We start from the raw sequence: 101,350 nt of genomic DNA on the forward strand, positions 1-101,350 counted from the left end.
CAACAAGTTCATCATAGACAGTGTTGTTTTATAGACAGTCTCAAACACGGGTGTAGCTTCAGAGAAAACTGTGGCCAGTGCGGACATGCCTGATACCCGCATCAGGCAGTAGGAAAACAGCCTTCAGATGTGACGCTGTAAACAGTTTCCTGCTGAGTTTATGGGCTTATTGATTCAATTTTGATTAATTTTACATAAAAAATCAGGACTATTTTGAAAATTTTGGATTATCTGTGGTATGAAATCAAAGGTATACTGGCTAATGACTTGTCAATTGCAAGTTGTAAGCCAGTGAGTGCTCAGTTTCAGTCAGGCCTGTCCCTCCTTGTCGTATCTGGATTTTTTTTCTGTTATTGTACTTTTCTATTTATTGCAATTAAGATGGCGGCAGCATTAATATTTATCTTGAGGGGTAACAGTTCAGTAGCCAAAGAGTGATGTCATGGTAGCTATATCCACTTTTACACTTTTGTGGTTTGTAATTTGTATTCAGTGCTAACTGTTAGGACATGAACAGAACTGGTGGCAGAAGAGGATGACAGCCATAGGGTGAAATATTGGTAGATAATCTGCTGTAGTGACCCCTAAAGGGACGAGCTAAAAGAAGAAGAAGACAATGAATAGCAACCATTATCATGCTAACAAGCTAACTTAAATAGTTAGCTTATCTAAACATTAGCTCTGTGTTACCAGGTGCTTGTAAAAGTACAACTGAAGTGTTGAGGGAAACTTCCAAGGTGTTTGGTGTATTCTCTGGGCAGATGAAAGATTACAATGTGACTTAGTGCTGGAATTCATCGCTAACCTCTTCAAAGGAGGTTAGCAATGAAAAAGCGGGAAAGTCAGGGAGACGAGGAAAGCAGACAGGAGTACTGGAAGCTAGGCATACAGGAAGGAGAGAGGTGGCAAATGTGAGGCCTGAACAGAGAGATGGAGCTGCACATCCTTTGCAGCTAGCGTGTATTGACAAGATGGAAGGAGGTCTTTAAGGAGCTGCTGAATGAAGAAAATAAGGGACAGATGAAGGAAACTTTTTTGTAACTACTCTCACTGCTTTTGCACATTAGTTTACTGTTTGGGTTAGAAACACCCAGAGCACCTGCTATTAAGAACTGATCTGAAGACATTTGGTTTATTTGTTTAATAACTAGGGATAATTGTTCAACACACATATTCCTTTTTACAGTTTCCCCTTTAAACCCCCCCCGATTTAATCAAAAGATATCAATCATTGCCTGCAGCTGTTTCTCAGCTCTTTTACGGTTCACAGTGTAGCAGTGTTTCCACAAGAAATCTGTAAGTCAATGATGCATACTGTTTTTTTTCCCTACCAGTGGGAATCTTCTGTAGGAATAAAATGTCTCCTTAATGCACAAGTTTCTATTGTTAGCCGGCTGTCAGCTGTCTCTGCATTCATTTCCCCAGTAGAGCACTCATCCCTATGTTTCCATTTTCTGAGAGAAGCACAGTGGTTTGCAGCATCCCATGACACAGTGACTCATAGACAGCACGTACTCATAGACACGGAAAATATAGATCTGACAGTAAGTCTGAAACGGGTTGGATCCTGGAATACTGTAGTTCAGATTCACAGTTCACTGCAAAGGAATGAAGTTGGATGTTTTTACCGCTATTTTTAAACTCCAACAGTTGGAGTAGGGATTTTCTTTTATTCTCTGAAACAGGGCTGACTGGTTTTCTATCAAACATAATTCCCTTATAAGCCTTATAAATACAATCATGGTGCCCTACCTGGGAACTAAAGCAGAAAGGTAGATTACTCTGCACATCGCTGTCTCATGTTCTCTATAGATATACTCCACAAGAGTGCTTATCTAGCAGCCTGATCTTTGAACCTGTCTGTTCCTCCATAATGGTTTGTTGTAACTAGAAGAAACACAACTGGGACCGCTCTCTCAGGAATCTTGAGTCAGGTAGCTAACCCAGCTAATTAGCATCAAGCACCTCTCTGATCTTCAGCACATTTCGTTTCAAATGTGCAGAAATCCGTCCTTTGATTTCTGATACAATCTAGATGATTTGTATTATCTACAAAGTCATGTTTTTTACAAAAAATTGTAATAAAAAATAAGTAAAATTATCTAAACTATACAGTAATTTTTATAAATATCCATCCATCAATTTGCTACTATTTATCCTTATTTATAAAAATAGTCCCCAATTTTTTAGAGGCTCAAAATTAATTGTACACAAGACTAATAAGCAGTTTGGTGAAATGAAACTGGGATAAACTTGAACCAGTAAAGAGAAGGAGAGAAACAGCGAAACAGCTCACGATCCCAAACATACCACATCATCCGTCAGTGGAGGCGATGTTATGGCATGGGCTTGTATGGCTGCCAGTGGAACAGAGTCTCTGGTGTTTATTGATGATCTGACCCGCTGATACAGCAGAACTGTGAGTGGACTGGGCCGCACTGTCTGCTCACATTCAGCCAAATGAAACTGACCAGACAGTCTTTTACAGTGCAAATGGATAACGACCCAAAGCATACTGCAAACCAACCCAACAGTTTCTGAAGGCAAAATAGGATTCCAGCTGATCTCAACCCAACACGACATGCTTTTCTGCTAGTACATACAAAACGAATGAATGCAGACAGAGCCAACTTAATGTTTGTTTTTGGGGTGCAGTTAGCCCAGCTGTTATATTTTTGATATTACAGTGTAAGTACACAGGCAATTAAAAATTTAATTTATATGTTATATTACCAGAACCACAATATTGTGTAACCCTTACACATTATACACTCAGCTTTATAAAGCATTTTATCATCTTTAGACGAATTCTCTATTTTACTATATACAATCTTGATTGACTTGGTGTCTGGCAGCACCACATGACTAGCACAAATGGCAGCAAGGACATGGAAACATTTAACATGTAAAAGAGACCAAACAAGAAATTTTCAAGGTTCATGACATTTTAAAGCTGCCAGTATCCTGTTAATAGAGCTGCTTTACATCAAGGTTGAATGTCCAGTTATTACGAGCACTCTACAAGCCTTTCACCCTTTAAAACTGTGATCCTGTTTCCTTATCACAAGGTTGAGCTCAGTCAGACTAACCTGCGACTGTCAGCGAGAGAAGTCCAGCAGTGCAGACTGGAACTGGGCCAACATGCAGGGCACTCTGTCCCTTTTCCCCGTTTATCACCCGTTTATCACCCTTAACTTCTTCAATGACAAAGCCTTTACAAGGGTGATGTCAGCAGCGGCCAATCAAGCGATGCTGTTAAAACCTTTACATGTTCGTGATAAAATGCAAGTTAGTTCATTTGGTAATGCTGTAAAACTGCCAGCAGCTTAAGTTCATTTTTCTTTTAATTCGACTTTTGTTAATTTATTTTATTTTAGTGATATTTGCATTATTGTTTTAACGTACAATTTACAATCACCTTGCCAGGCTCGACTCCTCACAGTCACCTCTGCAGAGGTAATTAAAGATAAGAGGCTGCGTTCATGCACCATATCTGCTCTTGTATGAACTCTGTTTCCAGGCACAGGGCAAGCCTCATATTTACACTCGGCATAGATAAGATACTGACTGACGCAGTACTTTTCCAACGGCTCCTACCTGATTATAAAAAAAATTGTCATCCTGCTGCAATACAGATCCTTCTCCACAAAGAAATGTTTGAAGGTGGCGCATGTGTCTAAAGAAAGCAGTGCTGCTTGACCTTAGTCAAGGACGCAGAGGTCCAAGTAGCAAACTATACACTGTGTTTGGTGTAGGAATCATGTGGGTTTCTTTTTTTTAACAGAAAATAACATAAATACTCATCATATTTATGTTATTTTGATTATTTCATTGTGCAATATCTTGCGTTTTAAAGGACCTATATAACTGAGTTCACAAGCGTGCTATTAAAATGAATGAGACATTTTTAATCTCCTGCCATGTGAACCCTCTCAGAGCTCCATGCAGAGTTTCTGCAGGACACAGGAGCCCCTCTCAGGGCCACAGACACTGTAACAAAGACTCAGCTGATGATGGCTCGGTGACGTCAGCACGAGCCAGAACAAAGCCTCGCCTCCGACCTAACACACTGCCTACAAGGCACGCCGAGTCATCTGCAGGTGTGGATTCTCCCTGTGAGCACTTTTAGATTTCAGGACAGGAAATGTTCCAGAGGTCGCACAACTGCTGATTATCCGGAGAGACAACAACAAATTCAGGCAGAGAATTAGAGTTTAAATATGTCACACCGCATGTATTCTAGGTTACTGTTTTCCCAGGCCCATAATGGGCCCAGTGTGTCCACTGATGAGTGCCCAGTTTCTCCGTTGGATCATTGCCAACAGTTCTGTAATTAAATGGAGACGAGTAAAGTTGCAGGCAAATGCTGATTAACCCTCCATTGTTGTCACACTTTGAGGGCGACCCCAAACCTTTAACGGTTGGCTGCGGTCCAGACTGCTGCGGTAATGCTGGTGGAGGGTCACAGCAAGATGGGTGGTGTTGAATTTTAATGAGCGTGGTTCCCAGGGAAGGGGGGGGAAAGCTGTCCCAGCGGAAGGTCGAAAAGCAGCGACGCTATCCTCTAAATCCCATTTTATCTCTATCTCTGGAACTAGTATTCCCTGCTAGATGTCATGTGAGGAGTCACATGACATCTAGATAGCATATGATAGGATACAGTGATAATTAAAGTGAGTTTTAAAAAAGTCAAAACGAGAGAGGTTCTACTGCTTTTCTCTGTTTCAGTCTTTTAAATAAAAGCACCCAGTGCTTTAAATAAATACAGGTAAAATTTGTGAAGGCTCAACTTTTTCTACTCCTGGTCCAACTGCCTTCAGATCACTAACAATCTCCTGTGTAGTTTGGGACTTTGATATTCTGTCTTCATGACACCATAAAAATTAAGAGATTTCTTCATTTCTTTGTAAGAGCAAACTTGCAAAATCAGCGGGGCATCAAATAATTTTTATAGTTTTGGTACTTTTCTGCAATGCCTCCGGCTGAAGAAGCATCGTAGATAAAGTGAGCCGGGCCTTGGGGTTTATGTTCAGTGTGAGCTCCACATGGTAGCCGGTCAGCTGACAGAGAGAGTAGATCGGCTGCAGGTTCATGTTGCAGAGAGGCCAAATAAAACATGTAGTACAAGCAAACACATCGCTGGTTTCACAATTCAGTATCTGCAGCTTTCAATGCTGACTCTACCTCTACTAGACAACCTCCAAAAAGCTCCAGGAGACGGTTTTGAAAACAAAAGACAAACACCATTTGCATCCCTACAGTTAGTGTTGTGGCTCCACTTTATGGAAAAATCAATAAATCATTCATTATATGCACATGGTGCAGCTGTGATATTCTGCCTTTTTTTGCATTTCTATAACAACGCTGTGTTATAAATAAGTTACCAGATTATGCAACTGAATAATTTCATGCCAATTTATTGCCGTGTTTATAAATAAACAGCGACTAAAACTGATCAATTGTTATGTAGGAAATGACTGGAACAAGCTCTGCATCAATATTTCATACAGTAATTAGATCACAGAGGAGGCCGGGATGGAAACATTTGTCCCTCGCTGACCGTCACTGTGTGAGAAAATGGGTCACAGACCTTTATCACTGCTGCATGACACAATCAAGGGCTCAGTGTGCTGTTTTTTTTATAATGCACCACAATAAATAGGAAGTATTACCCCGAGTGACCGGATGAAAAACAAACGAGAAAGAGAGCAAAAATACGAGCTGCACAAGATATATAATGAGATATGGCCGGGACAATGCTGATTTAATCGGAATCTGCACCAGGGGACAATTTGGGCGAGTCAACACAAGCAGCAGGATTCGTCCTCTGAAGATCATGAATGATTTTTTTCAGTAGCTAAATCACCAAATGTTAAAATGCTTCTTGCCATTTCTTTAAGTAGTCTTCAGGAATAGTTCTCCAGGCTTCTTCAGGCAGTCAAAGCTCTTCTTTGCTGGCTGTCTTTTGTTCTGTTCTCTGTGAGGATAATCACACTGCTTCAAATATTGTTCAGGTTCAGGCTCTGGGGAGGCCGATCTTCAGCCCCTGCTGTGCTTTACAGACGGCTGTGGACACTCACTGTTGTATCTCCGCGGTCAGGTGAGACCGAGACGACAGGTCACGACAACTCGAACAGAAACTCTCACATTTTTCTAATTTGGATTTATCACTAAAACCTGTTTCCACTGATTTCATGAGTTAATAATTAAATAAATATAAGTAGTAGGTCCAAAACAGGTTTCTATGCAGCTACACAAATTATGTTTTTTTAAAAATATACAAAAAATCTAAAATTTTAAATATTGTAACTTTAAAATCTTGCTTTATAAACACATTTGAGTACATTTTTCTCCATTAATGCAAACTCCTCTACAGTAGATTCCACTTGATCCTGTGTTTTTGTGTGTATAAAAGCTCACAAGTCTGCAGATCATGTTCTAGTGCATCTTTGTGCAGTCCCTCCTGGCAGGACTGCAGCTCTGCTGACCTCTGACCTTTAGCACATGAATTATCTGCTACTAATTTCATTACTGGAAACCGATCCATTATCTTTTCATCTTTCTGAAATAAATCTTGAAACACATCTACCGTAGAAACGGCTCAGACATCGACAAATGCAGTTCTTGATCAGATTAAATCCATTTGTGCTGCTGTTTTGACAGCAGCCTTTGTGTAAGAGGTTTATTTGCACCAATGAGCGACAGCACAGCTTTACTCTTTTCAGCCTCTAATCTAATCATCGCTACTTTTGTCCACTCCCTCTCGTTCTGTTTTAGTCCCACCAGGATTAAAGGGTTAAAAGAAAAGAACAGAGGCTTCTTCAGAGCAAATACACTCAAATACAAGCAGTTTAGTGTTGACATACAAGTAAAACATCATAACAAATATATCAGACTGTATTTGTATATAGAAATACAGTCTGATGTTGAAGTTCTGTAGGTGGTGAAGAAGTACTTCACCACCTACATGGGGATGGAGTGAAGTTTCAGAAAAAAAGCATCAGTTCTTTATTTTTGATTTATTCTGTCAGTTATACAGCAGCTTTCTAAAAATCAAGTCTATACTTACGTTTAATTTTTACATTAATCTTACACAAAAAACAGCTTTAAATTTTACCTAATGAGAATCATGAAATGAGACGAGCAATTAAGTCATTGCTCGTCTCATTTGTCCTTTAATTTAACAAAAACCTGTTTAAAGTAAACAAAATCTCAGTTATTTTAGTCTTGAAAATGCAAACCCTGACTTGGCTTCCTTGGCCATCGTTATCCTGCCTAATCAGAGGCCTGAAACGCCCTCTCGTCTCACTCTGATCGTGATGCGTGACGCCTCGTCTCGTGCAGCTTCCCCCGCTCTCTGGCAGCAAGGATTCGGGCCTGGATATTTGCCGGCTCAGGAGGGCAGAAGACAAGCTGATTATCGGGCGGATTTCCAGCAGCTCAGAGCTGCTATTCCCGGTCTCAGCTGAGAATTAGACCCTCTGGAGCAGCTGCTGCTGCTGGTCTGCAGCTGGGTCGATCGGCTGAATATTGAGGCATCATTTCAGCTTCGATTACATGAGCCAGTGCTCTGAAAGCTGAGTAAAAACCCCCAATTTTTTCCCCATTTGAGAACAAAATTAAGCACATACCCAAAATAATTAATAAGTATTTTATAAAATGTTTTAGCTTTAAACGGGAAAAACATTTTCACAATATTATGGATGTAAAGAAGAAGGCTAATGTCGTGGTTTTCAACTGGTCCTATTTCCATAAGAACAGCTCTGAAAAGAAAAGTTTAGCACAGTTCATTCATTAATATGATGGTTTAAATGTATAGAAATCATAAAAGTATGCTGACTTTGGTAAACAGAGGCTTCACCCTTGCTGCTACAAACACATACATCATCTTTTGAGACAAATTTTCAACTCTGAAAGCCAAAAAAATCTCAAGAGTTTGGAATACAGTGATGTGCAAGCAAGCCTCAAGTATACATTAGTATCAAGAAACATACAAATACGATATCAGAATTTCACCGACCAACACTAGGACGTTTAATCAAGTCAATCTTTGCCAGACAATTCACCTGAAAACGCACAAGAACGAGTCATGTCCAGTTCAGTGAGTCCAGCTGTCCTTGGAGAAACACGCCTAAGAACCCGAACTTATAAAAGAAAATAAAGTGGCGACTTAGAAAGATTCACCCCTGTGCACCTGAGAATGAAACTCTCTTTTTGGCATCTTAGATACCAACTGTTTGCAAGGACTTGGGAACAAATGTTAGATCTTGAATTTGCATCTAAAGACAGAAAACTGAGAAATAGTAAGTTAAAAAAAAGACAACACTGCACCATCAGCACCAAGCAGCTTCCCTTCTCAGACTCCATCACATTTTACAGAATGAATCAGCTTCTAACACCCACCTTTTCAGCAGGCAGCATTACTCACTTCCTCTACCTTCACACTCCCATCTGATGTGGCATGTAAACCTTATATCACCAAGCGCAATGCCAGGCGTCAGATGCAGCGGTATAAAGCAGGCAACCTGTACGGGAAATCTTAATACTCGACCTTAAAAAGACTTTTGATAATTCGATGCTCCGGCCTTGTGGGAAGAGTTTGAAGAAAGCCCTTTCCTGTGCCAGCATGATTGTGTCCTCGTGTACAAAGCAAGGTCCATAAAAGCGTGGGTGGATGAGTTTGGTGTGGAAGAACTTGACTGGCCCACAAAGAGCCCCGACCTCAACCTCATTGAACACCTCTGGGATGAACTAGAATGGAGATTGTGAGCCAGGCCCTGTTATCCAATATCAGTGTCTGACCTGATTCTGGATGAATGGTAAACTCCCCACAGACGTACTCCAAAATCTTGTAGAAAGCCTTCCCAGAAGAGTGGAAGCTATTTTAACTGCAAATGGGAAAGGAACCTGTATAAATGCCAATGAATTTAGAACAGGATGTCATAAAAGGTGTAATGTGCAGGGGGCCACATGCTGTTGTCTATATAGTGGTACCTTAACTTATCAAACTATAACATCCAGTGCTTTTAATAAAGCACAAGTTTATAGGCCAAGTTTATACTGTTAACTTTCTGTCACACCAACTTTTTGAATCACTGATTACAAAATGAAGTGGCTTTCGATTTCAAGAATGATCATCAAGATCTACACCACCAATTCTGGCACATAGAAAACATAAACGACTGAAGTTTTTACTAAACCGTTTTCAGAAAAGGATTAGGTAATTTGAATTTGATGGCAGCAATGTCCCAAAAAAGTTGGATAGGGACATGTTTACCACTGTGTAAAGTCCCCAGAAATGTTTTCCACATTTTAATGAGCTGAGTCATTTCCTGATCATCTTCACATATGGCTTATTCTTTGCATGACGAAGCTTTAACCTGCACTTGTGGATAGCACAGTGAACCGTGACAGAATCATGACTGCTTTTACTTCAGTGCCGCCGGGCCTGCAGGGCATTCACTGGTTTTTGGCCCCAAGCCTTGCACACAGAGATTTCCCCAGAGTCTCTGAATCCGTAAATATTGTGTACTGTACTGCAGATAATGACATATTGAAACTGTTTAAGATTTTATGCTGACAAACTTCATTCTGCTGTGGTTCCACAAAATGTAGATGCACTTTTTGGAATATTGGTGAACCTCTGCCTCCAAGGTGCTCTTTTCATACTAATCATATTACTGACCTGTTTCTCTAACCGTTTCCTTTTAGTATCCCTTAGTTGTCCAGGTTTTTGTTGCCCCATCCCAATTTAAAGATGAGTTGCTGTCTAATTCAAAATGAGCTAGTATTTTTCAGGAAAAGGTAAAATGTTTAGTTCACATTTTAGCATTCTAACGTTTTTGTAAGTGGGGCTGTACCTTCTGCACAGAGCATTTGTTTGGAGACACTATTCGGCTAATGCTTTGCAAAAAAAACAAAAAGCCCTTTATGAGATGATAAATGAGAACACCCAGAGCTCAAATTAAATACAGCAGTAATGATTTCTTGCTACACCGGATCTCTCCTTTCAAACAGGGGAGGGGGAAACCTCAATGGATGCATTTGACGGAGCAATCACTCAGGGTGTTTATGACAGGTGGAGGTGTCTGTGTGGAGGAAGGACTGCAGACAGATTTTTTTCCTTGTATAGGAGACTTAACAAACAGATGGAATCTGCAGTTTAACAGGAACATACACGGTTTATGTTTGAAATGTAACAAATGTGTGGTTTCATGCTGTTAAATCAAACTTCAAAGCTTCTCTGCTTCAAAACAGAAATATGACACAAATATTGTCCCACAATCATTGTATTTATTGAAAATAATAAAGCTCCTTCTTCCCCAACAAATAAAAGCAGAGGTTATCTGTAACTCTTATGAAAGGGAGAGCCAAATAATCAGCTATAATCTCAGAGTTATAAATCTTAATCTTCTCAAATGAAATTGCTCTTCAATTCATTTTCAGTCCTGCTTGATGAAAGCATCGAACCGGTGCCAACTGACAAAGCACAAAATTATGTAACGCGCAAAACTGTAAATCCTCCCGGCGCTGCAGTACCAGGCAGGGACGGGAGGAGCCTGGTGCTCCTGCTGGATTACCCGAGCCTTAGGAATGACACCAGAGTGAGGTGGATTATAAACTCTGTTCCAGAGAAATCCCTCTCACTCCAAGCTTTAGGTTCTTGGTTTGGTAGCAAAAGTAAGGTACCCCGTGTGGCCGGGCATTTCTCTGGGCAGCGTGGTGGTCTTCAGTGAGATGGAGGCGTGGTTCGGAGGAGCAGCGGGAGTCGCCTCCTCTGTGGTTTCGGGATCAGGGCCGAAATCTGGCAGCGGTAGAGAGACAGTTCGGACATCGTACTCTCTCAGCAGCACCTCCGTGGTGCTGATGTCTTCGAAGCCCTGATCCTGCAACGCCTCGCATGTTTTCTGAACTTGCTCTATGCATGGAGAGAAGGAGCACAGCCGACCACCTGCAGGAGACGCAGAACAGAAAACAAACCACAAGTAAACACGAAGCTCCCAAAAAAGTATCAAGACCATGTGTGACCACAATCGTTTAAGCGCCCTTTGTTGTCAACTTATCCCAGTATTGGTCAGCTCATGTTATTTAGAGAGGTAATGCAACATAATCGCTGCTTTGAAAATAATCATGACATCACTTCCTGTCTAGCTTCTAAAACACTACTTTCAGTAACCAACTGCAGTCTCCTGTGCAGCTGAACAAGTGCGTCTGCTACCGTATCTTGTTTTTCCCGATATATATAAAACTCAAAGCTCTCTTCTACGGTCCTGTCAGAATTCCTGCTCTTGAAAGATATCCAGTGTTCATGACCATTAAATTGAGCCCGAAAACCTTATTTTGTCAATGTCACGGCCAAACAAGGTTTGTATTTGTCTTTAAAAAGACAAAAACCAATATTTCAAAGCAGGGTGTGAGTTCTAGTTTTTGGCACGTGTAATCAGCTGTAACGTTATCATCAGGACAGCGGAAAGCATTCTTGTTACCGTCACCAGATTCAGGTTTGCGTCTCAAAAAGTGTTGCAGTAACAGGAATGAGCTGTCGTCGCCTCAGTGTCCTGGTACAAAGTCTGTTTTTTATCCATATTTTCAATAGTCTGAAGTAAGATCTTTGACCTGTTACTGTGCAAACTGAACAACAATTACCGTCAGACTGCCAGGTTGTATTGACTCCCAACCCTTCTGTTTAATGTCAGTACGAGACATCTCTGCACATCTTAATCTGTTTAATCTGAGTTTATCTGCTAATCATTACACAGTATCATCTTTAGAGTTATTTTCATCACTCTTTCTCAAAGCATCCAAGTATAGAAAGTGTTCCACGTTTATAGTCTGAAAACAATTCTCCTCAAAAACATCCCTGAATGAAGATTCATAACATAAACCAGATTTGTAGACCTGATATGGACCGAGAAGACATTGAAGTATCACCCCTGGGATCCCTACGATACTACACCTTCTATTAATAATTTGTTTCTTTCCAAACACCCTGTAGCACTTTCCAGGCATATTTCCTTCCTAACAAAGCAGTCCTGTGACCTGCTGAGTCCAGACTGCAGCTTGCGGCTCATCAGGGGATAAGCCGGTGCTTTAATGAACACAGATCACCTACTGGCCACGGCCTTTCGTCTCCAAATGAATCCTTGCTGTGATCGCAGCGTGAGGCTGGAGCGACCAGCCAAGAAAACTCTCACTGGCTGTCCTGAAGCCCAAAGAATGTGACTCTGAGCGATGCAGCTGCATTGGTCAGGGGTTAGGGTTAACAAATTTAAACATCTTAGAGTGAAAATCTTAAGTGCCTTAATAGGGGTTTAATATGGAGAATATAAACTTTTCTAAAACCAACACCAACTAATGTTTCAAAATATGAATATGGTGACACCAAGACAAGCAAGTGAAACACACTCAGTCTAAATCTGTGGATGTCTGTTTGGATGTCTCTGATTGAGCTGCTTATGTAATCAGAAGGCTGCCGTGTGGCTCTCTGTCATCTGTAACCTGTCGTTGTTCAGTCACATTCTACTCATAGACCTGCTCTTGCACCACATTATACAGCATTTATTGTAGCACAGAAAGAACAGGCAGGTCCACCACCACATACACTACTAGCAGAGTACCTGCTCTGGTTACAAACCTAAAGTCTGACCTGATGGTTGCACTGAATGCAGATGTCACAACAAAAAAAAGAGCAAAAGAATAAGATGTTTACATTTTCGTCTTTGATTACTGGCTTGTTGTTTCATGCTACAGATACAGGAGTGACCCTACGCTGTGTCCCTAAATATAACTTGTAGCCCAGAAGATTACAGCCGTCCTCTGCAGCTCTTACTTGCCACTGTTGCCGGTTTTTAAAAATCACTTAACACCCAGAAGTGGAAAAAATACTGCATTTTGACTCATGTGGCACGGCTGACAATAAAAGGATCACATCTGCAGTCCATTGTGTCTGTAAACACTGAAGGAGACGGCGGGATTATTGAGATACTGGTCGTTCCTTTGGCCAACAGAACCAGCGGTCTCCCTCGAGACAGCATTAAACACATTCAACAGCGGTCTCCTGGAAACCACGGTGAATACACAGGGAGGGGCTGGGTTGATGATTATACAAGGGTGTTTCAAATGGTTATTAGGGGCCCCGAATATCAGCCGCACAAATGGCTTTAATATATGCACGAAACTCTGATTCCTAGTTGTAAAGTTTAAGGTTCTTGAGTGTCTGAGACCATGGGACATGTTTGCTTTATACTTGCATAATACCACCCATAAGTCTGCGAGGGGGAGCTCTGATAGGATTCAGGATCCTTCTCAGGGAACAGCCGAACACAGGGCCGGGCTGCTTGCCAAAACATTAGGAGAATTACAACTTTGAGAGAGAAAGAGAAATATTTCCCTGCCCCTTGTCTCACACTCTGTTGACTAAAGAAAACGCGCTCTCAGCTATTTTATTCCTCCAGTCTCTGCAGTTCTCAGGCAGGTTCTGAAGATGGAGAATTTCTTTTCAACAGAATAAGATGTATGAGTTTTTAATCATGACAGAAGCTGTAGATGATAATCCCACCAGAACCCTGGTGTTTTAATTGATTATGATATGGCCTCAGCAGAAAGCACGTCTCTTTCACTTCATGTGGGAGCCTGAGAGTGTGTAAACCCCACTCCTGGGGACTGCATCCCTATCACCAAGCACACAACACCCCATTCTACTTCTATCTTTGTTAGTTTGTTTACTATTACATCTTTTTGTGTTTAGCTGGAACATATTGGGGCATTGATGTTCTGGGGAAAACCCAGTTTGAACAGTGGGCAGTAAACCAAACCTTTCCTCGTGGAGCCTCATCAAGCAGCTCTCGGCCTGCAGCATAACCCTGTATGGTCATGGGACTGCTTCTGCAACAAGGCTGCACTCTATTTATCTCTATCTTTGTGTGTGTGTGCGCGCGCATGCACGTATATGCATGCAAGGGCCAACAGCTCATGGATGGAATATGTAGCTGTGGCACCATAAAAGGGAGTCAAAGAGGTGGTGGGAGAGTTTCAGGGCAGCATCCTCGTCCCCTCTGCATTCCTGCTCATACTCGGCTTACTTTGTAAAATCATTCATGAACTCTGGCTTTAAGATTCATAAAATACTAATCTTCTGCATATTAACTCTGACTTGGATTGAGATGTTAAATTAAATGTGACTGTGAAAGAAAACTTCAGTGCTTGTCGTGGCAGAATAAATATTGACACCAACTCCAGTTTGTGTTTTCAATGCACAGATGAAATTTAAACCCAGGATGTAGCAGCTAAGCTAAGCAAGTGTTCACCTACACAAGTGTATTCCAGTATTTTCGCCAAGGTGACTTTCTCAGGGCAACTATGTAGAGCTCAGCAGATTCTCATTACAGAGGACAGAGCCATGGTTTTTGGCTTAAAGTGTTTTACAGTAAACAAAATATGAACTCTCATGTCCACAAAAGCAGATCTTTGTTTATATAATTTCTGTGGCAGTATTTGTGCACATTAACAATAAAGCAAAGAATATACTTTCTCACTGTGTTACTCATCTAGTGTTGGGCTGTGCTAATGGATTATTTTGAGAGTGGCCGGTGACCACGATGGAAAGTTTTTCCTGTTCGGACCAGGGCCGACCCATCAGATGTAACGGATTCTGTGTTGACCTGCCGCATCCTGACGTGAACCTCTACAAATGTAACCATCAGGTCGTGATGCTGATCACAACAGCTGTGACTCTGCATGGAAGCAAAAGGCCATGCAAACCAAAATAACCACGACAGACTGAACTAAACAAGCATCTTTCTTCTTCTTCTGAAATAAAAGGTAATCTATTGTGGGGTTTAACTGCATCTTCACCTGGAGGGCGGTAGAGTTCTACAGTAACAGTATAGCCTACTGTCATTTCCTCATTTTCAGAGCCAATTCATGCATGAACCCCACTGATTCTGAAACAGATAAATAGGACACATGGTAGGAATGTGGCCAATGTGTTCTCAGATTAATGTGAAACTTCTCAAATAACCCCCACCCCTTTAAAAATAAATAAATTAAATAGTCATTGGGCTAAAGGTGCAGATCTTGTGAGCTCTACACAGCTCATGCAGTCTGAATTTATCGCTAACCACTGGTCCCCCCAGTGAACTGCCAACATGCCCGGGCATGCTGCAGATCCTGGTTGTCAACGACGCCTACGTGCTTTGTAGCTCACTAGCAGAGTTTGGATTGTGCTCCTGTTACTATGAAATACCACAAGGGCAAGGTTAATGAGAGCCGAAGAGCAGGATCGATGGTTGTTCTGGGAGTGCAGAGTGTGGCGACACGGCCGGGGGGAGATAAACTCATAGACTGGTATTTTAAAATGTGCCCGTTCACAGTCATGTTCCTGAAACACCAGGACGAGTCACGCCAAAGTCATCATCAGGTGGTGCTGATTATTTGTCTGACAACACACACTAAGTACACGTACACACAAAGCAAAGTACTTAACTATCAGGATCCAGATTCTCTTTCCTAATTTCTGCATATAGTTAGATCGCAGTCAGACTTAGTGGAAAAATATTTCTTACACATTTATGTGAAGAACAGGTAAACATGAGCTGCAGCACAGCTCGCAGTTTGGAGGAATCTGTATCTCCAGCTGGAATTGATCCCAAAACCTTTTACTTTTCCACCTGTAATCTTTCTGTGTGCTATCTGGGAAGACCTCTGTCTCCTGCTGATGCCCGGTTACAGAAACACAACAGGTCAAAAATAGAGCATGAGCCTACAGTCAGCCATGATGCAAACCATCATTGCTCGACCTTGCAATTTGTAGACTGAGCTAGCTGAAACACCCTGACTTGATAGTCATCTTGCTACACGCTCATTAGAGCTCTCCCCCTCCCTCACATGCACACTCACTCTTACCGTGCTTCTTCATAGCAACTTTGGCGTGTCCCACTGCATCCCAGGGTCTGGGGATGTCAAGGAAGACTGCATCTGCCACCCCTGTCACTCCAAAGCCATCCTTGCACACATCCTGGTTCCTGACGGTGACCAGATGATCCACGCGATGCTCCTTAAACTCCTCGGCCACCTTCTCTGCGCGCTGCTGGTGGAACTCCACTGTGTGGAGGTGACCTGTTGGGGCAATGGTGCGCAGGATGGCGTGGGAGAGGGAACCACTACCTGTACCTAGAAAACCACAGACAACAAGGGTCACGTAGTGAAACACAGAACATCTGAGAAGAACGCTTTAGTCTACACGAAACGGCCATTTCAAAATAAAAGTCAGCAAGCACAAACTAAATAACCAAGAAAGATTCAGACTTAAGGTATTATCAAACCTCATCTCTGTGTGTGGACAAAGCACTGCTAAAGAACTGGTCTTGGACAACACTTCACATTATGTTGCATGTATAGCAATCTCACTGACTTCCCTTAAATGACCAGTCTAGATACAGATACAAATTTTCGGGTTAAGTATTCTACGGAACAACGCAATCTCACAAAACCTCAAAATGAGGTGCTGTTGTATTTTAGAATAGACAGTAAACGCTGTCCTCAGTCAGTAGAGCCAGATCACAGATCCGACTACAACACACACCCACATTTTCACACTGCTCTGCTGTCTACTCTGGACGATAAGTGGACGCTACATTTCCGAGCAGGCCTTTTTCACCCTGAAGCAGCCCCGTGCTGTGCCCTAAACAAAGCCCACTAATTTACAGCTTGTGAACAAATGACACAAGTGATTGTGATTTTACAGGGAAAGTTGGGGGGGGTGGAAGGGAGGACACCACTCTTCATGTGACTTGTTCGGGCAAGGAGTGTCGGGAACACAGCCAGAGGCCAGCAGATCCCCTCCTCCTTCTTCTCTCAACATTACATCACCACGGCCTTTGTTATTGTGGTGACAAAGAAGGCAGTGTTTAATACACGGCAGCGCTTTGACTTGCTCAAAGCTCAAACTGCTGGATTGGATGGTCTGTGCCTGCAAACACAGAACATTGAAAAACTGGAATGGCTGCAGCAGGAAACACTGGACCACATTAGAAGCTGGGGATACTTTAATAACGAGCCCTGTACAGGGCTGACAGAGCACGTCGTTTAGAAATGTTTTCGACTTACATTGCCTCATTTACAGAAAATGAAAACTTAGTCATTGTTTCTGTAGAAAGACTGAACTGGAAATTCTGAGTCACTGCACTAAATTAAGGTTAGACTTTGGTCAAAGGGGGGGGAAAAAAAAAGCACACACTGATATAATGACTACAGTATCAAGAACATTACTGATGGAAACCTTGCAGATGCTAAAACAATGAGAAATCTAGGTGGTGATATGATGCACCGCACTGTAACACTGCAGAGAATTTTGGTAAGACACTTGTTTATAAACCAGAGTTTACAGTGGAGGCTCAGACAGTACCTAAATGCTACTTGCATACTCAGACCATCAGCCAATGACTAAAAGTCTCTGGACCTCAGGCGTCATGCCAGGATAGTGACATGCTCAGTTTCCATTATAGTTACCCTGATTAAAAGGGAAGAATGATAGCAAAGTCTGGCATACACACATACTAACGGGAACTTTCGAAATTTTAAATTAAACCCAGAAAATGAGTTTTTAATTACAAACTGGCATTACCGTTCATCATCAGTGCAGCGTCTGAGTGCAAAGTCTGGAAAATCTGGAAAAGGACCACAATTGATAACAAGTGTCTCTCTAAATGGAGACAAATTAAAACACTGAGAATGAGAGAGTGCTGGTACTGCAGAGATGAGGACTGCTCCACTTAACATCCGAGTGCACTTATTTCTCACTTTAGGACTTAATACGATAGGGACTATGGAATACTGGTTTCAGTATGAGCCAAAAACTGAAAAAGGGAAACTCGATTATGATGTGATACCACACTAAAACAGGACAAACATCTAAAAACAGGACATATAGAAGCAGCTGGTTTTACACAGAACAACAGAAAAAAATAGGCATCATTGAAATGATGATGATCAAATTTTAGCAACAACAAGACGAAAAAAAAGGTGTAAGCAGTGCGACGCATTTACAGGAGACATGCTGTGAAAACTGTGAGATACCCTTCCAATGTGAGGCTTTCACGCCCATTCTGAGTAATGACGTTACAACAAAGAGTCATGTTCTGACTAAGTGTTGGGACACGAACAGTTGACCTTTACTATAAGTCGAGAAAGTGCATTTCAATGATTTTAAAAAGCCTCTATCAACATTTCTAATTTGCACACAGTGTTACACTGATTTTAGTGGTTACAATGTTTATTGTTGCATTTCAGGTTTATCATGCTAAACCTGCTCTTTAGTACTAAGGGTGTAGTGTTTGAAACTGACATTCCTCCCAAAAACCCCAAAAGGAAATTCATCAGACTTCCTTTTCTGAATGTTTTTTCAAAGTTTTAGACAAGTTGAGTTATTTCCCTGCGGTTCATGAGCAGCACTGCTAACGAGACAAAAAGGATCATGGGTATTCTATGATGTATTAAAAATAAATCAAACTAAAAACACTAGATACTTATAGCAATTAATATTAAATTAGTATTCACAACCTTTGCTCAGTGCAGCAGCAATAACAACCACAAGTCTTTTTGAGTATGACGCAAAACTTTTGGCAAACTTTCTTTTTAGGTTTCCTCCATTCTTCTTAAACATCATCAGGTTGGAAGGGGGCTGTTGGTGCACAGCCATTTTCAGAACTCCCCAGAGATGTTCAATCAGGTTCAAGCCTCGCTACCGGCAGCGTCACTCAAGGACGTTCAAAGAGTGGTCCCAAAGCCACTCCTTTCTAATCTTGGCTGATTGCTTAGGGTCATTTTCCTGTTGGAAGATAAACCTTCAGCCCAGTTCAGAGTCCAGCGCACTCTGGGGCAGCTCATCTGGAGCAAAGATGTCTCTGTACAAAACAGCATGATGGTTCCACCACCGTGCTTCACTACAGGGATGATATTGGCCAGGTGATGAGCATGACACTTTTTTTCCTTTGCATTCAGACCAAAGAGTTTTATTTTTGTTTTAGACAGACCAGAGATTTTTTTTTATTTTTCATGGTCTCAGAGTCCTGCAGGTGCCTTTGGCAAACTCTTTGTGGGCTGTCATGTGCCTTTTACTGAGGAGTTGCTTTCATCTAACCCTTCTACCATACAGGCCTGATTGGTTATCCTTCTGCTCTCCACAGAGTAACACTGGAGCTCTGTCAATGTAGCCATTGGGTTCTTGGTCTTCTCACTTACTAAGGCTGCTCTACCACGATTGCTCAGATTGGCCAGGTGGCCAGCTGTAGGAGGGGTCCTAATGGTTCGAAACGTCTTCCATTTACTAATGATGGAGGCCAATGTGCTGCCTTTCTTTTTCCTTAGATCTGTCCCTTGATACAATCCTGTCTCTGAGGTTTACAGAGAATTCCTTGGATTTCATGGCTTGGTTTGTGCTTAAATTTTATTTATACAATACCAACTCACAACAACAGATGCCTCAAGGCAATTTATATGGTAAGGTAAAAACCCTACAATAATACAGACAAAACAAAAAACCCTCCAATGCAGATTTATCGATTTTTGTTTTTCATTTTTAATAAATGTCACTTTGTCAATATGGGGTATTTGTTTGAGGAGGAGTTTTGAAGGTAAAATGAAATTAATCTATTTGGATTAAGGCTGACAAATTGTGGGACAAGTAAAACGCTGTAAATACTTTCCAGATGCTCTGTACTACATCAAACATGTAGCTCTTGTCCTCGTTAGGACATGGGAGACTGTCACATGGTGCGTGTCGCTTTTAAATTTTCGGAATCTTAAACCTTAGTGTTTTAGATTCAGACATGTTTTACAACGCAACATGTAAGAATCAACCACATCCATCTTTTCTCCACTGGGGAAAACAAACAAAAAATACCTACATGACTGTACATGCTACCAACTGAGAGCTTTGCTTCAATGCATGAGTTTAAGAAATGAATCATATCAATGTTTCTAATCTCCTCCCACAACAAGGCGTCAAGTCAGCTGGTAGCCACTGTACAAGAGGAAGTAGTGATAAAGCCAGAGTGGGGGAGGGGGCTGAGAATGGGAATACAACTGACCTGAACTGAAGGTCATTCGTGCTTACTGTTCCTCATCTTGTTCCTACATCGAGTACAACATGGTTACTGGCCAGATGAAATGCAAAACCCTGACAGAGGTCACATAATTTAACTTCCCAGCAATTTAGAAAGTGAAAGCAACAGCAAAATGTCATCTGATCATTAACTTGTGATGTGTGAATGACCCTCAATTCCAAATGTTTTAGTTAAGCTGCTTGAGAGCCAGCTGTAAGAGGATGTTGTGGCTAATGTTGAGAGTGATCATTACAAAGGAGTAAAGTTTAAAAATGGCCAGCTTCCATTGGTCCCTTTGAGTCGTCTTATACAAGATATAAGCGCACAAATGTAGCTTAAAACTGAATCAGACTTTCAAGTAGCTAAAGAGAACCCAGTTATACAACGGAAAGGTATTTATTGTACTTTCAGATTTAATTATTGAGGTAAATGATCTGATAATACACATCTGTAACGAAGATAATATAAACATCAACGATTAGCAGTAAACTGAAAGGTAAAATCAGAGCTGGATATTTTCAGTGAAAGGGATAAGTGAATGCCCTGTTGTAAAGAAAATGTATCTTTTAAAGACTTATCCTCAAAAAATATTTTTGATGACGCATTTCTGAGGTCCTCTGGAAAAATGCTGTTTATGCAGCCTGGAAAAATCATCTAGAAATACTTTCCACTCCACAGTCAGACACACTGTTACCAACCAACAAAAGCACTGTATAAGCAAGGTGTCAGATCCACTCTGGGATTTCTTAAACGTTAACTTCTAAACAACAAATGTTGTTCTGCTAAAGAATGGGCAAAGATGAATAAATATTGTGCTTTGCAAAGGCCAAGTTGAGTCTTGGGATTAATCCAACAGAAATGGTTTGGAAGGACATGAAGGGAGCAACCACCAGCATCCCAGTTTAGTGTATTCTGGGCGCTACAACTGAGCATCGGGCTAAAATTTCAGGCTAACGTCAAGGTGCAGAGCTAACTGGCACTTATTGCTAACATTTAGGGCCAGAAAGTGGCATGTAAGTGCAATCCCCAAACAGCCCTCATAGGTGTGGTTAGATTTATGGGTGATTTACAGAGGTTTTGCGGTTTTCTAAAGACATGGGCAGTCGATTAATTTCAATATCAAGAGCAAAAAATAAGACATGCTTTTTTTGGCGTCACTGCAATTAACTGAAAATAAATTGCATGTTGCAAACATTTATTTGAAGCGCTTGACTTAAATATTCTGAAACCTATATTTAGGAAATTTAACAAAAAGAATGCATATGCAACAGGGTTTCCACGTCTTACACACGATCATGTCACTGTGCTCTCTTTATAAATACTAAAAAAAGGAGTAAAGGCTTCGGCTCACACTTGCCCAAGCGCTAAATGTTATCCTGACTTGATGTTCCACCTTCTGACATGTACGGTGTTACCCTTAGCAAATATTTGACAACTTCATTTGCTCTGGACCTGATTGATGACGCCTGATAAAGCTGTGAAGAAAATGAAGCCAGCAGGAAATCATTACCTACAAACCTTGGAGACCAACTTGCCTTCAAGGTGACTCCTCTACAGGAATAAATGCTCCTTCAGCAGGTTTAGCATGTCAGCACAAGAACAGCAAAATTATCACATCCAATCTCTGCTTGTTTACACAGCTCACTGGCAAAAAGTCTCCACAGCACATACTCGCTGTTGTTGTTGACTGTAAGGCTGAAATTTGTGAGTCACCACTGAAATGCTGATTTGTACCTCATTGACAAAAATGATGCTCAAGCGCCCCAAATAAAAAACTATAATCATTCAGGAGTTTACTTAACCATGTGTTTTATCTGCTATTCTAACTTTATTTGTTTAATAATTAAAGGGAAGACTTTTGTTGTATTCTATCTTGGCATGATGAAGCACTGCACCACACGCACACATCTTCTCCTACCCTCCTTTCTGCTTTCAGACTAAGATAAAGTGCAATCCATAGCCAAACACAATAACACACTCTGGGTGATTGCAATTAGACAAATGGAAATGATGGCCAAGCAGTGATTGGAGGAATCCCCGAGGACAAAAAAAATGGGAATGACACTAAAACTGCAGGTTACATAATGTCTGAATGTTCAGAGACACATCTGTAACAATCCCATAATGTTCAATACGAACAGCTGAGTTTCATTACGTGACAACATCTGGCTAGAACTCCAAGGTGTAAACAGGGTGATTCAAATGAGGCGATACTTAAAAGCTGCAACAGAAAAGATTTGAGGGCAAACTAAATTAAAAAATGCAGGACGTAACAAATCAAACTTTGCCACTTTAAGAGTAAAAAAACATTTGTTATAAATCCTCAGGTGAGACATTCTAAAAAGAGGATTTACAGCTTACCTGAACAATGTAACATTTTAATATTTAAGAGTTTCTTGGAGCTTAATTTAACATTTTCTAATGACTTCCACAACAAGCAAAGCTGCACAGGTCACTTACTTTAAAAAAATAAAAATTCAGCTGATGAATGTTGGATCTTACTAATGGATGACATCTCTACATCCATTTCATGAATGTCTGACAGAAGACACATGCGTTACCCCACTCCAGCTACAGGTTGGATAATAAGCATGTGCTTGACAAGTCAACCTTGTAAACATGTAAAACCTGTCTGTACAGCAAATTACTGCGAGGATTCAGTCGTCTGTTTGCTAAATACTAGGAAGAAAATATTAGTACCCAAGTCATCTGATTGCCTAACATGAGGTGTGGTAAGATTAGATGCTACTACACTAACAGGAGAGACATGCAGAGCTCAAAGAGGGACTACTAAAGTTCTCAATAAATCTGTTTACAAATAAACAAAACAAACAAACAAAAAAAAGAATCAATGCTAAATCTGTCAGCAAAACTAGGGAATCATGTTACTAAAAAACCCACACAGAACAAGTGGCGCTTCAAAGAACAGCTGATTAGTCCCTTGTGAATGCAGAATAATATTTTGGAGTGACATGCACATCCCAAATCATAGGTTAAGGGTTGAACATAGGTTGACTTGCTAACAAAATCATGACAGAAAACAGCTGAATATTTGATGACAGAGACTGGTGTAGCATCAGCAGCATCCACCTTTAAGACTTGACTTTATGCTCAAGCAGGAGCACTGATACCTTTTTAGTCAGCAGTGACCCTATAAAAAGCCACACAGACCCTAAAGAGGGATGATGGTCATAATCTACCCAATATAACTGAGCTGACAGCTGCAGTGAACAGACCTGTGAGTGAGCTTCAGCTTGATAATCGCTTGCTAATTCAAATAGACCAGTTTGTCCCAGCATCAATAAAACACCCAGTATACATAAAGTTTGTTTTAAAACAGATTAAAATAGCAATCCAATAACATAGTGCACTGAAACCTTTCACATCAATTGAGATCACATTTCTTTATGATTTTCTATGTATTTGGAATATATTGTTAAAGCAAACACACACACTGATAACCCTTCCTTTCTAGAACGGTTTCCATCCACGAGACATCACCATGATGCCACCCTCACCTGACTCGCACACGATGGAGCCTGGCTTCAGCTCCAGCATCATGGTAATGAAGGCGATGTCTGTGGTGTAGAGGATTTGTGTGCGGTGCGGCAGGGCAACTGTCCACAGCTCTGGCGTTGGGTGGAGCACATGGAACCATCCTTTGCTGCAGGTCACCTTTGACCCGTAACGCTGACCAATCAGGTCTGTGGAGTGGCGAATGACTCCATAGCGTGTCTGCGTTTGGGCACCCTGCTGCACCTTGACAGGCATCACATTGTTGTGGCTCAGGTAAATGATGGCAACATCCCCATCTTGAATGAAGTCCGAGTACTCCACAAAACTCATCGTGAGCACGGCCACTCTGGAAAAAGAAGACGGGCCTACTTAAAGGGCATTTTTTCTTTTTACTATTTTAATTACACTGATGTAGTTGGTTGATCACTAATTTGACATATTTCACTCAACTTACAACTTTAAAATCAGGATAAGCCAGGGGTGGGCAATTCCAGGCCACGAGGGCCGGTGTTCTGCAGGTTTTAGATCTCACCTTGGGTCAACACACCTGAATCACATGATTAGTTTGTTACCGGACCTCTGGAGAACTTCAGGACATGTTAGGGAGCTAATTTAGCCATTTAAATCTGCTGTGTTGGTTCAAGGAAACATCTAAAACCTGCAGGGACACCGGCCCTCGAGGCCTGGAGTTGCCCACCACTGGGACAAGCCATCACTGTGAAGGGATTTTTTTTTTTTTTATAACAATTTCTTTTTACCTACAATCTACAGTTCAATTTAGTTTGCAAGCATCTCATGAGGGGAAAGGATGTATAAACTAATATGTTTTACCAAATCTTAATATCTTCCCATTTTGACATTGTAGATTCTGGTTGATCGTTTTGCAAACAATATCTTTTTAACTTTGTTTTCAATTGTATTTTCATTTTTGCACATTACAAACAAGCGGAAAAGGTAGTCTGCTGCTGATGCAGGCTCCTTGTTGCTTTGGTAACAACTGTGCCACTGTCACACGTTAATTGACGGAGCTGCTCGTGAATTGTCACGCGCACTGAACGTTGCTTATTAAATCCAGTATCGTTCAACCTCAGGACCAACGACTGTTTTAGTTCATCTGAACGGCGGATCTACTTTAACCAGCTTCTCCTTCAAGTGAAAAAAGGACAAATTTATATCGGAGAAACATGGAGAAGATGTCAGTGAGGTGACTTTACAGTTATATTTCTATTTGTTTGTTAGTTTTAAAGACAACTTTTTTTTTCTCTGGTATTGAAGTCAAGCAAACTGTGATGGCTTTGCCTATTAGGGGCAGTAGATCGTGTTATATTACCTCTTCGCTTAAATTTAATTTCTGTTTATAGTAAAATAAAGAAAAACAAGTCAATAGAGAATACGTTTTGTGTAAATGATGCTAACGTTAGTTACCTGAGCAAACTAACGTTCATGTTTGGGTCGCATTTACTGTAAATGTTTTTGCGTGTTTGACTGGTTTTGTGTTTAAAGTGGCAAAAATTGTAACTCCACAAAACCGGCAAAAGGCCACAGTGCAAAACGTCTGAAAACATAAGTCAACTTACGAAGTTTTCGTTTCAACGTTTACATGCTAACGTTAGCGATGCTAGCACCTGTTAGAACACCGGCTAACGGCTATTAGCGGGGGAAAAAAAGCAGCCGTTGGAAGCTCTCCACCTACCTCCTTCAGAAGTAGTGTTCTTTGACTGCTGGACAAAACAAGCAAAAAATAGACTTAAGAGGACCAATTCTGTTCTTAATGCGGCTCTATGTTCAGCAGTGACATCCATTCATTCCTCACTCACACATGTGGCTTTGTTTTCAGAGGAAGTTGAATCGATGAAACCGGAAGATAACCCGGTGTACAAAGCAGCAACAATCAGTAAAAACCTCTTTTGCCGAAAACCTGCAGATTCATATGTTTATTTTGTGCAGTTGGTTTGCGAATTTGCAAATTTCGCCTTTGGCAAATTTTTTTTTTTACCATCTGTACGATTATTTCCTGAACATTAAATAGGATAATTGTAAAAAAATAATAATAATACAACAACAACAACAACAACAAAAACAGTTATCACCAGTAAGTTAAACTAGTGGATGTAAGATTGTAGTTTTACCGTAGTAGGAGAAAAAAGAAATATATGCTACTATGTATTCGTTTGCACTTTAAGTTGCATTCTGTTTTTTAAAGGTGCTGATAATTTGTCTAAAACTAGAAACCAGAAAGCTGAACGTGTAATAAGTAATTTAATGCACTGCTGCAAAAATGCAATAAAGACCACAAAAAACAGAAATGGGAGTGAAATACCAGCGAACAAAAGGAATCCTCGCTGGAGCGCGTCCAATTGAATGAATGGACTACAAATACTGACCAATGGGAGCGGAGGATCGTCTGCTATAAATCACCATCTCAAGTCTTTAGTCCGGTTGGAGAGCTGCTGGGACGCTGCTGGTGGCTTGTGAGCTCCTCGGTCAGGAAAAATAGGGATCTTTGTATCAAGCCCTGGTGGCAGTAGTAATAGTAATAATCCGCAAATTCTACAACAGGTAAGATTTTCGCTCAGTTTAATTTAGAATTAGGTCGCACCGGCAAAATCTCTTTAGCTTTTACGATGAAATTAAAGGCGCTTTTTACTACAGGAACTAATGTTAACATTTGAGTAGTTTTTTAAGGTGATTAAAAAAAAAAGAAAAAGAAATACGATCAATTATGCTTAACAAAACTGATGTGGTGCATGTGTTGTCACCTGCTAAATGCGCTGCACAGCGGGATGAATCGTTTATCTGCTAACCCCCCCCCCCCCCCCCCCCCCGAAACTAACACCCATTTGTATGTGCATGTCAGCTGTAGACTCAGTCCTGACTCTATCGGTATTTTGCGGTTTGTTTGGGGGTTTTTTCACCGTCTCTCCCTTCCGTCCTCCGACCAGGGATCAGCCATGCCTTTCGGTAACACGCACAACCAGACGAAGATGAAATACTCCTCCGAGCAGGAGTACCCGGACCTCAGCAAACACAACAATCATATGGCCAAGGTTCTGACTCCTGCTATGTATGAGCGGCTGAGGAGCAAACAAACACCCAGTGGATTTACTCTGGATGATGTCATTCAGACTGGGGTTGATAACCCAGGTATTTATTTAAAAAAAAATAAAAAAATAAAAAAATAAAAAATCCCAAGCAGCTTTTCAGCCAAACTACCATCTGTTCGGTCTGATCCACTGCCTGTAATGGTCTCAGCGGTGCTTTGTGTCCCTGTTTGTGTGAGGGGGAGGCTTTTTGCACTGTGACCTTGTTAAGGGGATAAAGTCAACCAATTTTTACAAACATATGGAGTACTGATTCTATTCGAACCTGCCACTCTCCTCTAAATGGGTTTCCATTTTCAGGCCAGTATTGCACAACTTAAAAGCAAAGTGTAAAGATTACCAGAGTTACATAATGTATGCAGCTGATAGTCCCTGCTGCTTTCAGTTTATTATGTGCGATATTCTCTACTGTATTGAAGACTACAACACAAATGAAGTTGATGTTATAACCCTTCAGGTTGGGATGACCTGGTAGCTGTAAACTGTATGGCAGGTAACTCTCCTCACCCTGTAGACTGTTTCTGTTTAGCTCTGACAAAATGGTCAAGCTGACCCTGAAGAGGCTGTCAGCTGAGGATGAGTACCCAGATCTCAGTCAGCACAACAACTACATGGCCAAGGTTTTAACCCAGGACATGTACAAGAAACTGAGAGAGAGGGCTACACCCAGCGGCTTCACCATAGATGGTGTCATTCAGACAGGGGTTGACAATCCTGGTACAGTAACAGTCCCAGTCTGAGCCCTGACGACACAGAGCACATTTAATTTGTGAGGATGTTTGTTTGTATATTGCTGTCCGCGGTCTCTTGTGACCCTGTTGGCTTCACGTGCAGGCCACCCCTTCATTATGACTGTGGGCTGTGTTGCTGGGGATGAGGAGACATATGAAGTCTTCAAAGACCTGTTGGACCCTGTGATCGAGGACCGACATGGAGGATACAAACCCACAGACAAGCACAAGACTGACCTCAACTCAGGCAACCTGAAGGTACCGCAGCTCTGCCATCGCTTAACAAAGCCGAATTTAACTCTGGAATCTCAGCCAAGCCTAATGTGACTCTGCTCTCTAAGGGTGGTGATGATCTCGATCCCAACTACGTGCTCAGCTCCAGGGTCCGAACAGGCCGCAGCATCCGCGGCTTCAGTCTGCCACCACACTGCAGCAGAGGAGAGAGACGCGCTGTGGAAAAGCTTTCCATTGAAGGTAAGGAGGCCTCTGTACTGAAAGAAGATGGTTAGTGACAGTGATTGTACTCTGCTGCAAATCACTAAGCTGATCTACACAGATGGAGACGGCCTGCCGCCAGATGATTGTTATATAAAAGCAACACAACTCTATGCCCTGAAACCAGTGATTCACGTTGCTCATGCTTGTGGACTCGTTTGTGAGGCAGTAGATGCCCCCTAGTGTTTGTTAAAATGCAGCACAGAAACAAAGGTGGATTAGACTCTTATGACCAATTTATTCTGATGCTAAAAACACTAGTAAATCTTTTTATCTTAATTTGATTTTCCAAAGCTCAGTGTGGAATTGGATCAGTTCAGCATTTTTTTCCCCCCAAACTGTTCATCACAGACCGGAACTGCAGCCTAAGAGTAATTTGTCCACAAATGTCATAGTGGATTTTTCATGTCTCAGATCTGTCATAAATCACGGCTCTTGTCCCTGCAGCTCTGGCCTCTCTGTCTGGAGATCTGAAGGGGAAATATTATGCCCTGAAGAACATGACTGACGCAGAGCAGCAGCAGCTCATTGATGACCACTTCCTGTTTGACAAGCCAGTGTCTCCTCTGCTGCTGGCCTCAGGGATGGCCCGCGACTGGCCCGATGCCAGAGGCATCTGGTAATGTCTAGTCTTTAATGCAGTTTGTCTGCCAGGAATATGTAAATCTCTCCACTGGTATTTTGACTTAAAATTGTATTTCCTGTCTACAGGCACAATGATAACAAGACCTTCCTGGTGTGGGTGAATGAAGAGGACCACTTGCGTGTGATCTCGATGCAGAAAGGAGGCAACATGAAGGAAGTGTTTACCCGCTTCTGTACCGGGCTCACAAAGGTTGCTAGAAAAGCCTTAAGTTTCTAATCACTGATCTTTAGCAGAGTTTCTGTTCACATTAGCAAGACTCTAAGAGCATATTCTTATCTGTGCAGATTGAGAGCCTGTTCAAGGAGAGGAGCCATGAATTCATGTGGAATGAGCACCTGGGTTACGTCCTCACCTGCCCGTCTAACCTGGGCACTGGCCTGCGTGCAGGTGTACATGTGAAGCTGCCAAACTTGAGCAAAAATACCAAGTTTGAGGAAGTTCTCAAGAAGCTGAGGCTCCAGAAACGTGGAACTGGTGAGCTTTATTATTTTAGTTCCTACTGCTGGAACTGGTTTGAGTGTTCTCCAAATTTAAAACTACATTGAGCACATTTTCATATTTCACGACTAGTTGCATTTTCCTGAGCAGTACATGACAAAGCCTTGTTTAGAAATGCTCCAAATGTCAGTTTCTGTGAGGTGTGTTGAGTTGCATTTAAAAACCCTTTTGCTTTACCATCAGGTGGAGTGGACACTGCTGCTGTGGGTGGTGTCTTTGACATTTCCAATGCGGACAGGCTGGGCTTCTCTGAGGTGGAGCTGGTGCAGATGGTGGTTGACGGAGTCAAACTGCTGGTGGACATGGAAAAGAGGCTAGAGAAAGGACAGTCCATCGATGACCTGATGCCCGCCCAGAAGTAAATCCCTCCCAAACTCCCATTCTCCTCCATTCCTCACCCACAGTCTACTCTGGTTGACTCCATCCTTGAATGCACTCTATTACAGCTGGGATTTGTATTTAAGTTGAAACTGTTCCTGTAAGTTCTGACATCAAATAAACTGTTCTGTTCAAAGCAAAGCCTGCTTGTAATTCATTGCAGTGAAACTGATGAAATATTTGGAATATTTAATACTAGTCCTGGTAGCTGTGGAAAGGCCTGTAGCTAATTTAAGGCAAATGCAGATAAATGCCACATTTTAAGGGGAGCTGCTGATCTCTTTACATCAGTCTGAACTACGACGAGAGCCACCACCACATTCATTTTAAATGCTGCACAAGATGAGGGGAAAAAAAAAAAATAAAAATCAATGCAGTGGAAGATTAGGTGCCCGACGCTTCCAAGTGACTCTGGTTGCACTTACTCCCTACAAAATGAACTTAAGACATTAAACAAGCTGCAAATTTCCTTAAATGCATTTCCTAATAACTCCAGCACCCATTATGCATCAGCCAGTGTCCTTAAATACAGCTAAGTTTCCACTGACTCTCCTCAGCTAGTATTAGACTGGAATCATGAGACTTTGCTCTTTGTTTTGGGAAACACTGATGCAAATGTCTCAGACATGTAATTTAGCCCTATCTTGGTGCAGATAGCACCGTTGAATTCAGTGAAGTTGGTGATAGAAGCAACTTGCAGGTAATTTTTTTTTTTTTCCCCCTCAAACCTTTGAGGCAAAGTTGGGAAACTTTGTTTAAGAGACCTGAATGAATAAACAAGCAGATGTCCCAACATGCACTGACATCAAATGTAATTTAGATGAAGCTGGAAACAAAAGCCCAACACTGATCAGACTCGAGGTTTAGGTTGACAGACACTTTAATTGAGACATGAGTGACCCTTAACCATGTGGGCATTTACATGGACTCCCCATCTCTACTTTTTAACAAAATACAAAAGGAGAAGAAAAAACAAAATGAGTATTGCAGAGAAGCCATCTTCAAAGTAAGATACATTATTTACACTGAAAACAGAACGCTACGTCATTTTCCTTTTTCCAGGAGAGAGAAAAATAAAGGTGAAATAAATAAGACCAGAAATGCTTTTTTGTCCACATTCACAGCATGACAAATCATATTCAACTCATTAATGTCGACCCTGTGCGGTCAGAACAGACTGAGATATTAGTAGGTAATTCGGTGATTATTGCCAAAAGCCTTAATCTATACATTATAATATTCAATACATACTCTGTGTTTTGTTTAGAAAAAGGAGACATTTGGAAACTGCTACTTGGATGATTGTACAGCTTAAATACTTCTAGATATATATATATGTATACTTTAAACCCTTTTGTTCATAGCTTTAACTCATTGGCAACTTTGGAAGCAATGTTTTTGAAAGCGATGGATGAGCCGGATATCCTTTTGAACCTGACGCCATTGAGGGAGAGACGGGGAAGCTTGCAAACCTCCATCTCCCACTGCACCAGGTTTTCAGCTCGCCCGTCTCCATGGACGCAAAGAAGCAGGAAACTCTCTTGCTGTTCGTAGTCGCAGTTGTTGGCGTCAAGCACCTTGCGAATCTCCCGCATGATATCACAGGGCTCCATGGAGCTGGTGGTCCTCATACTCCAAGTGAATCTGAGGGAGCGGGGTTTACTGTCTTTATTTTCCCCTTTTTGATCCCCAGGTACATGGCGACTGTTGGGAGAAAGAGACACGGAGGAGAGGTTTTAGCCTCACACAGTATTCCTCCTGCATTTTACAAAGCAGGATCTGTGAATATATTTGAAAGAAAAACATTTTATTTTGAAAAAAATATGTTTTAAACAGGCAGAAGCAGCAGGAATTAGTTTGAATTAAATCATGTTTTACACAGCTCTGATGCATTTCCACATGAGATTTTCTAGCCCCAGTTTGTTTATTTTCATATGAGGGAAACAAGCAACATGAAAAAAAAAAAATCATTTAAGTCTCAGCATGAAGCTGAAAAGCAGTGAAACTGACAAAATGCAGTAAAAACTTAAGATTGCACTTTATTTAAAGAAGCAAACCTCAAAGGTTTAGATTTCTTTCTACACAACTTTTATCATCATTCTTTACTCACCATTTGTTTGCATTTTGAACTCAAATATTTCACGTTTACTACATTTTGTCAGTTGTTTGATAGTGAGCAGCAAGTCTGAAAAACCCAGAAGACCGCTGCACTTTCTGCAAGCAACTTAAATCTGAGCCCACGTTTGACTCATTTCTTCAGGACCTACATCTCGTTGTTTTTATTATATTAGACACTTAGATTAGTCACACTTTTGTCCGCTTTACATTACTTCTAAATCTGGGATCCCATCTTTTTGCAGTTTTATATCCAGTGTGTTGACTTAATATTGAGTCAAGATGAGGCGCGCAAACTGTGACTGAATGTCATTTATTTAGTTTTATAATCATATAAAAGATAACCAGTCTGGCATATTGGACAAATTAAGCCCCTACGATATTTATACACTACAGCAGTCAAATATTTTTGAGAGTATTAATTAAAAGACTCTAGTGGAACAGATTAAGCAATAAAGGACAGTAATCACTGGATGAAGCTGTGATTAAAAGACCATCACCATCATCCACCATAGTCTTGTAAATTATCTGTAATTCAAAGATATTAGGGTTAGTAATGTAAGTACTGGGTAACAATGAAAAGCAAAATTATCCTGTACGCATTAGAAATGGTTCTGTTCTAGTCCTCGTCTATATTTTGACCTGTTTTTGCTCCTCCCATCACTTCATTTTGAATTTAATTTTCATTTCTTATGTTCATTAGTTTCAAATTCATTTACATTGTAACCAATATGATCATTCAGAGGATTAAAACGTTTCTGGGTTTTTCCACATATAAATTTTTATTCTCTGGAAATTAACTTGTATGTAAACTGGAGCTAGACACATGGCGGCAGTCTTTGAGCTTCAGGAGTGACAAAATAAACAAGCATGCCATGCTAACAAAAGTAGCTCACAAATACAGTGCCATGCAAAAAACAAAAAACAAAAAAAACATTATGTCAAAAAACACTCAAAGACGAGGCTTTAAAGATGCAACAGTACATTCAAACGTCCCTGAAGGGAGTAAGCACAAAGTGGTTCCTATGCAGGGGGAAGGGGATTGAGCAAATTGGATGATGGTGCAGACGGAGACAAACTGAAGCCTACGTTCGGAAGGGAAGACACACTGAACGTGGAGGAGGTAACCTCACCTTGAGCCCTCAAGTCTCCCGTTTCTCTCAAACTCGGTGGAGACTCTGGGGCGTACAAGAAGATCAGACGGGGAGGAGGAGTCAGGGCGGGGGGGAAAAAAGAAGAAACAAAAAAAAGATGTGGGTCTTGCATGACAATCATTTTTTTATCATTTCCAGTGAAAAAATCATATTTAAAAATGAGAGAACGTGACGAATACTTGAACGACGACGAGAGCCACCACCAAAAAACAGAAAAAGAAATGGAAGCTTTGACTTCCATTGAAATCAACAAAGAGTCGTGAGAGAGAGAGAGGAGAATAAATAAAGAAATCAAACAAAGAAGTGATGACTGTTCATGTCCCAGACTGAAGCCAACAGGAGCACACACAAAGAAAAGCTTGACAGCGGTGTGTCGACGCAAAACAGCAGCAAAATAAGAGGAGATGCAGCCTGCAGGCCACATTCAGGTGAGGTAGGAAGTGAAGGCAGTGATGCAGCGCTACTTGACTGGACTTTATCGCCTCTCAAAAAGAAAAAAAAAAAGATTTTAATCTACATCTGAACAGCACACAGCTAAAATAATAAAAAAGCAGATCCTTCCACTGGCCTATAGGATGACAGGAGATAATAGGGGGGTAAAAAAATAAAATAAAAAAGTAAAAAATTACAAGAAAGCTGATTATTGCTCTGCAAACACGTCCTTTGACGATGTATCGTACAGTAAATGTATATAAAATCCCAGTTTAAGCCTTTTAAATACACTGTTAGTGAACACGTGACCCATCTATTCTTTCTATTTAACAATTCGACACGTGACATTTTAAAGACGTCTACTTGCATTTGGACTAATTATCAGAATTATTTGATCACTTTAAATATTACATTTAAAACAGCTTCTGAAATGCTTACCTTTCCTAATATTAACAGTAATTATTATTATTTTTTTAAAAGGCAACTGATGATTAAATCCTGATTTGAGCCGTGTGTGTGACGCACATGAAAACAGACACCGTTTAGAGAAAAGCTCCCTCCAACATGAAGCTCAGGCTCTAAAAACCAAACCAAATGTTCACAGTTTGTCCCTGTGACCGAAGCTGCAGCACGTTCAGCCGCGCTGCAGAAGCGCGCTCGCTCTGATCGACAGAACAAAAAGCTCACCAACTATTTTTAAGTCACAAACGTGAGCCGTAGACAGGACTTTGTGTATATGTGCGGTTCTGTAATGGCTCTCCTACCAGCTAGAAGACAAGCTGACAAACTGGGCAGTGAGACGACATGCGGGACATTTTAAGGAAAGCACGATGAAATCTTCTGCATTAGTCAGAAGTAATTTGCCTTCCTTGTTTGTCCTCATACAAGTATTTCTATGGCAGGCATAATGAAGAAAATTCTTTACATAATGTGTTTCATGTGCAGTTTTTCCCCTCCATAAAGCAAAAATGACCTCTTTGGCTTACCGCTGGATTCATTCTGAATCCTTTACTGTTCCTGTGCATCTTATACACAGGAAAAATTAATTTCCTAGCCTCACTAGACTCAAGACAAAGACTCAAACAAAGACTCGAGATAAAGCAGGGGATTCCTTCCTACTAACCAGGTTGATTTCACAGGAAAATTTACTGGATTGCAATAAAAATTTAGACCTCCTGCAAGATCTTTCGCTCAAAGTCTTGACTGCCAGAAAAGACTTTTTGGGAGGATGCTGAACGACTACAAACAAGAAAAAAAAAAAAAGTCTGTACTGTAAGACAAGATTAGATTAAAAGCGAATAGTCAGTAATCTCCCCGTTTCTCGGACAGGATGGGTGTACTGTGTCAGGCTCCCAGCATGCATTGCAGCCTGCAGAACAGAAAACAGGACGGGGTTGTGGAGGAGGGACAGAGTCCAAACTCCTGACAGCTTGAGGGACTCGACAACAAGAAGACGAGCGAACAGACAGGACTGACAGCAGGTCCTGGGTCGGCCAGAGAGGCTGTGAGAAATCACAAGACCGAGGGGGGAGGGTGAGGCAAGGCGGGGTGAGGCAATGTAGGAAGGGAAGTCTGAAACTCAGACTTTAATCTCAGGAGAAATTGAGGGATGGAAACAGCCCCTTACTCTAGATCTTCATCTTCCTACAACTCTCTATATCTTCCGCTCCTGAATCTGAAAGAAAAAACGTGAATCTGAGGATGTGCCGGAAATCTCAGTGGACTCATGACAAGAAAAGAAAGAGAAGGAAAGAATATTTAAATGAATGGCATGAGGACAGGCTGAAAAGAAAAAAAAGAAAAGAAAGAAAAACATGGAAGATAATGAGAAGGAAGGAAAGAAGGAAAGGCTGAAAGAGACTGGAGGGCAGAAGACTTACTAAGGGTCTTTCCTCCCTGGGTAGAAGGGTTGGCAGGCCCTGTTTTGGCCGACTGCCGTTTGGCCGGGTCAATACTGACCCTAGGCAGAGAGGAAGAGCAGCAAGAGGTCAAGGTTAAAGGACACAAGAAGGTAAGGAAGACAAAAAACACACCGGGAGGAGAATGTGAGTGAACCTAAAATGTCCCGAGGACGAGGAAAATAAAGAAAACTCGTTAAGATCAGAGATGAGTTTTTAGCAGAAATGTACGGCGGCCCAAACCGGACAAAATGAAGTTAATGCCTATAAGACGAGTCAAAAATGGAACCAAGTAAATAAATAATATTGTTGGTTAAAATGGAGATTTTTTAAAAAAAGTGTAGCTAAGACTTTTCATCTTCAGAGGAAATTGAACATAAGACAGTTTAATAACTCCACTTTTCAGTTTGTTATTTTTATGTCTGTTCTTTGTAGCATGAAAAAAAATAATCATGCAATTGTTCCACATTTTCTGATTAATCCTTATTTAGATAATTAATATAATTGGACTCATTTTTAAGCTAGTGAACTTACTATTTTTGCTCTTTGTTGTGAACTTTTGCAATTGATATTTTCAGTTATTTTTACTTAACAGCAAGATCTTAAAATTGATGTCGCAGACCAAGATTGAAATAGTGACTGCACCAGGGTTCACAGGACAATAAAGATAACTTTAAACTAAAAAGAAATTAAGCTCAACTCTTATTTGAATACTCCATTATATTCATTTAACCAACTACACAATTTATTACTGTATTCGGTTTTATTTTCGACTCATCTTATAGTCTTTTGCTCTATTTTGTCACAGTGAGTGCGCCACAGAAATGAGGACAAACACAAAAACCCTAGTGAGACGCCATGAGTGGGAATGCAGGATGGTGATGACACCTGAGCAGAACCGACAGGAGGCTCTGGATGACGATGATGCTGCCAAAGGAAGATGACAGTTTACAAATCAGCCACCAGAGGGAGCCATGGGCCTCAAGACAGCTCCCTGAGAAGGCTGCAAAGCTCCTCTGATCTTTTGATATGTACATCAATGACTGGTTCAGTTTGGCCACAGCTACCATGCTGTTTCACAAGATCCGTTTGAGGAATTCAGTGTTTAATAGCCTCCTCTCTTAAATCCCAACCCCTATTGGAATGGCTGATCCGACTACTTGGAACGTCCGCAGGAAACCATCAGCATGTCCAAACAAAATAAGGCCTCCTTTTATAAAGTGGGACATTAAGAAAAGTTAAGAAAATGTCTGAAGAGACCCATTTACACTATCGTGTCACCACACACCCATTTTAAAACAAAAAACACCTTGTCGTAGTGAAAAAGTCTTACACATTGTTTAGTATGGGCCCAAATGCTGGAAGACACTAAACGGAAAGCAACGAGGGGAGAATATTTCCAGCACCTGCGTCTAAAACAACTTTCTGAAGACACAAAAATACTTTGAGAATTAGTATTTTTGTGTCTTCAAACATTCTCTGCAGCTTTTGCTTGCCTGACAGATAACCGTGAGACAAATGAAGTGCACTGAAAGCAAAACATGTTACAGAAGAAGTTTTCATTTTCTTCAGTAAAAACAACCTTGCTGATTTAAAAAGAATCACAAAATTAGAAAATATTTAACAGAGCATTTTAAATAAGGTCATTTCCATGTTAAGTTTAGGAACTGTGGAGTTTTTATGTTGATTTCTAAGTTAAAATCCTAATCTGTGATTTGTATTAGTACTAGTGCTGTCAGTGTTAACCTCGTTAGAATGACGTTAACGTCATGCTGACAGCACTAATTAGTACATTACAAAAAATTTAATAAAAATAGCCAAAAATGGTCAGTAAATAAATGCTGTATTATATACCTGTGTGATCCCCCTTTTTTTTTGTTCTTCTGACTTAAACTGAAAGTAAAAAACTAAAGCCCAGAAAACCTTCAAAGCGAAAATAAAGGGCAACGAGACAAAAGCTGAGCGACGTGCCTTTTAGAAGACCCTTTCTCTGAACATGATGTTTGTACCCACCAAGGGAATGAACCAAGTCTACAAAAAACATCAGTGTATACAAAGTTGCATTTATAAATGTACTAAACGGCTTAGAAACAGATAAAAATATAATCCTTGGTGGTTTCTTACTGACACAACTGGGTCAAAGAAAGTAAGAAAATATATATTTTGGTGAATAATGCAGCAGCAGAATAACCTACGATGAGTTCAGTCATTAAAATCAAGAATCAATGGCAGCTGTAAGAAGCAACCTCATGCATGCAATGACGACTGATTAGTAGCAAGCTGCTTTGTTTTTGCTGTATGGGTAATTGACTGATTGTTCAAGGAGTCCGGTCTGCTTTCCCAATCAGCCTTTATCCACCCAGACCAACCGTGGCCACCCCGAGCACATTTACACACAGAGACCAGGTAAAACCCAATCAAAGCAAAAGGAAGTTTCAATTTTTATTTAAATTGCAATGCATTCATCTTAAAGGAATAGTTTGCCATTGTGATAAATTTCAATTAAGTCACTTTTTTAAATAAAAAAAGATGAAATGATTGACAGCTCCCTTATGTACAATAGATATATACGTGTATTAAAAATAAAAAACCAACACATCTCAGACAACGCTGTCAACAAAAGCTAACTGATACAACCTACCACCAATACTCAGTTGCTAGTTTTTTACTACACCTGGCTACGAAGTCTAATCGTCCCACAGTAAATCCTCCTGTCCTCGTGAAAGCTTAAAATTCAGAGCTTCTGATTCTTCTGTATATTCGTTCTGCAGGATGTTGATACAGCTTAAAAAGGTCCACAACATAGCTCCTCCAGAACAAACACCTCCATAAAACTGTTTATACACAAAACAGCACAGATAGCGTTGGGCGATCCAGTATCCAGGGCAGGACGGGGAGTTTAATTTCCACTTGAAAGATTAAGAGAAAGAAAGTGGGCTACACCTGCATCACAGCCTCCTTCGCATACAAAAGGTGACAGATTTAGTCTAATCATCTGACTGCACTTAATGACCATAAATGGGCGGATATCAGCCGAACAGCTAAAACAGTACTGAGACCTAATGTCTGCCCAGGTCTTTTTTGCTTCCCCTGCTTTAAGCCAACAGTTCTGCTGACTCATGTAAGCTGTTTGTATGTGTGTAAAATGAGTTTGGTTGTTTCCACATACGCACACTTATCTTAAACTCAAATTTAAAAGACAAAAAAAACCCAAGAAGAGTCAAACCAGAGACAGAAACCCTCTCAATCTGAACAGGAACTTGTGCTCATGCACACAAATGACAAAACAAGCCCACGTCCTAAGTGTCATTTACAATAGTGAAACATAATGAGACAACAGTGAGTCTGGTTACATTTAAAATGAATCTAGTAATCAGGAAGTGAAATATCACCGCCATCACTGACCTATGAGATCGTCATCCATCTCCACCATCTAAAAGTATAACCTTCATGAAGGGAGGACTGCACGCACAAGTCCTCTAATACATAACACATAAAACCAAACTATTCCTTTAAGGACAATCTTACCTAGACATTAAATTATGTTACTGTGGGTTACTTAGAGTCACGTCAGTAGACCTAATATGTGAGAACAGAAATCTGTCACGTTAATCTGATTGTAAGCAGTGTGTGTAAATGCACCCAGAGAGCGTTACTGTTCTGCTAAGCAATGTGTTAGTTCAGTGCCAGCAGCCCCACACGTCTAAAGAGTTTCAGAGGAAGTTGTTCTGTGAGACTGTTGTCATTGTTTTGGTACAGAGTGAAAGGCAGTACAAGAGTCCTACCTTTTGGTAAACCTGAATGACATGTTTCTACAACAGAATCAGACAAAGAAACAGTGAAAATGGTGAAAGAGAAGTGAAGGAAAGGGGAGGGGGAGATCGAATGAGTGAACAAAAATGGGGTGATTGGAATCATTAACAGTGAAAGGTAAAGATTCATTTGTAATTTTTTTTTAAAAATTCAGTATTAAATGATTTCAATTCCTCATTTTAGGTCAGTCATTGCAGGTGGGATGTCACTGGCTTGGCTGCTGCTTTCAGTACCTGAACTCGAGACTCTCACTGTGACAATATTAACCACAATAAGAAGTGCACAAGAATCTGATGTCGAGATTTCAGGGAGGCCTGAAAATGCAATTTAAAGAAAAGCTATACAAGACTAACCTCGATTCAAAATGTATGCTTTCACTTTGTTTTGTTTTTAATGGACTATATCAAACTACAAGTATAATAGTAACACATACAGCCCTAAAGCACGCATAGTGCAGGAAATGATTACCGTATAAAAACATTACCACCCAAGATCTTTAAAGAATCATGGAAGTGAAATGATCTAAAATGGTCTGCTGTGTGTAATGAATAAAATGTTTGAATATCCAATCAGTTTCTTTACGGTGTTTGTAGGTTTTCTGGCAGCAACCAGGCAGCGACACACAACAAATGTAGACTTGAGCATAAATCACATTGTACAGGACAGTGAAGTGTTCCTCCAGCATGTAATTATTTATCTTAACTCTACATGGCACTGTGCTGATTGGCTTCAAATCTGAACAGAGTCACAGTAGATTATAAGGCACAGAGCAGAGCAGCGCTGGAGTCTTTCCTCTTTATATTCAAGCTTTAATGTTTTTAATCACTTAAAAAAAAAAAAAAATTGCTTTAGAACAAATTAAACCTTTAAACTGACTGAACAGAAAGGAGCTAAACATCAACCCGTCACACTTCTCTACAAAATGTGCGCAGACGCTTTTCCTCGCCTACCTGCGGGTGAGTTTAGAGGTGAGTTTGGAGAAAAGGTTGCTGGTTCCACGGCTCCGGGTCTGAGACAGAGGCGTGGCATCGTGGGAGAGAGTAGGGGAGGCCGGCGGCCCGTTGTACGTGGCCGTGCGGCGGTCTCTCAGCTGGCCACCGTGGAAGGTGCTGCGGCTGGCTGTGCCTCGGGGGAAGCGGAGACGGTCGGGCGTAGTGGTGTTGGCGACGCTGTGGGTGGACGCCACCGGGTTCCTCTGACTGCCGGGAGACACGGCAACGTTGCTGAAGTGGACGGAGGGGGAAGTTACAATTAAAGCAGGTTTTACACTCCGTTTTTCCAGAGCAGACGTGTACTTCAACACACTGAACATTTCCACGTATTTGTGCAGGTAGAGTGTGATGGAGCCAGATTATACACAGTCACAGAAGCTGTGACTGTGCAACATACTCGAGTACACTTCTGCAATGGAAAAATGTTTGTGCAGAGTCACTGCACGTGCCTCTGCATTCCTAAAATGTGTGGTCTGGTTATTCTACGTGGACTTCTAAAACTGCCATGGGTTTCAAATACTGCAGGTTAGACATCAGCAGGGTAGGAAATTAAAATCACAACAGGACAAAGCCGCACATCAGCTGGTGGATTTAGACGCAACAGCCAGTCTGTGAATAACTAATTTGCAATACATTTTTTTAAATTACAGCGAATGTTTTAGTCTTGCGACCACTGGCCTCACACAGCTGACCAACCACAAGCAGAAGCTGCATGTAGCACAGAGTAAGATCATCATTCCCTATAAACTGCTGAGCAGTTGTAGCCATAACTAACAGATTAGAACAGAGATGTCAAACGTCCGTTACCTTAGGGGACACATACAGCCCACTTTGATCTTAAGTGGGCCGGACCAATGAAACTCCCCTTTCTGTCAGTCTAAAGAAGTGCACATTTAATCTCTGAGGTATCTCAAGAAGAAGAAGTGCAATTTCAACAGCACATCTCAGTTTTACTAAGTGATAAAGAAATGTTGCTCTATTTAATGAAAGAAATATTAGTTTATCTATTACTTTGGTGTATTATGGATGGTTGTGGGAGGTTTTCATCAGTAAGACAAGCTGTGAAAGTTATGAAAATACAGTTAAAAGTCTAAAACGTATGTCCTCCTTCACATTTACCAAAGACCGCCAGTGGGCCAGATTGGCATCTTTGCTGGGCCATTTCTAGCCCCTGGGCCTTATGTTTGAGACCCCTTGATTAGAGCATAAGTGTTTATTTAAACTGAATCCATAAAGCAGTGTCTGGTAGTACCAACAAGAGGCAGATTTATGATAGAGAGATTATCAGTAAACAAATACAGCTGGAAGATTAATTTTATGCATTTCATACCCACAGATGTGCAAGTATTTTGTGCAAACTGAGCTCCAGCACAGATCTGGTCTAAGAACCCAGCTTTAGTGCCTCCCTTTGGATTAAACGACTAATGCGCCACAAGGACTTCTGTCCTCATGTGTCTGTGAGTCATTTGAAGATTCTTCAAAGCAGAAAAATAACAGGAGAAATCTTTATAAGATCATTACATTGTTTGAGACCAAACTGAAGAGTTGGGACTTTCTGGGAGCAGAAACAAAATTAGGTTAACCTATTAAAATGGTGGCAGGGCAAGAAAAATAGTATAAGTGAGGTCACATGACCAAAACATCTTTATGATAATATTTAAGGCCAGTGTGTGAGATTTATTTCATTAAATTCGGAGCAATTTTAGAACAGGAAACGTATATAAAGCAGCTGGAACCAAAATTCACCAGCAATGAGCTGTTAATTTCACACCCCAGATGTCAAGCTGTTGATATGTACAATGAAACAGTGAGTTGTGAGCCTGATCACTTAAGAGTCTAAACAGAAACAGACGAGGGTCTGAGGAAGCTGGGACAGCAGGGGAGCCGTGAGCAGTGGGGGCTTTTCCATCATTTCGGAGACCAACAGGTGCAGGACCCAGACAGAGAAAATCAGGGGTCAAAGTTCACAGCAGAGGATGGAGGAGAGATCAGGAGCAGAGCTGTGTGAGTGCGTTACTGCAATGTCGCAAGGAGGGGGGGGGGGCCCAAGCGGTCCTCTGGTTTATGGCTGGCAGAGGGATGATGGAAACATGGAAAAATATTATCACACACTGAGTTTAACCTATCGCTCGATTTCAGTGTGTAGATGCATATTTTTCTCCACTTCTCCTCTGGTTTGATCAGCGTCTGAAATAAACACTCAGAAATTTATCTGTCTAACTGACCTGCTTGGTCTCCCTGCTTCATTTATCATCTGGATTTTGGACAGTTTTGTGGAAATTAAATCTGGGAAAAAAATGTCTTTATTTAGCCACCTCCTGAAAAAGAAAGTGGCTAGTCCTAGTCTATGTGTCTGACTTTATAGCAGTGCAGTTACATGTCAGATTGACTACAAGCACCTTGACTAAGCCTCATTTTTAAGTCTGTTTATGTTGTGGAAAACTAATGATTCTTTTGATTCAGTAACACTAGCATACAGATAATACGTACTGAGGTGTTTTGCAGATCCGAGTATACAAATGCTTCTTCCTATCAACACCACCTCAGCAGTGTTACCAAACATCAGGTAAACCAAACAGTAGCACTAAAGCTCGTGTTTATATCTAAAAAGGTCTTCATTCTGACCATGAATCAGCACGTTAGACCGGCTAGACTTTGGTAGAGTAACAATAAAAAGAAGGAGGACATATTTTATTGAGGTATACCAGTCATTAGAGCAATTCATTTTACCTGCTCCTGCTGATAAGCATACATTTCAGACTCTGGCACCAAAAACCACTTTGCTTACTGTTTGTTGCAGGAAATGGTGTCCATGGTTTAGTTGTAGGGTTACAGAGTGTGAAGCTGGCTGGATGTGTGGGTTAGCAAGGGGCCAAACAGGGGCTGAGACATGAGAGGAGACAGACAGGGGGGTTTGGAGACCCTGTCGTCTTACTTGGGCGAGCAGTAGTCCAGAGCGTAGTAGGAGTGGGGCAGTGTGGCCCAGCCTGCCTGGCAAGCGTACAAAGGGCCGACAGTTTGATACCTCAGCCGCACCGAACTGGACGAGGCACCGAATGCAGCGGCTGCAAAGGCAGACGGGGGGCTAGTGGCACAAGCCATCTCAGTCATGCTGGTCATGCCGTAACAGGGGGGGGGGGACAAAAAACAAAAACCCCACCCCGAATCACAAACACACAGGCAGAAATGGAAGATAAGTTGATGAGAAAAGGGGAAGTAAACAGAAAGAAAGGAGTAGAAAAATCAGGGACTGAGACAAAGGAAATCTTTTCTAGGGATCCCATGTAGGTCCTTTTTTCCTCTATTAACAAGAAAAAGGGGTTTAAATAACTTCGACGAGTGTGAGTTTGAAATACCATACAAATATACATTTTCACACAGGTTGAGTAGAAGAGTCTCTAAAACAGTATTTATCTAAATCTAAAGAACTACATACAGACTTCAGGACCCACAACAATGATCTCACTAACAACAGTTTACTGACAAGTGGGAAAACTCAAATTCTGCTCCCTGTACTGATTAAGATTTACAATCATCCTCCTCTCACCTGTTCTCTTTCCCGTTAGGAATGACGGAGAGGCGGTCTGTGTTGTTTCTGTCACTGCAGACATACGTGTTCCTCCTGGTCATACCCGCAGATGCAGTGTTATTCTGCAAACAGACAAATGCATTGCTTCAGTGGATGACCTTTTTTTTAAATGAAAGGCTCAAAGAAACATGTGTTACAGCAATTAAAGCACAGTGCACTTAAATTCAGTCTATCATGCTGCCAATCTCACCAAATTCGAATGAGTTTTGTTTAAACTTGGAAACAATGCGGCAGACTTTAGAAGTAAAACTTGTTTCCTTTGTACTGTACTGATATGTCCCTCGTGTCTTTGATCTCTTAAACATTTGCATTACTCGATTGTATATTAGTAGTACTCGTCTGTCACATTTTGTATCGCCACAGAGGCTCACTGTGGTCGATGTGGACAGGTGGATTAATCTGAAGTGACTCACACAGAGACTGCCACGTCATGGTTTGGTGGCTTTAAAGTGATAGAGTGCAGCTTAAAAACATTTCCTAATCTCCAGACCATGAGACTGAATCACATTGTTAAACAATACTCGGGCATTGTTCGTTGTGTAAATCTGGACAACTACATCGACACACAAAACCAGAGCTCAGGAGTCGATTGCTCACTTCTTTGATCTTTTGTTTTTTTTCCTTACAAGGTGGGATCACATGTGATGTCACCTGTTAGAGGAAGCTTTACCCATTTATGCATCATTTTCTCACAGATGCATCTGAACACAATAAAGTCTTTACACCATTATTTCCCCTTAAATGCAGTGGACTTCCCCAACGCCAGGAAGTACACACTGATGTGTAAAATTGGAATTTCCTTTTAAGTAACCATGACAGCCACTGTCACTAAACACTCTCATTTAGCTTAACTCCCCCTCCCCAAAACTCTCATACAAAAACAGAGCAAACAATCAAGTTTAACTTTTAAGCCAACTGCTGAAACACTCACGCTCGGGGCCGTGGTGGCTCCTTTCCTGCGGTCAGGAATGTCAGCCTTGTTGGGGTTGTTGGCGTTGCCCAGCAGAGGGCTGGAGGGTGGTGCCCCGCGGGTTCCTGGGATGCTCGGTTTACGGAGCTGGACTCCACCTTCCTCTTTCACGCTGTTCTCAGCAGTAGTTGTCTGACTCCTCTTCGGATGAGCCATCCCTGGAGGGAGGTTCTGACCAACTATAGAAAGAGAAAGTATAATTATCAGAGTAACGTTTGCGGGATGACTCAAGAATACGTCTACCTCTGTCAGCAAATACAATTTTTAAAGAAGTTCTATCTAACCTACATTTTGAAAAAAAAAAAAAAAAATGACCCAGACTTAGTCAAACATAATTATAGTTACAATTTACAATATAATCATCATCACATTAATGTTTGTTTTTCTTTTAATCCATGGTGGCCTTGAATCAGGTTTCACCATTTACTAAATGAATAAAGTCGTCTTCTTAAATTCCCAAAATATCAGAAACACAAGGCTGAAAATGCCACAGCAGTTTTTGAAATCACAGTTAACAATGTTTGAATGTTGGGTTTCTGCTGGAGTATAAAAAGGTTCTCAGCGTTGCCACTTAAGCTGCAGATCTCACAGACAGGAAGCATCGCAAACTGAGGTTACTGACAAAGCATTATATCACAGTGGACAACACAGAGCTGTGCAAACAAAGGAAAGGCTAAAGTGCCTCTACCATGTGACAGGTTTCGATTTGGCTTCTTTTATCAGCTGAAAACAAGCAACTGACAGAAAAGTACTTTTATTATTAGAGGTGACGTACAGCAGAGTTTCAAGTCTGTTCCTTTTCACGTGACATTGAAAAGGAAAGCTAGGACCACGACACTGTGTTTCACACAATGAAGAAAACAACACACCTTGCTCGCTGTAACGTCTCTGTTTGTGGTTGGAGGAGACGCTCCTCTGGACTTTGAGGTGGGAGGGCGACTGGCCGTTGAGCTCACTGCTTGGCCTCGGTTTGGCCAGAGACAAGTTGCTGCTGGAGGCCGAGTCGCCGGGCTCCAGCTGAGAGACAAAGGACACATACAGAACATACAAAAACCCTCAGTTTCTACAGTTTTACTACAGTGAATGTGATTTATGAGTCAAGACAGACCAAAAATCTAGGGCACATGATACGCGATCAAAAGAATTTTTGTGTACAAAGGATCATTTTAAAACTATTATTTCTGATGAGTGAGAAAGCTGTCATTTGTGAGCTTAGAGTTTCAGATGGCGACTTCAGACCCACTTTGTTTCAATTCCTGCACCTTTATTTATATCAGAACCAAGCCCTCATGGACAGTAAGGGGACTTACATGACTGCTTAATTAGCCGTCTGAAAAAAATGCCCCAAATGCCAAATCTTTGACAACGAACTATTTCACATGATCAAATTTAAAACCATTAGGCTTAACAAACGGAAAAAAGCCCCCAAATGCTTCAAATCAATTATTTTAATGCACTTTAATATGTGGCGAGAGTCTGCAAACAAGGTAGAAGTCTATAAATAGCCGAGTCACACACTGGTTTACGAACCACTGATAGCTGAACGACTGAAGAACTAAGACGTTTGTTATGTTTGTACCTCAGAGGCCTTCCTGCCCAAGAGCAGGTAGGTGGCTGTGATCTCATCATACTTCATCTTGGCCAGAGACTCCTGGATTTCCTCCAAGTTGTAGCCCATCCCGACCATCACGTCTGCACAAGCAAAAATGATCAAAGGCTCAATTTAATAACCACTTTTCACGACACCACTGAAACTAAAAGGGACACTGTAGATAACTGCGATCATTGACAGTTCATTGGGGTCTACATTCACCACAAAGTAAGTGAGAGAGTGCTTAATTTTAGACCCTTTCACAGTGATCTCTGGCGATTACAGCACAAAACCAAAACATGACTATTTCTTTTAAAAAAAACTTGTTTTAAAGTTATGTGGTTATCAACTTTATGTCAAATCTATGTTATTAAACTGACTTCTCTTAATGTGATTTTGCACATTCAAGAATTGTGTGTGTTTATTCTGGTGACTGAGCCGTGCAGGTTTATGATCCCGTGATATGCGGTGGCGCTACAGCGGATATCACGGGATCGACTACATTACACTAGAAGTTTGTAATGTAGTCAAGCTAGACACGCAACGTCAGAAGCTTCAGGCAGTGAAGTTCAGCTAATCAACTTCCTGCCTTTCTGGTTCACCTTTGAAGCAAAGCAATGCTGACTGGAAAGGGTTTGGAGTGTGAGGACAACATTTTTTTCCTGAAAGTCTAATCCGAAAGTTAAACTCAGACTACTTTTAAATTCCAAATCACAGCTGTAGTTGGGTTCAGAGCAGTCAGGTATGTAATCTGCTGTGTTTCATCTGAACAAATAGACACCTAACAAGTTTTTAATGAATGTCCACACATCAAAGCTGCGTGAAAAACGAGAAAAAGAGTCCCAACAAAGGAGAGATCATCGTCCATCTGTGATTTGTGGGTATAGTTTGATCTAGTCTTAAGCCAAACTTGAATCTGTTTCTAACCCTTACCTACCCTTTCAATGTTGGTCAAGCAGCGAAGACACAAGAGAATTGTCTCCACTCGCAATGTATGAAACTCAAATTTGTCCCCAGGAGACAGATTTACAGAGAAAGACATGCACAGCTTTGACATTAAGCTTCCTCATTGTCCAGGTCACATGTGTGGCAGCACACCAGGTAAAGCTGTACAGATCCAACATGATTTGTAAATATATTTGTGCTGTGTGTGTACACGCATGTTTTGTTCATTTTAAAAAAAAGGTACATGAATCTCTGCACACTTACACCGTGTAAGGAGTAAAAAGCAAATACCTGCAATGTAATTCATTAAATTGTAGTAGGAACACTTGGTTTTTCACTGTAGCACTCATTTGTAAAGAAAAGAAAAAAAAATGCAGCAATGTCGTCTGAAGTAATGGAAATATGACTTTGTTACGCCACCATGCATCACATGAAAGCTTTTTACACGCTGTGCAGTCTATAAATCTTTGAAAACGCTCTTCTATCTGAGACACGTTGGAGAGCTTTTTTATGCAGATTCCATCTTCAGAGATGGAGCGTCTGGTCTCCAAGGAAAGGTGTAGAAATGAGTCACCGGCTTCGCAGTGACCTGTGATGGGCTCTGACTTCCTGCCAGTAACCGTTCTGTCAGTGCAGGCTGTTTGTGTCCGACAGGAGATCGTTTTTTAAAATCACACTCTTTTTAGTGCAGATGATGTGCTGCCGTAGCCAAAAATGTATTTCTCAACCACAAACTCAGCTGCCAGACTTGACAACAAGAGAGAGGTGTGACCGCTTCATCATCATTTCAGACTCTTTACCCGGCATCCTCAGGGGTTTATGAATTGATTTTAAAATGTTACCTATTACTACTAAATATTTTCATGGCTTCTCTTTCTACTACACTTCTAAAGGCTTAAAATGTATAATTTTCAGCACCACTCGAGGGTTTCTTTGTGCTTTAATGATTTTAGTTTTTGAAACAAAAAGCTCAGCACAATAATTTTAAAATATCTTCAGTCCTTTGTTAATTGCTAAGTATCTACTTCACCTGGGCACGAACACTTTGAGTCTAACACCAGGTTTCACGCGTGGGAAGAGAGAAAGCGAGCAAAAAACGAGCTGCGCCTCTGTAACCAGGCAGAACCACTGATCTGCCATCTTTTCCCGTCCTTTGTTGGATCAAGCTCATCTTTCTCACTTTCACACTCCTGCGTCCCAACACTTGTGTTTCCCTCTCTGATTCTCGGCTCATTAGATGGTTTATGGCTGCAATCTTTGACAAAATGCTCATAGCTGAAAGAAGAAAGGACATTTTAACACTTATCTGGTAACACTCTACCTAAGAAGAAAAAAGGATTACTTTCTAGGCTTGAATTATGTAACATTACTGGCTTTATTCATCTGTTAACGCTACTTTTTTAGTCATTCTGACATAGGCTACACAGGTTAGGTCAGTTATGTAAAAGTTCTGTGTGGCTATATTCAGATACACCAGGACCTTTAAAGGAATAAGAGCGCCTTGGTTGCCTCCTGATATTTAGCTATGAGCTGATCACGCTGTCAGTGATAGATTGTGCTTTTCCTTTTTTCCCCTAAATAATTCCCACTGAGCTCATTGCTTTTCACAGTTAATCAACACTGTATACTACAAGCACAGAAAATTAATCTAGAGAGGCATGTAATTCTTATGTGCTCAGGTTTAAAGCCACATATGCATTCATTCATCTATGCAGCTGGCATGAATCAAAACTAAAAATATCAAGACTCATGTCACTGTGGAAGAATTATGGAGAATGTCCTCCAGGTCTACTACTTCCTTACACGCATCACATAAAATCAGACATTTAAAAACTAAATGGTGAAAAATGTTTATCCAAGAGTCCACCCATCCCCTACCCCAATAAATAAATATATCAGTTATGAATTCAATAATGTAACAGGCATTTGAGGATTTGGGGCCTTCGAGGTTGAGGATTTCCTTTAAATTGATCAGCTAATAGTTTCACCTTTAAGCTGGCCTGTTCACAGTGTTTCCTGGTGTTAAGAAAATAAATGCTCTCTCTATTGGCCCTTGTGCTGCTGAAGCCTTTAGATAAATTAGATGTCATCCACACTGAAAATTCGAAGCCTTTTCCTGTGTAAGACAGCATCTGCTCCACAATGCATTGTTTTCATTCAGTAATAATTTTAGGTAAACTTTTGCAGGCATTGTTTAGAATCCAGAGACTAGTCGGCAACTTCAAGACCTCATTCTCCCCCCTCCTCCATCTTTCTTTTTTCCGTTTTCCTGGGTGATTGGGAGTTCGCACCGACACATGTGCACCAACGGCCGACCCCAGCTGCAGTTATGTAAGAGCTTTCATCCAGGGCATGATGGGGAGGCTTCTCTGGTTCTCTTCTCTGCGTGCAGCAGCGCTGCTCGAATTTATTTATTCATCGTCACGTTTCATCTTTTTTCCTTTTCAAGCTCTTCAGCACTGAAATAATGAGACTGCCTCTGCACTGTGGAGCCGTAACCCCACTAACGTTTGACATCTCACGTCTTCTCACTACTGACGAAAATTACCGACTGAGCTTTTACAGTAATAATGGAGAAGGAGGGGGTGTGTACTTTTTTCTTTTGATTATAGAACAGTGTATATGACAGGCCTGAAAGTCAGAAAACTGACTTAAAAAGAACTTCAATGATGAAGCAATCCATCCTTCAAAAGGGGAAAACAAACAAGCAAAAAAGCAGTTACGATATTAATAGTAACATCAGCCTTACCTATTCTCTTCTGATCTGTGATGTCCAGCTCTGGTTCAGTGTAAGGTTTGAGCTCGTCATCATCAAATCCTGCATTGATCCATCGATCCTTCATAATTTGCTGTAAAAATAAAGACAGACAATTAGAACAGATGTGGCTACACATACGTAAGAGAAACAAACAAAAACAAACGCCGACGGCACACATGCATACCACCGAATAAAAAGTGGCATTTTCTTTTTTCCCAGCACAGAAGTTTACAGGGTTTTGTAGGCAAAACAGGCAAACCTGAATAAACTGTGAGAAACTAATAGTTTGAAACGTTTAAGAGTGCTCAATCCTCCAGGTAAGGAAATCCCAAAAAAGGTGATCTATTCATCTGGACACCTGGACCTTTTCAATGGGAGAAACTGGCGAACAATGGGCTGTGAGGCCACAGTCCATTGTTATTCAGTGGGCTGGTTTCAGTCATTATGCAAATGTACTGTTTCTAAGGTTGTAGAAACCTGCAGTCAGCTGAGACTGAGGAAGTCACTCCCACTGAAATTGCTAAGTAGTTCTATGATACTAGAACTATAACCTTTGTCTCAGCTTTTAAAGAAAAAAAAAAAAAGTGAATCAAATCAACATAAATTGGGGGCACCACAGCTCATGAGGTTAAACCTTTAGTAGCTCTTAAGGTGCATCTTCAAATATTATCTGGTGTTATCAGAAAAGGCTTAGTCCAAAATAACTGGTGTGGACAGATGTTACAGTTTAACAATATTGAAATGAAATTTTAGTTCAAGTCTAAACTTGACAGATTTATATTTCTAACAATGCATTTAACATCCACTGTAATAACAGATCAAACAGTAAGTCGAGTGCATGAGGCATTCCACTCAGGTTTAATTACAATTCAGTCCTTTCCCAGAAACACTACACATTGAACTGTGCTCCATCACATTTGCTTGCACCCTTATTTTATTTCGCTAATCAATCATCAGCTGATCAATTGGTCCCTGGGGTTTTACTGAGGACAGAGCCAAACTAATTATCACGCTCTGCTGTGGCTGCCATAATCCAGGTCAATCGTGTGGCATCAAACGCCAACAGATGTGACCCCGACATTCGAGCCAGCACTATTTATTTTAACTCACGTACTGTCTGCTCTAAAGAATTCAGCAAAATGCAATAAAGCCATTTCCTTGAAATGAAAGGCGAAAATCAGCTTTGAGATTAAATAGCAAGTTCAGAGCTTACATGCCAAAAATAACTGAAAAGAACGATTTTTCTTTGTGTGAATGATTTACTGCGGAGTGTGAACAGCTAAAAGATGATCATTCACACATTGATCTGTGGAACAATTCTCTCTGTCCTCTCTTCCTCTTACATTTAACACTTGGATTATTCCAACCACCGCAGATGTTCTGACGGAAATAAAAAGTCCAGGTATTTCTGCCATTTTCTGTCAATCAACTTTGGAAAACTGATTTATTTTTGTCCAGTAATATTTAACTTAGTATGTGGACTCTGAGGACCTTTAATGCTTTTGGTTAAGAGGTCAAAATTTCATTTGGCTCATCAGAGAACATGCTGAAGTCTGATCGTACAACACCGCTGTTCGTTATCCTCCTACTTCTGCTGGAACTTTGAAATGTACTACAGACACATTTCTACTTATACATGAATGTTTTTTTTTTAACATGTTTGCATTTACAGTTTTGTAGCTTTTGCTGCTCATCTATTATTTAATACTGTGACAAAAAGCACAAATGTTTCCTTAACAATAACTGGAGGATTTCTTGGACCCCAAATATTTGATCAAACAACATTATATGCTGCTCAAAAGGCAATGCACAATTACAAAAACAATGTAATGAAACTCATTTACAGTCAAACGGGCAATTTCATATTATATTTTGCTAACAGAAGAGTTTTGAACTCCTATTATGTTCACTTTAGAATCATGTGCTGATTAAAAGCCAAAGATATTTCACATGTCATCTATTAACCAGCTAATCCTCACATCCATGATGCTCGATGGATTTTAGGTGTGAGCACATTTCTGGACACCAGATTTACTGATAACAGATGGATTGTTTTCAGCAATGTTCCTGTTAAGTTAAAGCAAAATGAAATGTACTCGTGAGGACTGTGTGCTGTTTCTACTCAAAGCGAACTGAAGTGTTCGCTAGCACACTGCACGTTTTGATCTTGCTTAAACCGGGAGATAAATAAAATGCATTAAAAACGCAGCTGTACTTTGTGCTCATAATGACGCAGACTTAAATAAGTAGGTTATATGCACCCTCTTGAAAACTGATGTATACTCGAGGCACAAATGAAGGCAGAGAAGTGATCACAGAAGCCAATTTTGGCACAAACACAAAAACGTCGATGCATTATTCATGGTTACAACATCATAAGAGGAGGAGTAGAGTGTGGGCCGGGCACACACGCACAAAACAGGACGCCGTCGGCGTCAGAGGAGATGATGCAGTGGGGAGATGCAGGGACTGAGAGGAGGGGTTTGAGGATGGATGGCATTCTCCAATGGTGCAGACGTGCTCTGGGAGTGCGTTAAGAACTAAGAGGTATATTTACATTTTCTGCGTCCTCCCTCACCTCGAGAGTACCCCGCTTGGCCGGGTTGAGCACCAGGAAGCGTTTGAGGAGGTTCTCGCAGTCTGTGGACATGTAGAAAGGGATGCGGTACTTCCCTCTGAGCACACGCTCCCGCAGCTCCTGCAGAGAAGGATGAACGGACTGATCTCAGATCATTGCTAGAAGAAATGTAGGGGCTGGTTTGTAGACTGTAACATCGTGCATAAGCTTTACTTTAATCATTTAAGAGAACCTGGAACAGCTTCCACAGGATTTGCACCATATAAACCCATGGTACATGTGACACTAGACAGTACCAACAGTTATATATAACAGCATTTAAATGACAACTACGATTGTTTTTATTATCGCTTTCTCAGTTGCTCTAATTGGACTGCTAAATGTAAAAACATCTTGTATTGTGTAACCTAGGATCCAATATAATAAGGTAGTCACTTTTATTTATAGAAAATATGGAGAAAGAGCATCATCTCTCTCCTTCTGCTATGAGAAAGAAGCTGCAGCATCATGTCATCCACACGCTACCTTAAGATTCTGTCCGTCAAATGGCAGCGAGCCGCTGACCAGCGTGTACAGTATCACCCCCAGACTCCAAACGTCCACCTCTGGCCCGTCGTACTTCTTTCCCTGGAAAAGCTCCGGTGCTGCGTACGGCGGAGAGCCGCAAAACGTATCCAGCTTGTTGCCCAGAGTGAACTCATTGCTGAAGCCGAAATCTGCGATCTTGATATTCATGTCTGCGTCGAGGAGCAGGTTCTCAGCCTTTGAACAGACAAACCAGTAACTTTTAGGCAATCTGCTGAGCACTGAACACTGGTCAGTGTTGGAGAGGCAGCCACATGAAGGCCAAAATGTTTAAATAATTATTTCTTCTGTATTGCTGTCATTCAGCAGCATGAAGTTTGTTTTTGATGATATTATTGATAGACTTTATTAGTGATTATTTTTTAGACAAAGCCAAACACGATAAGCACTTTTTCTGCAGTCGCTTGATTAATCATTTTGTCCATAAAGTGTCAAGAAAAGTGCCAAAAATCAAAAACCTGTTTATTTATTTATGAGTCCAAAAATCCAGGATTATAAGGCTTTAAAAAACACATAATTTCTCCTTTGTGAATGAATGAAGATTTCAACCCAGCCATCTGCTCTTTGCTGACATGTAGCTGTAGGCGAAAGACTAATTAGAAAGCTGAGATGAGTACACAGAGGACTCATCCTTCCAGCTGAAACACTGAACTGACATCCTGAGAGGCTTGCAGCTGCATGCAAACAGCACTCATCACAACATGTCTGACCGTCAAAATCTCAGCAGGTGTTGCTGCTGAAGCCACAAAAAGCCCAGAATTCCTCAGAGGCACAAAATGGCCTACAAGCCCGAGGGACAGTGTTTGGTTAAAATGTGGCTTGTATACCTGTTCTACATCGAGTGTGACATTTGGACGCGCGCTGAGCAGCTCCGTGCTGCTCTGTCATCTCCCTACTCATTGATCATTGATGAAGCTTCGCAGAGGAAACACTTTGGATGTGCAGCTGCTGGCAGAGCAGATACACGGGCCTCTCTTCTCTTAGCTACTCCCACTGATGCCGAGATAAAAATACAGAGGCATCAATATTTATAGTTGGAGAACTAAAATGGAGAGCATCACGGCTGTGAAACAGAAGAGGCGGGAGAACATGTAGACAATTTATAGGGCCACCTACTTTTTCTTTTTTTTTAACACTCCTCCCACCTCTATGGTGCAAAGATTTGTTTCATGGTGGCCATAGTGGCCAAGGACACTGTCGGAAAAGGGAAAAGATGAGCCTCACTAGCTGTGTGTGTGTTGGATTCATCTGTGGGAACATGGGAGTTAAGACGGGAATCATAAAACAGGGACTGATGTGACCTTTAATTCATGATGGACAGCAAACTCTTTAAAATCTACTGACCCTAATATAATATGTACAGTATATCAGCTTCTTAAATGTGAAGATTCTGAGGACAGAAAGAGGAGTTCAGATGGGGATCAAGTTCCTCAAATACTTCAAGTTGAAGTAGAAATACATACAATACAAATACCAGCTGGATACAAAAATAACAGTGATCCCTTTTAATCTGAATTAATGACTTTCAACTGAATGATGCATGATGCACACCACAGTGTGACCTATAAAGGCTTTTGGATAAATACTGAAAATTCAAGTTCGATCTTTTTTTTTTGCTGTGTTTGCATTTTTAACCACTCACCTTGAGGTCTCTGTGAACAATGTGCTTCTGGTGGCAGTACTGCACCGCCGATACAATCTGTGCCGAAAAAAACACAAGTACAGCTTAGTTAAATGTTCTCAGACTGTGATAAAGGATGTGGTGTAGGAGGAGATGTGGTTGAAACTAACAGGAAAGATACAACTCAGCTAAGGTGGGGCTGACGACACCAGAGCGGTGAGAAAACAGGTTTGTGCAGTAGCTCTGTCGTACATTCGTCTGACTCGTGAGGCACGTACGAGTATTGCTAGTATCAGGGCACAAGGAGTTCCTTTGAGTGACACATTTTAGAGCTTTTAAAATGATCATTTTTGAGTCTTCAGTTCCCTTCATTTTTAAGGCTTCAAGATTTGCACAGAATTTTATTTGTGTTGTCTTGAGAAACCAACACTACAAAACGCAAAATGTTAGTATATCCACCAACTCAGATGCACAGAGTTTATAACTTAAACACTGGCAAAAAACACCACCAAACTGAGTTTTTTTGCATGTTTTCAAACTGCATCAAGGTTGTGTCACTTTTATGAGCATTATCAAAACAGTTCATAAAGTAGAATGGTAACAGGATGGGGGGTTACATAAACTTCTTCAACTGAAATTGCAGCTAGATCTGATTATCAAGGGATTGTTTCTCATTACACAATTTAAGATAGTTTTAATCTAAAATCTGATCACACCAGAGGCTGTTTCATTTATGATGCCAGATCACTGTCGTTCACTACTAATTAAACCAATACCAACACGGGCAAAAAGATACAGAGAGTCTGAGTGTTGAACATGAATACATAACAGCCAGGTGTTTTGGACCAGCTTCTTAGCACTTCACACAACAGTCGATGGCTTGTTTGTGACAGTCATGAAGAGGTAAGTGATGGGGAAGCAAGTCGGTTTAGACATTTCATCAGTCTCAACACAACAGAGACGCTTCTGTCCTCCGAGGACACACAGAGGACAGCGTCCTGTCTGAAGCACAGCCAGGAGCAGAGGTGTGAAACCAGAACACTGCAGGGGGAGAAAGCTGGGTACCTGTCTAAATTTAGCTCTGGCCTCTTTTTCCTTCATTCTTCCGTGTGCAACCAGGTAGTCAAACACCTCTCCTGCAAAAGAGCAGAAAGAGAGAAATTGAGGAAAACACTAAAAGTAGAGAATAAGCAGTGAGGAAAACGGATACGAAAAAAGTAGACAAACACAAAGTGAATCGCAGCTTCTAAAAATCTGCAGATAAAAATAACTTATACGCAGCTGGCCTGCACCATCGCCCATGTGCATGGTTCGAGGGCGTTTCTTGACCATATTGAGTTGACCTCGGCAACGCTTCCTCCACACTGAGCCTCTCCTGGAGGCACAAAGCTGCCGCCGAGCTGAGCTCCACAGCAGCAGACCCTTCCCTCGGCCCACACGCACAACCAAAACGTGACTACACTCCCTCGTGTGTTAATTGAACTCGAGTTGCTGGTGCGTGCATGTGCACGCCCATACTCTGGTGATAGGAAAAAGAGAAAAAAACAAAAAAAACAAAACAGAAAAAACCTCCCCCACTTCTCTTGAATCCTCAAAACCCTTCCGCGCTCTCGGCGCTGACCTGCAGAGGCAGCCAGAGTGTGCGATTCTGTACTTATAAGCATCAATTCATCAGCGGTCTCTGACTCAACCGCTAAAGACAGAATGAGCGTGCTGAAACTCTGCATGTCAGAGGTAAATAGCATGTCGTATGTTGTACATAAAGATGAGCTTTAATAAAAACTGCATGCAGAACAAAACTATAATTTTGTTGTCTTAAATTAATTTGAGGCACAAGACTGTAAGGCTTCTTAAATTCTGCCATCACTTTTCTGCACTATCAAATAATCCTGGGGCAACTTATCAAGTCGGACTCAGCCACAGTTAGAAAAGACGAATAGAATAAACTTGTCACTTTGTCATTCAGCACATACAGTTTTACAAATTTACTAATAAATCTAAAAATAAAAAAAAAGGATCTAAGATATACACATGTAAGAATCTAAGAGAAATGAGCTGTATACATTATGGAAAAAATGTACAAAATATCAGGACATAATGATATTGCACAGCAATAACAGCATTCCAGGTATGAAATTGCACTGCCCTAAATACAGTCTCATGTGCATATATACTGGAGTGGGCAGTTTGGTTAGTTATTACACGCCACCTCTTTGCACCGAGTTTTCTGCTCTTAAACATCACACAGCAACTTACTGCCAATGGTAACACTAATATTCTGACACTAAGCAGGTATTCTATCATGACAACATTAGTTAAGCTGCACTTTTTTTTTTCAAGCAACCTGACAGGGTCACCTTAAGATCCTGCATGACTTCTGAGAAAAATCAATGACGAACTGAAACAAGTATTCGATTTACGTCACTAAGAGCTAATGCAATTGGCCAGTGATCAGAGTTCCCATCTCAGTGATAATGTGATTTGGTACCCAACAAGCATGTCTTCACAATTTGTCGTCTCTGCTCAGCTCAGCAGTCCAATAATGAACAGCTCAAGCAATCGATGGAAAGATGTGGCATGACATGACATGAAATGAGAATTCAGAAAAAGAAAATTTCCCCCAGCTGAAGACTTCCAAGAGAAAACTCTTTGGGGGTCTTACAGCTACATATATCTCAAGTTGGAGGGTAGGCATAGTTTATTGTAGCTGTTGCGTGCTCCCCTTCACTCCTCTTCATTTACTGCAGCACAAAACCCACCTCACCTCTTTCACAAGCTGCCTCAAGCAGACTGGGAGAGAAACCCTCAGCTATCCTGTGACCACGGCACCCACAGGCAAATGTATTTGGATGTCAGTGTTCGCAAAAGTATGTATTGAAGGATTGTTTCAAGGCTCTGAGTGACAGTTTGCACGCCCTAAAAGGTAGTATGACTGAGACTTTGATAAGGTAAGGCATGAGGAACTGTAACAGCTGACCGTGTGAACAAGACCATAATCCCAAATTCACCTACAGAAACATTTTAATCTCCTTCATTCTTGATAAATCTTGTTCACTAAGGTTTTTTCTCTTGTCTTAGCTGAAGCTAATCTAAGAGCAAGTTAGTTTTAGCTTTTAAAGGATGCTTTTCCAACAAAGTCATTTATCCAGTGAACAACTGAAACTAATGTTTACTTTAGTGGAAGACAAAATGTTCAAATCGCAAACATGCAACACTGTAGGAACTTTCAGACATGCAGTGTCCCACAGAGCTGATGGTAGCTGACCAACATGTTTTTCCTGCTCTGACTCGTCTCCTGTGTGTTGAGTGGATTTGTTCATTTTCCGCATGGATTAATACTTATGTCACTATGTTTCAACGTTTGGGGAGTAGCTTTAAACTTTACATTCCTTTTCATATATACTGCATGTGGGATACAAATGTCTCAGAATGTGGCAATAGTTTCATGAGAGCTTTCATATAAGCATTTTGTAATTTTGGTAATAAGTATAAAAGAATGTGTTTGAACTCTACGTCTAATTAACTTATGTTTAACTTAAATTTGGTAGTTTATAAATTATAGTAAATTTTCTGAGAATAAAAATATGTCAATGCCTATCATACAGCGCTGCACAAAAGTCTTGAGTCACCGCTCATTTCTATACATTGCGGTAGGAAAATAGGTTCATTGCGTTAATAAAACATGCAAACATATAAAACAGAGTTTGTACAATTCCAATGTGCTCGAAAGCGAATATTTGGTGTGAACACCTTTAATCTTCAGTACAGCTTGAACTCTCTAAGGCAGCTTTCTTATCAAGTAGTGTTCAGGCTTCTTGAAGGACATTCAAAGCTCTACTTTAGATGTTGGCTGCCTTTTTGTTGTGCCACAATTCTTCAAAAATGTTGCTTTTCTGGCTCTGGGGAGGCCAATCCATGACTGATTGTGTCCCACTGTGTGTTTTTCTATCCAGATGTGCTTTTACTGCACTGGCACAGTTCTTATGATCACTGTCATCCTAAAAAATGAAGCCATTGCCAATCAGATGCTTTCCAGATGGCACTATGTGGTGGATTAAAATCTGACAGTATTCTTTTGAATTCATAATTACATCAATTTTACAAGATCCTTAACACCACTGGCTGAAATGCAGCCCCAAATCATGACACAGCCTCCGCCGTGTTTTATACATGACAAAAAAGGCACAATGCACACCATGCCGAGATATGCCACATTTGTCTGATAGCTCTATTTTATGCTGATCCAACTGTGTTATGATTGTCATTTTTCATAGATTCAGCAAAAGAGTGTTTTGGTGACAGGCTGCTAGTAACAAAGTGCCTGAAAATAAAAGACCAATAGAAAGCTTAGAGAACTATTCCTGAAGACAACCTTTAAAACAAATTACAAAAAAAGTCCTTGGAAGCAAAATATATAGACATGAATGAGGGTTCAAGACTTTTTCCACATTACTGTATACTTCGTGCAGAAGTCAGGTTAAAGCTCAGGCTATGGTATAAAACTGTTGTTGAGCTCTTTGTACAAGTAATCTTGTTCCTTTTTTCCCCTTTCAGCTACAAGTGCAGTTTGCAGATGATATGCTGCTCCAAAGATATATTAATTATTAACATGCACATTTATCACATTGGGCATTAATAAATTATTCTCGGGAGCAGCACAGAGAGCAGATTTCTACCAACTATGTGGTCTTGAGTGCAGCAGCTGTTAGTGGAGTTGTTTTTCACATTATTTATTTTCATGGGGGTCTAGGAAATTCTTAAAGTTCTTGGCATTATAAAACCATAACATTTGTTTAAAACCAAAATTTATTATGCAATTATATTTACTAAATGGCTGCCTGGGGGTGTAATAGTACATGGTTCATATTTACTTACATTTTGAGGATGCGTTCAAATCTGACCAGTTCGAAGTATAAAATAAATTACAACAACCATAACAAACTCTTAATCAACTTCAAAGAATCCATTAAAACCAGAACTGCAATGTCAGCTTTAACACAGCACAAAGTCACAGGACCTCGCACTTTCTTCGCTATCACAGAGAAACTTTATTGGAATTGCCGGTGGACAAAGTGAGTGGGGGCTCGTTGCTCGTGTTCAGAGTGAGCACCACATGGCGACCAGTCGACTGAGCCGTAGAGTGTGAGCACAGAACTTGCAAGTTCTGGCATTTCCATTTCACCATGTTGTGAGTTAAAGTGTCGTGCAAAATAAAAACCACACAGCATCTGCCAGCTGTCAAGACAGAACCTCGACTTCAGGCAAATATCATCCAGGAGTTCGAGCACGGCAACATAAAGGGACTTCTGCAGCCAAACTCTTGAACCAAATGTTGCACTTACAGCTACTGTTACAATCCTAATGGTTGTAATTCACAAGTTTGACATGTTGGAGATACTTTGCTAACCACTGCATCTATGTCTCACCTCCACTGGCGTACTCCATTACCAGGTAGAGCGTCCTCTCGGTCTCAATAACTTCAAAAAGCTTGACTGCAGGAGGGAGAGAAAGAGAGAGAGAGAGAGGAATTATAAATTCAATTATGTCAAAAGACGAGAGAGATCCAGACAGAGGCAGTAATGAATTCATGCTCATGAACACGGAAAAATTGTTTCCAAACACACACCCCGAGTGAGTCGAAGAAAAAGTGAAGTCACGTGGAACTGTGCGTGTCGTGACCATGTAAGCACATCATAGTTGAGCTGAGCAGCACTCGGTATTTACTGTACAGTCCAAATTCTTTTTTCTTTCTTTTTCCCCCTCCCTTCCTTCTTTTACTGCAGTAGCTCACCGATATAAAGGACTGTGACGAGCAGCTGAGAGCTGCACTGCTAAATATAGACAAGGTGGGATGAAAAACAAAGGGAATGCAGGAGGGGAGAGAGAGTTTATGGGCTGGTGATAGCATTTACTATCACTCTGATAATTACTATTATACTTTTGTAGAGGAACTCAAGCAGAGAGGACATGGGGAAAAAACAAAACAAAAAACCAAACAAACAGGAAATTCACATTTCAAGAACAAAATGCACTGTGGCAGACTTCTCTAATCTGTTTCATGACAAATAAATTTGTCAGATTTTACTAGTATATACTTATATGGTCATAGTACATATAAGTGCACTTTCATGCCTAGAAACATTACCAGAGTTGAGGGGAATACAAAGAAAGGAGAGGAAAGGAAAAAAAAAAAAAAAAAAAAAAAAAAAAGGAAATCCAAAAACTTAAATTTCCCCCCATTAAAAATCATCTGCTACACTGGCAACATCTGTATTTCCTCTAAAACGTACATATAAATAAAGTCATCATCAATAGGACTTTTGGTAAGCTTTATAATACCTGAGGATAAAATATTTTTCTTACATTTTTTTGGAATAATAATTCATGAAGATAAAATATAATATTAATTATTCATTTCAGCACAAAAGCTTTCCTGTGGCTACACATTCCATAGTCAGGCGCTCCACAGCTAAGGTTTGTTTGTAATGTAGGTTCCTTGTTGTTGCTGTGGTTTGGCGTTTGTTGGCATTTTTGGCTCTCGCAGACGACTCAGTGTTTCCAGCGTTCGTTATGGCTCCGAGCAGCATGCGCTCTCTTGTTTACCGATCATACTCCGATTCCAAAACAAAGCGGGACGAACGGTCCTCCAGTTTCAGCCTCAATTACCGGCAGTTAACAGCAGATGAAGGTAGTAAAGTCTGAATGTCATCTGGGACAGCTTCCTGTTTTATAGTTTCTCTTTCACAAGCATTTTATAAAATGCCAAGAATGCAGGCTTCGACCTTGTTACTGAAAATGTTCCTGGTACTTTAGATGGCTTGTTACATGTATGCTACAAATCCATCTGCTCAAATCTCCTGACTTCTTTTATGTTTCAGTTCATGTAGAAGTAAAAAGTTTAACGAGTCATATCTAGTTAGATAGATACTTTATTGATCCTACAAGGGAAATTAAAGCAATGACAAAATGCATAGCAGGAACTTGTTGTTTCATGTCCACCAACAGAAAGGTCCAAAGGTTGAACCTGCATGTCAGTCGTCCTCGTCATTATAAAGCTCATATACTTAAAATTCTTATTTCTAAACAAGATGCACTTACCTATATTGGGATGATTCAAGATCTTCATTATTCTAACTTCTCTGAAGAGCTGAAAATTAGAAAAATTCAGAGTTTAGACTTCAGCATATAGTCTGAGCAACAAAGCACATTATTCAACCTCAGAAGATAAAAACCACAATAATAAAAGCTGCTGTATGTCTTTGAGCACTGAGCACTTTCATGAGGGAGTCAGCATGAAGTCAGACTATCCCAGTGGACTGTGTGAGTTAACCTGTCCCTTTTCTTCATGACAAAACAACTTCAAAGCAAAGAAAACAGAGGCTTCATGTCAAAGTGTTTCAGTGCAAATGCTTTTTTTAAGAAATATTTTATTTTTAGATTTTTAGATAGCAGACATGCCATGTCATTACACAGGCGCAGGAGATAAACACATTCTGAATAAACTTTGAAAAACATTTGCAATGTTTTTCCTCGGCTGATTGCTTTGGGGAGGCAGGAGGTTTTACATGAACCAATCAAAAGCTTCCATGCAACCTGTCCAACTGCAGTCACAGACTGCCTGTCTTATTTCAGAGAGCGTAGCACTTGTTTGGGAGCTTTTGCTACACTTGCAGTAGGCTAAGGAGTTCTCAACAACACAAGTAAGCCATCTTGTCTTCTACCTGTCTTTACTCAACGTTATGCTGTGTGCAATGCTCCACCCCCCCGACACACACACACACACACACACACACACACGACAACAGCATTAGAGTTAAATCATGACGACAAACTAGTGCAACTACATGATTATTTGGGCATAGGTTTAAGAGATGTGGCTCACTGGTTTTGTTCATATAGTGAGGGGTGAAAAACTCCGAAAGCCCCCCCAAACTGTGCATTAATACATTTTTAAGAACACATTCTCAAAATGTGTGACCATTCTTAATATATTAAGACTTTTTAAAACTATTATTAACACTGCTTTCCTGAGTGCTAACATGGCATTTCAAGCTCTGGTCTCTACTAAACATCCTCAGCATATTTGTCAAAGAAATGTGGTCATTATGTCGCTGCTGCTGACACAGTGACAGGATTACAGGAAATTCTGCAACATAGTGGTGGTTTCAGAGCCACTGACGGGCAAAGGTAATCTAAACTAAGTTCAACATGTGGTGTCAGATCTCCATCCCTCAGAAAAGGAAGACACTTGGCTGACATGCTTCCTCATTATGCTTCAGAGTGATCAGACAAGGAGATCTTTAGTGGCCAAAAATCCTTTTTAGTGTTTCGCTTTAGGAGGCATAAAGAGCACCACATGGGATTTATTATTGAGCTGCTGAAAACTACACCTCACTTTCTTCTCTTCCATAAAAATATAAAACAAGGTATCAATCTTTCATGAGGCAGGAGAAGTCCCAATGTGCTGGTTCGCTTGCTGACAAACAGATCTTGGACAGCCCGAAAACACAAAGTCTTCAATCAAATGAAGAAGTACATGTTTCAGGAAAGATTTATCCACTGCGTTTAGATTTTTTGGCTAAAAAGTGGAAACCTATAAAACATTCATTACATAAAACTGTCATCTTTTCCATAAATGAAGAAATGTTTCAGCAGCACCATAAAGGATCCTTTATAGCATCACTTTTGCTGAAAATTCAGAGAGGCAATGAAACATGAAATATGAACCAGGAAGTCCAGTTTGAAAACTGTAAGGTGGCAAAACATGGTGCACTGTATCAATGACACCTATTGCATAGTTACCCATAGCAGCAGAAATTGTGACTGTAAAAATACATCATTCAGTCATTACAGTTTCTGCCACAGATGATCACTTCTGCATCACAAGTCTAATATTTATCCAGTTGTTGAATAATTGACTATTATTAATCCTCTTAGTTCACAGAAAATATAAACGCTCCAAGTACGGCTTTGTTAGAACTTCCCCTACAAGATTTCTTGGTTTTCCTTTCATACCTTGGATAATAAGATCTGAAATATTAATAAAGGTTTCTCACAGGTGACTACAGAGTAGGTTCACTAATTATTTACATCTAAAAGGATTCGCTCTTTTTTGTCAGATTTCAGAAAGAATACATTCTATTATCAACTCTGCATCCCCTATACTTAAAAACAAAAACAAACAAACAAAAACAAACGATTAACAGTAATTTTAAATGTTCAGATCATGTAGAGAATTCCAGCTGTGGGCAGTTGTTGACTTGGATAATAAGTTTCATGTAATTCCTTGCTCAGAGACTGAAGGGAATATTATGAACTCCAGTTAGTGAGGCCTTAAGGAGTTTTTTTATTTTTTGAGAAGCCCCCCAAAAATAAAAAAATTAAAAGACAGAAAAACGAACTGATGCAGGAGTTGTCTGGCCTCTGACAAAGATGACGAGAGGAAGAGGAGCACTGGAGTGAGCTTGAGGTCTCCTCACTGTCATTACACCCTGATCTGCCCGTCATTATACTCAAAATACTCTCCTGAGCTCTCTGAAAGTACAGGGGAATAAATCTAAGCTGGTTTTCTGTGTGACAGTGGAAACCTCTTCACTGCAGCTCAGAGAGGAACTCTTTCCTTCTTACTGAAGAGAAGCTGCTGCAGCTTTGAACAACCTCATCAGCGACAGAGAAGCATCTCAATTTATCTTTTCTGTGTAACTTTGTGAAGACTTCGGTACAAACTGTGCTGTCCTATATAGCATATACAAGCCTTCTGAAACTTGGGTGGGTTCTAAACACAACACGCCAACAAGTACATGGGAATACTTTGTCAGGTATGTTACGCAGTAAACAGAATTAGTGGAAAAACTCTGGAGAGACGGGGCTGATTCACCACATAATACAGCTATTAGGTCGAGGACTCAAACCTGCTGGTGATCCAGTCATGCCGCTGCAATAATGCACAGCTGTCCTGATTACGCAATCCATCTTATGAGCTATACAAGGAACCTTTAGGCCACATGACACACAATTCGAGGGTGAAGTCACACCTAAAACTAGTTTTTGTCAGACTACATTTTTAGTTGCTGCATTTTTCTGTTTAGATTGAAACAGCCTCAATTAAAACAGATCTGAGGCCTGTAAACAAAATCTCACGGGTGCTACATTAGATCATTTACTGGATGTTTTCTTTATAAACTCTCATCCCACCAGGTTAGACGCTTTGAGCTGAGTCATATCAAATCAGATTACAGCCCCTGCAACTTCAGCTAAGAACGATGGATGTCTGTGCACTTTTTGAGGTAATCGACCCCGGCTGTTTACTTCAGCTAAGAGAAAATATATCCCGACGGCAGTTTTACTTTACTGTGTTTTGTTAAGTTCACCTCCTCAGTGGGCTTATTTTGTCCCTTCAAAGCTCCACGGTTATTGTTTTCATCCGGGCAAACAAATCAACCTGAAGGAATAACACTATGGTTCAAATTAATGGCTACTATCACACCATGTTTATGAGATTCAGAGAAGTCACCAGTGGTAAAAACAAACTTGAACGCTGGCTTCTCCAATTCTCTTTCCTTAGTCTCCATATAAAAGAAGGACGTAACAAACCAGTGGCTTATGTTGCGGTGGCTAAGTGCCATTTTTTAAAGATTTAAAGTCAGCATTTTGGTCGTCACCATATTGGTTCCTGGAGCCACGTGTGACCATATTTGGACATGAGTGTATAGTGTTAGGTTATTATTAAAATGAGCTGTATCTGTAGATGAAGTTTGGATCTACAAAAAAATGGTTGATAAGTCTAGCTTCGCCCTTAAAACTATGTTTTAACATGGGAGTCTTTTGGTTCAATTTTGGAGCTACTTTTGAAAAACTTTGTTTTACTTTTTGTTTCCATTTTAAATGGTAAATGACCCCAAAGTGCTTTACACTACATTCAGTCATCCACACATTCACACACTGGTGATGGCAAGCTACATTGTAGCCACAGCTGCCCTGGGGCGCACTGACAGAGGCGAGGCTGTCGGACACTGGCGCCACCGGGCCCTCTGACCACCACCAGTAGGCAACGGGTGAAGTGTCCTGCCCAAGGACAAGACCGGAACCGGAAACCTTCCGATTACAAGACAAACTGCCAACTCTTGAGCCACGATTGCCCCATTTTAACAGCTCCCAACATCTAAAACTATGTAAACACTTAAGTGACTAAGATAGTTTTCTTGAGGATTGAAAACCTACAAATAAAACAATACTGGGGAAAAAAAAAAAACTTTCTCCCCAGTAACTTTTTGAAGGCACTTCTTTCTCTTAAAAAAATGACATTTCTTACTTTTTTGATATTATGAGGTTTTGTTGTCAATGTCTTATGTGAACCAGTTTGATTCATACATTTGGCTCAAATTCTTTTACATCCAACTGATTCTTCTTCAGTGCCAGTAACTAAGTCTTACTGACAGCTCAGGAAAAATTTCATGGAAAAAACGTCATGTTAAAAGCTTTTAATAACAATCCTCCAACCACTAAAGGCAAAAACAAACCTGACACTGGACGTTGTCACAGACTAAGCTTCTTACCAACACTGTTTACATTTAATCAAGACTTCCAAGCATCATACTCCCACCCTGACCCCTGACAAGGATAACAAGACCACCACAGCAGGTTGAATCAGGACAGAAAGACAAGAACAGAGCGGGAAGCTGGAAGCAGTTTGCCAGGAGCCGGTGACAGATGTGAATGTCGACTCATCTCCGCCAAACTATTAAGAACAGAGGCTGAAAATAAACATTTAGGCTTCAGAGACGATACACCCCCTCCACCCCCACCGCTATCAGCCTCTCGCCAAGTCTTTCAGTTACATAAGAGGTCAGGACACAGCGGTGCTGGCTCTGATGCAGGTTGGCTGTTTCACCAGCACCAGCTCAAAGGTAAGACTTGTGCAAAGAAAAATAGAAGAGATCCAGACATTCAAAACCCATCTGAACCGAAAAACGTCATCACATTGACAAACTTGGAGCTGTGCGATGACAGTCGGCTGTTAAAATACTCAAGAGATTCAGCTGGCATTTTTGGATATTTTTCTCATGATCAACAAAGCCAATGAAAAGACCCACCCCCTTTAATCTTCATCCAGGCTGTCTGTGGCTCTGTGCCCATTGGTTACTACTGCAGAAGTAAACACTTAAAAAACACATAACTTTACTCTAATAAGCAAGTCCACAAAAACCATAACAAATTACATTAAATAACACTCATTTTCACAACTAAAATGCATCTCTTTAGCAGTGGATTCGTCTTTGTGGCATTTTGTAATGTCATTGATAACATGCTCTCACATTCAGGAACTTTATTTTTCAGTCCGTGTATTTGATTAAGTTATCGGATGTTAGCAGTTCTTGAAAGAAACTCACTTATGACTCATCTACTGAAAAGAAGGAGCTGCGAAATAAAACTGCTGCGACTACAGCACAGGTGATGAGGATGTAACAGTACTTTTAGATGGATAGTCTTCAGGTTCCTGTCAGATGGACCGAGTCAGTTGTGAGATTAATGATGATGCTCCATTTAAATCATCCTCTGGATTTTTAAAGAAATACCACTGTGAACTTTTACAGATACCTCCAACAGAGGTGCATTTTAAATGCAAATTTCTGGAGCAAAGTGCAACAAATCAGCTACAAAGTTGACACCATATTCTACTCTTTGTGATGTCCTTCTGTGCAAATGCAGGCACAGTGCAGGGCAGGGGTGGGCAACTCCAGGCCTCAAGGGCCGGTGTCCTGCAGGTTTTAGATGTGTCCTTCATCCAACACAGCTGATTTAAAAGGCTAAATTACCTCCTCAACATGTCTTGAAGTTCTCCAGAGGCCTGGTAATGAACTAATCATTTGATTCAGGTGTGGTGATCCAGGGTGAGATCTAAAACCTGCAGGACACCGGCTCTTGAGGTCTGGAGTTCGACACCCATGGTGTAGGCAATAATCCAAACAAGTCAGGGTCATGTGCCTTTTCCACCCTTTTCCCAGCGTTGTTCCTTAAAACATCGGTATGATTTTTTTGTGTGATATAAAAGTGTTATAGTGAATATCATTACCATAACAATGGCATGTAATTACACTCCCTACAGTACATGACCAGACAAGCCCAGGCATGTCTGACAGGAAGATCTGGGCATCAGCCTAGGATGACTTTTAGCTCCTAAAAATGAACTACTTCAGCAACCTCCAACAGAGCACAGTACTTGTAATTAAAGTTAACAAATTAGTTGTGTAGTACGACTATACAACAGAGGATATTCTGGCTCTTATGAAAGCCAGATATATTTATTAAAAAACAAAACAAACAAAAAAAACAATAACACCTTGATGACACACACACTGGCCAGTGACATAAACATGTACTGCGTTTCTTAGTGCTCACCTAGATCCCTGCTCGCTTGCTGCCAAAGAAACAGCCATCTGTTTCTGTAGGTGGTGTTAAGTCTAATGATCCACTAGGTTTTACTGTTTTTGAAGGATTGGTTAAAACAAACAAACAAACAAAAAAAATACAATAATTACCTTTTCAAAGCCCTCATCTTATGCAGTTGTGAGCTGGTTTACAAGTGTGGTTACAACACAGTGGCTTAGTTTAGCTTAAGGACCAAAAGGAGAAAACAGCTACCCTTGCAACTACCAGGCCTGCTATGGCTCAATTAAATATATTCTAATTGTCTAATACATTAAAAGAAAAAAAAAGGTCCTGTTAGCATGGAGCTGGCAGGAACCAGCATCTCCCCCATCCTCATTCTTTATGCTAAGTTATTGTATAAATGGCTGAGCTTCAAGTTTGCCAAAAGAGTTAGGGTTAGGCCAAAAATGACTCCTTTAACAGGAGTGGTCCTCCTTATTATGAATCTTGCTGGATTCATTTCTCACGCAATTACTGCTCCAATTATCTAGGCCAAGTCAGGATTTCCTTTAACTCTAAAACTCAAAATCAACAACAACAAAAAAAAAGTGGGAAAAAAGAGATAGTTAGCCTATAAATGGCATCAGGTGACAGGAATGAGAACATTTAATGTGTCAGTCATGAAAAGACTTTAAAAAGCCTTTAAATGTGGCTTCTTTTCCCAGCTCGTTCCAATTGCTTAAAATAAACAGTAAAAAAATAAATAAATCTAAATCTCTTGTGGAACAGTAGGAAAAATAACTTGACAAGCACCTAAAAGAGTTTTTATTCTTGAGTGTGACAAAGCAGTAACCTAAAAACAACAAGGATTGCCAACAAAAGCCTCACGCTTTGTGTTTCTGTGAACAGCGCTGTCATGACTCAGTGTTTTTCTGTCAACGTAGTGTCACAGCCAACGCCAAAGGGCCCGGGCCTCTGAGATACAAAGGCCGCAATCAATGGAGCTTTGGAAAAACTGATGGAAAACCACTGGCCGACTGCTGAGAGGGATGAGGGAGAGAGGAGCCGAGCAGCAGGGTCCAGCTCAACATCAACACCCGACATCATAAGCGTCACCACCAGCTGCAGCCGCATTGCTCCGCTTCATCCCCTCTTATCTGTCTAACGATGGGGGAGAAAAAAGAAAAAAGGGCCTCGGGAGCTGCAGCAGAGTCGATATCGTTCCGACTTCCCCGAAACCACTTCCAGGCCCAGAGACAGAACCAAAACTCACGGCGGCACAGATCAAAACGACCACGCACACACATTTCTACTGCTAACGATTAGAAACAAAAAAGGAAAAGGACAAACACTGCAACGGGCAGCTCACTCTCAACTCGCTGACTTCAAACTGTAAAGTTAGACTGCCATTCACTAAACTGCAAAAAAAAAAAAAAAAAAAAAAAAAAAAAGGCATTCACCCTCAGTCTGTGAAATTTGCATTTTAAAAGAAAGCCCACTTCCTGATTTGGTTGATTTAACAAGGAAAACCAAACCATGGCTCCCAAGTTCCATGACAACCATGCAACATGAACTGGGAAAAGGTAGCGGGAGGAAAAAACAAACAAACAAACAAACAAAAAAGACCAAACTATTTTTGTTTCCAACACATCAGGAAAACCACCATCTAAAAACCTTCAAATGGGACAAATCTACAGCTATATCTTATAAGCCTGTTAAAACAGTTCCACTAAGAATTCTTCAAGCAAATTCAAAATCAAAGAAAACAAGCCTCAAACCATACAATCCCTTTTTAAAGGCCTCAGTCTGAAACATGTATCAGGCAACTTGGAACAAAGTGATCTTTACTGCAGCAAAAGCCTTATACCTAATCATAAAAAGAAGCTCCTAATTCACCCCAGGAAGCTCTATGGAGAACATAGCTCAGTCTCAGAATGCCCTGCTTCCCATTTACACAATTAATACGCAATCTGTTGTGCTTCATGAATTAGTAAATGAGTTCTGCCACATTATAACAGGAGAGAGAGAGAGAGAGAGAGAGAAAGGGAAGGAGGGGTAAATTACCTTCTGAAGGCTGTTTGGGTTCAGCTGTGTCTTGTCTATTATTTTAATTGCCACCTGTAGAGAGGGAAAAAATAGAAAGTTAGCTAAGTGGCAAATAATAGCAGAGGAGAAGTGTGGCACAGAGGAAGAGGAACATGGCACCGAAAACAAAAACCAAAAACGAGAAAGAAAAGAGCTGAGAAAAGGAACGTGATGCTGATGTTTTTCCAAACTGCCGTTTTAAGACTTGAAAACTAAACAGGGAGGGTTATAAAATAGTTTCAACATCCTCTTTGAGTTAAAAATATGTCTAAATGCACCTGCCAAATTATTATCTACAGAACAGAGAGGACAAAGGCAGCAGAGACGCTTCCTTTCCTTAAATGTCACAGGCTGCATTAAGAAGACGCTTGCCCTTTCTCCTCATCAATTATGAACAAATCAAATGTTCAGCTGCTACACACTGCACTGAAAACAACCATTACTGCCTACAAGATTTACAGCGATGAATGGGTTGGTGTACAAAGCTGGCAGCACTGTTTTTATGTTCCAATAACATACACATTTATGAAAAATGCATTTCAAGGCTCTAAATTGTAAAAACTAAAGCTAAAAGCAGTATTATAAATCAGGATCAATCTAACTGAAAAACAGGCAAGCAAAATTACAAATCTGACCAGACATTCAATGTTAGTGCTTGACAGTTTGTGAGACACTGCCACACACAAACACACACACAGGTCACCATCAAAGAGGAACTGAGATACAAATTAGGTGTGAGCTCAGCAAAGACATCCAGCTCCTTAACCGCAGCTATTTCGCAGCGTGAGGGAGAAGCAAACAGTGATAAAAACTTTTTTATCTGTAAAGCTTTGTACTGTTTTGGATCCTTTCTTAAAGAGAGAGAACAAAAATAGTCAGCATCACTGTACATCTTACCTCTCTGCCGGTGAGCATGTGTCGGGCCAGTTTGACCTTGGCAAAGTTGCCCTTGCCAATGGTTTTAAGCAGCCGGTAGTTGCCTACGTGGGGCTGCTGCGGCTCCTCGGAGCTGCGGGCCGGACGCACGCCCGTCCGGCCTGAGCGTGTGCTGATCTCCTGACGGCCATTGCTGTGAGAGGTGTGCTGTGGAAAAGGCACAATGTTAGACAAGCACTGGCTGTTGAATGGCTCTTATGTGTTGCAACATCTACTTGTAATCAATGGTGACTCATGTTGACCTGCTGTGGCACCTCGGCTCAGCAGGAAAAAAACACTACTGATATTTATAGTTCTGATGCACACAAAGAAAGTAAGCTTTTCTTCCAGCGGCCACAGATGGCTGATAAACTCTGTGCTTATCCCAGCAGTTTCAGAGTTTCATCAACCAAACATCCAAAAGTACAGATATTCCCATGAATATTATTATTATTATTATTATTATTATATTAGCTGAACAAGATCCAGCTAAATAATGTTAGTCAAATATTGTCCCACTAAATACTGTTTATATTGAAGTGACATTAGAACCCATTAATCGCATTTTTCAAAAAAGAAATCAATTTCAACCGTCACTGAAATGTGTAATATTATGGACCATGCACAAAGCCAAATGTGGATAATGCCAGCACCACTAACGGTCTCTCCTTACAGGTTTAAGTCCACATAAGTGCACTGAACAGGTTTATGCATCACCATGTTTGAGTGCTTGCATGCTACGTTTATTCGAAAAGCCTATTTTCATTTTCTGGTTGCAGCAAACCTGCCTTCCCCCACATTTTTCCACTGGTGCATAGCAAACACCACTACTTGCTTTCCTTTTAGATGCTTCTTTAAACCAACTTAATTATTGCATTTTCTCCAAAACTATGAAATATGAACATCATGATCAGTTTTAAATAATGTCAATATGGATAGAATATGTTGAAATCATAATTAGATTCATGTAAAGTTTGTAAATTGTGAGCATGACAAGGCTGTTAGTTATAATTTGGTATTAAGAGATGAACATAACAGTCACTTGGCTTCTTGTTTATGTGGCCAAGAATTTCAGGGCCACTTAATCAAGTCCTTGGACACAGATTTATTTGTTATTGTTTTGGGGAGGGTGGGCAAGGGGTAGAAGCTGCTAAACTACCCATTAATTCACTGTTAGAGATATTGTTCCAATGCAGTGCTTTGTCACATGCTTACAGAATGTCCTTATCAATCAACTAAAACTGAAAAAAGTAGCATATCCTTTGATGGGCATACAACAGTTCCATTAACATAAGGGTCCTTCTCACAGTGCTACCACAGCACCAGTGGTAGAAACTATAGAGAGGAATCTGAAAACCAACAATGTCTCCTTGCAACTTCTTTTTAAAACAGTTTAAACAATATGCACACCAATATTTGGCGTTTTCTGCTAACTAGCTGAAGCTAACCCTTGATACCCTGAAAAGTGTTCCTTTTTCTTGCCAATGTTTTCACCTGGTCAAAGTTTCATGTCAGGACTTTGAGGCTAGCAAAAGAGAGATGTCATGGAAAACACAGCACATGTGGGTGGGGGGAGGCAACAATGGTGGTTTCTACCGCTCAGTCTGCTGGCGATTACATACAACAATCACACAAAGCTCTGCATATGCTCTGAGCGCAATTGATCAACTAGTCATTTAATTCCAGTCGACTTCTTTCTTCATACATTTTCATTCTAATAAATGTTTTGGGTTAACAAGGTGCCATCTCAAACCTGCGAACTGCCACTTTAAAAACAGAAGTGAGGTGATGGAGAAACGTGCCTCTACACACATTTCCTGATTCTGTATGAGCACGCTGAGCTGTCGAGTACAAAGTGGAGAGGGGTTCAGTGTTAGATTTAAAAAAAAAAGTGGTGATAAAACACAATAATGACATTAATTGCAGAGATGGGACCTTCTCCTTGGTTAGAGGCTACACCAGATTACACATGCGGCAGCATCATGATGTGTGCCCTGTAAGCATTAGGATTACAGGGCAAATTGTAAGTGTTCCACAAACAATTTATAGTCTTAATGAAAAAGAAAATTTAAATTATTTTATTCACATTGCTCATTTTAAAGCAGAGCCGCTGTATGTATCACAAACAGACAATGTTATGACAGCAATTTAAAAAAAATTCTACAATACTTTTTAAACAAAATAATCTCATCAGTCTTGCAGGAATAAGTAATCACAGGCCACTTTATAAGGTACACTTGTGAAATATAAAATAATCTAGCCAAATCGAAATTCTGCTTTTATGAAGCGGTGACTTCCTGTTTTTGTTGAGATTGGCAGATTAAACTTTGTTTTAATTATTCAGGTTGTAGTAGCATGTAGTGGCTAACTGGACTACACTGCACCAAGCTTTTAAGATTTTGCAACAGTAAAACTTTGGATAACCACATTTCTGCTCGGGATACTTCTGGAACGCAGCAAACAAACAGAAAACCTAACACACTCTCCCCCGCATCGTTATCATGTAATCAAAGAGAAACTGCACAGCCTTGTGATTTTGAGGTGGTGTACTCTGACAGCACAGCTGATAGATGGATCAATTCTTGGGTGCTGTGCCCAAAAACTGGAACAACAATCTGGCAGATACTAAGTGTGGCCTCAGTATCGACCACCTTACCAAAGCCTCATTAAGGGTAGTGATGCACTCTGCCCCACCCGGTTCTCCCCATCCCCTACAGTCCCTAACCTGGCTGACCCCATTCACTAAGCAGACAAAAGAAAGAGACACTGATAAAGTGGGAAATTAAACAGACGTGTAGTTGCTGCAAAATTAAACATTTAAGAAACTGTGCACAGATTGCACCTCATATCAAGGCAAGGTCAGTTAAAACTTAATTAACACTGCAGAGTATTAAAAAGTATCAGAGCAGTTACAACACAGCAACTCTCAGTAAGAAACCCATAATTTGGTTATACATGTACAATGACAATAAAGTGCTATTCTATTCTAGTCTATAAGGTCACTTTAACAGCACAGACATACTTTTAAGTCACTACAGGAATATTTTAGGACTTCTACAGCGATAGCAGAGGAGATAAAAATACCATCAACTAGGATAAGGTCACTGTTGGATACCAGAGACAGACTGGGAACAAATGCAGTGGAAACACTCAGATGAAGTTTTCATTATCTTTGAACCACACAGAAAACATCCACCTGTGTTACCATCGTGTTATTTTTCCAGCTAACAACTTGTAAGAATTAAAACAAGAACAACAACAACAAAAAGTCCCTTTTTATTGGTTACTCACAAAGCTGCGGTGTCTCCTGGCTGCCTGGGAGCCAGTCATGTTTCGACAGGAAAGCACTGCGCCCCGCTGACGATGCCCACAGAGATTCCCACAACACCAGATTTTTCCCAACTCAGAGCCCCGATAACCGCAGAGACACAGAGAGGGAGACGGCAGGAGGGGGAAGCCACTGATCCCAGTCAAGCCTGCGACAGCCAGACACACCCGAACCGGAAACCAGACGATAGGCTTTCATAATAAAGGCTTCCTGTCGGCTCCGTTCTCATTGTTGCCAAAACGGAGGAAAACGCCAGTATCGAATTTCGTACAAACCTTTAACGCTTCCAGAGCTGCCCCTAACACTTTATTTGGTACTGCTTAATCTTTTGCCAATCAACGTCAGCGCCTATGAAGATATTAGAAAAAATGCCAATCACAGTACCACATAGTACAAATGATATGAGGTGTTTATTTCTGTCCACATATATAAATATTAAAAAAAATAAGGTCTTAGACCCCCCCCTCCAAAAAAACAAAAACAAATTATCAGCACTTTACAACAAAAATGTTTTAAAATGCTGATTAATTCCCTTTTAATCCCTGTGACGTGAAATGAGCCCTTGTATTTACTGTTGCCTCTACTGATTTAGTATTTCAGTGCCTGCTGGTCAGTAATAGATCACCAGAATTCTCTGGCGTCTTATCACCCACATGCTTCTCTCGTGCAGTATAACCCTTATCACCATCCCGCTCTATACTGCAACTCAGATGAGTCATAAGAATCTGGTGGTAGTTCTTGCATATTTGTACCCATGGAATATGGGGGGTAAATGTGTGACAGAGAAAAAGCGTAGGGGAGATAAGTTGCAAAAGACCTCCAGGATACACACAGTCTTCCATAAAAAAAATCAAATAAAATGAATAAATACAAATAAAAACTTTGCAGCTAAAATATTCAGGACATTAAATTCTGTAGTAAAGATTTGATTTTCAGTGGAACAAGGGTTGAGGTCTATTAAAGAGTGCCTAAAAATTTCCACTATAGTCACTTCCACTTTAAAAAGGAGAGAACTATAGGTATACTTTAAAAAAACAACAACAAACAAAACAAAACAAAAAACAAAAACAAAACAAAACAAAACAAAACAAAAAAAACCCAAAAAAAACCAAAAAAAAAAAAAACCAGCCCTTTGGTGATTTCTGTTTATTTAAATGTACTATATAAATAAATTTGAAATTAAGAAAAATAGCGGAGAGTCAAATTGACCAATCCTGCATATACATTATGCTCATTTTGCAGCTTTTATGATTAAGTACGCTTAAGTTCTCCATTTTAGTTCAATTCTAATTTTGAAAATCCCGACCGGAAGCTCAAATGGCTACATTGTCACTACCTTCACACCGGAGGTTCTGTTAGTCACGAGGGGCGGACTCACGAGGCCCTTATTTGGAAGCTGAACGGGTGAAACCTCTGAGCGACAGCTGGGGGAGCCAATAGACAGGCTGAAGACAAACTACTGTTGCCTGCCAGAACCAGCAAGCAAAGTACTGTGGTTTTGTTCACCGTTGGGCCTGAATATTCTTAGTACAGTCTAATTACCTACAGTCATATCGATACTTCTCACACACCAACAAAAAATACACACCAAGGCGCAAATAAAGCCCATTACTAACACTCATTAACAGAGGCGTGTTTGACGTAGAAGATATGCTTGTTTACGATTTACCAACCAAGTGTGAAACAACCATCTATCATCCGGTCTAACAAGGCAGCAAAAAGCTATTGAGGATCTACGTTTTTTTGGCAATCCCGTGATATTTTTACATGTACTTAAAGAAAACAACCCAAGAAAAAACAGCCCCCTTCTACTTACACTTTCCGTCACCTTCTCGTTGACTGTAGGTAAAGGAGTTTTTGTTGACATCTTTTATTCCTTCTTCCTCAGCCAGTCGCCGTTTTAAGTCCAAAATACACAGTCTTCAGCCCGACAGCCGAAGAATGAAATTATTGCTTTGCTTTTCGGCTTCCTCCGGAGAAACAGTCTCAGCATGGATCGTGACAATTTTCAAACGAGACCGGACGTGTTAGAGTCGAGCACCTGAACAGCTATGGGCAGGAAAAACCCTCACTAAAGAGCATAACAATCCCTCTTACAGCATTTACACGGCGTGTACAAACCGTGCATGGCCTGTGCTAAACTCGGCAGGGAAACGAAATCAGTGTCCGTCTGTCCGTTTAGGTTTGAGTCACTGGAGCTAACTATAATAACGTTAAGGCGCTGTCGGTCGCCACTTCCAAAAATCGCCACAGGCTTTTCTTCCACAAAACCACTCTGTCTAGAACCGTGCCATGGCGTCGAGTGTCACCTCTGGATAATTCTCGGAGTGATTCAAAAGATTCAGGTAGCTGAAATACTCGTCGTCGGCTCGGTTTCTTCCATCTCCGGCGGCCCAAAGTGAAGCGGGTCTGTCTGTTTTAGGTGGGACCAAAATGGCTACTCAGCGGCTGGGCTGGATTATGCTGCCTTCACGGACACCAACTGAGCTCCGACATTAGAAATTATTCTAAAATGTCGGTCAACCGACCTAATAATGGCATTTCTTTGTTCGACTGGGTGATTCAAGAAAGATCAAAGAAAATATTTTTTCTCTTAGGAATAAGATTGAAGCTTTTGTGTGCAATATACTACTTAACAAGCTTAATAAAAAGTAAGAGATTGTCATAGGATTTAGCCTGCAGTTAAATTGCTTTTATTAATAAATATTTTGTTGATTATTTTCAGTCTCTCTGCAAAGTTATTATTATTTGACCAACATCAAAATGTATTAATTATCCTTATAAAACACAGTGTGTTTTCTAGTACTACAACTCAACTGTAGCAATCAGAAATTGCGTTACAAATACTAGTTGTTGTTTTTTAAACCCCACATTATCTGAATTAAATTAAAACCATAACAGTGTGGGATAAAGTTATATAACAGCTACATTTATAAATGTTTCTGACGTGTTTGTGTGTGTGGTAGTTTAAAAACATTAGAATCAGTTTACATTCTACAAATAGACACATTACATATGGTAGGTGTTACTGCTTAGTTATATTTTTGTAGGTCGGACTGGATGTTTCAAAACTAAACTGCGGAGGGATTTAGGGTTAAATGCCTTAGAGTTGTTTTTCTAAGCCTTGCTTATTTTCATGTTTGATTCCATACACTAAGACGACGCCAAGTTCCCCGTTTTGGGTTTAATGTCGAATTCAGAGATTTGTTTGTGATGGAATGTGAGTATCTTATTTCCCAAAGCACCTGAAGGCAGCACGACTGTGTCCAGTTGAACGGGTGGAGGAAGTGAGGAAACCGACTGACCTCAGTCCCACAGGACCACAAGTACAGAGAGGCCTGTCATCAGTCGGGAGGAAATGGGAATTTAGTGAGCTTCAAAGGAAAACAGTTGTGCGCCTTTGTCAAATATTAGCGAGACAGAAAAGAATATCAACACCATCCTTTTATTCTTCGAATTCAATTCGAATAAATGAGAGCTTTAAAGGTCGCTAGTATCTTTTTTTTTTTTTTTTTTTTTTTTTTTTACACAAAGTCTTATAGGTTTCATACAGGATACAACATTTACAGGTCGTAGATATACCTTTTGGATTTCTAGGCTGTGAATTTCTACACCACAGTTTAAGTTTGAGCTAATAAGTTCACCGTTTCCACTGCTGGAAAAGTGCAATATAATAAGTTTGTCCGTGACATGCAGCTCTAAATCAGTAAAACTGAATAAACAGTAGAGCTGCCAAGTGTAATGAAGGAGTTTTCGTTTTACAAAGCATCCGTCTGCAGGTTTTTCAGCCTAGCAACAGTTGTTCTTACCAGTGTTTTAAGTAAACCAGTCGCAAATATAACACCATCACCAATGTCACCTTATTCAAAGTTCTATTTCAATGTGAGATGAGGAAGAGTGGTATAAAACAAAGCTCAGTATAACTGGATTAAAAACCACATTAGTTACATTCTGGCTTTTTATCTCAAAAATAGACTAAGTTTTATGTGAAACTGCCATTTGGGTTCCTTACTTTGCAAATTAATTCTCAGTCAGTTTCCAGGTCTTTCTGTAACATGAGGCGAACGTGTATGTTTAGTTTAGTACGACCAGTGGCGTTACAGATAGTTGATCTAGTGTTGTTTGAACTTTGGTTTCCTATTACAAAACATGGACACATGCATATTTTCCCTCCCTCACAGAGCTGCAGTGCAGATTTTTAAAAACACACCATCATGCTCTGAAGATGAATCTGATCACCTTTTTTTTTTTTTTAATGATTTAACAATTATGTTATTTTATTTATGATATAGAAAACATCTGGCTTCACAGCACAACATTTAAGGGAAGAGGTTTCCCCTCAGATTCTCTGTTAATCACCTACCAGAGAAAAACTGTCCAATCTCACAGATGAAACAGTCAAATGTGCTGGATAGCAAAACATTCATTCTTTATTGACTGGAAAAATACAAGGACCAAAAGAAAAAAAAAAAAAAAAAAAAGTGCAGTCAAAACAAAATTCCCAAATCACCCGTGATTAAAACCCCCAAAAGAGACTTCATTTCATCAACTGAATACACTTCAAAATGACAGCGTTAATGTGCAGCAGATAAAGCGCTATGTTAAATCATGCCACTAAGCGGAGAAGGGATCGCAGAGAGGGCTGGTGGTGGGACAGGTAGTAAAGGAGGGAAAAGGCCAGCCATTTAGCTAGTGCAGGGCATCGTGAGTCAAAGCCGCAAGTCAGGAAAAGCATCATCACTCGAGTCTCTCAGATCGCATCGATGTCAATGTCGTCCTCTTCTTTCTCTGGCGTGTCTGGTTTCACAGTCTCCACTTTGAGCTCGCGGGCAGAGGACGAGTACACCACCTGAGGACAGGAAAACATGCAGCTGCTCAATAAACACCCCCGACTGCATCAGCATCAGTCCTCTCACAACAGAAACAAATCTGTCGCATTTTAAAAATTAGTGCAACTCTAACCTTCATGCTTACTGTCATTTTTAAAAATTGACTTTCAAGCTGCTAACGAGCGAGGTGTCAGTAGACCGGAGTCACCCGGTGGTCAGCCGGTGAAACGGAATATTGGAATTTTATGCAGGTTTCATACTCAGTCTCCAAGTATAGTCTACAGGTATTAAAGTGATTTGATTTTCATACTAAATTGCAGTTTTTATATTCGTACGGAGCAAAACAAAAAACAAACAAAAAGCCACTAAAAGTCGGCATCCATTTTAAACTGAGTGACACAATAGTCACAGGACTGGCCTCTTTGTGCTTCCTCCTTTCGGGGTGCAGCTTCCTTGTTAGAAATGTTATTCCTAATTCTTCCAGGAACTAGTGGGTGGAGCTGACCCAGTTAATGATGCAGCACACCTGAGCAGGCTGACAGACTGGTGTGAGTGCATGCATGCATATATGGATATAAGTATACAAGTAAATGCACTCACTTATATACACACCTATATCCATAATGCACACTCTGACTACATGTGGCAGCTGGAAGCAGTTGTGACAATGACGCGATTAATTTTTGCTTTAATCTGGACGTTCTCAGTAACTCCTGAACTACAGCTGTTTTTTTTTTGTTTTTTTTAACTGTACTTCACAGCACACAGCCAAGTGACCACTTCAGATAACTCTACCTCAACATTCTCATCATCTTCCTCCTCCTCTTCTTCGCTACCCTCGCTCTCCTCCTCTGCCTCCTTCAGCCATTTGACAAAAGGAGCGGCCTTGGCATGGATCTCTTTGGCAAGTTCCTTGGAGACGTACTTCTTAGAAACCTGATGAAGAAGAAAATGGATTTAATGCAATGACTGATTTCAGTGTAAAAGACCTCAAATAAACAAGCCCTTGGGGTTATTTGAACTGTAGTCTTCATGCTGCTGTTGCAGTATTTAGCATCTAACAGTTAATGTGTATCCAAAGTAAATAAAATACCGTAACAAAAGTCACAGTTAAGGGAAATCTAGCTCAAATTTTCAGGACGTAAAGACTTAGCAAAACTCAAGTAATTCTGTATTTATTAATAGCACTTTTTATCTTTATACCCATTCCTCCACTTCTTTGTTTAATATATTTAATTCACACATTTTGAATTGATTACAATTCAATTTGCTCTCAGCTGTGTCTATTCATTCCTAAACCAGCTTGATTGCATTTAAAATATGCCACACACAAAACTTACAACTATTAGGGGCCTCAATAGTGCACCCGAATCTCAGCCCACACACAAAGCCCCTTTAAAAAGACCAGGTCTTACATTTCTTTGTTAGTGGCCTTTTTAGGCTTTCTTTGGTGTAACACTGTCTGAAAGGATGTGTTGAGCCCAACACTCTGCTTTTGTTATGCAGTGCAGGTTAGGTGTGTCACTCTCACTCCCCACTTGTGGTGGGAGATGGGGAGTCAATGTATGGTCAGACTGGTGTAACAAAACAGACTAGTTTGGGCTAACACACACACACACACACACACACACACACACACACACGGGAAGTGTGAATTCATTCTTTGTCAAAGGCGGCCCTAGTCCACTGCACTTCCTGCTGTTTGATGTATTAATGTCCTAAAAGCTCTTGACCTCAACTTTTTGGCAGCATTATACTTTCAGCTTAATATAGTCGTACTCCTGCAGCTAAGGACCTGGAACCAGACACATATTAGAGCTCATGTTGTTTCATTTGCAGAATGAATCTGTTCAAACAGATTCCAACCACCTCTTCCTCACGCTACTCCAATCATCAATATTACCAGAGAGGTTTGATATGACGACTGACACCTCTGCATACTGCAGTCTGTTAGGTGTTTTTAGTGGCTCAGTGCTACAGTTTCTGAGGTTGGAGGTTTATCCAAGTGTCCCCTGAAGCATTTCAGTCTTTCAGAGTCAGGGTATAAGACAAGCTCTAATTTCACCAATTTAACAAATACCAGCTTTCAGTAGAATACAGTTTAGATTTTTATTGTTTGTTACTCTAATGAAGGCTCTGTGCTGCAAAGAATAAGCCTAAATCTAATTTAATTTGCCATTTCCCTTTTAAAGATCTATCAGTGAGTGCTCATAACCGATTCATGGGGTAACGATTAACTACCATCTGCTCCCAGATCACCTTTAGGCTTTTAATTTCTGGGCAAAATGGGATCAAGTTCAGCAGGCATTTCTTTTTGTGATTCAGAACACAGAGTTTAACTTGACATTAGTAGTTAAGTCCCTCACCTTCTCTGCCCAGGCGAAAATCACGTCCTCCTCCAGCAGGTCAGCGTCGTACAGGTCTTTGAGGATGATGGGAACACGTGGCAGGAGCTGGACCTGATGCAGCTTCACGACACACTCAAAACCTCCTAGCAGATACTTCTGGGCTTTCTTGTTGTTGTGGCAGAACTAAGGAAAAGGTTAGGAAAGCCATGAGACATGTGAAACACACCCTAATGTGAGGAAGAGGACAAGACAGCACCATAAGGACACGCAGCACAGACTTGAAAATGACTTACACGCAGGAAGTGACGTTTGTACTTCTTGATCTGGTCACGGATGTTTTCGTTGAACAGCAGTTCGCTCAGGATGAGCGGGCCCATGGCCTTCACATCCAGGCGCTCTGCCTCCGCCAAGATCTCTTTATCAGCTGCGTCAATCGTTCCGCTTTCCTTTTTGTTCTGCACATTTAAAGAACAAATGGTTACAGGGGAGGAACTAAAGTATCTCCAATTCTTGTGTGTGCAAATAAAATCTATGCGTAAAGGCCAAGCACCGAACACCGGTTCTTCATTTTTAAAGTGTACTTTTGATGTTTCACAAACTCCTGCCGAGAAAAATTCAGGACAATCGGGGGACCCTTACTTTCACAAAGCTGTAGAAGAGGTTGACCCTATCCTCCAGGGGTTTCTCCAGGTCCTCGCTGAGCGTCAGGTTCTTGGCGTGATCGCTGATCTCCTCCATCCTCCGCCTCTGTGCCTCCTCTGTAGTCTCCTCTGCCCAGTCTTCATCATCGTCATCTCGATCCTAAACAGGAAACCACAGAGGATTCAGGCAAAGCGAGATGGTGCAGAAACACTCGGGCTTGCTTGGATTTTGCATCTTAGTGGGTCATATTATGGTGAAATGCAAAAGAGGGCTGTGCAGCCAATAATAGTAATAATAATAATAGAAAAAGAAAATTAAATTCAACCAGAACCCCCCCCCCCCCCCAAAAAAAAAATTGCATTAAAAAAAAAAAAGAAAAAAAAAAAGAAATTGCTGATGTAAACTCAGTCTAAAGAGAAACTCTTTCATTTGAACTGGAGGAAGTGGTTCCGGTTGAGAGCTTCGAGGACACGTATACTGCAAACGTGGAAGTTGCTAGACTCCCTTTTTATGCAAACGCAAACTCTTTTTGGAGGTCTTTGGGTGACGGCCCCACCCTTTCAGTGAAAAATCCATTACAAAGAATGTTTCACAACACATGTGTCAGTGCGGACCTTAATCATTATTACCATTCCTGTGAAGGGGGAAATGTGGGATACATATCATGAATTGTGAATACTAAGGAGTTTGAACAGTTCTACAACACTGATGCTTCACTAGGAAATCTGCACCACAAATCACTACCAAGCATCAAACCTGAGCAAACTGTCAACTCTGAGCTTCTTATTTTGACGGGGTTGGTTGCTGAGAACTTTTCAGAGTAAGGGTCATCGGGGAAAGTTACAATTTACACCAAAATAAAAACAGCATACGAGCACGAGAAGACCCCTGAATCTCTACTCAAAAGCCACTAGACTGTGTGGCATTAGTGTCTAAAATAAAAGCTGGCACTTTGCTGACTACTACTGACTTCAATGGTGTCTGAGAAAACCGTGTGTGAAGTGAAGAGAAACGTTTTGTGCTAGTGTCCCGTGGCTGTAGAAGCCCAGCGGGTGTCTGGGAGCACAGCAGACGCACCACAGCCTCGGGAGCATCAAAGTTGTCATGGTTTCCAGCCTCGCCACTGCCAGAGCCGTTCTCCTTGTCCTTCTTGCGGTTCTTCTTCTCCTTCTCTTTCTTCACAGATGCAGATCCACTATCATTGCTCTCTGTGTTAGGAAAGACAAAAGTCTTCATTAGCAAGTCTGTCTTGGGGTTTTGGCTGCAGTTCCCTTTTCTGGATTCACCAGAGAGAGAAAAAAAAAAAAAAAAAAAAAAAAAGTCTCACCAGGTGGGTTTTTGAGGATGAATGTGCAGAGTTTGTGTCTGGTGTCTAGCATGCCGCGGTATCCACAGGCCTTACAGGAAGTACCAATAGTTTGTTTCTTGGGATTGACATGCTGCAAGGACAAAAAAATAAATTATTTTGTACCTAAAAAACTGCCACACAATCTAGTACTCTTCTTTACACAGGCAACTTTTCTTATACTGAATCTAAAGTGGGAAGTATCTTTATTTAGTAATTTAATATTTATTTATTAACCACGTGATTTTCATAGTCACAAGGTGCTGTAAACACAAAGGAAATAAATGAAAAAAATTTCGGGTCATAATAGCCAATAAAAGGGGACACATTATCATCATTAAGTCATATAGTTGTATTAAATTATTACTTTGTTCTTTCCCTTTCTGTCGCCCACCCACAAAAAAAACAAATAAATACTCTGCACCTGCCCCGGAGATGCTGTGAAATATTTACCAGATCAGTTTCAGGGTTGTCACACTCGGCACACAGCACAAATTTTCTGATGAACCCATCAAGCATGTCCTGCAACTTGTTCGCCTCGTGGGATCCGTTGACGATGTAACGATCGTTTTTGGTATCAAACTGGGTCTGAGCGCCGAGTTCACAACCAAAAAACTTGGTCGGGTCTGCGGAGGAGAGGAAAAGCAGCACATGAGGCCACCATGACCCAGCAAAAAAAAAAAAAAAAAAAAAAAAAAAAAAAAACAAAACGAGGAGACTTTGCCCTGGTAATTATTGATTTTGAAGAACGTTACTGTTTTTTTAATCTTTAAAGGAAGATGTTAAACATTAGGTGTTTGTTTGCTTTGAAACTGGTAATGAACATGACAGACATTTAAGCTTGATCATCAAATACTCCAACTACAAAATTGTGTAAACGAAAAATGTCAAGAGTACACAAACTTGTCGACCAAGCCAAACAGCCTTTTCCCCCCCTAACGTGCCGGCACATCTTACAGTCTCAATCGAACGGGGTCATTTCATTTGAGTAATTGCCACATCATCATGTTTAAAGAATTCTATAAACAAAACATCTCTCCTTCACCTGGGGTGAATATTACAACGATGAATTCAAAAGAGAAAAATGAGAGAATATAAAAAAGTGACAGTCAAAACGTCAAAAATGTCATTGTGAAAATAAACAGACTTTAACAAGCTCTAGTTCAATTCCAGCTAAACACTAAGATTTACATGTTGTTACTCACATGTTGGAGGCCTGTTCAGAGCCTTTGCAACATCAACCATGTTGACAATGACCGTCTTGATTCCATTCCCTTTGCCTTCAACCTGGATTGAAAGGAAAAACCCACATGTTATATTCACACCCAAACATTTCTTCCTACAGGACTCAGGAAACTTTAGACCAATTCCAACCACTATTCTGATGCTGTTTTTCTCTCCCCAATGGACAAATCTAAAAAAAACAATAATGAGTGGTTACCTTGGCAATCAGACGGGGCATCTTGTAGCGATAGAACTGGTCTGACACGCTGCGGTTGACGTTGACAGACATTTTGGCTGGATGTTAGCACTATCAGTAAGATAAAAGGATCTTGGTTGGGGATTTTTCGGGATCTTCTGTCTGGAAAAGAGGGGATGACATAAACGACTGCAAGCGTGCTCGGTCTCTGACATGAAAAACGCTGTGCCGCTGTGGCTGCAAGCTCCTTGCTTGAAGTCTAGATTTCCACCACACAGGTTCCAACGGCTGCGCAACAGCTCTGAAAGACGAGAGGGACAAACATCAATATTTAATAAGGAAACCCCACAGTTCATGTGGGTGTTGCAATCCTACATTGGGTGCAAATACAGGGTTTTGCCCCCCCAGATTTGTAGACATGCACTCATGTTACACTTCTAGTCTGTCTTTACAGAACTTGGTTAACCATCTAGTCTCTGGAGGAGTTTGTTTATATTCTAGTTCTACAAAGTAACAACTTGATGACTGCTGCAATTGCATAAAGACAGCAGTGCAAATATTACATTTCAGATGACTTATCATGTAAAATAAACATCTTTTCACCACTGTCAGTTTATATACCATCCAATTGAGAAAAGGTACCATGATGACAACAATAAGATGCAGCCTAGTTCATTTTGTGAACCCAGTGGTTTGTAGCCTTGGTAGCATCTAATCCACAAGAAAACAGTTAAAGATTCCTGTGGTGCAGGCCTGCTCTTGAGTGACTGCCACTATTAAGAAAGACCAGACTCCATTACGACACAGATCCAAGCCAGAGGGAGAGGCAATCGAGGACCCAGTGGCTCCCAGAGACGACTTATTCAAATCATTTTCTCAATTTAACAGGAATTCCCACAAAAATGGGTCAAGACTGAAAATATCCCAGCAAATCCAAATCATAATCATGTGATCCAACAGTGAGCAAGCATGACGTGGGCCCAAAGAAAAATAAAAGCTCTGCCACAAATCTGGATGTTTCTCCCACCTTTTGTTGCCATATAATGCACAAAAAAAGAGCTTTGTGGACACCCTTTGTCTTACATGAGGGCCCCTGGCTTTAGTCATATAAGGCCTGCACTTTTTTACTAGGTCACAAACAGGGAGGCCTAGCAGCTGCCAAACAACTCCCCCCGCTGATGGTTTTAATATCAACAACAAAGTCTGCAGCAGTTATTGTCTCACACACGCAAGTGCGAGTCTCAATGAAATGCCTCCCAACTTGTTTGCGACTGACACAGTGGTGTCCGATTTTAAGATCTTTGAGAAGGGCAGAGGTCGAGCCTATTTCAGGAGGCTGCTAGCTAACTAGCTTAGCAGCTTGGTGCAGAGTGCGTCATACAGTCACTGCACACGAGTGACGGACTGGAAGACGCCATTTTGATACAGTGGCACAGAAATCGTGTCATATTGCTCAATAACGCTGACTAAAGCGTTAGCTTTGACAAACACATAACACGACACCAAATATCGCGCAAGAAAGTTGAAATAAATCGTAGATTGCGTCCAAAAACTTACCGTTTTCGCAAAACAAAGACATAAACACAACGCTGATCTTCCAAGAGCCGCAGTGAACGGTGGTCGATGCCTGGTGCTGGTTGATGTTATTGACTGCAACAGGGTTTCTTAATGATTTTGATGCTCTCAAAGAGGCACGATTAAAGACCATAAATATCCAAAGTGCGGCTGCTCTTCCTCAAAGGCAGAAGGAGGTTATCTGGAACGTCCTCGGGCTTTGGGGACCTGTGGGTGGGGGGTGGGGGGGGAGAGATAGTTTCGTTATTCACACAAACTGCGAAGTAAACTGTTTATGTCGAGCGAGACAGCCATCTGTGTTCACTGGGTGGGTATTTGAATAGTCACGTACAGCATAACTGCCACGAGGATTAAACGCTCCATTACCCCCGTTAGCGATTTACCCCCGTTAGCGATAGTGCCACACCGTGAAAAGATAACGTCAGCCAGCTAACTGGCTATGGTTAACATTGCACGTGTTACGCAGTAAAATTCCCCATAAATTATCTTATAGATATAACAATGAAAGCGGGACAATTAGAGTTAATCCACTAATTTGTACCTTCAAATTGACCTTCATTGTTAGCATTATCCGATGCGAAAACAGTAGCTTGAGGGCCAGTAAATAGTCAGATCCCATGCGTTAAAATGAAACGAGTGGACGTCACACAGCTAACGCAGTTATTAGCCAAGTCCAATCAACGCGGTTGACGGAAGATAACGTGATTAAAATTGTCCTCGGTGGTAGCTAGCAGCTATTTCTTTGTAAAATTACAGTCATCGCTGTGAAATCGTCGTTAGGATGAGACCATGTAAATGTGATGAAATAATTTCGGACCTACCTCTCGAATGTTCTGCGAAATGCTGCTACACTCGTCGCTTTTACCAACGAACGTCAAGCTAACAGCTGCAATAAGTTTAGCAATATCCGTGTTTCAGCATTAATTTTAAATTAAAAGTCTGCTGAAGTCGCACTCCATGTGTATGCGAAACATGAACTTAGAAAATTTAGGGGAAAACCCCATCCTTTAGGTTTTAAACAAACGAATTAGAAATAGAGGCATAAAATCGTTTTAGCCACCTGATTTTTCTTTCAATGCCAGACTGCAACTGTTACCCCCTCAATACTTCTCTCAATTCCTCCATACTTTAGCTGTTTTATTTTGAAAGGAAAAGGAAACAATAAGCTTCTATTGACACATCCTCGTTCCCCATTGGCTGACGTCGTGACGCTGTACGTGCGTAGGCGCTTCCTCAACTTGACTGCCTGCAAGCCGAAACATTGAAGATGGTGAGTATGAAATGGCGAAAAGGCCACGGGTTCTCACGTTTTCATTCGGTGTATCGAGCGCTCGACTTTTTATGAAACTAGCTGTCGACGTAAAGGGACCGTGATCATGGCTTCAGTTTCAGGCTGTGTTGCATTAAAGCTCAGTTCCGAGATGGATCAACGGATCACATGACAGTTGAGCAATTTAGTCTCCAAAATTCACCGGAACAAACTGCAAACACCCATAAAGTCACACATTTCCATTGCACAGCGGGCTCCCAGTGTGTCTTGCTTGTTCGTGAATCATTTTGTTATGTGTTTGATGGATATAACGACTTCTTTTACTTTTCCCTTTTTGTCAATGAGTTAGCTTCCGGAGCTAATAGAGCTAACACTTCATCTTACGATTTTACGAAGCACTTTCCTGGTCTGCTTTAATGTTTATCATCCAGCTAGCAGCCCGCACATGAGCAGTCATTTTTTAAAATTTATTTATTTAATAACCCAGCTAAACAAGACTGTTGCTACTTTGGAACTACAACTCATAGGACTACATTCATTTTGTTATGTTTTATAATTTCCAGGTTCTGTAGTTCGACATATTTATAAACACAAATACTTCGACACTAGACGATTCATCAGAGCTTAATTGCAGCCATCTATTTAATTTGCTTCACCGCATTATTTTTCATTTGCTCACTGTCAGGCGACTACAATATGTTTTGCTTAATGATTATCACTAACCATCGACCATTAACAACTGTTTCAACCACATTGTTGTTTTAACCTTTTTTTTTTTTTTGGTTTGTTTGAATGATTAATATCTGTCTACTTAATCCATTCACTTTTTAATTTCTAATTTCAGTTTCCCCTTCTTGTCCCCACTGTTTCTTGTCTTTATTTTCATTTTTAAAATTTTGTTTTTGTATTTCTTTACCCCAATCTCTGATCACGCCTCATGTTGATCTCTCCACGCACATCATGCCTTCCTCTCTATCTCACCCCACCACCGCACTCTGCCTTTTTTGCCTGTCTCCAAACAACCAGGCTGGTCACCGGGTAAGTGTTCCCGCTCTGTCCTGGATCCCTGTTTTCTGATCGCTCCTCTGCCTGGCTCACTAACATGGGACTGGGATTGCACGGCCCCAGAGGTCTGCTGTTTCTGCATCTCTTGCACAAGTAGCTGCTGCTCCTATAGCAACTGCAGTGCACTGAACTGTTGCCTAAGCAATATTAATAAGACACTAATCAGTTACAAGAAATCCACTAAACGTAACACAGCAGGAAGCTAAAGATGTTTCAAAGTCTAAACTACTAAATTATATTATCTTTTCTTTTTGGGGGGGGGGGATTCATCTGTTTTTAGAGAGGGTAAACTGGTCTTTACTAGGACAGAAGATAACATGATTGCACAAATTCAGATCAAGTGTAATATTGTAATATAAAATTTTGAACATGGTCTAACATACTTTTGTGCATCAGTCCTGGTTTGTCTTAATGTTCACCAGTTGAATTCAGACTTTTCTTTTTTTTCTACCCAAGTCATCACATACGATCACAGCCATTGCTCAGAATTTCTGTGCTGGCTAGTAGTTAAAAATATTTGTAGGTTTAATGTTTAATATAAACTCCCGGTTTTAATGGTGTTTGTTTCTCATAGACTCTTGGTGCAGTGTAAAAACATAACTACCTCTTTTATCTGCCATTGAGCGTCTGAAATCCAGCTGTGCCAATTCAAACCATATTTTTCTGCCGTGGGCTGTCTTCCAGTTGTGTCGAAAGTTACTTTCACAATCATCATCATCATCGTCGTTTATTTGTATAGCACTTTAAGAACACACCAGGCAGACCAAAGTGCTGAACAACACAGATCAAAACAACTACCAAATTAAAAATACCTTAAAATCATTACATACAATAAAATAAATAAGAAGGTGTCAGTTTCCTACAGAGTTAAAAGCCAGGGAATAAAAATAGGTTTTCAATCTGGACAATGCCCAGTTTGGACTCAGACACTCAATTTAGTCAGATCTTTACTCACAACTGTTGCTTTTTTTCCCCAGATTTGAGCTTTTTGAGTGAAACCTGTTTATCCACTGTACTAAATTAATCTGTGCAATAATATTAAACTGTTCTGAAAAAAGTACAGGAGAATTTAACAATAACTAACAGAGGAGTGTAGCGGTTATGGTGGAATCTGTTTGCATTATTCTCTCCTGCAGAATTGACCAGTGGCGTCCCGCAGGGCTCTGTCCTCGGCCCACTTCCCCTTTCTGTATTCTTATGCTGCAGCATGCAGGCTGTAGCAGGGATGGGGCATAAATTTCTTTTCAAGGGACCACATGAGAAATTGGGATTGTTGTGCCACACCAATAAGCTGAACTCGGCTCTGCTCAATATGAATTTTATCTCTTTATAAGCTTATTGGTGCGCCCCTTCTCAGCTGTCCCATTTTCTAATCTGGCCCACTGGGAAAATGAAATGCTCAGCTATGGCAGAGAGCTCATCGGTGGGTAACTAACCTGTCTGTGTGTGTCTGTGCGATGATATCAGTTGGTCCTGGTGTTAGGTGACCTGCACATCCCTCACCGATGCAACACGTTGCCAGCCAAGTTCAAAAAACTGTTAGTGCCGGGGAAGATCCAGCACATTCTCTGCACAGGGAACCTCTGCACCAAGGAGAGCTATGACTACCTGAAAACCCTCGCTGGGGACGTCCACATCGTCAGAGGAGACTTTGATGAGGTTTGCGTCTGTGTGTGAACAATAAAATAAACCACGTAGAACATACTAATCACCATAAAACAATTTTATTTCAAAGAATGTTCAAAAACAGGGTTCAAATTATGTCTACAAATTGTGTTTCTGCATATTAATAGCACTGATGAAGAACATCATTTGCTGTTCCTAAAGACTGATTGCTCTGTAATTAAATTGTAATTGCTGTTCTCTCAAACTGAGATTTATCCATGTAGATCATGATTTTCAAAAATGATCCCATTGAGGACACGACATCTTTTAAATATAGCTCATTCTGCCATTTGCTGTCTGTTTTAAATGTGTGTATAATTAGTACTTTATTCCATAATTGGACTTGTCAGATAAAAGCAGTGTATAAAACTTACTTTACTCCATGTTTTTCCCATCTCTCATTTGTCCTCCTGATATTTTCTCAGAACCTGAACTACCCAGAGCAGAAGGTGGTCACAGTGGGCCAGTTTAAGATTGGACTCATCCACGGCCATCAAGTGATCCCCTGGGGCGACATGGCCAGCCTGGCACTCCTCCAGAGACAACTTGACGTTGACATCCTTATCTCTGGGCACACACACAAGTTTGAGGCATTTGAGAATGAAAATAAGTTTTACATAAACCCTGGTTCTGCAACTGGAGCCTACAGTGCCCTGGAAAGGTGGGAGCCAATATAAACCATGAATTGAGCTCTATTTAGGAGGCGAGTTAGCCATGTTTTCATGATTTTGACATTGGAAGGTTGGTGGTTTGAACCCTGGCTGCTTCAGCGAAAGTATCAGTATCTAGGTGCAAGATACTGAACCCAGAGTTTCTCTTATTGAAATGTGAATATTAGATAGAAAGCAGTTACATTTCTACTTGAGTGCTCAAGTAGAGTAAAAGAGCACTGTATAAGATACACTTATAGACATTAAATTCTCATAGCCCTGCATAGAACAAGTACACAACAATATACTACTCGACATGTACTGTGGAAAAAACACAGGTGATCTTATACTGCAGTAAAAAAAGTGTTGAGAGTCACTGGGCAACCCGTCACTGTCCCTGCAACAACCAAGTAAAAAAAAGTAAAACATGCTCTGCACTTGTACAGTGTTTTACTGCTCTTAGCTGTGCACTCAGACACTTTCAGCGACAAGCCTCATACTTCCAAGCACGTTGTAACTTTCACGCACACACTCACACTCCAGTGGATTCATCAGGCTTCAGTATCTTTCCCGAAGACACTTTAGCATGTGAACCAGACTGGAGGCTCTACATATTGAACCAAGCTGACAGAATTTCAGTATATTAAGATGCCCTGTTTTCCTTGTCATTGCAAAAAGACATTTTGACAGTTAGTTTGGTTGGTGTGTTTGAGATTATTTTCACAGTGAAATATCATATTTTAGTTATGCATTTTCCTTAATATGCTACAATTTTTACAAACACCTAAAAATAATGAAAAATGCTCTTTCTGATGTGCAAAGTAGTAGAATATTTGGAACAATTTCATATTTTGATAACTGATTCTAATTGGAGAACTGATCATCAGCAACTAAGAAAACTGATTGCTTCAAGCCAAATTATGGCATCTTTTAACATGAACTAGTTTTCCCACATTATAACAAAAACAGATTTTTGCTCATGTCGCATAATAGATCTCCATGCAGATAGTTCTGGATTGATGTTTGAGGTCTTTAGATATTTGTCTCTGAATTTTCTCATCCACACAGACGTAATGGCAGCAACTGAAATTCTGTAAATCCCGCTCAAAGCATTTACGTTTAACACAGATCTTCTAGGAAAGAAACACTGTTGTGGATGTTTTTAATACTGAGGTGTTTGCAGTTAAAGGTTTTTTCATTAAACTGGGTGTAATTAAAGAAATGCATCTGTTTTTTTTCTCTCTCACAGCAACATCATCCCCTCTTTTGTATTAATGGACATCCAGGCATCTACAGTGGTCACGTACGTTTATCAGCTGATCGGCGATGACGTCAAGGTGGAGCGAATTGAGTACAAGAAATCTTAAAGGAGAGCACAAAGAGATGGAGAAAAATTTGCATTAACAAGCCTCAGATTATATTTCATTCCTGTCCACCAGGGGGCGGCAGCTCCCTCAGAGTCACCACAGTGTTAATGCTATGACTTCTGTAAGTTAACTCTAAAAGACCTGTGTATTATATTGTTTATATGTCATCAGCATTTGCTTATACCTGAGCTGTCTTTTGGTAACTGTAGAGAATGCAATAATATTGGGTGCCATTTTTTTTTCCTTTGGGTTTTTTTGTTGTTGTTTTAATAAACACCCTCCTCACATCCTGTACATGTAACAGGCCATTGCTTCCTGTAGTTAGCCTCCTTTTATTCATTTCTTTCCCACAATAAAGATGTAATTTCACTCCATCTGTTGCTGTGTGTTAAATTATATTGACAGCAGTAATAGCTATGCGTAAATAGTGTTTTGATATTTCGTTTGGGAAATTCAAATTTATTTATACTTTTACTCTTCTGTCTTGAAAAATTTGAGGATAACGCAACGTGCTTATTTGAAAAAGAAATCCCCCTAAGTATCAATGCACATAATACTGGAGCTTTGTGATACCACACAGACAGAAAAAGCCTCCCTGTTCCTGATTTCAGGCTACTGAAATGTTTAAACCTCTGTCTGGCTTGGTGTACATCGCTCTTTTATACTCAAAGCTGTTTGCTTCTCTGAAAATTGCAAAGCATTGATTTTTTGCCATGAGGGAATTATGATCATCTTTGCATATATTATAGTATTGTCTAAATAAAAATAGTTATGCCCCCATTAAATAACACACCTGGTACAAATCATGATTACAAAAAGGTGGAAATGATTATTAAAATGTCTTTGAACCACATAATAACATTATTGGCGGGGCCATGGCAAACATAAGCAGGATACATTAGGTTTCAGGTTACCTTAAATAATAGTTTAAAAAAGGCCCCTAACTCAAGTGATGAACCAGTGTTGTCTCTGCACATAACAGACAACTTGGCAAATCTATGAAAAATGCCCAAGAAAGCAGTCTGACAGACATGAAATAGTATTTTTGCACGAAAGAATGTGATTCGTAAAAAGCTATCAGCTAAAAACTTGGCATATCTCAGCACAGTGTGCAGTGTGGCCTTCACAAATTTGGGGAAACTGGACCAGTAGAGGACAAAAGAAGAAGTGGCAGGTCTAAAAAAATCTATTTACAGCATACATTTTTTGGATATGACTCATCTTTTAGAAATTTAAAAAAAAAAAAAATCCAGCAAAGACCTGACACGGGGCTAGAGACTCTTCAGTTGATGAATAAGTGGACTGAAAATCAGTGGCAACAGGTCTTAAGGTGTGGTGAGTCGAAATCTGAAATTTTTGGTTCTAATCAGCCGCTTGTGAAAATTAACAGAAATGTGAAAGCAGAAAAGTATCATCAGACTTTAATCCACCATTTAAAACAATCTAGAAAGCATCTGATTGGCAGCACTTTCATTTTTCAGCAGGACAATAATCCTAAACGCTGCCAATTCAGTAAAAGCATACCCGGACAGAAAACCCCCATCAGTCATTGACTGGCCTTTCCCAAACCCCAGACCAGAACATTACTGAAGCAGTGTGAGATCATCTTGGCAGAGAACAGAAGAAACAACAGCCAACATCCAAAGACGAGAGTTGAATGTCCTTGAAGAAGCCCGGAGAACTATTCCTGAACACCAAAGAAATGACAGGAAAGCTGCCTTTTCTTGCAAAATATATTAAGAAATGATGGGGTGGCTAAAGACTTTTGCACAGGACTGTAAAACAGATGAGTAGAAATTAATAGCAGTGACTATTAAAGTGAAAATACAAGTTCCTAAACAGATAAAACAAAAGAGACAGTCACACACAACTATAAACATATACATTTAAGAATTGCACATGCAGAACATAGATGTCAATGACTTTATTCTAAGTGAAAATAAAAAAAATAATACAGTTATCAGACCTCAGCATATCATCAATGCCTCTTTCAGAGAGTTTTCATCCATACTAGTTCACGTGAAGAATTTGAAGATTTTAAACTTTCCTGAATTCCAGAGGTACTTATGCAACTAATGCATCCCAAAACATCTGTTTCATATCAACAATGGGAAACCTGTGTTAGCAGCAAAAAAGGGGCGAAAAAGGCTTTACTTTTTCCGTTAACACTAAGAAAAAAACATCCAAGTCGGCTTCATTTAGCCAAGGAAATGAAAAATGAAAGCAAACTCTTCTTTAAAGCAGCCAAAGAAACAGTATCTGCTCGTGATGAGCCTGTGGCCAGCACCAAGCGCTAAGCACGCCAGCACAGGCACGCACTTCCCATTATTCCTCTCTTTAACGGTAGCGATCACGTGACTTCATGGAAATCAAGTCTTCCAAAGGATTTCCCCCAGTCACAGAGGGCGCTACATTAACTTCATCTTTACGTCTTACAAAAACTGATCTTGCAGATGCATAAAACATCGTTTAAAGCTTAAATAGGCTTTAAAAAAAAGAAAAACAGTTACACATTCTGATAAGGAGGAATTCTAACTTAACACAAAACTAAGACACAGCTGTACATTTAGAAGCTCACATACAGAGTATTTATTTCAACAAATACAAATAATGCATGATCCAGATAACTGTAAACAATTTCTAGATGCAAGTGAAAATCTCAATTCAAAATTCCTGAAGCTTTCCTTTAAACACCAGTAGTGTCTGATCAGTATATACAGTATATATACTGGAAACTGCATTTTGTGGCATTTAAGTAGCAGAAAGCGTCACTATATTATTATAAAAGAATCACAAATCAGATAAGCTGTCACCGTCCCATCCTCCCACAGAGAGGGAGCTCAGACATTCACTCAGAGAATCATTTGGTCCTCCCTGCTCTTCTTCCTCATCCGACAGTCTGATCCTGGCTCCTGGCGAAAAATGAAATGTTTAACTCTACAGAGGAAAGTGAATATTTATAAGATAGTTGATAATATTCTTGGTAACTGGCATACTCTCACTGGCTGCCTTATTATGTTGATTCTCTGTGGCAAAGATTCAACAAAGTGCAGGAAACATTGCTCAGAAGCTTTGGTTCATGTTGCTAAACATCCATGATGTAAATCTCCCATCTCACTACAAAAATTGCTCTACTTGACTGAGATCTGGTGACTGTGGAGGCCGTTTGAGTAGAGTGAACTCATCTTCATGTTCAAGAAACCAGTTTGACATGATTTATAACATGATACCCTATCATGGAGATGTAGCGCTCATAAAGGGTCAGACATGCGCAACACCCAGGTAGGCTGTGGCATTTACACAATGCTTGGCTAGTACTAAAGACCAAAAGTGTGCCAAGAAAAACATGAAAAAATGATATCCTCGCACTAGCATCTACCTGTACTGTTGATCCAAGGCAGAATGGAGCCATGCTTTCATGTTGAATACTCCAAAATCTGTCAGTCTTCTATTGTCCAATTTTGGTGAGCCATCAGTTTCCCGTTCTTAGCTACAGGAGTGTCACCCAGTCTGCTGCTGTAGCCCATGTGCCTCAAAGTTTGATGTGTTGTATATTTAGAGATGCTCTTCTGCATATCTGGATTGAAATAAGCTGATTTGTGAGTTACTGTTGCCTTCCTATCAGCTTAAATCGGTCTGGCCATTCTCCTCTGACATTAACAAGGCATTTTCATTTTGCCTCTCACTGAAGACTTTCGTTTTCAAACGTTCTCTGTAAAGCCTAGAGATGCCTGTGTGGGAAAATCCCAGTAGATCAGCCATTTCTGAAATACCAGCCTATCTGTCACCAACAACTATGCCATGTTCAAAGTTACAAAAGTATCCTTCCTTCCTCATTCTGAGCCTCAGTGTGAACTTCAGCAGGTTATTTAACCATGTGCCTTAATGCAGTGACTTGGCACCGTTTGCGTGTTTATGCGTGCATATTCCCATGTATTTGTGTTTATGAGCAGTTGAACAGGTGTAATTAAACTAAAATATAACATTTTTGAAGAAAGTTCCAAATAATTCCAAATGTTTTGCTGACTTGCTCCTCGGACTTTTCCTTCTCTGTGTTTGTGACCATGTGCACTTCTTAGCCTTTCTATGTGTTGATGCAGATGCATTAAAGGACCTGCAATTTCAAATATGTTACATTAAAAGTTTTGACTTCTCTTTCTTTTTAAAAAACATTTTCAATGTTCTCATTTTGAATAAAGTCTTCTTAAGTTCTCTGTATTGTAAGATCTTAACCTTACAATATGAAGCACTTTGATGCAACTGCTGTTGTGATTTTGCACCATATAAATAAAACTGAATTGAATTGAGAATTCTTTATCATTAAATAATATTATTTATGTTTTTTTAAATTAATAGTTTTTTCTTTTTTTGTTTTCCCTTTCTCAGTGTTTTTCTCTCTTTGCTTTCCTTAGTCGGTACTTTCCAACCCAAGGGGAATTTTCTTTTTTTTCTTCTCCACACTGTTGCCAGTTGTTTGCTTGGGATTCTCGAGTTCCTATCTATAATGTATTGGGAACTTTACAGTATAAATTACCATGAAATGATGGTTCTTATATTTTACATTTTAAAAAAATATAAAGATGAGCTAAATATTGTGGCAAAAAGTTTTCATTTTAACTCTTTGCAAGTCTGAAAAGTAAACATGGAAATGAGCTGCTCGTTAAGTGCTTTCAAAATCTCCATACGTGACAACTATAATTATCTACATGTGCAGACTAGTTCAGATGCGTAAGGCGTAAGGGTGTTAGAAGGACATATTAAAAAGGGAAATAAGGTGGGATAAAATAAAGCGATGATCCTTAGGATATTTAAAATATTGTAACTTCAGCTATCACTTGATAGCTCACGTCTCACCTGGCTTCTCTGTTCTTTGGGACGGTTTTCTAGAATGTTTTGCACTGGTCTTGCTCTTGTTTTTTGACCCTGAAGAAACTTCCGATTGTGTTTTTGATAGATGATCCTCTCTGTCATTCTCAGGTGAGGCCACAGAAGCCTCAAAAAGTATGTCTCTTTTGTGGTTGTAGTCTATGACTTGGCACAAAGACAAAACAAATATACAAAACAAACCACAGTGTGAAAGCCGTTACTCAGCCGTTGCTCAATGACTCACTGTAAAGGACTGTAACAGGATAAGTCAGATGCTTATCAGTGAAAGTGGTTTACAAACAGTTTAGAAAAACAGAGAGATAGCACACAACAACAAGTTACATCTGAATTGTATTTATTTTATTTTGTTTTGGTTCTTCTCACCTGCTCGTATACACCTGTACTGCACGTTCATGTAGTGCTGGGTGACGAGGCGCCGGACATGCTCAGTGCTATAGGAAGCTGCAATGCTGTACAGATACTTCCTCTGAGCTGGTGTTAGTGCTGCATGCTAAGAGGCAGGCAGAGATCACTTTTCACTGGGATCCACACCGAACATATGAATCCACACGTGCAAACACATTTAGGTGTGGATGTTACAGAAGTTACAGAAGAAACAGAAATGTATGCTTTTGCCAGTGCTTCTAAAGTCCTCTGACTATGATGAGGGCACATTATTTGCTGATGATAGTGGACAAAAATGGTCTATAGCCCATACGATCAACAGTTTACCTTCAGAAATGAGGCTGTAGTCACACTTGTGGGGATTTGTATAGCTGTTAGGCGTTGATCAGCTGGTCTGCTGATTTTCAAACCGCTGTTGACGTTTCCAGCACTATTTTGAAATTCTGTTAGTAAATAGAAAACAGACATTTGGAAAAACTTGCATTTGAGGCTAATTGACATTTTTACTTAGAGGCAGGATGTGAGGAACTATGGAGCTTCAGGTGAAACAGAGAGACTGAATAAATCAAGCAGGAAATAATGCACAGGTACTGACCCGCCCCTCTGTGACTGTGACAAAAGGCAACGTTACCACAAAGAGATGCAAAATAGCTACAAAGATACTCAAAGCGACTCCACATTGACCAATAGGAGATGCAAAATAATCGTGTCTGTAATTTCAAAAATGAAAATTTAAAACGGAAGACAAAAAGATGACAATTTTTATGCCATATTGACTTATTTAACTAATGTAACACTGGTTAACTAATGGATGTTGGGTTCGGTTCTTCAGATGATTTCCTGTTGGATTTTGTGCCATGAAGGACTCTCAAATAAAAGATTTTAAAAGCTTAAAATCCACTCAAAGACTTCTGGAGTTTTCTGGAATTCTTGCACACAAATTTGACCCATTTTGATGTTTGACAGCTGTAAAAATGACATAAATCTTCTTTTTTTAACCTGAAATTTGATGACTTTTCCTTAAGTGACCCAAAATACATTTACTATAAGATTATAAAGTGGTTTATAGTAAAGAGAAACCTCATTAATTCTTATTAATTAAGCATTCTTCATCCATGTATTAATGTCAGGTATTTATACATTCTAAATAGATCTGTAGTTCAAAATTTGATATGAACATTAATTAAGGGAAATTTTTGCAGTAGGTCAAATTGACCAGGGTCATATTAGGTCATCTGGAATATAGTCTATATAGTCTGCAAGAACCCAGAGATTTGCACATGGGCTCAGTTACACTGTCAAACCAAAAGGACTTCTAATTAAAAATCAGCACAAGTGAGCTTTCTTCCTGTTACCTATCAGGCCTGACCCCGGTCAGATTCAGGTGTGGGATTTCACCTGGTTTCCACTTGTCCTCAATAACAAAAACCTTCCTCTCAAGTTTCAGTGCAGACAAGATGTAAGATGTTTGGTTTATTTAACCATGGAAGTAGCACATGCATATCTGAAATCTAACCCAAGGAAAAAGACTGAAATAGACACGATACAATGGATTCAATATGCAGAAGGGTTCAGTAGAGTGGCGTCACCGTGTGAGTTTCTTCATAAATCTGCTCATTTTTTTTTTTACTTTACTGCTCACGTGTTCATTTTTAATGATATGCAAAAATTTACACATACCCATTTTCACTGATGCATCAAAATAAACCTGCAACAGAAATGTATGAGTTATATTAACATAAAAATAAAATAAATGCAATAAAGATGGCATGTTCACTTTGGCATGGATTAAATTTCAAACATTACTTTACCTTGGCATAGCCTCATTATGATTGATCCCATGCAACACCTGGTTTTCTGCAGATTTCACTTGCTTTTTCAGTATGAAACGGCACACAAAGCCAAATAGTCCGTGCACAAGCAGCAGCAGCCAGTTTACCTTACCTTTAACACATATCGTCCACGCTGAGGCCAGTCTAGATAATTAAAGAAAAGAGGCGGTCTGATCTAAGGACTTTGAACAGTGGGCGTGTCCTTTCAAAGATGTTGCAATTATAAACTGAAAGAAAGATATGTTTAAATTAATATTGGTAACGTTAACTTAAAGATGTCCTGTAATGCTCAACATGGACAAAGAGTACACTGAGATCCTTGTGGTTATTATATTGTTTTACGCATGCACTACTCTAGTGGCTACTGGAGGCTTGCTCTAAAAGCAAATCAGTCCCTGTGAATCACTCCCATGGTACTCTCATGGCCTCCCCCCTTTGTATGTCTATGTTTAATGATTTCTTTGTTTGTTCATTTGTCCTGTTTTTGCAGTTTTCTTTCCTGGAAAGATCCAACATTTTTAAACAATCATAATTCTTTTGAAAAATAAAATCTTCTGCATACATTTGAAGCTATCAGACTCTGAGAGGGCCATAAATAAGGTGAGCTCTTGTCCCCACAGCGAAGCTTTGTACAGTATTTTCGGTACTTTCATGTAACTATTGGAGCTCTTTTATCTCTTGACGACTCAGCTCCTAGTTAGATATTTGTGTAAACAAATTTCAAGTTGTAAAAATACACCTCATACTCCAGAGAGTCAGTGGGTGTTAAATTGTATTTTCAGTCCATGCAATAATCTTTTACCCAAACAATCAGATTGATTCTATTAAAGCATGCATCAAATAAAAATGCAGACTACTTGTGACTGTTTTACCATTTACCTTTCAAGTTTGCCGGCAGTGAGGGGATTATCCAGATCGTCTGCTTGCTGTTGTGCACGCCCATGTAGGGATAATCCCCGCCATGTTCATAACAGCTTTCTCTCCATAAAATATTTGTAATGGAAATTTCCTCAAGGTTTGCAGAATTAGACACGCCGACTGTAATTAGTTGAGGTAAACGGTTTGCAGCAAGCAGCATCAACAACTGCAGGAAAATTTAAAAATTTGAATGCAGGCAGTTTCATTGGCTCACAGAGGCAACTGTAAAGTGTGATGGCGTAACAGAAAGACTGAGCACCATCAATTGGGTGACTGAAAAATAAATAAAGGGAGCTAATATTTTACAAGATTATTTGCACATTATAGAGTAAGCTAAAGAAAATTCAGCCTCGTGTCCAATGTAGATACAGAGTAAACACATTAAATATCCTCCTGGACAAGGAGGGCTGCCATAAAGAAAGTAAATAATGTATGGTATGTATAAAGTAAATAAAATACCTTTTAAAATACCTATATTCATGCAAGACTGATATGATTAACTATAACTACTGCTTCTCTATAAATTGAATTCCTTTATTGATTCATAATTAAGCCCTTTCAAAGCAATTTTTAGCGAATATTAAAAATAACACTGATCATCTCGTTAACAGGCATTGTTCTTTTGGAAACCATTCCTGTGGATGTTTCTTTGACTCACAACAACTAGTTAAAACTGTTGTATTTGTTGTACTGTTGGGAGACGGTTTTCCTGGGGAAATTCCACTCCCAAGTCCACTCCTAGTCTCTCTCTCACACACCTCTCATCCAGTTGCTGACTTTCAATTCATCATCAAAATGAGATACAGCACTGAGGAGTTGTACTTTGTTGCAAACAATGACAGTGACAACAGTAATTTTTTAATATAGCGCATTTCATTACACTTAACATAAAACCTAAAAACCTATGTAGGTCTACTATGCCTCAAGGCAATGGAATCAACAAAAGGCA

The 101,350-nt window shown here is 40.4% G+C and overlaps 6 protein-coding genes across 23 annotated transcripts; 2 read left to right on the top strand and 4 right to left on the bottom strand.

The window, feature by feature from the left end:
* Window positions 1-10,254: 10,254 nt before the first annotated feature.
* On the bottom strand, window positions 10,255-25,471 carry trmt61a (tRNA methyltransferase 61A). Its single transcript, XM_080870118.1, has 4 exons — window positions 25,312-25,471; window positions 23,621-23,964; window positions 15,904-16,170; window positions 10,255-10,951 (listed from the first exon to the last, which is right to left on the bottom strand). Exons 2-4 carry the CDS (start codon window positions 23,946-23,948, stop codon window positions 10,656-10,658), a joined length of 891 nt encoding a protein of 296 aa, XP_080726244.1. The 5' UTR covers window positions 23,949-23,964; window positions 25,312-25,471; the 3' UTR covers window positions 10,255-10,655.
* A 548-nt stretch (window positions 25,472-26,019) lies between these two features.
* On the top strand, window positions 26,020-29,608 carry ckba (creatine kinase, brain a). Its single transcript, XM_080870117.1, has 8 exons — window positions 26,020-26,177; window positions 26,561-26,762; window positions 27,554-27,708; window positions 27,792-27,924; window positions 28,393-28,564; window positions 28,657-28,780; window positions 28,876-29,065; window positions 29,273-29,608. The coding sequence occupies exons 2-8, from the start codon at window positions 26,570-26,572 to the stop codon at window positions 29,449-29,451; spliced, it is 1,146 nt and encodes a 381-aa protein (XP_080726243.1). The 5' UTR covers window positions 26,020-26,177; window positions 26,561-26,569; the 3' UTR covers window positions 29,452-29,608.
* A 726-nt stretch (window positions 29,609-30,334) lies between these two features.
* mark3a (MAP/microtubule affinity-regulating kinase 3a) lies at window positions 30,335-76,659 on the bottom strand. Of its 16 annotated transcripts, XM_080870297.1 has the most exons (19): window positions 76,021-76,659; window positions 70,859-71,044; window positions 69,941-69,994; window positions 61,607-61,655; window positions 59,935-60,000; window positions 55,574-55,644; window positions 54,530-54,586; window positions 52,828-53,064; window positions 52,282-52,422; window positions 49,716-49,815; window positions 46,010-46,122; window positions 45,300-45,447; window positions 44,392-44,609; window positions 43,419-43,522; window positions 39,830-40,102; window positions 38,852-38,878; window positions 35,049-35,128; window positions 32,716-32,760; window positions 30,957-31,171 (listed from the first exon to the last, which is right to left on the bottom strand). In XM_080870297.1, the coding sequence occupies exons 1-19, from the start codon at window positions 76,069-76,071 to the stop codon at window positions 31,095-31,097; spliced, it is 2,097 nt and encodes a 698-aa protein (XP_080726423.1). In that variant the 5' UTR covers window positions 76,072-76,659; the 3' UTR covers window positions 30,957-31,094. The 16 variants fall into 16 exon arrangements, with proteins under 16 accessions (XP_080726417.1, XP_080726408.1, XP_080726416.1 ...); XM_080870291.1 differs by lacking the exon at window positions 35,049-35,128 and having other exon boundaries at window positions 30,335-31,171; window positions 52,303-52,422; window positions 76,021-76,658; XM_080870282.1 differs by lacking the exon at window positions 35,049-35,128 and having other exon boundaries at window positions 30,335-31,171; window positions 76,021-76,658.
* A 976-nt stretch (window positions 76,660-77,635) lies between these two features.
* Window positions 77,636-87,331, bottom strand: eif5 (eukaryotic translation initiation factor 5). Of its 2 annotated transcripts, none has more exons than XM_080870823.1 (12): window positions 87,185-87,331; window positions 86,346-86,570; window positions 84,810-85,089; window positions 84,574-84,655; window positions 83,822-83,994; window positions 83,351-83,462; window positions 83,101-83,231; window positions 82,021-82,182; window positions 81,675-81,836; window positions 81,400-81,564; window positions 79,829-79,969; window positions 77,636-79,053 (listed from the first exon to the last, which is right to left on the bottom strand). In XM_080870823.1, exons 3-12 carry the CDS (start codon window positions 84,879-84,881, stop codon window positions 78,955-78,957), a joined length of 1,299 nt encoding a protein of 432 aa, XP_080726949.1. In that variant the 5' UTR covers window positions 84,882-85,089; window positions 86,346-86,570; window positions 87,185-87,331; the 3' UTR covers window positions 77,636-78,954. The 2 variants fall into 2 exon arrangements, with proteins under 2 accessions (XP_080726949.1, XP_080726950.1); XM_080870824.1 differs by lacking the exon at window positions 87,185-87,331 and adding an exon at window positions 86,905-87,090.
* Window positions 87,332-87,497: 166 nt separating this feature from the next.
* Window positions 87,498-92,749, top strand: vps29 (VPS29 retromer complex component). 2 transcript variants are annotated; one of them, XM_080870827.1, is made up of 4 exons: window positions 87,498-87,633; window positions 90,166-90,357; window positions 90,789-91,024; window positions 92,263-92,749. In XM_080870827.1, exons 1-4 carry the CDS (start codon window positions 87,631-87,633, stop codon window positions 92,378-92,380), a joined length of 549 nt encoding a protein of 182 aa, XP_080726953.1. In that variant the 5' UTR covers window positions 87,498-87,630; the 3' UTR covers window positions 92,381-92,749. The 2 variants fall into 2 exon arrangements, with proteins under 2 accessions (XP_080726953.1, XP_080726952.1); XM_080870826.1 differs by lacking the exon at window positions 87,498-87,633 and adding an exon at window positions 87,651-88,671.
* A 2,421-nt stretch (window positions 92,750-95,170) lies between these two features.
* On the bottom strand, window positions 95,171-99,602 carry fam216a (family with sequence similarity 216 member A; the record flags this gene model as incomplete). Its single annotated transcript, XM_080871285.1, is given in 8 exon segments — window positions 95,171-95,285; window positions 96,408-96,494; window positions 97,235-97,256; window positions 97,259-97,405; window positions 97,631-97,757; window positions 97,979-98,094; window positions 99,332-99,359; window positions 99,463-99,602. Coding segments are annotated over 7 exon segments (618 nt in total). The 5' UTR covers window positions 99,336-99,359; window positions 99,463-99,602.
* Window positions 99,603-101,350: the final 1,748 nt, after the last annotated feature.

This window comes from Rhamphochromis sp. 'chilingali' (assembly GCF_963969265.1).
Source record: "Rhamphochromis sp. 'chilingali' genome assembly, chromosome: 21".
In the NCBI taxonomy this organism is placed as follows: domain Eukaryota; kingdom Metazoa; phylum Chordata; class Actinopteri; order Cichliformes; family Cichlidae; genus Rhamphochromis; species Rhamphochromis sp. 'chilingali'.

What these genes read in the sequence shown, in the direction of transcription:
- vps29 (XM_080870826.1), top strand. Translation starts at nt 88,594, where the DNA reads ATGCCTTCCTCTCTATCTCACCCCACCACCGCACTCTGCCTTTTTTGC. An exon ending in ACAACCAGGCTGGTCACCGG is followed by an intron (nt 88,672 to 90,165) that starts GTAAGTGTTCCC and finishes CGATGATATCAG; the next exon opens with TTGGTCCTGGTGTTAGGTGA. An exon ending in GCCTACAGTGCCCTGGAAAG is followed by an intron (nt 91,025 to 92,262) that starts GTGGGAGCCAAT and finishes TCTCTCTCACAG; the next exon opens with CAACATCATCCCCTCTTTTG.
- eif5 (XM_080870823.1), bottom strand. Translation starts at nt 84,881, where the DNA reads ATGTCTGTCAACGTCAACCGCAGCGTGTCAGACCAGTTCTATCGCTAC. An exon ending in TTGATGCTCCCGAGGCTGTG is followed by an intron (nt 82,183 to 83,100) that starts GTGCGTCTGCTG and finishes TTTCCTGTTTAG; the next exon opens with GATCGAGATGACGATGATGA. An exon ending in TCTTCTACAGCTTTGTGAAA is followed by an intron (nt 81,837 to 82,020) that starts GTAAGGGTCCCC and finishes TTAAATGTGCAG; the next exon opens with AACAAAAAGGAAAGCGGAAC.
- trmt61a (XM_080870118.1), bottom strand. Translation starts at nt 23,948, where the DNA reads ATGAGTTTTGTGGAGTACTCGGACTTCATTCAAGATGGGGATGTTGCC. An exon ending in CTCCATCGTGTGCGAGTCAG is followed by an intron (nt 16,171 to 23,620) that starts GTGAGGGTGGCA and finishes GTGGTTTTCTAG; the next exon opens with GTACAGGTAGTGGTTCCCTC. An exon ending in AGTTGCTATGAAGAAGCACG is followed by an intron (nt 10,952 to 15,903) that starts GTAAGAGTGAGT and finishes CGTCTCCTGCAG; the next exon opens with GTGGTCGGCTGTGCTCCTTC.
- mark3a (XM_080870282.1), bottom strand. Translation starts at nt 76,071, where the DNA reads ATGTCAACAAAAACTCCTTTACCTACAGTCAACGAGAAGGTGACGGAA. An exon ending in ACGAGAAGGTGACGGAAAGT is followed by an intron (nt 71,045 to 76,020) that starts GTAAGTAGAAGG and finishes CCTTTTCCACAG; the next exon opens with CACACCTCTCACAGCAATGG. An exon ending in GGGAGACTTGAGGGCTCAAG is followed by an intron (nt 31,172 to 32,715) that starts GTGAGGTTACCT and finishes TTCTCCCAACAG; the next exon opens with TCGCCATGTACCTGGGGATC.
- ckba (XM_080870117.1), top strand. Translation starts at nt 26,570, where the DNA reads ATGCCTTTCGGTAACACGCACAACCAGACGAAGATGAAATACTCCTCC. An exon ending in GACTGGGGTTGATAACCCAG is followed by an intron (nt 26,763 to 27,553) that starts GTATTTATTTAA and finishes CTTCACGTGCAG; the next exon opens with GCCACCCCTTCATTATGACT. An exon ending in TCAACTCAGGCAACCTGAAG is followed by an intron (nt 27,709 to 27,791) that starts GTACCGCAGCTC and finishes CTGCTCTCTAAG; the next exon opens with GGTGGTGATGATCTCGATCC.